At 33.9% G+C, this 144,179-nt stretch overlaps 2 protein-coding genes across 4 annotated transcripts in view; one reads left to right on the plus strand and one right to left on the minus strand.

Moving 5' to 3' along the window:
• Positions 1-2,575: 2,575 nt before the first annotated feature.
• LOC124359650 (probable serine incorporator) lies at positions 2,576-67,143 on the plus strand. Of its 2 annotated transcripts, XM_046812563.1 has the most exons (11): positions 2,577-2,875; positions 8,205-8,369; positions 9,923-10,113; positions 15,372-15,581; positions 17,315-17,399; positions 20,473-20,656; positions 21,130-21,324; positions 42,307-42,342; positions 57,278-57,425; positions 65,191-65,338; positions 65,979-67,143. In XM_046812563.1, exons 1-10 carry the CDS (start codon positions 2,840-2,842, stop codon positions 65,327-65,329), a joined length of 1,389 nt encoding a protein of 462 aa, XP_046668519.1. In that variant the 5' UTR covers positions 2,577-2,839; the 3' UTR covers positions 65,330-65,338; positions 65,979-67,143. The 2 variants fall into 2 exon arrangements, with proteins under 2 accessions (XP_046668520.1, XP_046668519.1); XM_046812564.1 differs by lacking the exon at positions 42,307-42,342 and having other exon boundaries at positions 2,576-2,875.
• A 22,239-nt stretch (positions 67,144-89,382) lies between these two features.
• LOC124359651 overlaps positions 89,383-144,179 on the minus strand; it is a 59,099-nt gene continuing 4,302 nt past the window's right edge. The window contains exons 2-7 of one of the 2 annotated variants that reach the window (XM_046812565.1): positions 143,132-143,264; positions 127,872-127,929; positions 118,449-118,535; positions 118,001-118,047; positions 95,695-95,820; positions 89,383-89,952 (exon numbers count right to left, since the gene is read on the minus strand). In XM_046812565.1, the coding sequence (XP_046668521.1) occupies positions 89,796-89,952; positions 95,695-95,820; positions 118,001-118,047; positions 118,449-118,535; positions 127,872-127,929; positions 143,132-143,264 (608 nt within the window). In that variant the 3' untranslated portion in view covers positions 89,383-89,795. The remainder of the gene's footprint in view (positions 89,953-95,694; positions 95,821-118,000; positions 118,048-118,448; positions 118,536-127,871; positions 127,930-143,131; positions 143,265-144,179) is intronic. The other variant, XM_046812566.1, reaches the window with a different exon arrangement.

Genomic DNA, 144,179 nt, shown 5'->3' on the forward strand with positions numbered 1-144,179 from the left:
TTGTAGACGGCTTATTGGGCGTGCATAAATCCCGTAATAGTCTGTAAGTTTTTACACCGGCAACAGTTAATAACGTGCTAACCTTTTTCTCCTCCTTAATATTGTTGCACTCGATGAATAGTTCGAAGCGCTCGATATAAGACGACCACGTCTCACTATTTTGATCGTATTCACCGATTCCGCCGATTATTCCCGACATTTTTGTGTTGCCCGGCAGTTCGATATCGTGTAGTAACGGCACTAAATCCACTTCGTCATCCGACATTTACACGTGTTGTCCCAAATTTACACTACGCGGCACAATCGAACAGTTGCATTGCCCGGTATGTAAATTTATCCCATCCTCGTCGCCATTTGTTATGTTTGTATCTAAATAACAGTACTTATGCCGGGGGCGGGTGAATCGAAATAAAGAACACTTTTACATTTCTTAAGACACGGCCACACGAGGGGTGGTGTGGCAAGCGAGACCGGGAGTTGACTGCCTACTCGGCTCAAGGAATGCTCGGACAAGGCAGTGACCAAAGGAGAGGGGGATCAGGTGATCTCGAGTAGCCAATGCCGTTTATTCAAAATCATACGATTAAAACATCCGACACATTACGTCATATGGGGTGATGTGCACCTGTTGCAAATATATTTAAACTTACTAGATAAAGACACAAAGAATATTCATATATAACACCTTGAAGGCAAACAAAATGCTAGGATTCATTTTTCGAATGTCTAGAGGGACGTTCGGTGACGAGACACTACTGCTCTTGTATAAGGCTTTAGTTCGGCCTAATCTGGAATATTGTACTCTTGTTTGGTCCCCTCATTACGCATCTCATATTCACAAACTACAGAGTATTCAAAACAAATTTTGCAGACTTCTAGGAGTCCGGAGAGGTGCAGCCTATCGGGAGGTCTCTGTCCCCGCACTTGAGCAGGAATTTCTTCTGCCTACGCTGGAGTGCAGAAGGAGAATGTTTGATATTATTTTCCTGCACAAGCTTATCAACGGGGCGATCGATTCACCAGAGCTTCTGAGTAGGATATCCCTCTTGGTGCCTGCTGGAACCAGATCCAGGAATATGTTTTCAACCTGCCACCACTCAAACAATTACAGCTATCACGGTCCTATTGCTCGACTTCATAGGCGTGGAAACAGCATTCCTTCCGATGGTGATATGTTTTATGACAGCATCGCACGCCTTAAAAAGAGACTGCAACAGTAATGAGTGATAGAGTTTTTTCCCCTTAATATCAGTTGGAGATGATGTTTGTGATTTTTCACTATTGTAACATTATTTCACAAATCTTAATACTTATTTATTATTCCACTGCATAATCACTACTTTCTGTAATTTAATTAGTTGTTATTTATTTTGTTGATGTTATATTTAAGTTGCATGAAAATGTTGTGAAATTATTGTATATTGGCGGATGCCGTTGAAATAATAATAAATAAATAAATAAAAGGAGACGTGACATAATATATGAAATATCAAAGTATAAATATTAGGATGTATATGATTAAATTATTGAACTAAACTATTGATCAAATATGTTATAGATACTGCATATGTATTAAAATTGTAATGGTAAGAGTTAAATCATTTTTAAGTGGTGTAGATATGTAATTTATTAAAAAATTAATTAAAATAAATTTTTGGGAACGGCGATCACTAATAAATTCGAATGTGAAGTTATTGTAACATTGCAATAAATAAATGAAAACTATTTAAAAGTGTAATATTTAAAACCCAATCCTGTTGTCTTCATGAAGTTGAATAAGGTGTAATTAAATTTAAAAATAAAAAAGACTGTCATGGGACTGATTGACAGAAGTGACTACTTGTTATAACGGGCTGTGATTTTATATATATATTGAAAAGTATATTTTTAAATTTCTCATTTTACGTAATTTAGCCAATTCTTTTTACCTTCCTTCAGAAACATTAACATAGTTCAAACGATCTGCTCTATATCTTTGCGAACGTTGTCTTGAAATTTCTTTTGAACGTAATTTAGCCAATCCTTTTTGCCTCGCTTGATTCTTTTCATTATTGGTATTTTCATTTACACTTACTTCTGTTTTCTGCCTTGTGAAAATTACAAATTCTACTTCGCTGTTTTCAGAGCTTTCATCACAACTTCTGTATTTTGTTTTGTGGATGAATCGGAATGATTGTCTTAGTTTTCCTCCATTATAATATTATTAGCTGAAAAAGAATTGGGGATTTTTTACATAACAGTCTAATGTGTGGCTTGTTCTTTTGCACCATGTTCAAGTTTATACTGAAAACTACAAAATTTCGCCTCGAGTGTTAGAGAACGATATACAATATATCGTTCCTAATAATCAATTTTGCATGCTTTTAAAATGACGCCTTCCATATCTTAAGATATTTTACAAAATTTTTGCAGTTTTCATGCTATTGGCTAGATTTTTCTTACTTTGATAATAGGTATATATATATACACACACACACACACAGAGTACAAAGAAAAAGTCTAATATAAAACAAGTGTCAAACTGTGTTTAGTAAAAACCTAGTTTCGTAGTCTTTGGTTAAGGAAATATTGGCCGTATGACTGTACATCTCATGATCTGGCTGTGGACTGGGTGAAGGTTTTCTATTTACATTCCGATTGGTGGTTAGTTATTGGATTGGAAATGTCATATTTTCGTTATAGGTGAAAACTGAAAACAAATATCATTGTTACCTCAGGTTACTAATTAGGTGTTCGTTTGGATTTTATTAATTGATTCTTTGTCCTTTACCTTTTGTTAACTCTATTGTTAAAAAGCAGTAGTACTACGTTATTGAACTGTATCTTGGAATAACATAACATGGGGGCTGTATTAGCTCTTTGTACTGGTGCACAGGTAAGATTTTGCAATATTAAAGTCGTAGCATCTGTCCTCAGTAATTATTAAGCCTAGAACAGTAAGTTCTTTAAATATAACACAATTAGTTATCATTTTATAGGTTTAATTTCATTTAAATGTTTGTAAATACACAAATTATGAAACTATCTTATGGTTTGTTATGCAACAAATAATTCCAATAAGTTACAATTAAATAAGAATTATTTAGAGGTTCTGCCATTTTATAGTATATATATATATATATATATATATATATATATATATATATATATATATATATATATTGGATAATTGTTAGTTCAGCCACTTGCGTAGGGTTCGAAAAGTGGACCCGATTTTTTTATAGACAATAGACAATAGACAAAATTCTTTATTCATAATCTTCAAGATTAGAATGGTGTCATAAAGTTTACACGTAATAAAGCTTACGATGGTTGTGTAAGTGTAAATAAGTTATCAGTTCTCCAGTTAAGAAATTCTTCAATTGAGTAGAAGGGACGTTCTTGGAGCCATCTGGTTAGTTCTCTTCTGAATTGCTGTTTGTCTGCGGTATGATTTTTAACTTCAGGCGGTAGTATGTTCAGGAATTTGGCACCCGTATAAGTCGGTTGCTTCTCAAATAGAGTCAATCTATGAGAGGGAAGTGAGTAATTGTTTGCTGCTCTTGTGTTGTGTGATTGTACATCTCCTCTTCTTGGTATGTTTTGTTGACTGGTATGGACAGTTACTTCTAATATGAATAGGGCAACTGTTGTTAGAATATTTAAGTTTGGTATCAATTTACAAAATCGTGACCATGGAAAGGTATGTTCATTTTTTTTTCCTGAAAACTACAATTTTTCCTGAAAACAATAGTGAAGAAAAAATTCGTCGGCAACGAAAATCAAAGGAGTTACGATTTTTTGAAATCCTCTGAAAACTCTGTTTTTGACAGTACCTCTGGCAATTTTACTGAAATGATGACGTTAATCCTGTCAACGATGCCTGCCCGCTGCGCAGTGCTGCGCACTGCTTGCTCTTTTAGAAAAAAAATTAACTCGAGCTTGCAAAAGTCGAATCCCAGATCACGTGATGCCCCTGATCCTTAACCCTCCAAGTGTTGTTCGACAAAATTTTGTCGGTTATTTTCCATCTTTAATGCAATAATGCCCGAAAGGCATCAATATAATACAATGATATACTTTCCCCCCAGTTTATATGCACCTGTGATAATAACACTTGGCTATAAATGCCCAACCCATGAAAAAAGTCCATTTTTCATGGTCACGGTATTGTAAATAAATACCTTAAGTTTTTAAAAGCTTCCCTGCATGAATCTATTGGTCCTAATCCTGACATCATGCGGATTGCTTTCTTTTGCATCACCATGATCCTGTTAGTGTTAGTTTTCGAGGAGCTGCCCCAGATGGCTATACCATATCTCAGGTGGCTTTCAAAGAGAGCGTAGTATGCACATTTAATTATTTCTGGACTACCAACTTGTTTTAATCTCCTTAGCACATACAATGATGTACTGAGTATGTGCTAACTGTGCTACTTATATCGAAATTGGCAAACAATATTTGCCTACTTAATCATAACCTTCGATACAACCAATCAATACTGATTAATTATTTTGAACTATTAATTTATATCAACAGCTGGAAACATATAATACACGTAATCGTATTATTATTATGTATACGATTACGTGTATATATAACAATAAGGGTAGGGTACGATAAGCGGACCCGGTGTTTTATATCGAAATTGGCAAACGATATTACTTAATTACAATCATCTATATAATCAATCGATACTGATTAATTATTTTGAACAATTAACTTAAAAAATCTATATCAACAGCTGTAAACACTTTCAAATAATAGCCTACACGTACAGTAATTTCAATTTTACATAAGTAACATTTATTATTAAAAATGGCAGTCAATTTTAGAAAACCACACAACATTGCTTTGAAAGATGATAAGACATGTTTTTAGTGGCTTCAACATGTTGGACTCGTACCAAATAACCCATTATGTGAAATTTGTGGGAAAGAAACAACTGTAACTGTGAGAGGAGCATATGTGGTCGTGTTCAGTTTTCATAATATTTTGATTATAATAATTTGTTTGATCACTGTAAATATTAAATTCATATTTAAATTTAAAACTTATGATTGTTATTGAGGACTATAGATACTTTTATATCGATTGATAGTCTAGGATTTGAGATGTGAATATTAGGTATCGATGATTACATTCTTCGATATAAAAAAACCGAGTCCGCTTATCGTACCCTACCCAACAATAATAATAATTATTATAAATACACATAATAATATATAATTACGTGTGTATAATTGTAAACAATTCAATAATTATGACTTAAACCAAATGAATTGTGGCTTATAATTATGAGTTTTCCTGTTTGATCGATCTCGTTCTGGTTCGTTTATTATCTATGTCATTTCTTATTTATTTATGAGTTTTCCTATATACTTATATTTTAATTTAAAACATATGATTGTTATTTAGGGCTATAGATACTTTTATATCAATTGATAGTCTATGATTCGAGATGCGAATATTAGGTATCGATGTTTATATTCTTCGATATAAAAAACCGGATCCGCTTATCGTACCCTACCCTGCCACTTCACACTGTCAGAATTTCATCCTAAAATAGAAGTTAAACGTATAGGGAGAGAATTACAATAAATGTAAAAGAGAGAAAAGGATTTTACACTACAACAACAATAAAATGTGTTTTAGTTCTATGACTATGTAAAAAAGCAACCTGAAATTTAAAAGCTGCTGTCTCCAGAAATGTGTAACTTTTAAAAATAATAGTTTACAACACCACAAATACCAACTAAATGTAATGCAATAAACGTACAATACATATTTAGTTTTAAACATTTCTAGAGTCTTGATTGTTACCCAATAACAATAACAAGACTTTGGAACATAATGTGAAACTGTAATTAATAATTTCTGGAAATCAACCTAGTCCTAGTGTAATATTTATGAAAATAATACAAAAATATTGTATTTGGTTGTAATGAAGGTTTGTTGTAATTAGAAAATAATAATTTTTTAGTTTTAAATGTCTATTAACCCTTTCAGTACTGAAATCCGCTTGTACAGATGTTGAGCAGTTGGATATTTTGTTAAAAAGTAAATAATTTGCTATACTAGTGGGTTAAATATCAATACAAATAATACTGTTTTCTTCTAGTGTTGTACTAATTCTAGAGTTTAATCATTATATATTGAAGCGATAAATATCCGTAGTATAAATTATATTTGCATTTTTGGTACTTTGGGATTATACCAACCACACCCAGACATGAATCGTAATTTGACATTTTGCTTCTACTGATTACTAGATTAGCGTAGAACAATATTTCGTCAATAAAACAGGAATTGTCTTATCGCAAACCCCTCCCCATCCTCAGACAGAGGTCAAAGTCGAGCGGTCTAGTGGATAACGTGATTGCAGAGTCTCGCCGCCCGTACAGCTGGTGCGTTGCTTTGTTGTACTTCCGTGTTTTACCCCTACATTTCTCCAAACACAAAAATTCAACAAAAACAAACATTACCAAACAAAAACTAAACTCTTTATTGAAAAAAAACACACAAAACTTGTTTTTATTCTTGATCAAACTCCGCCACCCAAAATGCGAGTGCCTCCGGCCGAAGGTGCTTCCGAAGCTCGCGTTGATGTCAACGAAAGAAAAATATCCCTCGAGATAGTATCTATCAGTAAATATAATTCTAGAGGGGCTGATCAGAAACATAAATTGAATTGTAATGGAAAGGCAATTATGTACCGTGCAAAAAACTTAAATAATCATGTGATGCCGCGCGGCCTGCCTTAATCGTGATTCTCGAGACAGATAAGATAACAGCGACAACAATACCGATCAAAATACCTGGAAATGCTTGTTGATTGATGGAATGTTAGTTCTGTTACTCAGCTACATTGTTTTATAACGTTCTAAGTTCATTGAAATCGTTGTAAGTTTGTAATTAAAGAGTTGTTTTTTCGTTCTATCATGTTTGTTTCTATAAATGTATATTTTTGTGTTCTTCATAATGGTGTGGTCGGTATAATCTCAAAGTACCGAATAATATCCTTAGTAGCCTGTAAGGTTTTGTATGTTAGGCTAATGCTGAAAAGTGTGTTTTAACCAGTGTTACAGAAAAATTTAATTCATTTACAAACTTTGTTTTTTTATTCCAGGGCTTTCAAATTTTGTACAGTTATAGAGAATTATATGTAGAACTAATAAATACCATTTCCCACAGATAATTTATTCTTATTTTTGGTAGTTATTGAAGATCAAACTCAATTTTTTAAATTTGTTTTATTTTTTTTTATTTGATAAACAGATAAATCAAATTGTTTTTTGCTATATAATGACTTAAATTTATTTTTTCACAATGAACAATTTAATTATAAACATTTTAAGCCTAAAAACAAATCTGTACAGTAATTAGTTCTGAAGATATGATCTGACCCCATTAACAATTGATAATCGTTTTAAGTTTGTAATTTTGTAATTAAAGAGTTGTTTTTTCGTTCTATCATGTTTGTTTCTATAAATTTATATTTTTGTGTTCTTCATACTGGTGTGGTCGGTATAATCCCAAAGTACCGCATTTTTATTTGAATACTAATGTATTATTCGTTAAATCAACCATTTAAATATACAAATAGAAGTTAGAACAGCTGCAGTATAGTAAGAGGCTAATACTGCAATCCTATCAGGGTACCAAATTATATATTAGAAATACTTAAACTATCAAATACAAAAACATTTTAATTACATTTATTTACAATTAATGTTTATCAGCTCTTTTTAACATTAAATAACAATATCGTTCCAAATTAATTCAAACAAAGTATAATCACTTATCTGGTATTTGACTAATGGCCGCTAGTATATGTGTTGTGTCACTAGCTGTAACACATTTTTATCTGTATTATTTTTAAAACCAGTAAAATGTAACTAAATATTAAACTGTTTAGTTTGTTACATGTTATGGATACACATAATATAGATAGTTTTTTGTTTATCAATAAATTATTAATATTTTAGATTTAAAACAGCTGAATTATATTATAATTTAAAATATTTATAATGTAATTTGTGTAAACATTTTTGTTTCCATCTGTTTAGATAATCATAAATATGATTCTATTGTGGTGTTGGCCTCTTATTATACTGCAGCCGTCAGTACTATTGTATTTCATTTAGTACAAGCCTATAACTTTCTCTTAATATAAAAAGTGATAACAGAGAGTTGATGTTCATGAAGATTTTGTGTTTTTATAGTTGGCGTGTTGCTGTGGGAGTGCAGCATGTGGATTGTGTTGCTCTGCTTGCCCGTCATGTCGCAACTCTACTTCAACCAGGATAATGTATGCTATTATGTTACTAGTGAGCACTATAACAGCTTGCATTTTCCTTGCTCCTGGTTTGCAGTCAACTTTACAAAAGGTTAGACAAAATAGATGAATATTTTCTATTAATATATATTGTACTTAATTTTAAAACTATTTAGCTGATATCTTAGTTATATATACAATAAAACCCTGGTTAACCAAAGTCGAATCAACCAAAAGCTGGGTCAACCATAACGGTTCCATAAATTGTAACATTTATATAAGTAACTGAGCAAATTGTTTATATTCAATAGCAGAACACTTTGCCAACCCTCCACCTCTGAGCACAGGAGTGGATATCTGTGTGAGACATTGGTGTAGCGACTGACTGGGCAAATAATGTGTCCTTGAGAGATTCACCAACTCATGCCATTGCTATTGGTAATTTCCCCACTCTTGCCACCATTTACAAAGTGTAACTTATAGAAAACTTATAATTTATTCTACACACCCATTCTAATTAGGTATTTGTATTTTTTTATTGAGCTAATAAACAAAACTGCTCATCTTAAATGGCTGCCTCTCCTTTATTTTGGTTAAGCAGGGTTTTACTGTATTAATTATCGACTAGCTGGCAATATTGTAAATTCACACTTGGTATGAAGCTTGAGTAATTCTTCTGTTAAATAAATATATTATGCTACAACACAACTGGAATCTCTAGTGTTGTGTTGAAAGTCATATTTTCCTATTTCTCACATACAAGGCCTCCCCAGCTGACCAGTTGGGTCACATCTGTATTAAAGTCTAGCATAATTTTTTGTGCAATGGGTGGTTGCCTTGTTTTAGACATCACCACTTTTTTAATATACAATTCACACTGAACTGATGATGATTAGTCAGTATGCAACACAGTGGCTGCAGTCTTGTTTGATTGTTGTTGGTATACTTTTAAACTATGATTAACACTCTGATGATGTGGAGTTCCTTTCTTGAGTAGTTTGTGCAGTATAAAGATGGCCAAGTAACAAACTTAGTTGCCAAAAATGGTACAATACGTTATGTATCTCAAAAGTATAATGGTAACACTTGCAATATTGTCGTCTTGTTAAACATGATTATGTGGAAGCATATCTGGTCATTGTAGAGCATTGAGTTCTTGGTAATTTTGGATGTAGCGTCTTGACTGCTTACGATAGTCTTGACTAGAATTTCTAAAAAAGCAGTTGTGTAAACTGGTATCATAAAACTGCCTCAACCAGGACAGTGTGTAGACTATTTAAAAAAATTGGAATTGCTAACTTATCTGATGTTATATCCAGATGATTATGTGTAAAAAAAATTTTTTTAATTCTTAAAGAGGTTTCTACCACGTACATGTTTTATTAACTTTTAATGCTTTCTTCTGCCATACAGAAGCTCAGATTCTCTACTTCCTTTCTAGAGTGTTATACCGTAGCTTAAATGACTATGAAAAATGTGGCTGTAATAAGGTCTTCTAAACTTAAAGGAATGAGGTCACTGTGCTGTAATTTGAGAAGTAAATTGCTAGCTCTCGGGAATGTTTGGACCAATTTGGCTAATTATTTTTTCTAATATTCTTAATTTAACTTTCTTTTCATTATAAACAAATTTTGGAAAATATGATGCATAGAATAAATTGTACAGGTTCCATTTTGTGACAATTCAACTGGCAGTATGATAGTCCCAGTCAAGTTAACCGTAGACTGTCAGTCAGCAGTAGGCTATCTTGCAGTTTATCGTCTCTGCTTTGCACTTGCTGCTTTCTTCTTCATCATGGCTCTTCTCATGATCGGAGTGAAATCTTCCAGAGATCATAGAGCTGGTATTCAAAATGGGTAAGTAAGTAAAGTGTTTATTGAAATCGTTACAATATTTTTTTTAGTTGCATGTAATAGTTACAACTAAAATATTATTAGTAAAACAAACCATAAAAAAATAATTACAGTATGATCTTGCTAATTCATTTGTTTATCGAGATCAGTAGTGCCAGATTACCGAAATTGATGGATTAGTGGAAGTAAGGTAAAACAACAAAACTGATAAATGCACATATGCATACTGTATTTAAATTTTAAAAAACTACATACGGTTTTAACACTTGTGTACATTTAATATAAAATAGTATGTACTAGATTGTACATATTAAGAAAGTCTGATACCATAATAAAATGCAAAATATACTTAAATATTGGTAGCAGGATAAAAAGAAAGCCTTAACACTTTCTCATGTAGTCCTTCAAGTGTAAGAACAGATGCAGAATCAGGATCCCCCTCAGTGCCCATCTCCTTCTCCACGCACTGTCCAATACGTCTGGTAAAATTTTGTCATCTGTCATCATATGGAATTGTACTTCAGTCCCTCCAGATAACCAGGCATCTACATTAGCTGAGTCAGGTCGTCAGGATCATCATTTATTTAAATGTCCATCTTCGTCATGTTGATTCTTTTAGATTAGTGTTCTTCAATGTTTGAACAACCCTTCCCTCTTTTGACAAGATACATTACAGGCTCTTTGTGTTATTGTTTTTAACAGTTTGAAAAACATTCTGATCCATTGGTCGAAGCTATGGAGTTGCATTTGGGGGCAAAAATAATTTGCAGATTTGACCATCCTCAAACTTAAAATTGTCTTCATCGGCATGTCCAGAGCAGGTGTCAATAATCAATAGGGCATATAAGCTCTGGAATTTTTTTTATTGGCCTATTTGATCAGTAGTTTATTTTTGAAGTTAGCAAAAAAGGGGTCAACAGATTCTATATCTCATGGGGTTTTTCACCCATTAAGATTAAAAATCTAATCCCAAAACGCCTTTTGTCAATCCAACCGACACTTACATGAAAATCATCTTTATTTATAATTTTGTGGTAAAAGAACTTAGTCTATTCCGTAATGTCACCTGAAATAGGCATATGCCTGCTTCTTTCATATATGAACTAAGTATAAAGTGCTCCTTCTATTTGTGGAAACTCAGAGATTTCAAAGTTTTCTCACACCGGCAGATGACTCTCTACTCTTAAAGAACGACTCAATCTGGTCCTTTTCTGTTTTATATCATGTATTGTTGCATGACCAACATTATACTCATTGGACAAATGAGATAAGTTTTCTCCTTTTTATAAGCGTTTCAAATTTTCATATGTTTTTCCTATTGTCAATGTTACATGTTTCTGTATTCCTGACATCGCACTTGTCAGTTTTTTCAACTTGTATTGTATGCACTACCCAAACACGCATTCATCAATCACTGTTACTTATGCAGCAATGATGGCAGGAGGATGGGAGTCAGTGACTACTTTTATGTGAAATCTCATGGACATGCACAGATATGATAACAAACAACTGACACTCGTCACTCTGATCCCCACAGAGTGCCGGATTACTAGACGTGCCAGAGGGGTGCACGGCCGGATTGTAGAAAAACACTGTATTTTATTCCTATAATATCCATTAAATTAATATTGTCCATTTAGAGAATTAATTATAACTAATGTAGGTTTATCTTAATTATTTCTTAACGCTGTAATTAGCAAAAACTGTTATCGGGCGTTTTACTTATGTTCTAGATGGCAGTGCTCAAAATTTTGTCTTTAAATACAGGCTACTGTTTTTGTTATTACGTCTTTAAAATATGCTCAAAATGTAATGTCTAGAAAGAGAAGTGTTCAATTTACTTAAATAATAAACTTTCTGATCATTTTTATATTAAAATGTTTCTCTTGTAGCACTTATTAATAGTATTGGTATTCCGTGAATATTACAATAATACTTATTGAAAAACAGTCTACAGTTCCTTAATACTCTAGCCTCCAGAACCAATATTTACATTAATAAATATACTGTTCTTAAAATATGTAAAACATCAATAACTAAACGATTTTTGTAAATAGGTTTTATTAAAATCAGTTTAGTTAACCCTGGAACTGGCGGTCATATTTCTCTCAGTGGCAGAGTGATTTTAGTACTTCATACATTGCCTTATATTTATTTTATTATTACATGTTTACTATAAAGTACCTATGTCATATTATATATTTTTTATCCAGCAATTGTTCAAGAACATTTTTCACATAATATAATTAAAACAAAAAAAATATCCTTACTCTACCTCTTCATGAAAAATCTTTTTTTAGAAAAAAGAAAAGTTAGTTCAAAGTTTTTGATTTGTAAAATTATTGTTGTTAGTGATATGCAAAATCCAAAATACAAAAAAGAAAGAACATTTAATTCTGAGTAAAAATAAAACCACACATAGTTTCTAAGGTATTTATTTTTACATGTGGTGTAAATACAGACATTCGAAAGTGCTACTAACCAACAAAAGTAAGAACTTCAAAGCTCACTTGGATTTGTACAGTCTTTTAACTATTAGTTCATACTAATTTTCTTTTTTTTTATTATATATTTTTTTGCGGATGATGTTGCAATTATAGCGAAGAGTAAAGAAGAGCTGAAAGTGCTGGTCGCAAAACTCCTAAACCATACACAAAAAGTTGGTTTAAGCATAAATGAAGAGAAAACCAAAATAATGGAGTGTGGGAGAACAACCCAAATAAACAATGAAAATAATATAGAAATAGAAGGGCACAAATTTGAAAAAGTAAACAACTTCACTTATTTGGGAGTAATGCTGACGAATAATAATGAAGAAGACATGGAAATACAACAAAGGATAAATGCAGCACACAGAAGTGTATCAGCATGCCACAAGCTATTAAGCTCTCGACTACTATCACACAAAACCAAACTCTGTATATATAAAACCATTATAAGACCAGTTCTGTTATATGGCTCAGAAAACTGGGTGTTAAGTAAAAAAACAGAAAAATGTTTGATAGTATTTGAGAACAAATTATTGAGAAAAATCTATGGGCCAACCCTTGAAGATGGAGAGTGGAGGATAAAACATAATGTAGAGTTGAGGCAACTATATATGGACCCAGACATAGTGGCCAGGTGAGAAGTAGGAGAATGAGATGGGCTGGCCATTTATTAAGGAAGGAGGACAACTCCTTAGTCAAGAACGTCCTTGTAAACAATCCGGAGGGCAGAAGACCACCAGGAAGGCCCAAGTTGAGATGGCGAGACCAGATCAGAAGAGACATAAGAAAACTGGGAAGAAGGGAAGAAGAGGCAATGGATAGAGAGATCTGGAGGCAGTGTGTTGGTGAGGCAAAGTACCACTTTGGGTACCAAGAGCCACGGCAGTAAGTAAGTATATATTTTTTTAATTATGTTCTGATTGAATGTCTAAATCGGAATCCTCATCGTTGCTTATTTCACGTACAACTAGTTCTCGAATGTCACTTGAACGATTGCGGAAATTACGATCCATTACGTAAACACGCACAAAAAACTTACTATTATTGTGTCATATACACAATCATCATTACAACGAACTCAAACAAACAATAAACCAGACAGAACACCATCCAGCTAACGAAATAACAATATCCGAATGAACCATTTGACTCATCGCTGCGTGCGCAACTAGTGCGGTACGTTGGAGAATGTTAACAAACAGTCCAGAGATTATAAAACGTATGGACGTGTAACGAAATGATAAAATTATTTATTAGTGTATTATTTACATAAATTGAACCTTCCTCTTTCGATTGGTATCAATACCGATACTCTTTGATCGTGATTTAAGTACGTAATATTGAGAAATAAAAGACATATTAAAACACCCGATATCGGGCGCTGCCATCTAGGATGCGACTAAAACGCCCGATATCGGGCGTTTGCCAGTTCCAGGGTTAAGAAATACATTTTTTAATTTATTGTCAAAATATATAAAACACGAAGTCTTTTTTCAGTTTAACATACAAAATGTAATTAAGTGGTATGGTTATATTTTATAAAACAAGTTACTTTAACATCAGTTTATCTTTAAAAAACTAACCAGATTAGGTCCTACCAACATCATTCAATCTGTAGCCTTCTTTGTTTTGTAAACACAGACATTTAATCTTTATTGAAATGGACCTTTCTATTACTACCTTCAATAGACATAATTAACAAATTGCTGGGATTGGTTATGCTTCACGAATGTTTTAGTCCAGTCAATGATCATTTTTTCGTGTATTTATCCCATACAGCATCAATTTTCATAAAAATTTGGATTTAGGTTCTTGTCCACTTGTCCTCTATTTCTGTGCCGGGGGTTGCTTTTTCCCTGGGGGTGAGAAATTTTTCATTGATAATAAGTGCGGAAATAGATAAACTGACTAATTCTAAACAACTTTTGTTCCATAAAGTTTTTTTCTGAAAATCAATACTTTTCAACTTATTCACGAGTAAAATTGTCGGTTTTCAGAAAAAAACACGTTTTCAGACGGTTTTTCATGAATAACTGGAAAAATATGCATTTAACCAAAAACCTGTAGAGAGCAAAATATTATAGCTTATAAAAAATAACCTTGTGTCTATGATATATGCATCAATACATTAAAATACATCAAATGGCGATCTTTTGACAAAGTTTTCAGCACTTGTAGTTCACAAAATATTTAGGTGCCTCACTATATCATACAGTCCTGGAAATTTGTGGAAGTTCATATGAAAATTCTGAGGTAGTAAAATGTTGATTTTTGTGAATTTTTGTGTTGATTGTCTCAAAATTAGTGATCACAGGTGAGCCCTTCTGTATTCCTTAGTTTAGAAATTGGGTTATCAATTAAAAATAAAAGCATATCAAAATCTATGTTTTTTTGAGGAGTTTGATCACATCCTATTTTATAAAAATATAGTCTAGATGTAGCCTAACCAAGTGTTAGTCCTAAAATGAATGGTTAATGTATAAATTTTATTTTTAAATTTTTGTAGTGATGATAACTTATTATAGAAGTATTGTAAATTTTGTTATAAAGTGTACAACTTGGCAAGGAAAGCAGTTGCAGGGTAAGAACCATACTCGCTGAAAGTAGTCATTATTTTAAACAAATGGATTAAAGAAGAGTCAGTAAATAAATTTCTCTGACAGAGATTGCTAGTTATTGGTTTCGTATTAATAATGCATACTACATTAAAACATTAAAATACAAATACATATTACCTGATATATTTATTGAAAATAAATTCATGTTTTCCAGATTCTGGGGCTTAAAATACTTGCTTGTCGTTGCTGGAACGATTGGAGCTTTCTTCATTCCAGAAGGTTCCTTTGGACCTACTTGGATGTATTTCGGAATGGCTGGTGGTTTTGCATTTATCATTATCCAGCTTGTTCTTATAATTGACTTTGCTCATTCTTGGGCTGAATCATGGGTTGGAAACTATGAGGAAACTGAATCCAGAAAATGGTAAGTTTATGTTTTATAAGTGTATCACTTGGAAAAATTGTATAACTGCCCATAGAACCACTTTCTGTGAAAATAAAACTGTTCTATAATTTTAAAGCTAAATAGAGCATCCTCTAATGTTATAAGAAGTAGTAAATAAAATTGTATTTTTGCTTTTAATTTTATAGCTTTAAATCTAAATGCAAAGCTATAAATAACATTTGTACATTACATCAGTAAAGTATAAATGTGTTTAATTTAAATAATTTAGAACTTTAACTGTAAAAATAATAAAATTACAAGAATGTGGACTGAGACTATTTTAACTAGCAAGCTGAGTAGGTCTACAAATACCTACTTTATAATTAAAAATGGAAGTACAAAGGTTCCAATGAAATGAATGAACTGTAATGTTTGCTTTTTAGAAGGGTTAATATTTATACAGGGGTGTATAAATATTAATATTTATATTAATTAATATTATATATTAATATTTATTAAGCGTGTACCCTACTATGGATCTGAGATGAGAATGTGACATCGGAAATCACAGAGAATCACTGGCAATAATCAGCTAAAGGAAGAGTAATGTGACTGTGGATGGGATTGTAAATTACCATGTACTACCTACTTTTGCTGACACGGATCAGATGTGACTATGATGTGCAGCTTCACATTATACATTGTTCACTTACAAAACAATTTGACTTAAGAGTCTCTTTGTACACACTTCATTCCATGTTTTTTAAAGCCTATTATCTATATAAATTTGGTCCTACTCATCGATACTAAAATTGAAACACAAAACTATTATTACGCTGATAGGCCTACAGAGGGATGTATTGCCAATTATATATTATTTCTCTTTAGTTAAATTTCTCCTCATTTGATTGTTCTCTATGCTTTACATTATTACTTTACTTTCGTCGTGAAACTGCCGTAGGAAGTAAATAAATTTTTGAGTGGAATTAAAACTACATATGTGAAGAATATCACAAGATAGTGAATCATCCATACAATATACACCCAAATGTGTCACATTTGCATGGATAGGAAAAGTGCAACAGAGATTGCAGAGTTATCTGTACAAAACCTAGTCTGGACCACAAACAGTGTGAAAATATAATAGATAAGTTTTTGAAACATTACACTGTAACCAAATACTGTACTATTATTAAATAATGTAAATTAACTTTATTTTTAGAGTTAGATTGCCATTTAAAAAATTTCTCCATATGCCAATTGCGGAAACCAGAAAAGTTCTCTAAGAAAAAATAACATGTAAATTTTTTATGCGATTTATATTATATACAAGGTTAAAATTGGAAAAACTACTATTGGAAAGCATACGTCAAAACAATGGCTTTAATTTAACTACACGTTTTGTGTGGATCAACCGATTAGTAAGGACTTGTTTAGTCATTTCTAAACTCTTTTTTTTATTGAAGTGCTGGAGTAGGGTGCACCCTTAAATTAACTCAACAGAGTAATTAAAACTTAAGATTTTTTAAATTGACCAACCATGAACTGAATAGTTCACTTTGTGTAACATGGTTACCTAAAGACATTCCCAATCTTTTGACAATGAAAGTATTATTCTGTGGCATAACAAAAGTAAATATGATAATCAGTAAATTTATGTAAAAGGTATCAACTTTTAGACTGCTAATGCAGCACCAAAGGATTATTCATAGAAGTAAGCCAGTATATTTGTGTATAAATTAAGTTAAATTTGAAACAAATGAGGTTTTCAGGTACGCTGCTCTCATGATCTCAATGCTTGTGAACTATGCACTGGCAATAACCGGAGTAGTGCTTCTGTTTGTATACTTCACGCAGGTTAGTTATAGTAACAAATAGTGCTGTTTATGTTTTTAATCTATAATAATTTTATCTAAAATGTATTTTTGAAGAAGTTTGAAACTTTAAGTAAAGATAAAAAAGCTAGCGAAAAAAATAAAATGAAGGGTAGATTTAAACAATATTTATTTGTTAAAAAGATGTTTCACTACACAATATAAGATTCAACTCACTACCTTGCACACCATAGCAATAAAGTTTACTTATAAGTAACTCATGAGGTATGCTGTCGAAGGCTTTAGACAAATCAATTAAGGTTGCAGATGATGTTGTTTTATATTCAAAATTATGAGTAACATTACCAACTAGACTTTCTACAGCTTTTGTAGTATTCAGTCCTGGTAAAAACCCAAACTATTCTTTACATAAGAGACCATTTAGCATGAAGAAGTTTTGTAATAGGTTTTGATACAGTATTCAAATTGTTCAGTAACAGTAAACAATTGTTTCACTGAACAATGGCAAATGTCCGGAAAAATCCTGTTTCCTTCACAATCCCTCCATCGTCAAAAAAAAAAAAATAACCTTCAAACAAAGGAGTATTCAAATATTTTGCTAAAAATAGGTATTAAAGATATGGGACGATAACTGGAAGGGTTTGTTTTATCACCCTTCTTATAGATAGGAACTACTTTTGCTATTTTTAAACATTGAGGGAATGTGCCTTCAATTTACATTGATTAAATAGATAAGTTAGTGGTTCAGCTATGACACTGATAATCTGTTTAGTAATCTTATTCGAAAAACCATAGTAATCTTCACTACCAGATAGATAGGTTTAATTAAGAAGCACATTTTAGGACATCTTCAACAACAATTACTTTCCAATATAACGTATTTCTTGGAGTACAACTATTTACATAATTATTTCCTAGTTAAGAGCTACACTAAAATCAGCAGGTGCTTGAGTTTTATTCATATCTAGTGCTACATTTATAAAATAATCATTAAAAACGTTGGAATCAATATGAGACTCAGGTGATTGTGATTCTGCGCTTTTTTCAGCTTTGATAATATTCCATGCGGCTTTACATTTATTTTTGGGTCTCTTAATGTAATCTTCATTTGCCAATAACTTTTCTTCCTTAATCAAGGTTTTATTCTGTTTTCTAGCTTCCTTATACACAGATTTAGCCAAAAGTTCTCTTTCTGTACCTTTACTATTTTTTACATTGTCACAACAATCTAAAACAAAGCTTCTAAAATTCTTAAGTTTTGACGTAAACCATTGAATATTTGGTCTTTTTGGATTTTTAATTATAACTTCTTTTAAATAACATGTTTCTTCATATAAACTAGTCAATAAATTAAGAAAATGCCTCGTCAACTGTATAAAAAAACTCAAGCGTAGTCCAATCTACTTCAAGAAGTAGTTTTTTAAAACTATCAATGGTGATAGGCGTCATCACTCTTATTGTTTTGTACATGTTATTCGTTTTTACAGCACATTGTATGTTTGTCAGATTAGATTTATATAAGTATTTATATAGTAGCTAAGATGCCAGCATGGTCAGACAGGTGAGGTTCTACTACTCTACATTTAAGTTTTCCTGTATTTATATTAGTGATAATGTTGTCTAAACATGCCTCTCCTCTTGTTTTTTCCAGGTTCAAGCAATACATATTGTAAGTGCGTAATAAATTAAGAAAGGACTCCTTTTCAAATGATTTTTTTAATTATATTTATGTTAAAATCTCCTGACAAAACTATGGTTACTTTGTATGTTTTTGATAAAAATTGTAAAAGTATATCTAGCAAACAGAAGAGAGTCTTAACATTGAAATCAGGTGTGCAATAAATAGTTACAATTAATAAATTTTATTTTTTTAGTAAAATTGCTGAAGCTTCAAACACAAGAGGAAGACAATAATTTTCCAAGCTAATTATCTGAAATTCCATCCCTACCCTGGCATATACACTGCTTCCTCCTCTTATAAGGGGAGGTTTTCTGCAATAACTACTGGCTAAATTAAAACCTAGTGGAGGATATAAAAGTAATTCCTCTTCAACAAGCCAATGTTCATTAATTGGTATTATGTCGATAGTTATATTAAGTTCATTTATCCAAATATTTAACATGTCTAGTTTATTTTTGATCGACTGGATATTCAAATGAAAGATATTAAATCCCATGAAGTCGGTTACTGTGTGACCTTGAGATGATTTACCCTCCCCCTCCATAAGCAACCACTGTTGCACTGTGCTTCACCAGCAACCACCGTTGCTCTGTACGTGTTGGCTCGCACTGCTGATATTAGTTATCTCTGTCCCCTTTTTGTTTCGGTTAACTGGGGTTTTACTGTATATAAAATATGGCAACGCTATGTTTTTGTAAAAGTCTTATATCACAAGACTTGGAATAATCTCAAATAGAACTGGTCAAGTTAGCTGATCATTCTTCATAATATTACACATGTGTTTATTTTAAGAGTTTGATTTTGACCTGCCAGTTATATTTTGAGATTACTATCATATTTAATATCTATATGATACTTTACATTATGTTGTACTCTTTCTTAATTTATTCTAAATACAGGAAATACAGCTTTGTTTCCTTTGATTAATACTGTTAGTAAATTCTCTATTTAAATTAAAGTACAAAAACGTATAAAAAAATCCTTGTTTATATAAATATTAAGCATCTGAAACATCAATACTATTTGGCAAGCAAATACATCTACTCGTGAAAGGTTTAATAATATTGTAGAACATGACCTGCAACTTCATGGGTTTCACCCCAACAGTTTTATAAAGTGATCCACTCTGTGGTTAATTTAGAAAACTTGTAACACTCTGGTTCCCAAATATGGTCTTATAGCACAATAAATGTAATTCTTCACACCCACGATAGTTGTCATGAGGGTTAAAGCTAAAAGAAATGTATAACTAACTGATCAGGGGAGAAAGGTGTATGAGAGCATTCTGCCTGTAAAACATTATTCTGGCAGAAAAAAATCTTCTGCAGAATAATTATAGTAATTTTTTAGTGTAATCTCAAAAATGTCAAACTTGAGAGACTTTCAAAGTATTAATTATTTTACTATTTTCCAGGCAAATGATTGTACTATGAACAAGATCTTCATTTCGGTAAACATTGTAATCTGCATAATTGCCAGTGCCATTTCCATCCTGCCCAATGTACAAGAGATGCAGCCAAGATCTGGACTACTACAGTCCTCAGTAATCACACTCTACGTTATCTACCTTACCTGGTCTTCTCTCTCAAGTAACCCAGGTATTTAGGACAAAACATTAAGTTAATCAGTTTGATATAATTAAATTATTATATACAATTAAATTATTGTACTGTATGTTGTTAATTTCTTAATGGTTTAAAACATGATTATTGGGATTATTTTGAGATTATTATGATTTTTTGGTTTTATTATTTGGTGTATTGTTAACATCTAAATAAATGCTTGTATGTTAGTGGTTCAAATCCATCTAAAACATCTTTTTGACCTCCTCAGAAAATGACCTCATGGTTAGATAACCACAGCTGTTGCTGTAGGCCAAAGTGAGTGATACAGTTTTATCCTATGTATAATTTTGTTTGAATATCTAAGTTTTGTATTTAAAGTAATTTTATGTGGGTTTTCCTTGTGTATTACCTGGCTTCAATTAGAGAATTGAAATACCAAATAAATTAATAATTATGTTTTTGTTTAAAAAAAAAACAGTAAAAACATTTGTGTTTTTCTTGAACAGATCGAAACTGCAACCCAGGATTTTTGTTGGGAATCGGTGGAGGCAAAGACAAAAGCAAGGTGACGTTTGACTCTGAGAGCATTGTTGGCCTCGGTATCTGGATGTGCTGTGTACTCTACTCCTCTCTACGGACAGCCTCCAAGTCCTCCAAGATCACAATGTCAGATCATGTTCTAGTCAAAGACAACGGTGCAGGTAAGTAATTCAAGAAAAATTTTACAATTGTGTTTTATTTTTCTGAATGGAGATGGGCTAATGCAGTTATTTTTCAATATATTAAGTTATATGTATTAAAAAAATTTAGATTTTGTTTATATAAACAATGTAACTGATAAAAATGTTTCTCTTTTATTTTTTATTCTGGTCGTTTTTATTTATTTTTAAAATTTAGATGGTAGGTTAATGATGTGTGCATAAATGAAAATAAAAAATGATAAATCAATATATGAGATTCAACATGACTAAATGAAAATTAGTAAATAATAATGACACACATTGTTTGAGATAGTGATAAAAGCTAAAAATAAAGTTAGATTTTCAAACAAAGAACACAAGAAATGCTAACTTTCAAGTGATTAGGAATAGACATGAAGTTTTTGAAATAAATTTGTATGACAACTGAAGAAATTACTAAAATAAGTATAATTATCTTGTTAGTTTTGCATGGTGTCCTTTAAAAATTTTACAAGGGAATAAAATAACTTTATAACTATCCAACAACTTTTAAAATAACTTGTAACTAAAACCGCAAACATATCAATTTACTTTGTTTTCATAATTAATTACAAAACTTAAAGAACAATAATTAGTGTTGATTTCATATTACAGTAATTTGTGAAAAATTGTGTAATAATTTAATTTTTTCAATCTATTAAGCTGATAATTTATCTTTAAATAATGTTACAGGTTTTAAAAACTATGATGTCATTTCAAACTCTTGCAAACATTAAAGTTGTAGGCACAGAATCAGAATCTTTATTTGTACAGAACTGATACAGTACATCACATTAATGCTGTAGAATAGCAGTAACGGGTATAGTTAGTTATAGGTGAATCTAGAATTTTTGAATTTCAAATTCAATTCTGAATCTTAAAAAATAAATTCCCGACTCTTGAAATTCAAATCCTAGTATAGATAAGTTTTTTAACCTAGTATAGATTGATTAGGCTATGTTTTTTCGTACATACAATTAAAAAAACACGTTTTAGTGATCAGTAATTTGCATACTACCAATCAGCAGTAGCTGCAAACAGACACAGCAGTGCACAAAAATAAATATAAAATATATTAACTGCTTGAAAATATTATTTTAACAACGATAATTAGTCAATTATGTCATCTTTTTACGGCCTTCCAAACACGAGGTACGTTAAAAAAAAGGTTTTTGCGATCTTTAATTGATTTGCGTAATGTAGGCCTGCTGTCCATGAATAAACGCATAAGACTTACAACTCTGGACGGACATAAATATGCACACTACAAACTAAAAGAAAAATATTATGTCCAAAAATACGATAATTTGTTAATTACGTTAACTATATACATAAATATTACACAAAATATAACATAATTATGTTTTTGACATTCAGCAATGGTGATCAGCTGTTGTACGTGAATAAACATAGCAGACTCACAGTGCTGCGTATTCAAAATATAAAAAGTCCTAACTGCAAGCAAAAATCTATACATATAAAAGAAAGTCGTGTTAGTTACACTATTTATAACTCAAGAACGGCTGAACCGATTTAGCTGAAAATTGGTAGGGAGGTAGCTAAGGACTGGGAGAAGGACATAGGATCCTGATTCAGGATTCCGCCCCACTGATCTCTAAAAAGTTACGGAAATACCCGTAAGAAATGCATTGCAGCAAACATATGTTATTAAGTGAAAGAGCCTGTTCAAATTTAATCAGCTGTTCTTTGTAAACATATATAATGCAACAAACAAATATGTTTATACAATTTAATTATGATTTTAAATTTCTTTACATTTATAGTTTGAAAGCATAAAGTAAGCTTAAGAGAATCAGCAAATTTTGTTTCAACTGTTTCTGCAATTACTGTTAAGCATAGACTTTACCATCCAGATAATACAATTCAAATCTTACGTAAAAATTCACCTTTAACTGCAATATTTTTCTAATATAAACCATGCTCGTGCTTGATCAGAAGAGCAATGCAGATATCAAAATTACTATCTTACGTTGGCTACAAATATAAAGAATGTTATAAAACCTACCTTATTTTTTTTTACAGAAGTACGGTTCTCAGAACTCCGTGCATACATATTCTCTCGATCGAGACAACAAAGCAAGCTCAATAATGGCATCGGATATATGAGTATAAATAATTCGATCCAGAAGTGATACACACGCAAAGCCTAAAATAAAAACCATACACAATTTCGTTTAACATCTGGAGCTCATAATCATTAGACTGTAATAATATGTACCTAATATATGCCTATTTTCGTTTCAAAATTACATTGAGCGCCATCATTTATTACATTGTATGTGTGCAAATGAATTCGACTTTTGACTCCTGTCCACGCTGGGCTAATATAGTTCAATTGTATACAAAAATCATAGAATATTAGAGAAAAATTCCAGTTATTTCACAAGTGCATATTGAGACTGTTTTAAAATTTAAATCTTAAATAGTTCATGAGCTCGGAGTATCTTTCAGTGACTATTTATCTCAGAAGGGTAATAAGGACGTTTAAAAGAAATATGCCTCCTATGTCCCAATTTTTCTGCAGGAAATCGCGTGCGAAGCCATGGGTAACTGGGTATTTGGTTGTAATTGGTATTTTATTGAAAATCAAGAGTTTTCGTTATAAAATACTACGAATGTATTGACGAACTAGCTGTTACCCGCGGCTAATCGCGCATAATTGCTTTTACTAAGTAATATAAGGACTTTTCTAAAGATTGTGTGCGAAGCCGCGGGTAACAGCTAGTTATTTATAAAAGTAAGATGATTATTTAGTGAGTTTATGTATTTACAGGTTTTAAAACTTAAAGTGTGGCAATAACATAATTTAGATATTGGTAATGTGTGTACTGTTGATCAGGTGTTAGTTAATGTTTAGTGGGTGTCCACAGATTTGAATTTTGAATCCTCACAATCAATTGTTGGATCTAAATCTTTGTTGAAGATTCGGCAGATTTGGGATTTGGCTTCATTACTAGGAAAAAGGAAACATTAAGCAAAAAATAATTTTAAATTTAAAACTAAAATAGTTATATTATTTAAGTTTCTACAATAAATTATTGTCAATATATAAAAACATGGCAAATAGAATAAAATAAAATGTATGTTACTCCAAACGTGTAATTTATATACTCATTCTTTCTTGACGCCAAATTCGAATAGTTAAAGTGAATCGGACCTTACTTTTGGAATAACCCTTGTATGTTCTATGATATCTGTTGATTAAATACAACTGAAACCATTGCAACATATTTGCCTCTATCCCTACAATTTTTAGTTTCATTAATTTGAAAACATACACTATGTAAAACCAACAACATAAAGAATACTCAATTAGATTTCTTGAAGTATATGGTTACATAATTTTTTAATTACGTACATAGTTCTTAAACAGCTGTATCAACATGGTCTTGTGACAGATAACATTTTTACCTATTTTCATTTAAATTAATTACCTTATTTTTACTTCCGTTTGCTTATTATTTATTTATTTTTGTTTTAATTTTACTCATTTAAAATTCAATTTTTCAATTTTAGAATCCACTTTACAAATACAGTGCACTTTTTTATAATGTGCAGAAAAATAATAAAAAATTCAACAGTTGCCAATGTGACAAGTGTATACTAAAATTATTATTTATATTTTATTAAACACAAAACCAGGTAGAGTTGAAGTTTTCAGACACCAAAATGAGTTGTTGATTTGAAACAAATTTTTAACTAAATATAATTTATGTTGAAACATAAGACAAAGTAAAGACCAAAATAATTTTGTGAAGGGCCTAATGAAAATGAGCAGATTTTGCAGGAGACAAGGTTCATAAAAATCAAAAATTAATCTTTTGTGAACAAAAAGAATTTAGATTAAAAAAATTTAGAGTGAACCAAGGACATTTATCATACTCTATCAAGAAGTATCTACAATCAAATTAACAAAACAAAGTTTTTACTAATTTATTAATCCTATTACTTAGAATAAAAGTTGAGCAGAAACAGCAAGATTAAGGAGTATACAAGTAGGAAATCAATATAAAATTTAGATTTAGCTAATACAATATTTATAACTTATACAAAAATGTATAGCCAACTTAATCTTTTTAATGATTTAATGCAAAAGCCTCAGCCATTTCAAAAGGTCGACTTAGGTGCATAGGAAAGGCTTTTCCTGAACCCTGTGGTGTGAGAGAGGTGTACCCCAGAAAGTTAGCAGAGTTATCATATAGCTTGTAGCTTGATGGGAACTAATAGTTAAGGGAGCACAAAAGTCCTCAGGTTGCAGTGCATTAGGTTTGTTAGCCTAGTTAGTATTTCCAAAAAATTGCAACAAATTTAATATTATGATCTAAAACCCAAACACAGTTAACACATAATAATAAATATTTACAAAAAACCACAGGTTAGACGGGAAAGCAGAAATAAACAATTAGCGGTTCAGCTTTTAGATTTGTCCAGGATTCTGTGAGTGAGCATTTACCATTGCCAAATTCCAGAGACCGATCCAATTCTATCCTGTTCTGTTGTAAATCGGTAGGAGTGGGGGGGGGGGGGAAGATGCCAATTATAAAATAACACAAAAATTATTTCTGACTCAACCATATCACTCAAAATATTGTTTAAATCTTAACCTTGAAAAATTCACAACCATCTCTTTTATTGTATTTAAAACTAACTCTTACATACATACATTATACATGCTCCTAGCACTTTATGGAAAATGACAACAATCCTTCTTTCTCTTTACATTTTACTTCCACTACATCTCAGAAACATTCACTTGTCCCTCTCCTTTTCTACATACTCCACTGAATCATACTTGGGTGGTAACATATCATAAACTCCTTGTTGAACTGCTGCCAGTGTTCAGATAGAAAATGTACATATATATTGCTTCCTGCTTTATTGGACAGTTTGGTGGTTAGTAGCTTTGCTGATAACTAAGTCTAGTAGTTCTATGTTGATAAGGAGATGACCCTGCTCACTGAAGTACCAACTGGCAGGGAAAACAGGAAAATAAATAAATAAAAATTCCTTTTATTTCCAAGCATTTCTCTGTTTACAGACTAATTTTGACAATAACTTAGGTCATTGAATACGAATAAATAAAATGTAAAATAATACTTAAAATTACACATATATAAACAGAAAATTACAAAAAACCACAGGTTAGACGGGAAAGCAGAAATAAACAATTAGCGGTTCACCTTTTAGATTTGTCCAGGATTCTGTGAGTGAGCATTTACCATTGCCAAATTCCAGAGACAGATCCAATTCTATCCTGTTCTGTTGTAAATCGGTAGGAGTGGGGGGGGGGAAGATGCCAATTATAAAATAACACAAAAATTATTTCTGACTCAACCATATCACTCAAAATATTGTTTAAATCTTAACCTTGAAAAATTCACAGCCATCTCTTTTATTGTATTTAAAACTAACTCTTACATACATACATTATACATGCTCTTAGCACTTTATGGAAAATGACAACAATCCTTCTTTCTCTTTACATTTTACTTCCACTACATCTCAGAAACATTCACTTGTCCCTCTCCTTTTCTACATACTCCACTGAATCATACTTGGGTGGTAACATATCATAAACTCCTTGTTGAACTGCTGCCAGTGTCCAGATAGAAAATGTACATATATATTGCTTCCTGCTTTATTGGACAGTTTGGTGGTTAGTAGCTTTGCTGATAACTAAGTCTAGTAGTTCTATGTTGATAAGGAGATGACCCTGCTCACTGAAGTACCAACTGGCAGGGAAAACAGGAAAATAAATAAATAAAAATTCCTTTTATTTCCAAGCATTTCTCTGTTTACAGACTAATTTTGACAATAACTTAGGTCATTGAATACGAATAAATAAAATGTAAAATAATACTTAAAATTACACATATATAAACAGAAAATTACAACAAATTGACAAATGATGGTTCCATCTAGTCTTGTTATCATTAATTGAACGAATAAATAAAATGTAAAAATAATACTTAAAATTACACATATATGAACAGAAAATTACAACAAATTGACAAATAATGGTTCTATCTACTCTTTTTAACATTAATTGAATTTGGTACTAACTAAAATCTAATTATGCATAAAAATCCTTAATTATAATTTTAAAACATTTATGATGGAGTTGTTTAATCCTCTCCCGGGCAATTGTCAAGAATCAACATGACGGGGAGCATGGCACTAATGTATGCAATCGACTGCTTTCTGCTTTGTGAATTACGGCTACTTTTGGAATTGCCAATGAGGATATCTGTTGACAGTACTGTAGTCCTCATTCATTATATGTTTTTATGCCTGGTAATGTTATTTAGGACTAATATATGAGACGTTTTATCGATCATTATTGACAGTGATGCAGTTTTTCATCAAAATTCCTTCAAACGTCTATAGAATTATTACTGCAAAAAGTTTTACATCTATTTAAAACTTACTGCAGCCTCGGTTTTACTGACATATTGTGTGTTTTTTACAGTATTTTGTACAAGATATGTAGTCTTATTTTAATATAACAATACAAATAAACATTTCTTGTACATGAGTATTCATTTGATTTAGTTTACCTCATATAATTTTTTGAAATACCTTCATATTATAGAAAATTTACATACATTTTCAATGATGTATAATATGTAATAATTTATAATCTGTTGAACTACAATTTTTTCCAATGTCCTGGAGATAGCTGGCAAAATCAAGATGGGCCGTAACTGTTGGACACCTTTTGGGGCTTCTACTTTCAGTGAACGGATACCAGGTTTAACGTTTTCGAAAAGGGTGTACTGCTCATGAACAATTCCATCCCTTACATAAAGGGCCACACCACCACTTATTGTGCCCTTTGGATGATCTTGTATGTTTTCTTTGTGGTTCGTGCACACTAAAGTGTATCCTGGTATATTGTAGCTGTCCAAAGGGATGCCAAGATGAAGCCAAGTCTCAGTCATACCAAAAATGTCAAAGTCAAAATCATACCAAGGCACTCACTCATAGCACCAAACCCAGTATTTAAAAATATCATTGTGACAGTAGGATCACACACCATGTCAGCTTAACCAAGAGGCTGTAAAACGAGGAAGCCAGTGATCCTCTCCTTTCTCTCAAGGAGCAGCCTTTTGTTCGCTTCCTTACCACTGTCGATTCTTTGCTGCAGTCTCACGTAGTACTCTCTGAACCTAGCTAGCTGTCTACTGACTCTGAGGATCTCAGCATCATTCTGCTTCTCCAGTTCGCATCACTCGGCAGCCTTGCTCTTGTAGCTGTTATTGAGGGTAGGTTTATACAGCAATGCTCATCAGACGATAGTCTGTCACAGAGCAGCTCCACCTCTTCAGCGAGCTCATTGTTGGATTTTGCCAAGTCATTCAACTTGCCAGAATCACTGGTAGCCTAAATACCTGAGGTACTAGGGATATAATTATAACAATGCTTGTATTAAAAATTTAGTAAAAACTAACTCCTACTACTATATATTGGTAGTGAAGATGACAAAAATAATTTAAAACTTTTTTATAATGTGATTGAAATGGCTAAAAAACAGGAATTTACATTTTATAGATTTTGTATCATGAAACTAAGCTATAAAAATTATTAGGTTACACACTTTTCTGGTTAAAGAAAACATTACTTATTTTAAAAGGTTGAAATTCTTTTACAGAAAGACTTAAATTTAAAATATTTTTTTAAGTAGACATGGGTATTCACAAAGCTGTTGCAACATAACTTGTACAAACATGCAGATTTATTCATGTTGTTACTAATTCCATTGTTTGATTGTTGTTTTATTTATTTAAATTATTCTGTAATAATTTTGCCTAAGCAATAATTTTTGTTTTTACTGTTTCTTTTTTATTGATTTGTTGTTGTAACATGTCATTTTATTTGAATAATACCTGTTTAGTACGTTTTATAATGATCTTGCAAGTATTGTTGACCTTAAATAGGAGTTTTCATCAAGTAAATAAAGGAAGGGCAAGGTAAAATTGTCAGTTATATACGAAAACATAAACAAGTTGGAGTTTACATTTACTTTGTAACAAGTGAGGGAAAAGAAATTTAACTATGAACAAAACAGTAATAAGAATTGATGGAATATATTTTACTGACAAAAGTTTCTTAACCCTTTGAGTGCCGGAGCATCGCTGTCAGCGATCCCGCATTATATGCAAGAAATGACAGAATCGCTGTTAGCGACTTCTGCAGTAACGCTTATATTTTATATAGCATTTATCTAAATTGGCTCAATGACTATATATATGCATTCCAAAGGCTTCAACGTAACTTTTGATGAAGGTTTGTTCTATTTTGGTTAGATTCAGATTTTTACGGCGGTTGTAAAGTGAAGCGCGTCAGTCGCGTTTAGAATCGGCCGCTATGCGGACGAGCCGGCACATGTTTTGTTTACGCTGGTGTTTATTTCACAAATGATATTGAAAGTTTTTAAGTGTAAATGGGTTTGTAGTGCTAGTATCTTCAAATTTTTCCATTTTGTATGTTGTTCTGTGTGTAAGTAGAACAATGATACAAAATGTCCGAAACTTTTACTCACTTCGCAATGTGGACAATGTGAATTACCCATGTCGCGGAGTAACCATTTTATTCGGACATTGGCTGAAGCGAAATACCCAGAACGCGTTGTGGGTAAACGAAAGTACTCAATTTCCGGAATAAACAGTTTCACCGGAGATTGATCAAAACAATAATACCCATACCCGACGTGGGTAAAATAGATTGCCCATGTCAGATTATGGGTATTTGTAATTTGTGCAAACACCAAGCATCTAGTACTTTACTAAATACGTTTGTATAGCTTTTATGTTTTTGTGTTTGTTCAGTGATATTTATAAATAATGAGTCGTAAAAACATTGCTGACATTGAAGACCTAGTATTGCAGGCATTAAATTTAAGCATTATCAGTGTAGACAATACACAGACTGGTAGGTTAGGTTAGAAAATTTCTAGTTTTGTAGTGGTTCATATTTTCATATTTATTTTCCAAACTTTATTTATAAGTATAAAAAAAATGTTTATATGTCTTTTTGTAAAGAATTGAATGGAGTATAAGATAGAATAACTAAATGTGAAAAAATAAAATATTTCAGTAACACTTAAGTTGTGTCAAAATAAAAAACTAAATGTTTTCGCTCATAAAGTTTTTGTTAATAATTTTTTTTATTTATATAAAAATGTTAAATAAGTGATAAATGTATTATATGTATAATTATCTAAAAAAAACAAAAACCCAAGACATTATACCAATAAATAAATTTGTTATGAATTTTTAATCAGACCCTTGCAGAATCAGGCATTTTCGCTCGGCATTTTATGCATACCATATAGCAAAACACTGCGGCACTCAAAAGGGTTAAACTCCTCCACATAATGAGAGTACATAGCCAGAATAAGAAATCAAAGGTTTAGACATTAGTTGTAATAATGGCTGACAAAACAGAAGCAAACAACTTTACAATCAACAGACAAACAAAAAACAATAACTAACACTGAAAAAAGAGGAAATGTCACTAATTATTGATGGTAAATTTATCAAATAAGTCCATGAACCAATTCTGGAAAATAAAATAAGAGAGATTTATGATGTCCATCAAGCAGATAGCAGAAGGCCAGAGTCTGCCATGTACTAGTATACGGTACTGAGACAGGCAGAGACAAACGGGCTATGATAGTAGAGACATAATATAGTAAAAACAATAAAACTTTTAAGATTTTTAACTTGTGACCTCTTGACCTTCAGTTCAAAACATAAATGTGATTATAGAGGCTCACCACTTACACTAGATTCCCAGTCAGCAGTTGTTACTGTGCCTAGACATGATCAATATCAAAGTGACTCAGGCTATCACACGCATTTGCTATATAAAAAATTCAATATGAAGCTGAACATCAATTGCACTTCTGACAAGAGATAATATTTTTAAATGTGACATTTTTGGCTTAGCAATTCTGGTAGAAATCAATTTATGCTCTCTTTATGAAGGCTCTGGTCATATGAAAGTCCCTAACTACCACTAATGTAATTTTGATTGGTCAAAAGTCGGGCTGAACAGAATTAGACCTTCTAGAAATAAAAATAATTCTTACTAACATGAAAATCACGTAAACAACCAAAACCGAGGTTAAATAAAAGGGCTATAATGGATGATGGTACTTCATTTTACTGAGTAGGAGTAACACCATTAAGATTGAATTAGGCAAAAGAGATTTCTTAGTTATTAGCGTGGACTTCCTCATACATCAGCGGATTCCACAGGAAGGGCGTACCACACTACCAAGGCACCAACAAACCTGCTGGAACAGTGTTTGATGGTTGGCTGATATGAACCTCAATGTTCCACCATCGCCGCACAGAAAGAATGTCCCTGTCGATACATAATAAAACAGCGTATTTATGTCGGTTCTATAAAATATTAAAATGTATGGATACTCCAGCCATATCAATATCATACGTGGGATACCGGCGGAACAGTTTTACAGGGACAACTCTGAAATGTACATAAGATGCAGAAGAGAACATATCTCTGGCAGCTTCCATGTCCTGAACTGTTGTCTGAATGTTGGATATTCCTGATTGTATGAATAGAACAGCCAGAAACAATCTCAATAAGATGTTGATTCAGAATTTAACATTATCCTGCACAGTCATCACCTCTTCCTTCACTATCAATTGTAATTTCCTGAGTCCATATTCACTTCTGGGACACCTTTCTCCACATGAATATCTTAGTTCACCTCATTTGGATATGCTCTTTGGCGAAGAACATTCGGGCCAAATTTTGTTGTGTAGGTTGTTTGGGTACTTAAATTCGTCAAGAATTACAGGGACATGAACAGTATCAGGTAAAGGTGAATTTGGGATGGAGAATCCGAATCATATTGAGATGGAGTTGAAAATGAGTATGCGTAATGATAATTCTATTACAACTGAACTTTGAAAAATATTCTAATAATACAACAATTATTTCCTTAGAAGTTATATTATTTTCCTTTTAATTTTTGGATTAGTATTTCAACTAATTCAATTCAACTTTCTCTATATTAACTAGTTAAATTATCCTACCCAAATATATCGTTGGAGTCAGACCTTGTCTCATGATAAAATGGTGTAGGCTAGCTATCCTTGCATGTTGGTTTCAACATAGTAATTACTATCTAAGTATGTTTTATGTTAATCAGGATCTAATTGAAAAATATGTCTGAATGTCAGTGTAAATCGTGACGCTATACAAAATGTAAAACCAGATGTGCTTTGGTAGTGAAATTGTGATCATATCGTGTTTTACATTATTAGTCCAGTCAATTTAGACATTGACCCTTGCAAAAATTCCCAGAAAGCTTAAAATTTGCATAGATGTTAGGGAAACCATTGTTATTGTGAAAAGTCCCCATCAATCCCATGTCTGCAAAAGTTTTTATTCAAGGTCAAATTTCACAACAATAGGTTTTTTTGAATTTTTCAGCAAAACGGTTAGTTTTGTGAAAAAGTATTTGAAACATAAATTGTAGATCATGCAATTATCTACAAAAATGCTCCTTATGCTTTTTTTCATAACACTAACCATTTTTGAGGAAAAACAATACAAAATTTTCTTACGCTGTATCGTCTATAATATGTACATGTTGCCATGCCACCTATGAGGTAGTGTACCTAACGTGTCTTTTTTAATGTGGTTTCCCCAGTAGGCCTATTCCACAGTCTATTGAAGTAAAATTAAATGAATGTTTGGTTATTCTTCTTCTTTTCAGTAGTTGCACTCTTGTTAGTGTGGTCGTTGTCGATCAGGTACAGCTCGAAAAGTGAAAAGTCCCGTTATACTTGATTGTAAACATATTTTATTCATCGTCATCGTCACCAATTATTTCCTCTTCTTCCCCTCCATCTTCTTCTCTCCCTCTTCTGTTAGAGATTCAACATTTGAACACGATTGGCCTTGACAAGTGGTGCATGCTAGTGAACAAAATAATTCTACTTTTTTGCAGCCCCGTCTTAAGTTACTTTGCAGTTGCAAGAAACATAATTAAGGAGATTTTCTGGTGCAGGTGGAAGAAGCGTGTGGGTTGGTTGCAATGCATTATTGACATGCTTCCATCCCCATTGTTCTGGGTCTAGTTGATTACCAAGCCACACCTGAACCTAGTAATATACACAATAAAACTGTTGGTCAGCGGAAGCTGCGGTTGGAGGAAGGCAAGCTAATTGCACACGTTTTTTATTACGTGTTTGTTTTGCAAAAGATAAATAACATAATTTGTCTATCGAAGTAATTTTTTGGAGCTCCATATACAGACAGAAGAAAGCGAGTTTGTGTTGAAGAGTTGATATCTTGGAAAGCTTGTGCACAAGTAATAAAATTTTCTTTTTCAAACAATTAAAAAATTGTGGTTTTACCCCTTCAAAACATTGCTGATATTGTATTACAGCCAGTAAGAGCATTTAAAAACTGTATATGATTGAACCGATTGATTATCTTCCCGAATAATTACTGCCGCAGTTGATAGGACCTTCAATTGCTCTTTTTTGCCTTTAAGTTTTTTCACTCTAAGCTTGATTGATAATATCATGATAATTAACAAGAAAACATACAATGTTAATTGTCCTAGTTTCTGAGTAATAATGACTCTATTACTAATTTAACTTCAATCAAACTTACGTTTTTACAAATATTTTCTAATTCTTTTAACGTAAACTGGCAGTCATCACTACTTTCAATATATGAAAATATTTTCCCCATGGCGAGATACAATGCTTCATCTTGAGGACGGCCGACTTAGACTTCAGTGGTCGGCTTTAAAAATGATACAAAGCAATCATTATGGTACTTAGCTTCAGCAGTAACTAAATCATGTTCAAACCCGATGCGAGCAACAATAGTTTTTGCGTTGTCATCAGAACGAGACTGAGCTGCGTTCATAACTGAGTCTTTAAATGAAAGAGTTCTAACGTTACAAATTTTACGACGAGATTTCTGTGCTTGTTTCTTTTTGTATTCCTCACTCAACTCGTCACCGCAAAATAAACAACAATAAAAAGAAATGACTCACTAGTATGAGGAGGACTTTTTGAGAGGTTCTAGCTTATTCCTCATGTTGCCGTTTTGCTGTTGCAATTGTACTCTTTCTATTGTATTGTTTGTGACACTGCACATGATTTGTCGCTGAATTTACATTCTTCAAGTAATCAGTAAGTTGATTCCCCCCTTGAATACTCGCGTTAAGTAACGTCTTCATGCCGCGATCGACAATAACACATTCACTTGAAGATAAAAGTTTAGTGCAAAGAAAACACTATTGTGACATATTTTCAACAAAAAGTGAATACAGCACAAACTTTAGCAGAGAATATTTGAAATAACTATGTGTTTTCACTACGAAGGAATTTTCAAGACTAACGGTGATTAAGGTGCGACCTCAGAAAAGCAGGTGGATGGAACGGCTACTCAAACAATGGAATGACAGGCAGATATTGTTCAAAGGGCACATGGTCCCTTGAAATTAGGGTCTCCGTTTTTTTAATATCATATTCTCAGAATTATCGGTAAATTTGAATGTATTAGTCATGCAGACTTATAGTTTTATTTACATTACACTCCCAATGATATCATAGGCAGCTTAGTCGTGCTTATTATGGACAATACAGCGTAAGAAATTTTGTAATTGTTTTTTATAAAAAACGGTTATTGTTATGAAAAAAAGTATAAGAATCATTTTTTTTTTTTTTTTAGATAGTTGCATGATCTAAAATTTTCATTTCAAATATTTTTTCATAAAACTAACCGTTTCGCTGAAAAATTTGAAAAACCTAATTTGTGAAATTTGACCTTGAATAAAAAATTTTGCAGACAATGGGATCGATGGGGACTTTTCACAATTGCATAACAATGGTGTCCCTAACATCTATGCAAATTTTCAGCTTTCTGGGAATTAATGCAGTTACCCCTATTTTTTGGCTAAATTGACCGGACTATATTGAAACTCACATACCTGTACTTAAGTGATAAAAAATAAAACTGCATCATATTTTCTGAAATCTTAGGTTTTGAAGCAGTTTCTATGACATTTGCTAATCTGTAACATTTTTTATAAAGAATTGTGAATGTCAGTTTTTTCTTTTAATTAAAGAAAAAAGAACTTTCCAGTTTGTCAATTTAATTAATATGTCTGGATATTCAGACCCATCAAAAGTTATTCGTACTTACTCAACAGTTAATGTCTAATACAATAGTAGATATAAAGTTTCAGAAATGTGTCAAAATGTAATAGTAATTTTAGAATTTTGCAAAATGTTAATGTTAAAAAACTAGAATAATTTTTTTCTGAGTGTGTGTGAGTAATTATTTTTTAATTCAGTATTTGAGTCACATTTATGTGGTATTATCACCCACAAAACATTTTAACACTAGGTTATGACCACACACACACACACACACACACACACACACACACACACACACACACACACACACACACACACACACACACACACACACACACACCACACCCACACACACACACATTGTTACTTTTAATAAAATATCATCAGAAGACCCAATACCTGTCAAACAGATTTTAACATTCATTAAATTTGTATAACTGGCAATAGCCTAATTTTATTATAATAAGGCTTGAATCACAAAAAGTACTTGCTCCACCTGGACTTTCTATATGTATGTATTTATAATATATATATATATATATATATATATATACAGGGTGTATATTATGTCTGGAAACACCCAAATATATCCTTTTAATAATTTAAATATAAATTTGAAACCTTCCTTACAATCGTGATAGAGATTGGGCATCTACTTTTTGGAACAATGTTTTGTTATGTCACACCAACGGGGGACGTCCTGCCGAGGGTATCGTGAAATATTCTTAATGGAAGCCTATACCTTGTGATACATAATTTTAAAGGTAATAGCTTACTGAATTGAATGCCACAAACCGCATCTCAAAGGAATTATTCTATCAGAAAATAGAGCATTTTTAGTATTGAAAATTTACTGATGTTCAACAATGTAATTTTAACATGGTTCTTGCCACAAAATGTGTTACACTAATTTTTTAGCATTTTTTAAATGTTCAATTAAAATAAAATAAACAATTTATTTTTAAGCTGGTTTCATTAGTACAAATTTACCAGTTTTTATTACAATGAATTAAAACTTATGAGTCACTTTCTCTGATTACTTATGAATCTGTACTTGGTGTTTTCCAGTCAGCAGGAAGGTTTAAAGAGACAAAGGTCACTAGCCTATGGAGAAACATTATTGTGTTATTAATCATCTGGTCTACAGGTTTCAGTTTGTTGAGCATGGAGCTTTCACTAGACAGGTCTAAGCAAAGGAATGATATGACCTTTGTCCATTTGTAATTTCCCAAAAATTTCATTTTAAGCTGGTTCTATTAGCACAAATTTGCCAGTTTTTATTACAGTACAATTATGGAAATACTTATGTTATTGATTTCTTATTACAAATAAAAATAATGTATGCTGTTAGAAAAGTCTTACAACAAACGTTTTACCTGCATTTGGTGTCAAAGCAATTGTTCGAACTGTGTTCCTTCTACGGTTTGACAATGAGCCAATCTTGTGTAAAAATGATTCGACAGAGTTGCCTAACATTTTCTTCAGTTATCAAAGCAATCTCCTCTATAATCCTGTTTCTTAGGTCTTCCAAATTATGAGGCTTTCTTCTATAAACATTGGATTTTAAATGACCCCATAGGAAAATAATCGATTGGTGACAAATCCGGAGAATCTTGGAGGCCATTCGATTTCTCCTCTTCGGCCAATCCATTTATGAGGAAACCTTAAATCCAAATACTCTCTTACCTGTCTCCCATAATGGGGTGGAGCACTATCCTGCTGAAACCATACATTATCAAAGTATTCTCCTGATGCAATTTGAATAGCTGGGATTATTTCATTTTGGAGCATATTGTAGTAAAGTTCGGCATTTAAATTTCCATTGATGAAAAAGGGGTCCAACAATTTTGTTACCTAAAATTCCACACCATACGTTCAGTTTTTGTGGTTGCTGTGAATGGGACTCAGTAATCCAATGTGGGTTTTCAACTAGCCCAGTAACGGCAATTGTGCCTGTTAACATTGCCATTTAGGAAAAAAGTTGCCTCATCAGAAAATAGTATGTTGGTCAGAAAAATCTCTATTGTCATCACATTTGCGCATCACAAGTTCACAAAACCTCAACTCTTCTGACGTAATCATCCTCACTTAACTGTTGGACTAAATGAACTTTAAATGGTTTGTATTTATTAATTTTCAAAATCTTACTCACAGACATAGGGTGCATATCATGTTGCTGTGCAGCTTTTCTGAGCGATGTATGTGGGTCTTCAATAAATGTTTGCAAAACATCTAGTGCATGTTCTTCATCTGTTGCAGATTGTATCCTACCCGACTTTGGCCGATTACGTACACTCCCTGTCATTTCAAAACGCTCAATAGTTTTTGATATTGTTGAAACACTTATGGGATTCCTTTCTGGGAAAGTGTCATTAAACAAATTACAAACTTCCCGGTAAGATATTTGACGATCGCCATATCCTCGCATCATCAACAGAGTAATTCGTTCTCTTTCAGACAATTCCATTAAAATGCCAAATAAAAAACTGAACTACTGTAATTAGATAACTTGTTGACAGCAATGCTTCAGAGACACTGATTAACTCGACAGGAATGATATGACCTTTGTCCATTTGTAATTCCCAAGCTTAGACCTGTCTAGTGAAAGCTCCATGCTCAACAAACTGAAACCTGTAGACCAGATGATTAATAACACAATAATGTTTCTCATAGGCTAGTGACCTTTGTCTCTTTAAACCTTCCTGCTGACTGGAAAACACCAAGTACAGATTCATAAGTAATCAGAGAAAGTGACTCATAAGTTTTTATTCATTGTAATAAAAACTGGTAAATTTGTACTAATGAAACCAGCTTAAAAATAAATTGTTTATTTTTTATTTTAATTGAACATTTAAAAAATGCTAAAAAATTAGTGTAACACATTTTGTGGCAAGAAACCATGTTAAAATTACATTGTTGAACATCAGTAAATTTTCAATACTAAAAATGCTCTATTTTCTGATAGAAATAAATTCCTTTGAGATGCGGTTTGTGGCATTCAATTCAGTAAGCTATTACCTTTAAAATTATGTATCACAAGTATAGGCTTCCATTAAGAATATTCACGATACCCTCGGCAGGACGTCCCCGTTGGTGTGACATAACAAAACATTGTTCCAAAAAGTAGATGCCCAATCTCTATCACGATTGTAAGAGGTTTCAAATTTTATATTTAAATTATTAAAGGATATATTTGGGTGTTTCCAGACATAATATACACCCTGTATATATATATATATATATATATATATATATATATATATATATATATATATATATATTGACATTGATTAAATTTACCATGCAAGTACATTTATTATTTACATGTTCAGAGAAGATTTTTATTTTTAAGGATTTACGCATTAAATTATTTTTTAAAGAATATTTTATAGGGTCTACCATGTTTTATGATATGATTACAATTTATAGCTTTTAAAATAATTTTAAAATGTTTAAACAATATCTGTATGAAGATTTGGAAAACAATTTTAACATCAACATTGTATAAAAATGCAAGTGGAAGCTTGCAATAACTGAAAAACAAAATGTTAAGATGTTAACCCTATAAGTGATGTACAAACCAACTGTAGTGGCACAGTATTTTAAGTCAACCATTCATATAACTTTCAAATATAAAACTACTACTCCAAATGTAACATGAAATACATATTTTTTTTTATAAAAGGAAACCAAGAATTATTTTTTTATTAATTTTTATATTTGCTGTATAATAACTTTATAAAGCTTCAAATAATATGTAAAACTGTAAAAAAAACAAAACTTTACACTAAAATTCCATTTTATACCTATTTTGTTGTTCATATGTTACACTCAAACTCCAAATTCGGACAATGTCCGAAACTTTTACTCACTTCGCAATGTGGACAACGTGAATTACCCATGTCGCGGAGTAACCATTTTATTCGGACATTGGCCGAAGCGAAATACCCAGAACGCGTTGTGGGTAAACGAAAGTACTCAATTTCCGGAATAAACAGTTTCACCGGAGATTGATCAAAACAATAATACCCATACCCGACATGGGTAAAATAGATTACCCATGTCAGATTATGGGTATTTGTAATTTGTGGAAACACCAAAAACTCCAAACACAACCATACCCTACACTAATTCCATAATAACAAGTAAAATAAAATCAAATTTTCCTTGAAATTCCATTTCTTTTATTTAAAAAAAACTAAACAGTAAAATACTACAAGTATCTTATTATTGAAAATGGGGAAAAAAATTATTAAACGTTTTCATACATATACATCTTTTATATGTCTTTTTCATACATGTACCACTTTCAATGTTTATTACAATTCTGTTCAGAAAATATTCACTTTACTTGTTAGTACAAGAAGTGCTACCGTGACATATAGAATTGCATTTTATGTTTGATTTTACACATCTGCAAGATTTGCCGGAGTAGTTCTTCTTGCATCCACATTTGCTGTTCATCAGGTACATCAATGTTATTAATAAATTTATTTGGAGCTACCTGGAACTGGTTTCTAGAAAACTTCAAGTTTTTGGTTTCAAGAACTTTGAACTTTATGCTTTGTACTAAGGGTATAGGAGTCATCATTCTTATTTATTACAACAGCCATTACATTTCTTGTAGCTAGTCGCCCCCAGTCGATATCAGGAATGTTTACCAAAACGTTATCGCCCACTTAAACTGGGGTTAATTTTCTTTCAGTAAGCTTTAGCATTTTGGCTGCCTGACTTTTTAATGCAGTTACACAGTTTTCTCGTGTTGTGTATATGGCAGATTTGTGTGTAGTGCACAAAGGTAAGTCTAAGTCTTCATTATTTGAAATTTATCATGGATGTGCTGACCACATTCAAAACTGCTCTTTCCTTTGTCACAGTCAATATCACAGAGTGTTAAGTTATCGCTGGACATAGTTTCTTTTTCCACGTGTTTATTGTTTTCTACAGTTCTTGTCAAAATTTCCGAAGCATCTTCATCCACAGCATTTATTTCTTCTTTATCTTCTTCATTAAAACTTCTTTTGAGCTTAGAGTTCTTTCTCAGTAGTTATTATTTTTAAAACGTCGGCTGTCAAAGGAGAATCTAATAATCCATTTTTCTGCGGTGAACCAAACATTGCCTTATAAGGAGCTCTCTTAATCCCACTGTGGTGACTGTCGTTCTTAAAATTCTGAATGATCCTGAGACCACTTGCCCATCCAGAGGTATTGTTATCAGCCATCCAAGCCACAAGACTATCTCGAATGTCTTGATTAGCCCGTTCGACAGACCCTTGACTGCAAGTATCTTGGTTTTCCATGTACTAGTTTTATGGCACTCCATTTACTGGCTAGGTTCTTGATTTTGGCGTTTGCACAAATTACAAATACCCACAACCCGACGTGGGTAAAATAGATTATCCACGTCGGGTTATGGGTATTATGGTTTTGCTCAACCTCCGGTAAACGTGTTTATTTTGGAAATTGAGTACTTTTGTTTACCCACAACTTGTTCTGGGTATTTCGCTTCGGCCAATGTCCAAATAAAATGGTTACTCCACGACGTGGGTAATTCACGTTGTCCAACATCGCGAAGTGAGTAAAAATTTTGGACATTGTCGGAATCCAGAGTTTAAGTGTAACATATATAAAAAATCCAATATGTGCATTTAATTTCAAGTTTTCTTCTGATTTCGGAAATATAATAAATAGTTTATATGATTTAAAAAAATAATTAGACATTTTAATATAATTTTATTGAAAAAAATATCAAGAAACAAATAAAATAAGAATTTATATCCTTAATTATATGCTGATTTAAGAAATATAGTTTAAATTACCTAAAACAATTTTATATATACAGGATTTTCAACTTAAAAGTGATTGCTAATTAGGTTGTACGAAATTATTATTTTGGGAAATGTATATATTTTTGGGAAATTGGTTAAATACTGTTTCTAATGTTAGTATGATTGGAGCTGGAGTGGGGATGGCTGTTTATTCCCTGCGTATTGCAGTTGAACCATTGAACAATGTTAGGTTAGGTTGCATATTAGTGTGTTGTTGTTTGTTAAAACTTGCGTAACTGTTGAAGAATGTGTATTCTTGGTTGAAACTGATTTAGTAAAGAAATCTCCTGCTGCATGTCGGCAAAAATTCATGGACTAATTTTAAAAATAAGCACGAGTTAAAAGTGTAACACATTAGTTAAAAAGTTTCATGAAACAGGTTCAGTATTTTATGTAAATCTATAGTTTATTGCAAATTTATTTTTATTGCTGGTTGTTAAAACTGGATGTTCATAGTTAATTCTTATATTATTTAATATAAATAAATGAATGTGTAATATACATAAGGTTTATAAACTATTATTCAAGTAATAATTTACTGAAATCAATTCCAATACAATCACTTGTATCAAACTAAGAAAATAATTACTGTGCTCAAAAAACAACAACGTCCATGGCAGGTTTGTAGCTACCAAACAGTAGTACAAAAATATACAGGAATCTAAAAACAAAGGAAATTATAACAAATCTTGATTCTATGAGAAGTTTGACGTTTCCTGTCTGCTACTATGTGAATTTTTCTGAAATCATAAAGTAATTACTCTTTTAAAAGGTGAAAGTACGCAAATGCGCCGCATATTTTGCGCAAGCCACTTCTAGGGTTAAAACATCTATTTATATAATATATTATATAGTATTGCTTTACTAACTAAACAAAATTCATAATCTTTGTTTTCATTTAATGCTTCACATTGCTTCAGCTAGGTTTCTTACTTGTGTTTTTCTCTGTTTAGTGCGCTCTCATGACGTCAACCTCGTTGACAATGAAGGTATGATTCATTTTCATCTTTGCTTTTGCTAAATTTGGTAGTGTTATTTAAAGGTGTGTGAACATTTTGTATAATTAAAATATCGTTTGAAGCTAGTATCAGTAATAAATTCAAATTATATTACCCAAATTCAAGCAGTTTTTTTTTTTATTTAATCAATGTTTAAAGGTAAAAAGTTTTTATAAATGCACTTGGTAATTCTCCAATGTGTCAAAGATAATATTATTTTGCAAATCCTTTTGGTTGTTTTATTTAATTAGATTATCTATATGATATATTCATACTAAGCTGTAGTCTGTACCTGCTTTTGAAACTTAATGTTATTTTGTTAAGTGTTCATTAATGTAGTATAGGTTTTTATTTCTTAAATATTCTCAAAAGGTTAATCAAATTCAAGACAATCGAGTTGTAATAAGTAAATTTTCTACAAAATTTCTTAACATTTCAAGGTTTCTGTACACAACTATGCCTACAAGAGTAGGGTACCATAAATAGTGAATAGTAATTACACAATGCAGCAAACGGGGTCAACCTTGGAGTTTGTCACGGACTCTAACAATGAGGAGGAAATTATCATTACTAATGATAAGATTTGGTCCAGTAAAACAATCCAGACAGTCAAATAGTAGATGCACAGGGCTTTAACAATGCAAAAATAAAGGAGAAACCAGTATTTTCTTAGTATTGACCATGGGTTTGTTTGTTGGTTTTGATGGAGCAAAGTACAAAAACGACAAAGTAAGTTATAGTGATACTTTGTTTATCACACAATAAACAATGAGGTATGCTTATGGCTGGTGTGTTTCTGATATAAGACAATATATAGCCACACTGACCCTCTGAAACATTTCAAGTCAAAAGTTTGTATAAATTCATTGTACAGTTCAGTCCTAGCGCTGAGTGATAATAACCTCTTAAAGCTCAAAATTTGAAGGAATGGTAGTGGTCGGATGCTTCACTACTGTCGAACCACTTCTAGGATCAGTTAAGCTGTAATTGACCTCGCTGGTGGGTAAACTTGTTTGAAGTGAATGCTAGTAGACTAGTTTAACATTATAAAAAAATTGAATTGTTTAGATAATTTTGTTGTGAGATACTACTAAAGTTTATTATTAAAATTATCTTGTTATGTACAACTCACTTCTTTTAATAAGCCATTGGAGTTTGAAATGAATATTATTATCTGTTGTATTTTCCTCGTGAAATAGATGTTTGAAAAATCTGAAATGTTGCATAGGTGAATCTGAACATTTGTGTTTTTGTAAATAATACATACTATATGTATAATATTTTATTCTGTATTGTGTTTTATTGATTGATGCAAATATGCCCTGGTAATATTAATAGCCAATTAAAAAATTACTTCAAATATTATTACACAAATATATTTACTATTAACATTGGTTCTTTTAAATTATAATGTATTACTATACAAACTTCACATGTACGAGGTGTGATCAAAAAGTTCCAGGACTGAATTTATATACATTTATTCATACAACATACAGGTTATTCGAATTTGTCTCCTTCAAAGTACTCCTGTTGGGAAGCTACACACTTTTCTCACTGGTGTTTCCACTGATCAAAGGCCCCAGAAAACTCTTCTTTTGTAAAGGTGTTTAGCAGCTCCGTCGTTTATTCTTTAATTTCGTCAACTGTTTGAAATTTTCGTCCTTTCAGGGGTCTCTTGAGGTTCGGAAAGAGAAAAAAGTCTGCTGGAGCCAGGTCAGGTGAGTAGGAGGGCTGAGGAATGATAGTCATTGCGTTTTTTACACAAAAGTCACGGATAACTAATGCAGAGTGAACAGGAGCATTGTCATGGTGAAGGACCCAATCACCACTTTGCCACAGCTCAGGTCTCTTTCTTCCCACAGCATTACGCACTTTTCTGAGGGTTTCAAGATAAACAAAACGATTAATTGTTTGACCTTGTGGAAGGAATTCATAGTACACGACACCTTTACAGTCAAAGAAAACCGTAAGCATGACCTTCACATTTGATTTGACGTGCTTTCTTGGGTCTTGGAGAGCCTTTTGATGTCCATTGTGATGATTGGGCTTTTGTTTCCATGTCGTAACCAAAACCCCTGTCTCGTCTCCCGTAATGACATGATCCAAGAAGCTTTCGTCGTCATTTGCCTTTTGAAGAAGTTCCTCAGAAACATGAATTCGGTGTTGTTTTTGGTCTTCAAACAAGTGTGGATGCCGACAGACTGGCTGGACAAAGTGTGTCACTGCTGAGCGTGAGTGACCTGACACCTGCTGACACAACAGCCCTGACCTTGTCGTACATACTGCACACACAGCTGACTGTACAATCTCATTGACAACAGAAGTAGCCCTCTTTTACAACTTAAGGATTATATTCTCATAACACACTACAGCATGACCACTTTTAGACTGCCACAAAATTAGTCATAGTCAGACAAAGTTATTAAAACTGTATTCCAGTATCTATTTTAACAATCATAATCAAAAAAATTGACAGATAATCAGACAATTCTTTAAACTGTTTTCCTACTACACCAATTTTTCAATTAAGAATCCAGTATTTTTTATTTTAAAAAATGACTAAATATCCTTGTGGAATGTGCACAGTAGGAGTCAAGCACAAAGGAATTTTGTGCACTGGTGTTTGTAACCAGTGGTACCATTCAAAATGCTTGGATTGGCCAGAAAAAAAAGTTCTCAAAGCTTTCTAAATTTGAAATAGAGAACTGGAAATGCAATAAATGTAAACTGAAAATTTCAACTACAAATCTTACCTTTGGATACAGTTAATGACCAACTGAACAACTCTGCTATAGGAGTAATACAAGAGAAGAAATTACTTAAAGTTCACAACTTAGAAGAAACGGATTTGGAAACTTCTCTTTCTTTCGTTAGCTGCTGAAGGTTGGTAATGCCCTACAAAACGGAAAACAACCAAAAATTAAAGCAGGACTTACTTGATATGACACTTAAAAACACCAAAACTAACACAGGACTTTGAAGAATTAAAAACCTACTCTGAAATAATAAACTACCAATCACAGATTGAAGAGCTAGAAAATGACAGGGAAAAATTACTAAACAAATACAACAAACTAGTAGAAAATTTTAACTTGTATTGAAAACCAATTAGAAAAAGAAAAAGAAATCCGGATGGACCTCACTAAATTATTTGAAGAACAAGATAAAGAAAAGGAAGAGACCATCTGCAAACTTCTAAATGAAGTCAAATCCCTCACTCAGTTCAAAACAAATCGGACTAGCCAGGATCGGGAACCTAGAACTCTCAAAGATATGGAATCCCAAACTACAACACTGAGACACAACCCGATATAAGTCCTAAAAGCCTAATCTTTGTAGAACTAGTTCACATAAAGAGACGGCAAGACCAAGCTGAGGAATTTATGAAGACTATACAAGCACAACTGCAATATACCACTTCGTATCCTAACTGTCCTAGTAACTCAATATCAACAAAACTGCTCAGCCAATGATGACAAAGTTAGTGATGGACAAATCAATTGTAAAATAATACGACCACTCAGATTTTCAGAGCCTGACAGCAGATAGAGACTCAAACACTACCCCCAGGAATCAGCCAAACCTGTAGACAAAAACTGAATACTTCTGTAAAAAATACTGTGGCTAAAATTATCAGACCATCAACCCCAGGAACCAGCCAAACCTGTAGAAAAAAACTGAATACCTCTGTGACAAAAGACGTGACTAAAAATATCAAAAACTGCAACCCCAGGAACCAGCCAAACCTGTAGACAAAAACTGAATACTTCTGTGACAAAAAGCATGACAGAAAACAACAAAACATCAACCCCAGGAACCAGCCAAACCTGTAGACAAAAAACTGAAGAGAAAACTAACACAACATCATCAGTTAGGAACAAAACCAACTATTATTTAGCATCTCTTTACAAGCTGCTAAATATGCTGCGGGTAAAATACCTCTCTAACCAAGTCCAACCTAACACCGCTAACATTAGAAAAAAAACCACCAATGACCGCAATAATTCGTCCAGACAACGAAAGTATTGAGGAAATTCTTCATGAAAAACATAGATTTTTTTAAAAGAATCAATCAAAATTTCCTGAACAAACCAATCACACTGCACCGAACCCATGACATGGCCTCTGCTACTTCACAAGCAACATCAGTGACTCCCCATACTGAACTAGACCAACACCACATAACAGCTGAGACAGAAATACAATCGTCCAACCCTTTTTTTAGACCATGTAAGCTCATTAAATCACCATCCATAACAAAAACTCAAAGCAAAATCAGGACAAACTACTTTTCTTCCACCAAAATATGGATAGAATGGCAAGCAAAATTGAGCGGCTAGAACACCTGCTGCACAATACAAATCCAGATTTTATAAATACTGACAGAACATGGTCTAAAAAAGGGCACAATAGATCAAGCCATAATAGCTGACTACAAACTAATCAGTGCTTATGGCAGAAGTGAACACATTAAAGGAGGAGTCACCATATATAAACATAACCAAGTTTCCTATAAAACCGAAAGCGTAGGGTTAGTAGAACAATACAGTATTGAGATGACTTGTGAAGTATCAGCTATTAAAATAAGAATGAACCCAAGAAAAATGCTTATACTTACTTGAGTGTACCGACCACCAGGATCAAATTTTGACAATGTACTTAAAGTCCTGTCTGAAGCTCTGGACAAAACTAACCGCTGAGTGCTAAAAAACTTGTTATGGGGGATGTAAACATTGATAATCTTGATGAGACCTCAAGAGAAACGCAGTGCATTCAACGAACTGCTAAGGGATATAACATCCAGAGATTAGACCTCCCACCTACCAGAACCAAATCACCGAAATCTCTATATCCTCAATAGACATAGTATGCTCAGATCTGGATCAAGACATGATAAGTGTAGAAGTGACTATCACTGGGGCTATCAGACCACACTGGACAAATACTGTACAATAACATGCCAAAAGAGACCATAGGAAACATATATAATTCACAAAGAAATCTTACACATAATAATAATCTCCTTAACTTAAAGAACCGACTGTCTATGGGAAACTTGGGACTCCCGTCATTAATTCAAATGAGGTAGACGAAGCATATTTCCACTTTAGCACATCTTTCCAGTTTGCACTTGACTGGACTTGCCCCTAAGGTGAGATCTCGTTGCTAAGCAAAAAAAGGGAAAAAATGATTACTTATATACCAGAGAAATGTCCATCCTTAAAGAAGAATTCCTGAAAGCACAAGATAAGTTTTTCCTAACTGGAAATTCCAGATGACAAACAGGCTGCCACTGAACGTTAAGAAAACATATGACCAAAAAACTTAAACAGTCAAGACAGGAGGCAAATGCTACATACATACAACAAGCAGATAATAAATCCAAAGCTATCTGGAACACTGTAAACAACGAGAGGCAAAGGAAGATAGGCGCTGAAACTACTAAATAGAAAATAGAAGAAAGAACTGATACTGAACAGAAGAACTTTTACAGATACTGAAAGAACAGCTAATTGTGTTTTTTAAACGAGTATTTTGCAAACATAGCTGAAGAAACGCTTACATAAACAATAATTAGCATATAACACAGATTGGCAGTCCCAGCCACTCAACATGTCGATAAGCAGTTTCTAAGAGAAACTCTAACACTTTGGAACCAACCACAGCTGAAGAAATGTACAAAATTGTAAGGTCTCTAAGGAGTTCATCTTCTTCTGGAATAGATATCAACCAAGATCCTTAAATGTTGTGGCTGATGAACTAATAACACCCCTTGTAAAAAATCAACAAAATTTGTCCATTCAAAAAGGCAATCTTCCCGTCAAAATTAAAAATTGCTAAAAATCAATCCATGTAAAAAACAAGGTGACCCTCAAAAACCATTGCCAATTACTACCAAATATCTCAGTCCCCCTCAAAAAATTCAATTACAGACCTAACTCTTTCTTATCAATCTCAAAACTTATTGAAAAAGTAACACTTATTAACTCCTAAAGTATCTAAGAGAACCAAATACTAACTGACAAGCAGCATGGATTCATCTCTGGAAAATCTACCACAACTGCAATTATTGACCTAGCTTGAATATATAATTGACAATATGGAGATCAAGCAAACACTATCACCAGCTTATACCTTGATCTCAGTAAAGCCTTTGATTGCCTTGGGGGGGACATGAACTCATATTGACTAAACTTCAAAATGTTGGTATTAGAACAAACAGCACTCAGTTGGTTTGAAAGCTATCTCAAAGGACGAAAGCAAATAGTGGAACTAAAGGAAACAACCAAGGGACACTCACACAATCACTACAATCTCACCCCTTACCAGTGAGAAGAGGAGTTCCACAAGGCTCGGTCCTTGGACCCAGTTTTGTTTATTTTATTTATAAATGACTTTCCAGAACACTTGAGAGAATATTGTCAAATGATCATGTACGCAGACACACAGTTTCTGCTTGCAGCAAATAGAAATACTGAACAACTGGAAATTAACACATACAATAGGCTTTTTCAACATGGCTCAAGAAATATACAATGAGAAACGACCTCGTTTCTCAATGAGAAAAAAACAAAACAAATTGACCTCTAGGCAGTTAAAAAGGCCCTTGTAACTGAACTACCAAATATCCAAGCAGCTGATGAAGTTAAACATCTTGGCATAATACTTGACGAGAACATGCGCTGGAGCGGGAAAAACCATATAGACAAGCCTCTGCCCTAAAGCTTAACTCAGCATTGTTTGCATTAAAGAGAACCAAGACAACTAGTACTCATGAAGCCACGAGAAACAGCATATCATGCGTTATTCGAAAGCCACCTGCGTTATGGAATAGCAGTCTGGGGTGCTTCTTCAGCTGGCAATCTCCACAGAGTTCTGGTGATGCAGAAAAAAGCAATAAGGTTTAATGGCTGGAATAGGACCTAGAGAGAGCTGCAGAAACATCTTCAAAAACTGGAAATATTGACAGTAAACATCCATTTACATCATAGAAACCGTACTTTACTGCATAACTAAGAATCCTCCAAAACAAAGAGAACTCCACGGCCACTACACCAGACAAGCAGGGGATTACACTCTACCAGTCCATAGAACAGCATTATACGAGAAAAAACCATCATATGCTGGAATGAAACTGTTCAACAAGCTACCAGATCATCTGAAAGACAACCCAAGAGCTATAAAGAGAACCTTACGGTGTTGGCTGCAAGACCACGCATACTACAAAAACGCTCGATGAGTTCTTCTCATGGAATGATGAAATTTTAAAAAGACCTCTCATTTAATAATACAATTCACTTTTAAAAAACTGTTTGACTCTGTAACATGTCTTGATGATGTTGTTAATAAAGAATATTGTCTATTGTCTATTGTCTTCAGTCAACAGTTTTGGCACAAACTTTGCTGCAACACGACGCATTTGAAGTTTTTCAGTTAAAATTTCCTGACATGACCCAAATGAAATGTTACACTCTTCTGCCATTTCACGGATTGTTAGTCGACGGTCTGATTGTACGAGAGCGTTCACTTTAGCAACATTGTCATCATTGATTGATGTTGAAGGGTGTCCGGAACGAGCATCGTCGTCTGTGGATGTTCGGCCATCTTTAAACCTCTTGAACTACTGATGGCAGCATGATCGGCTTAGACATTCTTCACCAAAAGCCTCTTGTAACATCAAAAAGGTTTCAGAAAACGTCTTGTTCAGTTTCAGACAAACACGTTGCTCTTCTTTCACATTCATTTTCATTAAACAAAAAATAGCCAACTCTTTAAAACTAATCTCAAACAAACTGTGCTAATGTTACTTTCAGTGATGTTATGATTGATCTGCAAACACAGCTGTGTTACTGTTGAGTCAGGAAATACAATGCTGCCAACCGCATCGCTGTGAAACATTGCATTCCCACAGTATATAAAAAGTCCTGGAACTTTTGATCACACCTCGTATTGTTAACAGTTGAAACCCCTGATCAAATTTGTGTGTTAATATGAGTTGGCAGTATATAGCAGTACCCCCAATAAAATAAAATGATAACCTTTCAGTAACAAAGTGATTATGAGTTTTAAAACAGACTTCAAATATTTATTTTCAATTTCCACATATTTTTACATAAATTTACGTTTTATTTTGATTTTGTATGAGCTTGTTTTCTTATAAAATTTTTCTCGTGTTAAAACTGTTCATGCACCTTACTTTGGCTTATGGCTTGGCAGTTGGGATTTTAAAAATAATGGTTCTTTAGTTCTAAAATACAAATATATAATTTTCATTCTTACTCTAAGAAAATATGTTACTTTATTTTTAAAGCATATAAACTTTAACATCATGTTACTGAGAGATCTTATTTGTAAAACATAATTAGCTCAAGTCAGTGCATTACTATTATACTTGTAGTAAAATTAGTATGTAGTAATAATCAATGTACAGTATTTATTTTAAATCTATCATACAAAATTCTAGGTAACTGCAATATATGAGGTTTATTTTATATTACGTATGTATAAGTATTGGCAAGGTAAATTGATTATTTGAAACAATGTTGTTTGTTGGTCTCTTGTGCCTTCTACCAATGAGAGAGTGTCCCAGATTTAGTAAACTTCAAATAGTCTGTTCTTTAACGTTCTAAATGTACTAAAGGGTTGCAAAAGAGTACAAATGGATTCATTGGAGAATTACATGTAGGTACTAAATAATTCTAAAACATTCCAACAAACGGGATTGTTTAAATGTGATGCTAGTAAATCCCCAAATTGTTTTAATTTGAACGATTGAAAGTACTATATATGATATTTAAAACAACCATTAAAACAATACATAAGTGAAGAACAATCATGTTATCATGGTATTGATACCAAAGTTCAGTACCAATACCAGCTGGAAGTTGGGATTTTCACTTCACCCATTAGACTAAAAGTAAATTACAAAGGCCAGACATATATATGTAAATATTTTCTTGATTGGGGCAGTAAGGCAAACTCAACTGTGTTCTTCGTATAAACAGTGTTTCTACATATTGTGAACCTGAATACTTTTTGATGTTAGTTATGACAATGACAGCACAAGCTTTAGAAGTAAGACTCATTTGTCTAGTTCGAAATTGGACAGTGCACATAGATTTAATTAATCAATATTTGTTTAGGTCCTAATATTGTTATTTAAATTCCCAGGAAAGTTGCCTCCAGAATCCACTATTCCTCCTAAGGTTCCAAACATTACTGATGAAATTTGCAGTTGCTGTATCAGTAAGGCCATTTCCTTTTTAAACTTTTATATTTTATTTATTTTTATTTTATTTTATAAATTTCAACGTGTTACAAATTGTGATTTAAACACAGACAAATAAATAGCTTTTCTGATCTAATTGTAATATTTGGGAAAGATTCTGCTTATATATTTTTTTAATCAATCAATCAACAGCGTATAAATTTTGGATTTTTCAGAATTATATGCTTAGTTAACTCAAGAATGAATTGCTTGCTATGTGACACTCACATAAAACACAGAAAGTCTATTTTTATTTTGAGCTTTAAAAGTATTTAGTTACTGATTTTATTTTGATTGCAAAATATAAAGAAATGTCCGTAGGAATATTAATTCATATATTTACACCTCAAGTTGAGCATTGAGCTCTAGTACATGAAGAAATTGGTTTATATTTAAAACCGGTTAGTGAAGAATTGTCACTTTCAATTCATTTTAATTCATCAATTTCTATCACAATTAGGTGATATAAATCTTATTACTTAATCTTGCAACATTGTACATTATATCTTGTGTAGTATTGCTGGATAATTCTTTATCTGATATTAAATATAATCATTTAATATAGAGAGTGTATCATAGAACTGGAAATGTAAGGGTTATACCAATAATGTCCATTATTGAATTCTCTAGTTCATCAGAGCCTCATACAATGAATATTATGATTATAGAAAGGCTTATAGCCAAGACAAAAAGAAATTAGATTTCATACAAAATCTTTATGAATTTAAAAACTTCTTAGTAGAAACATAAATCATTCATATCCATTTAGTTATTAATTTGCATCATTGTCATTTTCTTCTTGCCAAAAATTCCCACATCTTTCTGAGTGTTGAGAAACCTAACAAATTTGACATCAAGTAAAGACGAGACAGGGATTCGGGAAGAAGAAATAAATTTGTAAGTATGTGTAAAAATATAAGATTATGAAGTTGCCTGAAGATGAAATCTTTAATTTTGAAAGGTTTTGCACAGAATTTACCTTTTTATCGGAAAATTTGTATTTATTATTTGTTACAATGAATTTTCAATTTTTCCATGCTTCAAGTAAATGGTATTTATTTTTATAGAAGCAAATGTATCGTAATAACAGAAAGAATTAGATCAAAACGATTTTGTAAAACAATGAAGTAGGAGGACCTCTATCATCATACAATCTGGATCTGTTTATATTGGAAACTAACTGTGTGGATCTGCCAAGACATTGCAAGAAGTACCTGTTTGTAAATCTGCAAGAAATTTCACTTAAATACTTGAACATTGATTTTGATTCTGCTTTTGGTGCTCATGCAACAGATAACAATGAAAAAATGTTGAAAAAGATTAATAAAAAGCACAATATACAGTACATATGGCCAGCATTGGTTGAAGCAGTACTGACCAAATGTTCTTGATTTGCACTAACTAAAATGACTGCTATATATTTAGGTTCTGCTACCTGAAGGAAGATTCGGATCCCAGGGAAAAATTTATTAACATTTAGTCTAACAGACGTATTGGTCAAACTGACTACTAAAAAATTGTTTGCTTGATTAGGATAATTTACTTAGCTTGTTTAAATTATGTTCTCATTTGTGTTTAAATTTTCTGAGGCACTGGGTTAACCTCGACTTTCTAAAAAAACTACCTGAAATGGCACTCTTAGTCGTAACCATGTAGAAGAACAGTGCAAAGTACAATACAATTCGCCTTTCTCATTTAACTGGGATTCATAATGTTTTTTAATATTGTAAAAGTTTCTGCTGTTTTATACCAATTTTGTCATATGTAGAAACTGAAGTTAAACATCGTTCTCGATCATTCAATCTTAACTATGAAACAGATTCTTAGCTAAAAACTTATGAGAAGATTAGCATAGTGATTTTCTGTCAATAAGTTATATTCATTGTGGAATCTAATGCCTATTTCACAGCACACTAGCTGCAAGCCACAGATAACATCTTCCTGCAGTATGAAATAAATATAAATACAAAAAATACCTAATTTTAAGTAACTAAAGTCAAGATATTAAAGTAATTGCCTCATGTACTTTACTCTACATTTAAAACTAAATGTACTAAACATCTAAATTAAGTTTAATGCTAATTATTGTATTATTCAAAAGCAACTTTTAAAATACATCTCAATAAAAACTGTCAGTTTATTTGAAGTATATATATTCCAAAACAATATACAGATTAATCCCACAGACCAAAGAAAGAAATAGACCAGGCTTAGGCGAGCGGCAAGTGAAACCAGGTCAGAGGTTTCCCCTATGAGGAGTGAGTGGGGAGAAAATTCATGTGGGAAAAAACCTTTAATTCCCTTCATAGTGTACCGGATCGAATAGAGTGGAGTGGTTCACTCGAGCGAGTGCGAGCAGACCGATCTCAGATGACCGACCGCCACCACCACTAGATCGCAGCCGAAAACAGCGTGTCACAGCCCTGGCGATGTAGTAGTTTTTGGGGGGTTAACACTGGCAAACCTCGTGGGTGTGCCAATCCTTCTCAAAATATGGGTGTCAATGGATTCGGCTGGAAAGGAGTCCATGGATGTGTTGATACCTTAATAATATACGTACAGGGTGTCTATAAAAGAACTCCGGGGTTTAAAAAATTAATATTTTTAAAACTATAAAAGATAGCAACATTTGATCAATTCCTTTGAAACAAGCAGCTCAAAGAGTTTTACTCATACCAATTGGGAATGTTTCTCTCAACAGTTGGCAGCACTGCGGAGCGTTGACCTGGAAATGACGTAGCGGCTGCGGCAGGCAGTCAGTGTCGTCTGGACTGCCGCGCTATGGCGACCCCTCAACAAAAGGCTCAGTGTGTTATTTGGCTCATAGAAACTAATTCTGTTGTTACTGTACAAAGAAACTTTCGACGTAGCTATGGTGTTGACCCGCCTACAGACAAAACAATTCGTCAGTTCAAGGAAACAGGAAGTGTTTTGAAGCAAAAGTCGCCGGGTAGGCCGCGTGTGTCTCAAGAGAATGTAGACAGAATCCAAGCTTCATGCACTCGAAACCCTAAGAAATCGGTAACAAGACGCAGTCTGGAATTGGGGTTACCAAGATCAACAGTCCATAAGGTAATTCATAAAAGACTTCGTTTAACTGCCTATAAGATTCAACTTTTACACCATATCAAACCGGCAGACAAGGTTAAGAGATTCGACTTTTCTGTTTCCATGCTGGCTAAAATTGATGAAGATAATGATGTTTTTAAAAGTGTGATTTTTAGTGATGAAGCTACTTTTTATGTGAACGGAATTGTAAACAGGCATAATTGCAGAATTTGGGGTTCACAGCTGCCCCATGAGTTTATTGAGTACGAACGTGACACGCCCAAAGTGAATGTTTGGTGTTGCTCTTATGCATGACAGAGTCATAGGTCCCTTCATTTTTGCCGAAAGGAATATCAATGGTGATGTCTATTGTGACATGTTAGAGGAGTATGTTTATCCTCAGTTGGATGACATTGAGGCGGAGAAAGGTTTAGTTTACTTCCAACAAGATGGGGCGCCGCCACACTTCAGTTTGCCGTGTGCGTGAGTCACTGGACGCTCGTTTTCGGTAACAGGTGGATTGGAAGGGAAATGACCTATTCCATGGCCACCAAGGAGCCCTGATATGACTCCGTTGGACTTTTTCTTCTGGGGGCATATCAAGAATCTTGTTTATGCGGAGAGGAAAATTCGAAATGTTCGCCATCTCAGGGAACGAATAGTGAATTGCGTGGCGTCCGTTCCCCCAGACATGCTCGCCAGGACATGGGAAGAGGTAGTTAGAATACCGTTTCGACGTGTGCCGTGCCACTAACGGAGCTCACATTGAACTTTACTAAGTTGTTAAAAAAATCTTGAAAATGTAAGCTTTCTAATCATGTATAAAACATGTATGTACGTTTTTTACTTTATTAAAATATTTTGCCTTAAAAAACCCCGGAGTTCTTTTATAGACACCCCGTATAAACATTACTTTTTATACACTATATTACGATTTATGCAATAAACAAGCAGCCCCTCGTAACCACAAAATGCTCCCACATATGTACAATGTCACCACTGTCAGCTAACACGTTGCGATTGACTGCGATCGTCCAGCTCGTGCTTCCTCGCGTGAACTGCTCCATAATGTGATACACTACCAAGACCGGTTTCACACAGGCCACAAAACACCAATGAAATTAGCTTTTTGTGCTCTATCATCCACAAATGGCCGACTGCTCACCTGATGGACCTATGGAGAACCATTGGTGCTTTCATTTGTTCGAGTCTAGAGCCATGAGCGGATGTCAGGATTCGGCAATTTTTGGCGCCGTCTGCCGGTTTTTCGCATCTTAACTCAACTTGAATATTAAGTGTGTTTTATCTCAGTTCTGATGTTATTAACATTGTTCTATTGTTAAAAATGTGTGAATTAAACTTTGAATGGTTTATAATAGAAGTAGGGTAGTCCTGTGTTGTGGAATCAAGAAACAAGTTAATACTATGCACTTGTTCATCAAATAATTTTTTTCAGACATATCGCAATATTTTTTTTTTTTATCTGGCTCTTTCCTAAGCTCTGGGTGCAGTAATAGTTGGTAAAAGTGACTTAATAGAAAACCTAGAACTTAAGATGGGGATAAACTCAAATCTGTCTTACCACTCTTCAGTCTCTTCTGCTTCGCCATAAATCACGGAACAGCGAAGTATTATAAAAAATAAAAATTACTCTTCATTCATGTTGTTTCATCAAGAGGCGACTGCTGAATGAGACGGGGAAGGACAACTTGAATCGCAGTAGTACGCCAAAACTTATGTTGGTCTTCTGAAAGGGACCCGCAATTTTGCTGCCACAGCCAACAGCTTTTATTTGTGTTCTGTCAGCATTTTGTGACGTAAGTGAAAACCGCTTAAAATCGCACCAGGATACCGATCGCCGTGAACCACAAATTTAGGCTTCTGCAAAATCTTGCTTGTGTGAACCACTTCTAGTAGGACTCTGATGTGAGACAACTGGTAAATTCTATCCCATTATTCCCACAATACCATTATACGCATGTAGCACACTGATATTGTTATAGCCGAGGCCTAATATGAATCCCCCACCTTATTTTAGATACATCCGTCTATTCTTGCAAAATAGTCGAAATCGTTAATGAATTAAAGAATAGTTTTTTTTTTAATAGTTTTACGTGTCTGAAAAATGAACTTACACGAAACACACTTGTATTCAAGGTGAGTTGAGATACGAGAACCGGCAACAGACGCCAAAGTGCCGAGTCCTGGGCCAGTGCTCGGGTTCATGGCTCGTTTTGGGGCTAGACACTTAAAAATCAGCCACTCTGTATGAAAACAAACAATCTTTTAATTTTTATTTGTAATGGTTGTTTATATAAAACAGTTGACTGTAAAATTGCTATTTTACTGTGAAAATCGTAAAGGAGCAGTGAATTTGTTAATTAAGATTGAGTGGGAATATTGGTATCGTGCACTAATTTGAATTTTTTAAATTTAAATGTTAGATATCAGATTTTATAAAACAATTTACAGTTCTCAAACATTTTTTTAATTGTTCTCAATTGTTTTTAATTTAGATTCAATCTCTATTTTCTATTTATTCCTTTACTTATTTAAGAATTCAGGTTGTTCATGCAGAGCTGTATGTTGTTGGACTTGATGTTCCAGAAACTGGCAGTGAAAGCGGACATGGAGATCACTCTGGCAAGGTGTGGGACAATGAAGAGGAAGGTTGCTCATACTCCTGGTCATTCTTCCATGTAATGTTTGGTCTCGCTACACTTTATGTTATGATGACTTTAACCAACTGGTACTCGTAAGTATTGTTTTGTATTATAAATATTATTTTATTGCTAGTTTAACTTATACTGCCATGTGTAATAATGTTGTTTTAATGATTATTATATGCAGATAAAAAAATTTAATACAGAATAGAAATATGTTAATTGATTAAAAAAACTATTTACCATTATAGTATTTTTTACCACTATTAAATTTGCATGATTCTTGATTAAACATTAAGAAGAAACAAAAGATGACTTTTGTGAGAGTAGAAAGCTGATGTCAACGAAGGGCAAGATGGTTACTATGTGTGAAGACATAAGAATATGGAGTTCAGAGGGTCACTTTACTATAAGTAACAAATGTAAAAGTTGTGTATAGGAATCTGAATGGACTGTGTACGTGCACACCTGTGTGTACTTCTAAGTGGCATGCAAAACTTCTTCTAGGTATAGTTTAAGGGATTTTATGTGATTTAGGATGACAGATATAAATACTGCAGTGAACCATGGATACCCTAAAATGTACTGATTGGAGTTAAGTCCTATGTGTAAAATTATAGAACTAGGAAAATACTAAGCTTGTGGGAAGCATAGAAACTGCAGATTTCTAACAAAGTGTGGAGTAATAGATGATAAGAAGGGAGAGTGGATTCGGCAAAGAATGTACTACAGGAAGAGTATAAATCCCAAACAAAAAAATAAGTGATAAAGAGGGTGAATTAATGAACCAATTATCATTAGTGCTGCAAGTGTTGGGGTGAGGTTTCCCAACTGCTTCAAACTGCTCCCAACTGAGCTGTTGAATGTCACTGTAGCTTGGAACTGTTGCTATGAAGCAATATATTTCCACCATTGATATATCTTACAATATTATTGTACACTGAAGTTTCACATCATTCACTGCTCAGCAATATCACACATCTGACAATAAATTCAAGTGGTGATGCAATCAGTGTTTGGTTGTGTTAGCGTTATTATGAAATTTTTTAGTCACAGACTTTTGAGAAAATAAAATTTTGGCCCTGAAGAAGCTCAGGACGAACACTCTTTGCATTATTTCAACATCAAAGACACCTTGACAACAAAATCAATTGTAATCTAGATGAAAATGTGCATTGTTTCATAAGATGCACAATTGAGTGATGAGACAATGAGAATACCTTTTCATTTAGATTACATTTGATTTTGTAGTCTATATGTCTCTATTGTTAAAATGATGCAAAGATGGACATGAGCTTCAGATTCTAGGAGTCAAGTCTGTGACAGTCTAGATTCAGACGCTCCAATGAGCAGAAGGTGAATATTGTGTACTTATGTTATTCTGTACTTGGCTTACCCATCAGTAGAGTGCCTGTTAGGCCAGATGTGACAAGTTTTACTGAATTTATATTTTTGACAAAAGCAATACTAGGGTATTCTGGGATAGTTCAATCAAAGTAATAAAACACGTCATGTTTATTTAGAATAACAAAATTCTACAACTAATAGCTACCTCACAATTTTCTTTTTTTACAAATAGTACAGTAGTGAAACACAGTTACACCCACTTTTATTATTAGTTTATATACAAATTTGAGTTGGAAACTGAAGATCAAGAATCACCATAGCTAATCAAATTTAACAAAAACATGAAAATGCATATGTGCACAAAATACAGGCATGCCAAAGTGCATTAACAGCACCATTTGCAATTGATCTAGTCAAAGTCAAAGCAAACTTTATTCGTGAACGTAGAGTACAGAATATGTGTCAATACATAAAAGTAATTATAAATTAGGTTGACAAATCTCTCCAGTTTGAAAATTCTTCAACGGAGCAGAATGTCTTGTCGGCCAGCCAGGTGGTGAGACGTGTCCTGAATGGCAATAGTCTCTTCTCTTCTTTGAGATGTCTTGGCAGTAGATTGAAAAATTTTGCTCCTGCATAGGAAGGTTTTTTGGCAAACATTGCAAGTCTGTGAGATTGAAGGTTGAAATTTACTGTGTTTCTGGTGTTGTGGGTATGGATGTCGATGAATCGTTCAGCATTGCTTTTGAGAATGTGAATGATAGACTGAAAGATAAACAAGGCAGTAACAGTTTGGATACCAAGGTCTTTAAAGGCACTTCTACAAGTGTCTCTTGGTCCCAAGCTTGCTAGCACTCTCACAGCCTTTTTCTGCATTATTAGGACTCTATTCAGATTTCCTGCAGTTGATACGCCCCAAACAAGCAGTCCATATCTTAATGTGGGATTCAAATAGTGAGAAATAAGCAACTTTAGCTGTAGCGAGGTCTGTGACAGCTCTAACTCTTTTGAGCACATACAGGGCAGTACTCAATTTGTTGCAGACCAAATCAACATGAGGTGTCCAAGATAGAGCACTGTCTACAATAATTCCCAAGTACTTAGTTTCTTCCTCCACCTCTAACATCGGGAGTCCAACATTTTCATTTTGTGCTCTACTAAACAGTACTTGCTTTGTTTTTCCTTTGTTTAGTGCCAAGTTGTTAACATGACAGTATTGCTTGGCTACATTTAAAGCAATGAAGGCTTTACAGTCTAAATTATCAGGTTGCTTTTCTGCCAACATCAAAGCAGTATCGTCTGCATACATTGTAGAAGAGGCATACTCACTGAGATGATTGGGTAAGTCATTAGTGAACAGTATATAGAGTACTGGTCCAAGGACGGATCCTTGAGGAACCCCTCTACTGATAGGAAGTTGATCAGATCTTGCATGGTAAGTTGTGTTGTTCACTGTATAATATTTGATCTCAACCAATTGAGTTCTATTTTTCAAGTAGCTTGAAAACCAGCTTTCTTCTGTATTGTGAATTCCCAATGTTTTAAGCTTTTTAATGAGTAAGTTATGTCCCAGACTGTCAAATGCTTTAGAAAAATCTAAGAACAAAGCTGTGGTCAAGTTTCCTTCTTCCAACTGGTCTATTACACATTCAACAAAACTTATGATGGCTGTAGTGGTGGACCTTCCAGGTAGGAAGCCGTGTTGGTGTTCAGATAAGAGATTGTTAGAAGAGAGGTTCAATTCAATTCAATTCTTTTTATTGCATAAGGTACACAGAAGTACATCGCAATCGTCAATATAGTATAAATCTAAACTTAAATATAAAAGTACTATCAACAAAATCACATTGAATAGTAGTCAAAAGAAAGAAATAAGCACACAAAAACAATTATTTAAATTAAAATTTAAAAGCCACTGTCAGAGAGGAATTCATTTACACTATAAAATTCCTTTACTATTAAGTATCTCCTCAGGTTTCTTTTAAAATTGTCAGTTCACAAACCTCCTTCAAATTTTGAGAGAGAGCATTATAAAAAATTACACCCGCGTGCATCACTCTAGTCTCGTGCAGGGACAATCGATGTGAGGGAGTACAAAGCAAGGTGTCTCATCAATCTTGTTAAAACAATTTTTTCAATTATTTTAGAAATCGTAGGAATAAGAGATATAGGTCTATAATCACTTGTAACTTTGCATGTCTTTTGTTTATTTATCGGGATAACCTTAGCTACTTTAAGATCGTCTGGAAAAATGCCTTGTAAGAGAGACTTGTTAATTATGTTTGTCAATGGAAGCCTGATTTCTTCGACTATATATTTCAATACAGTGGATGATACATCGTCAATTCTAGCTGAGGGTTTTGATTTCAGTGAAAGAATAGCTTTTTCAACCTCGGTTAGTTGAGTGGAAGCTAATGGAAAGTTTGTCATTTCGAACTTAAAATCAGAAACATTGTTGATTATGTCCATTTGGTTGTCAGTGAGGTCAAGATTTTGACCGGCTTCTTTCAGTGTTTTCTCCGCTACAGTTGTGAAATAAGTATTTAGGTGTTCTGCTATTTGGAGTGGATTCTGAGTTTCCTTTCCGTCAACTTCCAGTTCAATTGCTGATTCCGTGCATTTTTCACTGTTTATGGTGTCCCAGATCGCTTTAGGCTTGTTATCAGCATTGTTAATAAAGTCGGCAGTTGCTTGTCTTCTACAAAATTTCAATCTCAAATCGTATGCTTTTTTCCTTTCTGCTGTTAATCTTTTTGCCTCAACCCCAGGTCTTAATTTTTCTTGCTCAAGAAAGTCTTTTTGAAGTCTGCTAGCAACAGGGTCTGACATGCTTCTAAATTTATGCCTCTGTTTGGATCTAGATTTTTCGTAAGGGCAGCTGTGTTCATTGCTGAGGTGAGGATGTCACTAAGTTTTTTGTACGCTGTGTTTACATTTTCTGTATTTATGATTTCATCCCATTCCTGATCGCGGAGAATTTCTTTTAGGTGGTCCAAATTTTTCTTGTTTAAGTGCCTTCTTTCTGAATTTACGATGGGCAGAGGAGCTGAACACTTGTAGATTAAGCTTAGCTGTGCTTTATGATCTGAAATCCCAGTAGTGAAAGTAGAGACATTGATTTCTTGAGGAGTGATATTACTACATACACAGTCTATGGATGAAGATGTAGTATTTGTCTCTCTGGTAGGTGGGAGTTGTAAACGGTGAATATTGTATGCTGACAAAGTATTAGTTAGCTTTGCATTGTCCCTATCTTGTTTTAGACAATCGATATTTATATCCACCATGATTATAATACGTGACTTCTGTACAGGTACAGTGTCCAAAATGTCAGATACATGGTCAAGGGCTACGTCAAGATCTCCTCCAGGTGGCCTGTAGATTCCCAAGACATAAGTGCATTCCTGTCCCTCTGAGATAGCAACTAGTTGCGTTTCACACACCATTTCTATTGATGGTTTTGCAAATGTAGTTATGGTTCTAGTGCTTGCCAAATGTAAAATTTATTCAACACTTTGGTTTTTGACAAGTGGAACTTCATCAGCAGCTAAGGGAAAGTTGTCCCCAAGCAATGAGTTTTTAGCAGTTTGTTAGTTGTAGAGAACTTTTAAGGACAAAGGGTAAAATGTACCTGATGAACTGCGATTAGGCTAACTATTTGTATTCACAGTAGATTAGGTTATACACCATGAATGAAACGTTTGGTGAAGACCGTTGGTTCACAATTTGAACTGAACTATTGGATATCCAATGTAAGTAGGCCTAGGACAAATACGCACAAAATTGTCTCATGTTAAGGTTACTAAGCTTCTTACAGTGGAAAATGTTAAAAGAAAAAGAATGCTCTTGATTTTTTGGACTGATATATTAATAATGCTGATCAATTTTTAAAGAACATTGATACATATGATGAAATGTACTTATGACCCTAGAGTCTAAGCATCAGTTAGTGGAGTGGCATCACGTAACATTACCAGTCAAAAGGAAATACAGATGATCTCGACATGCAAACTGGCGACTGTGGATAGACATGGAATGTTAGGGCACAACTATATTTGCAGCAGTTTCCTATGCTATCATCATCACCTTGCAACACACAATACAGAACAAGTGTGATGGCCATATAATGTCAGAATCTTTTGTTGCTGCTTTACAATTCCAGACTCAAGATCTAGCCAGACCTTTTGGATAGGGAAAGATTGGCAACATACTACTGTACAGTCCAGACCTGGTGCCAAGCAATTTTTAATACTCAGGAATTTATCAGTGGCAAATGCTTTGTCACAGATGAGGTGAAAGATGCAGTAAAAAATTGGTTATACTTAGGGGATTCCAACTACTTGTGACTTCAGAATACAAAAACCCGTAGAACTTTATAACAATTTGTTTAAACAAAGATACAAGCTAAAAAATTTACAATTGTTCGTAAAAAACAGACCTCACTTGGTAGAATATTCATATAACTTCCAAATACTTCTTTTTAGCTTATATATTTTTCTAATGTAGGGTATTATTAATAATTTGCATATTATTTAATAAATTTTAAGAAACCTGTACAGTTCATTAGGATTCGTAATTCTTTAGTATTCATTTTTTAAACTTTTTTCAAAATTGAAAGTAAAAGTAAACCACATAGTTTATTGTAATACAATATAACTTAATTATTTATAGCCATTTATACAAATTTAATTAATTTAAATAAAAATTGTTTGACAGGTATTTGGTCTTACAATCATATGTTAGTTTGGTTATTTAAACACATAATGACAGAAACGGCCAAATGCAAAATAATTGAATCATAAATCTGTGGTGTTGTGGTAGTGCATTTACCCAGCAAGTGAAAGATCATGATTCGAGTCCTGGCGGAGCAAGTACTTTTTGTGGTTCAATGACTATTAAAATTAAATTAGGTTGTAGCCACTTATACTATTTTATTGTGTATAAAATTATATATATATATATATATATATCTATAATATAAAAATGAAACTGTTCGTGTGTAACAGCATCACTCACAAACGGCTGGACGGATTCGCCTAATTTTTTTTTTTAATTTGTTCGTCTTGATCTGTAGAAGGTTATAGGATACTTTTTATCCCTTTCCCGATTCAGGATTCCGCCCCACTGGTTAAAGAAATACCCGTAAGAAATGCATTGCAGCAAACATATGTTATTAAGTGAAAGAGTCTTTTCAAATTTTTAATCAGCTGTTCTTTGTAAACATAATAATGCGACAAAAAATATATTTATATATAAATTTCTTTACACTTATAGTTTTAAAGCATAGAGTAAGCTTAAGAGAAACGACAAATTTTGTTTAAACTGTTTCTGCAATCATAATATATAAAAATGAATGTTTGTGTGTTTGTCCTTTATAGACTCAGAAACTATTGGACCGATCACTATGAAAATTTGTATTTTTCTATGTAGAAGGTTTATACGCAATGCCCATTGATGTAACTAACCACCAGGCTGTACTGCAAGATATAAAAGTTATCAAAGCGCCTGCACATTATAAACTGCAATTACAACACAGTTGTTACGTATATTAAAATATCCAAACACTATTTGAAGGCAAAGAAATATACGGGCAAAGCTTAAGAGACGCGTGCGAAGCCGCGGGAAACAGCTAGTATATATATATAGTTTTCGGATTTTTTTCGGACTGATGATAAAAACTTGCAGTCCACGTAGCTCCTGAACCATTAGAGATATAGAAAATCTCTAAAATGCAAAAATGTCTTATTTTGTAGTGTAGAATATAAAAACAACATAAAATACAGGGTGTTCCATAAAATATTTTAAAGTTGGCCGCCATATTGGCAAAAATTATGAAAACTTCCAGTCCACGTAGCTCCTGAACCATTAGAGATATTGAAAAACTCTCAAAGGCAAAAATGTATTATTTTGTTGAGTAGAATCTAAAAACAACATCAAATACAGGGTGTTCCATAAGAGATTTTAAAGTTGACCGCCATATTGGAAAATGGCGGCCATCTTCAAAAAATTTGAAAGTGTATCCCTGAGTGAAAGTTAAAATTGAGCAAGTTCCAAATTTAAAGTGTGGTGCTAAGTCGTGTAATTAAAAAGTTAGCTATTGGATCACTTTAAAAAACTCACCCTGTATATATGTGTGTGTACTTGTGTGTGTGTGTGTATGTATATATTGATGAATAAAGCAATTTGCCACTATAACATTAATTTTTCTTTATAAAACGGTTTGTACATAATGTGTGTTATATTATATTTGTATGTTTTACTATTTCAACAAAATTCTTTTGTATATTTCTACAACTTTACCGTTATGTTAAATGGCTGCCAGATAAGGGGTTAAATTTGGCTTATAGTGAAGATTTAAATTACTAATTAAATAATTTGATTAGTATCCAACACCAAAGCCATCTAGTCCCAATAACTGAACCAAATTTATACTAGTATTTGTTGTAATTTTAAAGCGAAAATACTGTATTTTGTCATGAAAGAGTGTTGTTTAAAACAATTTGACTGCAGGCCCAACTCTAGTTTGGAGACTCTGAATGCGAATGCAGCATCTATGTGGGTGAAGATGGTCTCCAGCTGGATCTGTTCTCTTCTGTACATGTGGACATTGGTTGCTCCTATCGCCCTGCCAGACCGACAGTTTGATTAACATGTCTATGTATGTAGTTAAAATCAGTAATAAGTATTCTTACTAATATGACTAAACTAGAAAATTATTGGTGTATTTCACTCTATCATATCTTAGCTTTATTATTATTTTGTTAATCTGATTCTACTTTATATATACACTGGGTGTTCACTAAAGGGTGTCACAAACTTCTGTGCGTGAAGATAGTATTCATCATTTTTTTTAAAGTGTCATATGAACATAGGTTGAGAAATGTCTCGTTTAGTCGCTAGCTGTCGTTTTAAAATATGCTGTTGGTATCAAATAAGTTTAGAGCCAAGGAGATAAAATCACAAAGTGAGAGGTTTTTAAATTTCACTGTTTTCAGACATTTATTTTTGAAGGATACTTTAGGCAACTTGACTAAGTGATTCATAGATAGATTCTGAGATGAAGGCCTGATTTACTATTTCATTTAGTCCTATATTGAAAAAAAAAACTAGGAAACTATATACTACTATATATGTATATAATCTTTATTGGCATTAATAAAAATGTAACAGTACAGGTATGTAAGACTCTTAATAGATTATTTGTATTCCTGATAAAGTATTCACTGATAAGCTAGTTAATTAATTTTTATTTGTGTCAATAGCTAAGTAGTCTGTTAAGACTTTGATGTTTGTTTCAGATGATGGTGTGATGGAGTTGGCTTCTCATTGCAATCTCCGAGTGGCTAGGAAGTTTATTTTCCAATATTCTTGTTTAATTATTGTCTACGTGTCTATAATATGTAATTTATTCTTTCTAAGTAGAGATAGAATATTAAATATTTCAGTAAGAGTGTAATCTAGTGTAACATTCTACAGATGCACATCTATCATAGGCAATTGGAGGTGTATTCTTTTAATTTATCATACAGTTTGTTTGTCACAGTTGACAACAGTTGGTTTGAGTTTTAATATACATGTTTTGTTAAGAATTTATATGAAAGTTCGCTTACTCATTTTTTTGTAAGTACCTAATTTTCAAAAATGCCTGTCAAATAGTTTGATAATATTTTATTTAAAACTAAAAATTATTCCTAATGTACAGTATGTGTTTAAATTATAAAAAATAATCTGGAACGTTGCACAATTTTAAGTGAATCACAATCATAACAATAAATGCAAAGGGAAAAATAAACAATTCTTGTAAGAGAAGAGAAACAGCTCTGTTTATTTTAAACTTAAATGTTGAAAAATAAATTATTCTTGAAGCTTTTTTGAGTTTCCCTTCATTCAAAGGCATTATGATTGAAGATTTAAGTAAGAGACTCCTTACTTAGGACTCCAAAATATTCTGAAATTGGTATTGAAGCCTACGCTTTAAAAACTCTTTTCTTATCAGAAATATTTTAAATTGGCCAAAAGTTTAATTTAGGTAGAAACATTAAAATTTAGTCTTTGAAAACTTATTATGGATACTTTAAGCCCATTCTTAATAAAAATATATGTTTTATGTAGTGTCAAAATACTTCTATTTCTTTCCTGATTCAAACAGTAAGATACTGAACCATGCCAGAGGGATGAATTGATCCAGATTTCAATATCTGTACATTATTTTAATTCTTAAGGTTAGTTGATTGAACTGTGATGCATTTTGTTAGATGTTAATACATTTTTATAATTTTTTTTTAAGTATTGAATTGTTATAACTAAACATTATATTAGATGTAGTTATAAACCACGACTATGCTATTGTTTCTAGAACAATTAAGTGTGAATCACCTTGTCTTAATGTTCAAGGATACATACATACTGTATATGCCTAATAAAATTATTTAAAGTCAAAAAAATCATTTTACTTCATTTCAATTCTTTATTGTATTTTATTGAGTTTAAATCCTGAATGCTGTTAATTAGTTGAAAAAAATATGTTACTTATACTGACTGGCTGCTAAGGTAAAGGGGCACTACCTCTGTGCTATGCACCTGGCTTGTTTGGGAAACAAGTTTCGTCTCTTCAGACACGTATGGACAGCAGATTTCAGCTGTCACTGTGTTACAGCGTACTCAGCTTAAGATTGTGTAGCAGAATGTTGTATTTCGCACTTTCTTCAAATACGATCCCAGCCATAGTAGGAGACTATACTCAACTACATTGTAATATATTTTTAGAAAGAATACTTCTTTTGTAACCTTGGATAAAAATTTGATTTTTCTAAAACTTAAGAGAAAAACTGTGAAACGGCACAACTTTTGACATTTTGGACAACCCTGTATACAAGAAACAAAATAAATTAAAACTTTTATCAACATGTTTTTTGTTGGTCACCCTATCTACACCCTGCAGGAATTCATATGAGGTGTTTCCAAAAATTATCCGACCTTGACGTCTGGCATGAACGTTACTCGGCGGCAACGGCAATCTGGTCGCCTTCAAAGTACTCCCCTCCACAAGCCACTACCTTATTCCAACGCTCCTCCCACTTCCGGAAACACTCCTTAAATTCATTTTGCGGAATGGCTAACAGGTCCTTCGTCGCATCTTGTTTTATTTGTTCAACATCATCAAATCTTTTTCCTTTCAAAGGAATTTTTAATTTCGGAAATAGCCAGAAGTCACAAGGAGCTATGTCAGGATGTAGGGAGGCTGTCGTAGTTGGTTGATGTCGTGTTTGACCAAAAAACGCAGAATAAGATTTGAGGAATGAGCTGGTGCGTTGTCGTGGTGCAGGATCCAGTCACGGCTTGTCCACAGTTCAGGTCGTTTCCTTCGCACTGCATCTCGTAGCCACCTTAGGACCTCAAGATAATACTCCTTATTCACTGTCTGGCCTCTTGGAGCATATTCGTGATGAACAACGTTTTCAACATTTTCAGCGTTTCTGGCCGTTGAAGGCCTGCCAGATCGGTCATCAATCTCCACTGATATGCGGCCATTTTTAAACCACCTAAACCACTCTTTTATTTGTTTATCGCCCATAGACACGTCACCATAAACTTTCCGTATCATAGTAATAGTCTTTGATGCTAAATGGCCAGGTTTTTGGCAAAATTTACTGCAAATGCGCTGCTCAACATGTTCAGTCATATTGAAATGCGACACACACGGCAGTACTGTACGGAGCAGAGCACTGTGACTCACTGAGTGACCGGATCGTATTCAATGCCTAATATGGGAAGGAGTAGGCTCGCCCCTCCCCTCCAATAACTGGTTCGAGCCGGTCGGTTACGCCGCGACCGCCTACTGGTCGGCGGTTGGATACTTTTTGGACAGACCTCGTATGCTGTGGAAACTACCTGGCGCTTTCTGTTCATGATCCTTAGTTTTAACCAACCATTTAAACCTGTACAACAATGATCAGTAGAACTGCAAAAATTATATTTATTTTTTTATAAGAATTCAATTGCAATTGGCGTATTTCTATAAAATCTACATGAAATAGAGTCTTATAAAAATGTGTTGTAACTGAAATAAAACAACTGTTAATTTAATTTTTCCAACTATTTACCAGACTTTTGTGGCTAAGACTAACAACTAGTCAATCTCTTCATGAATATGTTACAGTTGTCACTTTTCAGCACATTTTCATTTTTTTTAAATTATTTCCAATTTAGGATATTTCAAACTCTAAAAACGTAAAATATTCAAATATCAAGGTTCACTTATCAGTATCTTTCTTAAGAGATTCAACAATCAAATCACATTTTGACAAGTTTTTCTTTAGGTCTTGTGTGTGTAGGAGTATGCATTTCTGGCTCGAATCAATTTCATTTCCGATGATGAGTTTGCCTGCCCTGATTACAAAAATACGAGATCTATCCTGAAAGTAACCCACGTTTTTTAATGGTGCGGCAGTGGGTGGGGCTACAGCCGCCATCTTGATGTCAAAACAATCTGGCGTTCAGTACTCATCAAGCTGTAGTCATGCGCATTCTGTATCTCTTTTACTTTTCTCACTGTGATGAATTAAAATGTGTGCTGCAATTGAAAAAAACTTGTGAAATGTGTTCAGTGATAAGGATTTTGTTGGCAAAAAACCATCAACCATCTATCACCAACTGTGTGAAGTTTATGGAAGTGGAATAATGAGTGAAAGCAGAGTAAGGCAGTGGTGTATTGACTTTAAAAATGGCTGCACCATGTTCATGACGATAGTCGTAATGGTCGGCCTAGCCTAGTGACTGAAGGTTTGATGTTGAAAATCAATGACAACGTTTGTGAAAATCGCCGTTTCACAATGACCGAACTCTCGGAACATTTCCAACCAATTTCACGAAGTTTACTAGGTTAACCCTCTCCCGCTCGCATTGTTTCCAGGCGCTCACGGTGTTTGTAACCTCAATTAATTCGCTCTGCCGGTCGCGCTCGGTCAAAATACGCGGCGCCTCAACTTACATACGTTCTGTCATTGTAATTAACTATAATTATATATATTAATTATTTAACTATATATTGGTTCAATGAAGTTGATTGTATGAGACCAGGGAGGGGGCACACGGACAGCTGGGCGCCGGGTTGTTTGTTGCGCAGTTACTTGGTGAAGATCATTGTCTGGCACGCCGTCACTGCCCCTGCCACTGTGATCACTCCGAACTACATCCTCAATGCCACCAACCACTTCACAAAGCTCTGGTACATCACTACACTCACTTGAATCGTCGCAATCACTACTGATAACGAGATCGATTTCACTGTCACAAAGTGTACAACTACAACCCGCCATTGTTTCTGCACAACTAATATAAATAGCAAATAATGGAATAAATCTACTGTAAAAGTAAAGTAAATGAATAAATGAATTTATTTCTCATATTGCAATTCACAAAAGTATACAATAAAAAAGTCGAGAAATCTGAACTGATCACTTTGTCCAGTAGTGTGTGATCAGTTGTACAAAGGGAAATATACATTCTTTTTACATAATAGTTATTTCAGTCTAGCATTCAATAAACACTTAGTAATTCGCCAAAACTGTGACATCTGAAAGCTATACACAAGAATACATAATTAATCAATTAAACTTTGTTTGTCCATAAAGCGTGGTATGACATGGGTCAACAATATAATTATACATTAGCAACAACTAAAACAGCAATAGGCCCACATATCTCCATCTCTATCCAAATATAATTTTGCTTATACCAGCACGTGTTCAGGTATTCCACATTATGTTGAACAAAAAGCCAAGCAATCGTTTCTTTACAAAAATGTTTTATATTGTTAATATTCCTTATTTGAAGTGGAAGTTGATTGAATTATTTGGGGCCCGATATTGAAAAGAGTTACGAAAGATAACTCTATTAACTTTGGGTAGTTTAAAGAATTTATTTCCAAAACTTCTTGTGTTATGCAGATAATTAGGCATTGTGTTCTCTCTATTTCCACTTCTAATAAAAAACAATCTGAGAACTTTAAAAACAAAAAGATGTTGTATTGGTAAGATGTTCAACTGCTGGTATAAAGGAAATGAACTTTGTTCTTTTTGGTTGTTTTAAAATTATTCTCAAGAAATAATTTTGAGTAATTCTTAATTTATCCATTAACGACTTAAAACGTTCCTCCCCAGCAAGGCAAAGCGTACTGCAGTCTTGAATTGATCAGTGCAAAATAAAGTGTTCTCAAAGTGATTTATTACAAAAAATTTCTTAAAAAATAGAATTTTCTAATTTGTGATCTTAATTTTCTATGTAAGTCATATACATGTGGTTCGAAAGAGAATTTTTCATCCAGTATTATTCCTAAGTATTTAATAGTTTTTACTTTTTCTAACGGCTGGACAGGTACATAATTGAGTATTACAGGTTGAGGAATGGAAAAACCAACGGAAAGGGTATGTCGAAGCCAGCGAAATCAAAATTTATAAACTTTGTCTTGCTAACATTTACTTGCATTCTGTTTATAGAGGCACCATTTTTTTAAGTAGTAAAAGATTCATGATTTATGGAATTTCCTATTATAATTAAATTTTTATGTGAGTAAAAGAGCGCAATATCGTCAGCAAAAGCGTTAATATCTCCTTGAAAGTTTAAATTTAATTAAAATCGTTAATGAAAATTAGAAAAAAAGGGTTGCTGAGGTCATTGATCCTTGAGGTACCCCTGTTTGAACAGTGAGTGGTTCACTAAAGGTGTTATTAATTTTAACTCGTTGTTTTTCGTCCTGTAATAAAGCTCTTGAACCAGCTTAAAGCTACTCCTCTTATCCCGACAGATTCTAATTTATTTAAAAGGATCTCATGATTAAACCATTGTCGAAAGCTTTTTTTTTAAAGTCAATGAATAGACCTGTTGTTTTAAGTTTAGAATTTAAGCTAGCAAAAATATGATCTGTTACTGTAATTAACGCACTCTCCGTTGATTTGCCTTTAATAAAACCGAATTGTTTAGTACTAAAGAAGTTAGATTTATTTAGGAAGCTGTCCAGCCTTATCATCATTATTTTCTCGAATAATTTAGAAAAAACTGAAAGAAGGCTTATAGGTCTCAGGTTGTCCAATTTATATAAATTTGGTTTTTTTAATATAGGTACTACTGAGCTTAGTTTAAGACTTTCGGGAAAGACAACCTTTACTGAAACTATTATTTATTATATACACTAAAACAGGAGCTATGTCATCCACTATATGTTTTAATAAAATTACATTAAAATTGTCAAAACCTGTGGATTTCTTATTTTTTAAATTGCGAACAACCGCTTTGACTTCGTCCACGGAGGTAGGAGCAATAAAAAAGGACTTGTTCTGAATGGGAAGAGGAGTTAGTGTTTCGGTAGTGATTGTACTGGGCTTATCAGAGTGTACCGAGAGATAGATGTTTGTTGATTTCTTCTGCGATAGTACTGGGGTCAGTTATCCAAGTCCCATTATCTAAACTCAATCCGGTTCGACACCATTGTTTTTAGAACTACCTGTTACATTATTAATGATTTTCCACTGTTGAGAAATGTCACCTTTACAACTTTCTAACTTTTTTTGCATAAAATGTGTTTTTTGAATTATCAATTTCTTGTTTTAGGTTATTCGAAAATCTATTAAAGTAACTTTTAAATGTTGTATCATATGGTCTCTCCTCTTACAAATTTGTGTAAAGCTTTTTTCGTTTGGCTATTCTTTTAAGAATATTCCTAGTAATCCATGGGCTTATTAACTTAGCTTTCTTTAGTTTACAATCAATTACAGCTATTCTATTACTACTATTAACAATACTACTCAACACTTCTTGAAATTTATTGTAACAACAATTAACATCTTCTTCATAAAAAATCTCACACCAATCAGTATTTTGTAACTTATTTTTGATCATATCTAAATCAGGCACGAAACTGTCAATACTGGGATTACAATTTGTTAAATTGACTGACGTGCTACACTTGTTATTAAACTTTAGTCCTAGAACACAATGGTCCGTTATTCCTAAATCAAAAACACATCACTGGAAAAGAGATCAATATATCTACTTCTAACAAATATGTGATCAATAAGTGTTTTTGAGTTGTTGTTATTCTGGTTGGAGTATTTACTAAAGACAAAAACCCATTATTGTTCATTATACTATTGTAGCTCTGAGTTATTTCATTTGTTTCCAATAGGGTTAATATTTATATCCCCAACATAAATAATGTTATTTTTCATTTCCGATACAAGTTGAGTCAGTTCCAATAGAAATGAATTTTCAGATATAAATTGTAGCCTGTATAAGCATATTAGTTTAAAGTAGGTTTTGTTTATATTAATGTCAAGGATAAGTGTATCAGCTGTTGTCATATTGAAAGGGGAATTTAGCTGTTTACAATCTATTGAATCATGTACAAAACATTATAACACCACCTGCTCTATAAGTATCGTTGCACTTGGCAAATGATGTGTAACCTGGAATATTATAAAAATCTGTCTCATGACTACTAACCCATATTTCACTAAGTATAATAAAATGAAATTTATGTTCCATAACACCTATTTCTGCCACTAAACTATCAAAGTTTTTTCTCAGACTTCTTATGTTTGTATATATCAGTCTATAGTTGTTTATATTATTTCCAGGTTCAAAAAATGTATCCAGATCGGATTGACAATTATTTGAAAACTATGTCCATCATGTACTTATAAAGTTATCTAAAATAAATGCGTAACGTGGAATTTATAATATATATATATATATATATATATATATATACATTTAACAATAATAAACTATACAACAAACTCAACAAAAAATAAGAACAAAACAACAAAGAAGTATGTAAACAATAAATTGATCAATAGATAGTATAAATAATAACACAACTCACATTTTACTTTAGCTTGTCAAGTTCCTCATAGTTGTCAATTCTGCGGTAACGTTCGCCCTGACACTTCCTGACAAAAAAACTTTCCGTCTCTGCACCACGCGTAATCGTAACCTACTTCTTTACACTTCTGTTTCAGTTTGGACAGAAATACCTTATTTTCTGGGGACATATTATGTTCGTTGATGTAGACGTTCTGAGCGGGAAGGCATGAATCTGTTTTGCTGTCATCACCTTTCCTTTCCTTGAATTTGTTGAGTAAAGTGTCACGAGCTGTCCTCCTTGAGAATTGTACTATGAGGGGCTCGCGGGGCGGTCTTTCTTGAAAGATGGAACTCGGTGGGCAGTTGAGATGTCGTTTTCCTGTATCTGTACACCAAGGACAGCTCTGATGTCCTTACTAGGCTGAAGACGTTTTCATTCGGAGTTTCAGGGATCCCACTTATCTCAAGGTTGTTTTTCTTGAGTAATGTTCTAGCTGACGAACTCTATCCTTCAGAGAAGTTACCTCTGTGTCGAGGGCGGCATTCCTATTACGCAGATATTCATTTCTCTTTCTTCAGAGCTGCTAAATCGACCTTAATTTCTTTCATTAGGTTAGTCGATTCATCCATCTTATTTGAGACGAACTGCATAGATTCGGATAGGCTTTTTAACTCATTTCTAGTTGATTTCAGCTCGGCAACTTCTGATTTCAGTTCTTTTATTACTTTAAAGAGTTCTTGTATGTACTCAGCCCTACCCTCCGAACTAATAGCTGTTTCACCTCTGCAACTCTTGCATTTCCAATCCCTAAAAGATCGGAAATTTCGCTCCATCAACATCCTCTTGGACGCACCGATAATGGAAGAGGTTTTCGCAACTTCCGGGCGCACTTAATCTTCTGTTCATTTTCGTCATTCCCCGTAGGATAATCCACAGATGCCACAGTGAGACGACATAGTTAAATCAACTTAAGTTCATATGAAATTCAATAAACACTGTATAGCGAAATCACTGCGTAGCACGTCGCGTCAAGTAGTAACGTGTACGCGAACACGACCGGTTGGATGACCGGATGATAAGTACGGTGCGTCTTATCAGCTCGGCGGACTGAGCTAGACTGTAGTTCAGATCTGGTATCAAGTGACTACCACCTCTTTCTAGCAATGAAGACCTGGTTCGCAACGCAGCGCTTCAATAGTGACGCTGAACTTCATGCTGTTGTTAATCTGCAGTGGTTAAGATCTCAGGCAGCAGATTTCTACAAAGCTGGAATCGAAAAACTTGTGACACTCTGTATGTGATTTATAGATGCCTAGTGTTTCAGAGTTTTTGATCTTTCGTCATATTCTTTTACTCCACCTTATCTAGGGTATTTCTCGATGCCTGGTACTTATGTAGGCTCTTAAGATACTCAACTTTGAGTCTGGCTACTTCTTCATCACAAAAAGTCTTGTGTCTCTTTTTCTTTCCCTTTCGTAGGTTCTTCTTCAGACAGGTGGCATCCATTACTATTGTTAGTATTAATAAACTTATTGTGTGCATCCTCAGCAGTTTGGGCATCGAAAACTTCCATCCAGTCTTTATGTTGTACTTGTATCCGAAGAGAGTCAATGTTGTTTTTAGTGAAATATCTTTGCATAATATTAGGAATGTATGACTTTTGTTTTAAAGATTGTGCTGTGCTGTTTGATCAGACATTTCTGCATTCATTACTACTTTGCTAAGTTCTTCGTTTTTAAAGTTCAAGCATACAAAGTCTATGGAAATAAAGGTAGTAGGTGTAATCCTAGTATGGGGTAGAATTCGTCTTTCCATATTGTGCCTAGACAGTGTTTCAGTAAGTTTCTGGTCTTAACGATTTGCAGTTAGTTGTTAATATTTATATAACTAATTATGACTATCCGGTGAGTCTCAGCCTTTGTTGTCTCAAGCAATGTGGAGAGGATTTTCAGACCTTCTTCCAGCCTGTCATTAGGTGGTTTGTATGTTCCTAATACATACAGAGGGTCCTTGCTTATTTTCAACATAATAATAGCTATCTCACAGACACATTCTTACCAGTGCAGGCATGTCTGTTGCCTCTGATTTTCCAGATCGTGTGTGACAAATATTGCTTCTGTCACTTACATATGGTTCCGTCTGATGAAACTTGCTTTGAGTGTATCCAGGTAGCCTTGTGTGATGTAGTAATTCTTCTTTTAGGCTGTGCTCAGTAAAAATTGCTATGTCTGCGAAGAGTCTTCTAAAAAGTGGGCTAGCCTGTAAATTTTGTTTTTAATGCATTATACATTTTGGTGGAGTATTCTTATGTGTTTGTCATAACAAATCAGGGTGGCCACCCGACCGGGAATTTTCCTGAGAACTGGGAAAATTTCAAAAACAATTTTCCGTGTCCAAGAACTTGTGAAATCAAGACATAATTTGACAGCTCCTTGAATCAAAAACTGATTAATCTCGAAATATTTTACGCAACGTGGTTCGTGAAATTGTGAATGGAGATCAACATATGTTTGCAAGCTCCATCTGATGCCGGTTGATCGAAGGTTACCTCCACTATTGTAGTGGAGTTTATCTTGGTTTAACTCTTATTCTTGAGTGAAAATAGTATTTTTAAAAGACGTGTTAGATTAGATAGCAAAAGCCTAAAATGTACAGTGTTGTAGGGGATACAGGGTGATTCATGAAGTTCTCCCCCCACTTCTACTGCACTTTGTATAGTAAAAATTAATGAAAATATAATGTTATATAAACATAGGTCCGAAAACGTTCGTTAGCTGAGTTACAGCTAGCGAAAGATTTCGCTGAATTCTGGGTTTAATAATACAATTGTTTTATGTAAATTTTAAATTTAATAATAATTTTTATAATAATTTTGTGTAATAAAATGTTTATGTATTTAAGTTAATTAAATATAATATTATGTTTTTAAAGTTAATTTATAAAGTATTTTTTTTAAATATTTAATTTTTTTTTTTTATTTTATAATTTTTTTTAAAGATTTTAAAATTTAATTTTAAATAATTTTATAATATTTTATTTTTATTATTATTTAAAATATTAAATTATTTTTTTAATTAATTGTTATTATAGTTAAGTTAATTTTTTAATAAAATTTAATTAATTTTATTAAATATAATATAATATTAATTTAAATTTAATAATATATTTAATTATTTTTTTTTAACCCATTTATTAATAAATTTAATTTATTTTTATTATTTTTTTTTTATTTTCTTAAAAAGAAGAACCTTAATTTTTAATATATTTTTTTATTTAATAGTAAGTTGGTTTTTATAATAATAAATTTTATAATTTTTAAAGAGTAAATTAAAAATGCCATAACTGAAATTTGGAAAGGTTATGATTTAAGTAAGAAATATCGTAGGATTCTTATGTATTTTTACTGTTAAAAGTAATAAAAATAGGTTATAAGAACTGTACTGTATGTAGTTTTGAGGGCGCCCCCTCCTCGCCCAGGCGCGCCCCCGGTCCTCTCATGCAAAATATTGGGGAACGGTAAAATGTTTTTTTAAGTTTTTGATGTTAAATATCTTTGTTAAATTGGTACTAAATACATAAAAATCAAAAAATTCATTGTAGAGAATTTAATTCTGAGGATAATTGATATAATCAAAGTCTCAAATTAAAACAGAAATAAGTACCAAAAATAGAAATTTTATTCGTATAATACATTAATAGTTTTAAGAAAATTAATATCGGTTGGGCCAAAAAGTAGCTCCTTTTTATAATAGATGTTCGAAAATGAGGCCATCATTATCAATTACATTTTGCTTGCACGTTTTGTGTATTGCTTGTGTTGCGTTTTTAAGTTTTCAGGACTTCACTGTATTCTGCACAGCGAATCCATAATATGGGCAATTAATTCTTCACGAGAAAATTCATTTTGTCTTGTATAAATGTCTTTCATCAGTCCCACGATGCAATAATCCAATGGAGATTGATTGAGTGATCTTGGTGGCAAGGGCTGTGGCCCTCCAGACAAATGAGTGTCTCAGGAAATTGCATGCATTTAAGTAAGCAGAAATCGGCAGTGGAAAAAGTGGGGGAGGTTGACTCGTATGCTGGAAGTAACAATTTTTGTTGAGATGTAAAGTGAACATTTCTCTAACTGCTGCGGCAACTCTTCTTGAAGGAAATGCAAACAGAATCAGCATTTTAGGCGTCCAGGTAATATGAAAGGTTCCCCCAATCAGACAGATTGTGCAAAAGGCCCACACCAGCATTGACGCTAATATCGGTGTTGAAGTTCTGTTCAATACCTCATTGTGGATTGTTTTCTGCCCATGTGTGTTCATTGTTGAAGTTATAGTCACCATACCGAGTGAATTGTGGCCCTCATACGTAAACAAATTACGTTGTAGAAGTTGATTATTAATATTCCAATAAGTTGCAAAACTCCAAGCGAAGCGGACCATCCTAGCTGTAGATGTTGAACCTTTTGTTTATGAAAAGATAAATTGGTTTCGATTAAGTGACCCTCCACACGTTGATGTGAAATCCTATCCGCTAGAAAAACGTGGTACTTAACCTGGGACTTGCGATTGAACAGCATTAATAACAATATCTCATCAAGGTGGGACAGCTTGTTCATAATTGGTTCTAGTACTTGGTAGTGATTCCTGTTTCCCCGAAGAGTTACCGAAAAGTTCCTGAAATTGTTTTGGTATCTGGAACCCTATTAAGGGTAACGTAGTCATATTCTTCTACAGCAGCCTCAGCATTACCATTTCAGTATCCACCAAAATAAAAACCATATCAGCTGTTATTCTTGATGTAAATAAGTAAGGATTTTTTCGCTGAATAAAAATCGACTTATAATCACAGAAAAATTGATTTAATAAAAGGATTCACAGAAACCAGCATCTCCTGCTGTAGCTTACAAAACACTCTAATTACACAGTTCTAAACGTAACAGTACAGAATACCATTGGTTGTATCAGCGGTATTCGTGCGTTACCAATTAGAATAATTAAAACAAAAAACTGCATTTCGATGATTAGTAAACAATATTGGGAAAAATGTTTGCTTCATTTATTTACGAACATTTGATGTAAATTTTTATTTAAAAAAAAAAATACAACGTAAATAAAACATGATGATGTTTTATTTTACAACAAATTTTATTTAACGTTGAACAGTTAATCTTGGTTGTCTAATTTTACTCTCATCATTAAGGAACAAACATTTTGTTTTTGATTTTTATTTTCAACAATGCTCACAGCGCTCGCGCGTCTCGCGCGCTTGACAGCTAGTAATGTATTATACTGATAAAATCGATTTTTTGGTACTATTTCTGTTTTATTTTAGACTTTGAATTTTTTTTTTATCAAATTTCTAGCAATTAATTTTTCTACAATTAATGGTTGTTTTGTCTCTCGTATGTCATTTATTTACCAATTTATCATGTTATTGTAAATCCAAATTAAAAAAACATTGTTTTCGTGCCCCAAATTTTTTGCATTTAACCCTGAATCCCTCAAAAAACTAACAGGTACAGTTCTGAAACTTATTTTTATAGTTGTTTCAGGTAAAAAATACATAGAATCAGTTATTTCTTATTAAACTATAACCTTTCCAAAAGTTATCGTATGGCTTTATTTTACTCTTTACCATGGCACTTCCTCAGGCGAAATCTTTCGCTAGCTGTAAATCGCTAACGAAGACGTTTCGGACTTATGTTTTATATAACATTTTTTCATTATTTTTACTAGTACAATGTGCTGTAGAAGTGGGGGGAGAACTTCATGTATCACCCTGTATAGAGTTGAAGGATTCGGTTTGTTGAATAATTTGATTTTTAACGGTCTAATAAGAGGTGCAGCCCGGTTTTTTTTAGTACACCAGAATGTCAGCTGGATTTTTACCAAGCCTGATAGATACCTTTTAGAGAAGAAAGTAGTTGGTTATCTACAAGTAACGCCGAAAAGGGGGCATTTGTGTCCGGTTGCACAGCAATGACAGAATAAGCTGAGGGTTAGACATTGGAGAAACAGCTGAGGATAAACATTTAATGTCTAGCATTGGCGGCGGATAAGCGCCATTGTGTAGTACTGCCCTCCTGCTTACGTCTGTCATGGCTATTTTCGAGTGTTCCTCATATGTACAACACAAACATTAAACTTCAAGTCGGCGCTCATCCAGCGCCTACTGCCCGCCGCTTGTATCGCGGCCTGGGCCTCTGTTGGTCTATGAAAGATTGCACCTCACACATTCCGATTGTCATCAAACTTTACTTGCCAGTATAAACGCAACTTAATGTTGTCGCCAGTCTACAGACGGCTAGCCGACCGAATCAACAACGCTCATCAGTTTCCGACGTCAGAGCGGGATTGGTTGAACGACGGCTGGGAATAAACGATTTCGCACACGTGACGATCGGTCGGACGATTCGAACTGATCAAACCAAATAGTCCAACGTACATATAGGAGCCTTATGTTATGTTTCGTAGTCCTTGAATATAATCTAACGGACACAAACCACAGCCTTTCGTGGGTTTACTTACCTTGTAGTTGTGTTGTCGTGATTATATTCTTGTATCTTAAAGGCTAACAAAAAATATTTAAGAACCAGTAATTGATAACATTAAAATTGTGCTCGTTATCTGGGTGCAAATATAGGAGGTACTGTTGTCTATGTACTTTTTCTACACATCACGAACTAAGCGCACTTCGGTAACTTCCGTAGTAGATAACTTTCTGATGCATTCTTCGTATATTGGCCGTTAATAGTGGGATATATTTGGAGCCACGATACTTTCACAGGACTCTAACCAGGGCTACCACCAACGATGAGAATCTGGAAACGCGTGCATTATGCATGAGTTTCGGACTCCGGGAAACATGCGTGAATTTTTATAATGTCCCTGGAATTTTTACTAGGAATGTATAGTTTCCGATACTCGATCCTGTGGCTCTTTTCAATCAATTCGGATACCAACAGGAAGTTTTAACCCTAGATTACTTAAGCCTTTTTATTGTTACATTATTACTTAAGTGTCGTAATTTTGACGACTCACATATATTTTTTTTTATATAAGGCCTTAAACATGTTTTTTAATTATATAAATATTCCTGTGTTGGTTTACAACTCTTAAAGCTTTGGTGAAAAAATTTTGAAAGGTTTATCATTGCCACATCCTGTGAAAAAAAAAATTCATGTCGTACCTAGATTTGACAAACATTTTCAAAATACAGGGTTTGAAAAAAAAATGTTGTATACAAGAAAATTGTTATATTGAATTAAACACACATTTATATCAAAATATACAAGTTGGAGACTACTTTATTGGTATTGGAAAAATTTTTACATTTGTATTTATTGTTTAGGTAGATTGATAAACATTAGGTTTTCAGTTCATTGGGTACTTATTGTCACAGTCTAAGCAGCATACGGCCCGGTTGCTGTCCACATATTGGATGGCCGCAGTGAACACAATATGTAGTAGTCATTCTTCTGAGGGCAGCTGGACAGTTAAAAACATGTTTTTCTGGCTCCTTTGAGCTCTTGGGGCTTGTGGTGCTACTGCAATTCCAAGCAGCTCACAAATTTCAGTTCGAGTGTTCCTCCTCAGTTGAGGTATTTTGAAGGCGCGATCTCATATGTGGTTCTGTTAGCTCCTTATACAACTGCTTCATGTAAGCTTTTCTTTGGAGTGGTTTGTTTCCCAGCCGAAGATTGTTCATGCAGTAAATCACATATGAGATTCACAAAGGCAATGTTCAATATGCCATAAAAAATGCAGAGGGGCCATCGACGGGTTTTTTCTACTGCATGACATGTCTCCACACATTTTGTCTAGCGTATCAACTGCTTCCTTTTGTTGAGTTGTATGTGTGGATAATTTCAGGTTTCTTTGTGTTGGAATTAAGTGTCGACCACTGTGCATGGTAGATAAGAGTACTACTACCTTGTTTCGTTTAGGTTTGTAAGAAACCAAAGTTGTCTCTCGGTCAAAGAGAAACATCGATGACTCTACAGGCTTTTCTTTTCGATTTCCAAGCTCACTTGGGACACCTTTTCTTTTTAGACGGATTGTCCCAACAGTTGTCAATTTGAAGGGATCCTGCAACAAGTCCTCTGCCAGCTTTGATGTTCGTGAACCAGTTGTCAGTGGTTACACTTCTGTTAGAGCCGTGGATGCTTGTTGTCAAGGCTGAGGTCGAGTGTTCCACACATGGCCATTCTTAGCTCGGATAAGTCTGGCATTGGGGCTGAACAGATGTGGATCAGGCGTAGGTTGATCAGAAATTGGTTGATCAGGCATAAGTTGACCAGCGTAGGTTGGTCAGGTGTAGGTCGTTCAGGGCTAGGCAACGTTTCGGAGTTTTTATTATGTGTGTTTGGTATAGGCCTAAGTAAGTCATCATTAGGAGGAACATCAGGAGAAGCTGAGCTACCTGCAGTAGCTGGAGAGTCAGTATTAGGTAGGTCTAGTGAATTAGTTTTAGGTAATGGGCCGTTATCAGATGATTGACGTAAAGGCAAACTTTTAGACCTACGTCGTTTTTTACTTGTAACCGACTGAACCTCAATGTCACTATCAGACGATTCACTCACGTAAACTCGCTTCCGGTTCCTGTAGTGGAGGTTGGTAAGTTTCATCAGCATCCGTGTCGTCTGCGTCAGTGCTTTCCACGTCATCGGTCCTCTAAAATATCTTCTTGTTCACTGCCACCATTTTCGCTGTCAGGATCACTATCCTCTTCTAAATATTTCCTTATTTGTGCACTCACACGGTCATTTTCATCACCCATGGTGTATGAAAACTGATATTTACAACTTGGAAAAACTAACTACTAAAATTAACTACAAATAATTACTGCTAAAACGCGTATACTATGAAATAAAACCAATCTAACAGGATAAAAAACAATCAACAACTTTCAGGGAAAAACGTTACTTTACTACTTAAGTGTCGTCAAATTGACGAGACAGATATAAATGTGTATTGATAGAACTGACCGGTTGGCGTGCCACTCCGCGACTGGTGTTGTCTACTGGCGGGAGGAAGGTACTATGAGTGGGGGGGCGGGGGGGCGCGCTATTTGTCTAGATACAGCATTTTTTGGAAAACGGCGAGTCGTAATTTTTACGACACATAAGTAATCTAGGGTTAAACATACTTTAAAAAAATCAGGATTTCACAATATTAATCAAATGGAAAAGCTGAAACTAGAATCCAAAAATAAGTCTTGCTAAAACATGTTTGTACATTCTGGATGAAAAACTAGTTTGATAATCAAAGTAACAACTACGGCTTAACAAATATTATTCTTCTAAGTACTTTAAAGTGTACACAAAAACAGAAACAAAAATTCAGTGCTCATGTTTAATTTTCGAGTTCACAGAACCACACTGAATTAAAACATAAACAGAACTCAAACCAAGAACAAAAGACATAACCAAAATAAAATTTTAACAAATAAATACCATAAACAACAAGATTCCAATCAGCTGTGTGTAGAATATTTGTAAATGTTTACATAGAACTAAAAAATGTTTTGTTATAAAAAGGAAAAGAGAATCATCTTAGGTTCAACCCATCTGGTTGCCTTGATTTTAAAATTATTAATTGATGTGCGATTTCAACATTTCTTAAATTTATCAGATTGGTATTTTGATTGGGGTTTGGCTCTAAATGGTAAATTCCTTTTAGGCTGAAGTAGTTTTCTAATTTACATCTTAACAAATAGTATTTTAGATATAATTATTATTTTTTATATTTATTTTGGCACATCGTCAAGTGTCCGCACTGTCTATTCGTGGACAAAAACTATCGGCAGTACGCAAATTACCGAGTGGTGAAACATTTTTGTAGTTCTTTGTGTGTAAAACTGGTTCTATGCATGGACGTTAGCTGCTCAGCGGGCGATTGCTAATTTTGATTTTTATCTATACGTCACCGTTTTTACATCAATTTTGGAATTTTGGCAAAAAGGCATCATTATTTATCTATTATAAAAAGGCATTTGACCTGGTGAACCAAACTATTTTACTTTCTAAATTAGAACATGCAAGAATAAGAGGAGTGGTGCACAGCTGGTTTAATACATACCTTTCAAACAGAGAACGAATTGTCAAATTTAATGACTGTTATTATATAGTAATCCAGAAATAGTTGAGAAATGTGTGCCGCAGGGCTCTGTTCTCTCAAGCACATTGTTCTTGATGTACATTAGTGATTTGATAGAAAAACCATTTAAAGGGCAAATTTATGCTTTTGCAGATGATTTGGTTCTTCTATTATATGTTAATGAAAGCAAAGAGGAGATGTGGCAATGTGTAATACAAAGACAAACATTTTGAAATTGTGGTGTGTTCAAAATAAAATGATTGTAAATGTATCTAAAACTAAAGTAATTTATTTTAATTTTAGAGATTTTAAGTTTATTAATGATATAATTTTTCATGATTTTGATTGTAATAAAAAAAAACATGTAAATGCGAAAAAAATTGAGATAGTTAAGCATTTAAAATAACTAGGAGTATTTTTAGATAGTAAATTGTCATGGGAAAAACATATTGAATATATAAATTCTTTAAAGCGTCAAATTAGGAAGTTTTATTATATAAGGAATAAATATAACTCAGATTTATTACAGACATTATACATTCTAGGTTGCAATATGGTATTCAATGCTGGGGAGGAGCTTTTAAAAATTCAATAAGAAAACTTAGAGCAACCCAAAACCATTTTTTTGTGTATATTTTATATAAGAACAAGAGAGAATCATTTTTTCCTCTTTATCAAAGGCTGAATATTTTACCACTCCAACATTTATTTATTTATAAAGTATTACAAATTTTGTTTAAAAGAAGCGGAAATAATGGAACAGAACATTTATATAAGCATTATGTACATGATGCGGAACGTAAAAAACAAAGCAGTTACAAGAGTTTTTTTTAGGCCCAAAGTGTTTTAATATGTTGCCAATTGATATGGAAAAGTGTAGTTTCACCTGAAAAAATGGCTGATGAACTCTGAGGAAATTAAACAATTAACAGATATAATTGAATAAAATATTTCAGAATGTATATATGTGAGTGCTGAAAAGGTTGTACAAAGAGTATGGGGAAATTTAGGTTTCATGGGTAAAAAAAAGTACGAAAGTAGCAGTATTTGATAAGAAGTGTGTATAATTTTTCTAGTAATTATGTTTTGGTTACTTAATTTTATATTAATGGGTAAGGTTTACGATTGTCCACAGTAGTTTGTAAACAAACAAAGTGATATCACTACAGAGGCCGAATGCCAATTCTCAGTGTCATAAAAGTAGTAACTGATAATAGTGTAATTTTTTGACTGCCGGCCATCAAAACTGTGTAGGATGGTTGAGTATATTCCTACCATTTTATATGATGCAAGAAGTGTAATGTTGTAGAAGGAATAAAGATATTTTCATTTCATTTCATTTTTCTCTCTAGCATTCTTTAATGTAGAAGAGGACACAACAATAAATAGCCATGGCATTTATAGTTTGCGGACAAGTATATCATAAAATGAATCCCAAAACACGATTTACCAGAAAAAAAATGCAGAGCAAAGCTTTGTTTCCTGATATTAACTCTTTTAAACAACACATCACAAAATGCCAAGTGGACACTGTGTGGAAAACAATGCTGATGTTTTTCTTTAACAAGCTTTTATTATTAAATTACTGCCATTATATTTTAATGGTGAAACCTAATGTCGATTAACATGTTAACAATTGTACTTCTTTGCTACCAACGTTCTGAATAATGCTAATTTCAAGGACAATTGTGTAAATTTTAAATGCTTCAAATCCTGGAATAGCAGTATTGATATCCCAGGATTATCAGGACTAAACAAATTGTCCAGAATACCAGGATATAAGTTTTTATTATTGATTTCTATTGTAAAACAAACAAAATTAAGGGAAGACAGTTAACTGTGTTATGCAACATCTCAGCTAGGATATACTCTGTCACCGGTACAACAAAGCCAATATCCCATTCTCCTGGACACTGCTGGATTTGTTAATATGAGCCTGCTTTAATGTTCAGTTCATTTTTTAATTCATGTAATATTTGTAACCTTGAAGCTCAGATACAAAAGAATGGTAATATAAATCAACACTCAAAACTACTTGAAAAACATTTAATAACGTAAAAAAGAAGAACTCATATTACAAAATTACATGAACAAGAAGAACTATATATTTTCACAAACAACATAAATTTGTTAAAAAAAGAAGTTTACTTACAAAATGTACTGCAACTTACGACTAAGTGAACGAAACAAACTTCTTCGAAAGGACAAAAGAAAAACAAAATCTCACCTTAAATATAAAAGAAACATGTAACGGTATTAAACACTATTACATGAATTGAAAAACATTTAAAAACATAAAAAGGAACACATTATAAAATTAAATCAACAAGAAGAACTATACATTTTTACAAAACAATTTTTTGTACAAATGTACCATATTAAGTTAATTACTATACACAATTCATTTAATATTTACAGCAACATAAGAAACATATATTTTTCAAAAATGAAGTTTACATTAAAAATTTATTGTGACTTACGACTAAGTGAACAAAACAAACTTCTTCGAAAGGAGAAAAGGAAAACAAAATCTCACCTTAAATATAAAAGAAACATGTAACGGTATTAACACACTATTACATGAATTGAAAAACATTTAACAACATAAAAAAGGAACACATATTATAATTAAATCAATAAGAAGAAACTATACATTTTTACAAAACAATTTTTTGTACAAATGTACCAAATTAAGATAATTACTATACACTATTTATTTAATAATATTATACAGTAACATAAGAAACATACATTTCTTAAAAAATGGAGTTTATATTACAAAGTGTACCTTGGCTTACAACTAAGTGAACGAAACAAACTTCTTTTCTAAGAACAAGGACAAGAGAAAAACATAATCTCACCTTAAATATAAAAGAAATACATGTAATAGTATTAACACACTATCATAGTTGTTTTTATTTTTGATTAAATATGGCACAATAAATACAATTTGAAATCATAAACTTGAATCTATTTGGGATATGATCTGTTAAGTACTGGTCCCGGTTACAAAGTATGTTCTAACCCCTCCTTATAGCGAACATGAAAGGGGTTTCTATACTGGCAATACTGGATGTTAAAGTCAAGTGGAGAATATTATTTACACATCTACCCATTAGTATCTTAGACATACAGAGTTTTCCACAGAGGTGCATGTATTAAGCCTTACAGTTGCCATCTCATTGATCATTCCACAACCTTACACACTGATATATAAATGAATCAAAATTGTAGAAAAAAGAAAATAATAAAAAGAACAATACTGTTTCCATTTAGTTTTTACAACAAATCTTAATTACAAACATGTTATGAGAGACATTATACAGTAATTTTTTTATTGACAACTGATTAATATTAAATGTTATGACAAATTAACTAGTTAATGAACTCAGTTTATAAAAATGTATATTTTTTAGTTTACATTAAACATTTATGAACACCTTATGTATCAAAAGTGTTGATGCAATTAAAAAAATATTAATTAATTTTAAATATAATAAATAAATATTTTTATTAAATGCATACAACATACCAACAGTTTTGCTAAAAGATGAAAAAAGTTTTCAGATGTAAAATATTGCACCACTATAATATTTTTGTAGTAAAAATAAATATAACTAACCATTTGCTGATTTCTCTGATGTTACTTAATGTTTTTGAGCAATACAAATGACCATAATTTTCAGAAATCCTGTGCAGCTGATAAATATGTTTCTTAAACTTAATACAGGATATTTTTAGGCAATCTATCAGAAAACAGGTAAATTAATGTTATGAAACTAAAACAATTTTTTAGATCGTCTCCATCACAATCAGTTAAATAGTTCTAAAAGACTGATTAATATTGGCTCATCACGTCACCACGTAGTTAAACAATTCTATTTTATTAAAAAAAGTTTTTAAAGGTGTAAAAATCGATACATCACCATTCTTTGAAGTTTTGTGTTAAGAATTACAATATTAGAATGTCATATTTTGGTAGAAGTTTTATTGTGATTAAAATTTAAAAATGGGTATATATATATATATATATATATATATATATATATATGCATATATGTGTATCTATACACACACACACACACACACACACACACACACACACACACACACACACACACACACACACACATTTATTATTTGTAGAAAATAATATTTTTAGATTTAGACAGCTTTATCAGTACTCAGTAATCATGCATATTCAGAAATATCTTGGCCAATTTGAATTTAGACAAATTAATCGCTATACTAGATCTAGTCAAAACCTGTTGTTAAAAATACCTTTGTTAACAAAAGAACGCAGCAGGCATCAGTTTTGCTATCTGGGATCTCAGATATATAATAGGTTCTTGACGCATAGTGGCCAAAATATTATATTTGAAAAGAAGCCAAAAGTAAAGATGAAAGCAATTGAGTTTGTAAGCAAACTGCCAGATATGCATGCCTAGTTACTGTGTCATTGTTGTTTGGTTTTATTTCATGCCTATAGCAAACTGTTAACTCTTTTCTTGTTTTATTTATTTATTGGCATGTTGATATATATATTTATTTATTTAGCATAGTTATTTATTTAGCCTGTTAATATGTACTTATTTATTGATTTAACCTGTTAATATTTACTTATTTATTTATTTAGCCTGTTAATGTTTACTTATTTATTTATTTAACCTGTTATATATATGTATATATTTATTGCATTGTTGTTTGATATTTATATTTATAATATTTCTGTTACGTTTATTCATTTTGTTGTTGGCGTTATGTATGATATTTAAAATTTTTTTAAATTTAAAGGACATATGTTGTATGGTCCTGCACTGCAGAAATATTAACAAATAATGCATGTTTAGTTATGTATTGACTTATATTGCATGTTTATAGACCTTTAAATTAATTTAAATTGGATAAATATATTTAAGATGAGTAATTACATGGTATAATTTGATATGTACAGCAAGTGGTGTGAAAATGGACTGAAATAGACTGCATTCATAAACTCCACTCCCGCACGCGCTGACTGAAGCGCACTGGGAGTAAAATTGTATTTTTTGTAATATTGTAAAATTTTGTTGAATAAAGGAATTTTGAACTTGAACACACACACACACACACACACACACACACACACACACACACACACACACACACACACACACACTATGATATTTTTATATTTTTTGTGGTAATAAACATACTTTGTTTTCTACAAACACAAACATTAAAATTAAAAGGTTAATTGTTGTATTTCCTCACAAGTAAAAACTAGATTTAGCACAGTATATACAAAATAATTATACACAATTTTATATCTTTCCTGGCAAAAATAAATTTGATAGTGGTTTTGTTGAAATGAATTCAACATTAATACTTCATTTTAAACATTTAATAATCTTTTATACAAACTTTATTTTCCTTTTGTCAGGTGTTCAGTCTGAAGTTATGTCAAATAAATCAGGTAAAATTAATAACATGTGCGTTTGGTCAGTGAAGTATCATCTAACAGTTTCAGATTTATATTAAACCATTCTAGGAATTAATTGACACCCTGCATTATAATGTTATAATTTGAGTATAAAAATCTGTTGTATATAAATTTACTATTCTACTAGGTACAGCTGTGCCTAGGAAAAAATACTAATATTACAAGTAAACAAATTTAACCTCTGACTTCTAAAAAAACCAATTTGAATGAAACCATATCATTTTTGAATCGACTTATAAGTGGTACCTTCTGTAAAATTATGATTCATGGCAAGTTTAACGTTTATTTTACAAGGAATTTCCACAATTCTAATTATACATCATGAGCTGTAGGTTACACAGAACACAAATTACAAGAAATATTGGTCAAAAATGTGTCTCTATCATTCTTCTTACGTAGTATTGAGATTACAAGTTCAATAGACCTGTTAAAATAACATTACTTAAGACATTATAATTTCAATACAAAAAATAGTTTATGAAAGGCACAAAGGCAATGTGTTTGATTACGAACACAGATTATTTTTTCCACACTTATCTTGAAAACCTCTCCGTTATAGTTTTATTTGTCTCTTTTGGTATGGGTCTGAATTATTCTACAAGATCTTTTACCATCTCGGTGTCTGTTAATGAAAGGAAATTTTTAATTTCTTCTTGGACGTCAGAACGTTCCACACTTATCTTAAAAACCTCTCAGTTATAGTTTTATTTGTCTCTCTTGGTATGGGTCTGAATTGTTCTACAAGATCTTCTACCATCTCGGTGTCTGTTAATGAAAGGAAATTTTTTATTTCTTCTTGGACGTCAGAATTCAAACAGGCTCTCGCCAAATGCCTAAAAAAATTGATAACACTTTAAAAAATTATTTCAAATTTTCATAAACAAATCTAAGTTACTAATTTAATAATAACTAAAACTACAACCATACTATTCTGACTCTTTCTTGTTTAAAAAATACTGATCACATCCGTGCCACTTCTAAAGAGTCATCTATTTTAATAGAACAAATGTTATTTTTCTATATTTCTAAATAACAACATAAATTTTATGTTTCTTATAGTGATGTGATGGAAAATGTCCCTTTGTATGCTGAGAAAGATACCTCCTCATTTTATTGTTTGATAGTGGGTGTTACCAATAAAAATTATGGTAGTGATATGCATGTTATTAGATATGACAAGCTTATTCAATCAAAAAGTGCTAACATGGATTCACAAAAAAGAAAACCTACTATCACTGCCACTATTCAAAACATTATTGACCAAATAGATAAGGAGCAATACATCTCCACACTTCTCCTCAACTATAACAAGGTGTTTGACTATTTAGAACATGATCTTATCTCAAGAAAACCAACATTACTGAGAATCACAGACAAAGCAGACAAGGATCAAAATAGTTCAGATGCATATAACCACACTAAGAATTGCAAACACGTATAAGTTGAAACAATTTCCTGTCCTATAAGGAATCCCACAAGGGTATCTACTAGGCCGAAATCTCTTTAGTCCTATTGTCAATATTTTATCAACACACTCAAGATTCAAAAAGGTTTATTCATCTTTGGTCTACAAAACTGAGATATGCTCAAGTAAACATATGAAACATCAACTCTTGACGCAATAGCATCTCTCACGGAAAAAGTTTGATCATATCTCCTTTCAAGAGCGAAATTCGTGCCGTCATTTACTACCTCGTTGTGAAGGGAAAAACTACGGTTGAAATTTATAATGAGGCGAAAACTGTTTAGGGTAATGGAGTATGAATTGTATGAGTGTGTACAAGTGGTGTCGTGAGTTTAAAAATAGCCGAATTTCCGTGCATGATGATCAGAGGAGTGGAAAACCTTCAATTGTGACTGAGGAACTTGTGGAAAAAACCGTTATTGTGGTCCGTAACGATTGCAGATTGATGTTAGATGAAACTTTCTGCGGTGTTTCCGCAAATCTCCAGATCCCTGATACACAAAACAATCACAGAAACTCTCGGATATCGGTAATTGTCTGCGAGATGGGTCCAAAAACAGCTGACAGAACAGCACAAGTTGAATGGAGTGCAGAGCTTCAAGAGTTTTTGGAACGCTACAAATTCAGAGGCGAAGGGAGTCTACCTGCTGCACAACAATGCCAGACCTCACATGGCCAACGCCACGAAGCAACTCCTGGACTCTTCGATGGGACATTTTGAACCATCCCCCACATTCCCCTGACCTGGTCCATTCAGATTTCCATCTCTTCACTTCCCTGAAGGTGCATATGAGTGGAAACAAGTTTTCAACGGACAAGGAGATGAAGGGGGAGGTGGAGGAGTGGGCGAAAGAGCTGGCACGAGAAAATAATTGCAAAGTCCAGGTTCCACTAAAAGGGCACAAATAGGGGTAAAAGTGGTTAGAATATTATCAATACAAGATGCGGACTTCTTCCTCGTTATCTATAAGAAGTTACTTGTGAGACCATACGAGGTAAATAGGTTACTAAACTCTACCAGTACATGATGGTTTGAAAGGAAATTCAAATCAAAATCTCCACAATAACAAGCAATTTAAATGAAAACTTTTTGAGAACGTACCTTAGCAAAGATTGCATTCTTTAAAAAAATCTATGGTCCTCAACTTTGGATTTCTATAAATAGATAGGATTATAAACGAATACTCTCCCTTTCGCAATTTGAGAGCCGAGTACTCCAATATGCCCTCTATACAGGGAACTCTGGACTGACAATCAAGCGATCCAGCCTTCACACCCCTCTTGACAAGAATAGCAGTGCCGCCACAGCTACTGGTTCTTGAGAAACTAGATTTAAGTTCATAATTAGGGATTGTACTTAGCAAGGATTCACCTAAATCGCCAGTCCAAATCTCCTGCAGGCAGATCACGTTGTGTCTTAGATAAACCGCTCAAAAAGACAGAAAACTCTAAAATCTTGTTTTTTACACACTTCTAATAACTAGAAATAATAATAAGTTTGAGCAGTGGAATTATTAACTACTGGAGGTTCAGAGCAGAGCTCCCGTCCACCGCTGCACTCGTCTCCAGCTCCAAACACTGGGAGAGGGCACCCAGTTCTGATCTTAAAAAGTTTTGAGTTATCTCTATCTCATCAACATTTCCTTGTGAATACTCATTTTCACTAATTAATGAAATTATTGCTTCATGTACAATCAGATTCAGCAACCTCTGGGTTTAAAGCTGAACCCGTCCCAACAGTCCTTAATTCTACATTGGAGTATACATTTGACAAGAGCTGAAAATGTTTTTATTTTACCAAATTTATTGATATGGAGCCTATGCGGAGTGTATAATTTTCTGTTTGATGTCTTACTGATATCAAAAACAACATAGTTCCGTTCAAGCGTTTTTACCAAGGTTTGTCAAAACGATAAGGTAACCAGGTATAAGGTTGATACAATCACATTCAGCTTATATAATTGTGCAAGTCCTAATTCTAGTGTTAGGATAACATTAATTTCAGACTGTGAGTCCACATAACATTTATAACCCCAATGATCACCCTTATATCATTTTCAGACACGTCCACAGTGAGACTGCCCATGTGCTGGACCGGAGCTCCAGGGTGCACCACTGACAAGACGCTAAAGAAAACTATAGTTCTTTATGGTTCTTCAATACTACAAGAATGGCTACGGACCTACCCATTTTACTCATACGAAGAATACCTACTATACATAAACCGCTTGCAAAGAAACCTGTGCAGAAGCAAATATCTGAGCAACACCGTGCAGGAGGGGCCCTCTACGGCGAGCTGTAGTGGGGAGTGAAACCAGCACCTTCTTGTCTCTGTTTATCAGTTGTGTGAATCGTGTCTCACTCGCACAGTTTTGTTTACACTGCTGCTATTTACCTGTTCTATAACTGTTTTATTTTTGTGTGTAGGCCTATAGAAGTCTCGCAGTCTAAGTGTAAAATATTAATTGAACACTCATGTAACCATAGACATATCCAGGGAGCCTTCATTTTGTTGTGAGGTTAGCCATGCGCCATGCAGTAACATTCATTTTGAACGGGTCAGTCAAATGAATGAGTAATCCGGATCACAGTGTTTCAAAAGACCCTTTCACCTTGAACGTTTCGTTCAATTTCCCTGCCAACTGAATAAATATTTTTTTTTCCAAATCAGATATATAATTTTTAACAATTGTTAAAACTTATAATACTAGAATTAAGTTAATTTAAAAACCCTTATTCATAAAAAATAGCTTAATCTAAACTAAAACTATAGATTCTATGCATTAGGTTACACTAGGACCCCAAAATCATTCAGTTGTTTCTTTTGTTCACTGTTAACCAATTAAGAATAAAACCGTAATCATGTAACTCGACAGGGAAGAAGGGAGCCTGGGTATTATGAAAATTGGTGGGCACTTAAACGGTTAGATGTCTAAAATGTGTTGTTATTTATAAAAATAAATTATTATCAAACAAGCAATGTTTCTGCTTGATTTGTAGTAATTGATTTAAAAAATGTGTAAGGGAATAAACTTATGATAAATAAAAGACATCAATCAACCAAGTCCATTGTTCATACATTTAACATTTAAAATATTTAGTAATGTACCTGGTAACTTACAATTACAATTTTTTAATCAGTTTTATAGATATATTTACATATACTAGATTCCTGAAACAATACATTCATTGTTACATATTTATACATTCACTGTATGATATGCTGTTTCTTTTTCTATTATTTTACTTTTTTACAAGCGGATCCTTTCATTCATTTGGTAATTCTGTTCAGTCGTTTATTTTGTTTGGTCAAGACGATGACCGATATAACATTCTCTAGCGGGAAGGCTCAGTAACTGCACTGACCGGTGGAATTGAACAGGTCGCAGCAGTGAACGAGACCGACTGAGCCGGATTAGTCAGATGATTCGATAAAGCTAGTACCAAGCAGTTGTGGGGATACTGAGTGAGGGCTGAATCACAGCGGCGGAAGGGTATTTACCCCAGCATTCATGAACTCAAATCACCCAGTGTCTTTTTGTAAGCAGTTTACCTACAAGAGCAACTAGATTATTACTTTCTTTTTCCTATACTTCTACCTCTCAAAATATTTAAACAATAATTTAAAAAATATATTAATTAACACCATTTGTAATCTTTAAGATTATAAATAGAGATGATTCTGAGTTTGGTTATTAATACAAACATTTCCAGTCATTCAATGTTTTTCGCAGTTGGTAGACCTGATTACATAGTACATACTTCTTCTTCTTTGTTAATGAAGCCGTGTAATTGGTATGAGTGATTTAAAAAATACCTTTAGACACAGAAGTCCTATAGATTAAAAAAAATTTGTTAAAGATCCATAATGTGACATATTTAGTTAACTTTCCAACAGAATATTCCAAATCAGCCATGGATAATTTTGGTCATAAAGTTTCATAACTAAACAATTTTTGGACAACATCACAATAAACAAATTTTGAGTGTGAATAATCCCAAATAATATATGATAAACTCCACCAAGATAGCAAAGAGAAAGATTTGTACATTTTTTCCACAAATCATCACACACTTTTCAAAGCTTTAAAAAAAAGGAAAGAAATATATTTTGCTTCCATGGAAGAAAAATATGTGTTTTTAGATTTTGCTTTAATAACACGCCTTCCTAAAAAATAGAAAATCCATTTGGTTAACGAAAGAAATAAAAATCATAAAGGAAGACCTAATACAGCTGAGGAGTGCAAGTAAAATGCAAATTCTGGATTACCAAAGTATCAAATAAATACAAATTTGAAGCAATTTAGATTTACATGGATTACTTTACTCTGCATCTCAGAATTGCATAAAACACCTTTAAGACCTTGTATTTTCTTAACTCTCCCCCCACTCTTTTTTCTTGAAGGTACTGGGAGTCTCAGTAGTTTTGTTCCACCACCTTTAACATTAAAAATTGAGTACCATAAACACAGTGTTTACAAACTCTCCAGAAAAATGTTAGGAATTTGTTCTTTACGTCGAGATGAACAAAAAAGTAATATATAAATAATGCAGTTATTAACTTGGAACAGTTGTAATATACGGTTAATGGTGCTGTAAACTTGTAATGACAATTTTTCTGTGCGATACCCACAGTTAAAAAATTACATCTATGTTATTTCTTGGCAGATTTTTATGATCTAGGTGTCAAGATGTTTGTAAGGCATCAAGCTTTAAAAAAATTTAACAATCCACCAAATTAAAACGTAATATTAATTTTTATCTTGATTTAAGATTGCAAGGGAAATAGTTTTGCCAAATTTTAGATTTAACCTTCACTGGTTTCTGAAATAAAAAAAAAACACATAATGTAGACATACTGTAAACTAAGCATTTATGACCCATGTTTATATTACATATTTTGTTTCTCTTGATATGAGGAACAAATTTCTAAAATATTTCCAGAGTTCATAAACACCCTACATATATACATACATACATACATACGTACATACATACATACATATATACACACATGTATTTTGTTCTAAGAATCCCACACTACAATATATATATAATATATATATATATATATATATATATATATATATATATATATATATATAAATACCTTTTTGTCAAAATTGATTGATGAGAAATTATAGATGGAGCCGATATAAATGCATTTCTCATTAAACCACCATTCAATCGGTTAAATTCATAAATTGAATTCCGAGTTAAAGTTGATACAAAAGGCCTGAAAAAATATTACAATGTAAAGGTTGTAAAACATAACACTGATATTGTATTAAACCATGTAAAACTGATTCCTTCTGCAATATAATCTATTTTTTATTGGCTGTTATTGCAGTATATTTGACAATCCTTACATAATTTCTCATTATGACAGTTTCCTAACCTTAAAGCTAAATTTCACCAGACAGTATTTTTTCTAGCAATTATTAACCATGAATGTGGCAGTTGCAAAATCTATTATCCAGTGGGGTAGCTAGAAAGATCTTTTATACGAGGTGTAACCAAGAAGTAAGCTTGAGGAGCATGAGAACAAGCGTTGTTATGGATAAACTAAATTCTTCTTCATAAAATCGTTTGTTCTGAATATCTTGATGGAGTTAATCCGAAGTTCACAATAGTAATATGCGTTTATCATCATGCCTGCTGTTAAGTAGTCAACCAATAGCCCACCAGAATACTGTATTCATCATTTTTCCAGCAATTGCATAAGTTTTTTAACACCTTTACCAAAACATGGTTTTCACTTACGTTAAAAGAAACATCCGGTTTGTAGGACCTTATATTTTTTCAGGCATTAAAAGAAACATCCGGTCTCTGAGACCTATAATTTATTGGCCTTAACCCTTCAACGAATTGCGACGTACGTGGTACGTTTACGTTATTCCAATGAGCTCGCACCGCGACGTACATGGTACGTTTTGTGACATTCGATCGTTCGTTCAGCAAATAACCGGTTATTATTAGACTAATATATTCTAACGCATACTCGGTTTAAAGCTACTGAGTTGAACTATCGAATGGTTAAGTTTATATATCGATTTATTGTTATCGATTCCGTTTAGCAAAACAATCTTATAGTGGGTCAGCTGATGACAAACAGTCACTGCGCAGTTCGAGTGCCGCCGGCTAAAATAGTCGTCCCGTGTGGTTTGTTTACATCATGTATTGTTGTTTTTCTATGGTTATAATTGCAATTACGATGCAATTATTATTATTAGTGATACTGTGAACGAGTGTGAATGTCTTACACTCTAATTTGTAAGTGGTTTTGTGAGTTTTGAAGTGCGAATAACGTCGAAATGTTAGTTTCACAAGACAATGTATTGTGGTTAGGTTTTGATTTTGCTAGTTGTAATAATGATTTAGGGATAATTGCAAGCTTAGGAACATTGAGTTTATAGTGTTTTATAATTTATTAGGCCACTATTATTGCTAGTACAATAATTTACGATGTCTGGGCCAAGAACAAGTAAAGCTGCAAATGATGAAAGTAGGCTGGCAAGCAACCTTGTTCACTGGGGTAGTGAAATTGACCGGCTTATAGACAGTGATGATTCCTCAGATGATGAAGTTGACTACGCTCAACAAGAAATCCAAAATGAATCTAGGGCTAGTTCAGAATCAGAAAATGAGCCAGAATTGGGTGGAGGGGACACAAATCACAGAAAAAATAAACCTAGAAAGCGACCTGATATGGCTTGGGAGGGAATGGAAACGTTTCATGGACAGAGGGAAATTTTTACTGAAAATAGTGGTCCTAATATTGAAAAAGATAGTATTCCTGGATACTTTTCAATATTTCTTTGATGACTATCTTGTTGACCTTATAGTTACAGAAACAAATCGGTACGACCGATCAAGAAATGTCACAGAGAGGCATGGTATTTTCACAATTCTCGACAATGTGGAAGTGGGTCCCCTGCACAAATGGAGAGATGTATATCTTGCTTGCCATGTACATGCTAATGAGCATAATTGTAAAACCAACTGGTAGGTCATATTTTTCCAAAAATCCTATCCTGGAAACAAAATTTTTTCCTTCAACAATGACTGGGAAGAGGTTTGAATTACTCAACAAATTTTTGCATTTTAGTGATAACAGTTCTCCTTTGGAAGGAGTTTCAAGGCAGTTGTGAAAAATATTTCCTATTTATCAAGACCTGAATAAAAAGTTCAAAACAGCCTACACTTTAGGTCAGAATATATCCATAGATGAAAGTCTTTTGCTATGGAAAGGCAGACTGGCATTTAGACAGTATATTCCACTAAAAGCAGCTCGATTTGGGATAAAGTCCTATGAACTTTGTGAGTCATCAACAGCATACACATGGAACCTAATTTTACTCACTGATCAACCACATGCAGTTTACTTGTCCCCTTATAGATTCAGATACACAAAAAACTGAGGCAATAGTTTTAGAATTACTTCAAAATTTATTTGGTAAAGGGACATACATTATGGATGGATAATTTCTATAACAATCCTTACTTGGCCAAATTTTTAAAAGAACAAAAAATTGACTGTGCAGGGACTATCAAACTCAACAGACAAGGAATTACAAAAAATCTTAGAAACGCTAAATTGAAAAAAGGGAGAAATGATGGCTGTCCATTCAGATGATGTTGCTGTTTTTAAGTGGTGCGACAAACGTGTTGTTTCTCTCATATCTACTTACCATGATGTGGAGATGATGGTTTGTAAAAAATATAACAAAGAAGTATTGAAACCTGCAGTTGTTGTTGAATACAACAAAAATATGGGTGGAGTGGACTTGAGGGACCAAATGCTGGAAAGTTATTTGATGGAAAGGAAACGGGGCACAAAATGGTATCTGAAAGTGTTCAAACGATTACTAAATATAACAATTCTAAATTCCTATGTAAATCTGGAAGGCCAAACATCCAAACACAGACCATCTCTCTTTTAGATTAGGTTTGATCAAAGAAATTATTGAAAAATATCAACCTGGTGTCCCTAAACAAGTACATGGTAGGCCATCAACCGAGCCACCTCCGTCTCGTCTTACAGAAAGGCATTTCATTGAGAAGATTCCTGCTACTGGGAAAAAAATCCAAACTCAAAGAAGATGTGTGGTGTGTAATAAACATGGAAGGAGGAGAGACACAGTGTATTGGTGTCCAAATTGTGAGGCAGGCCTATGCCTTGAAGAATGCTTCAAGGTTTACCACACTACCATTAACTTTTAGTGTAAGTAACAATGTTTTGTTATATCTCGGTTAGGATAAATAATAAAATTAATTTATTTTATCACTAAATAGGTTTTGTCTGTTCATAGTTAATGTAAAAAATTATATATCATATCCCTATACAAGTATTTTATAATTTGATTGTCCTTATAGTAAAAAAGAGTCAAAATAAAGTAAAACCGGTAAAAAAGTGGTGCAGACTGGGTTGGACTGGACTAAAAAAAAAAAAAAATGCGTTGAGGGGTTAATAGAAACACCCGGTCTAGGAGACCCTTATTGTTTACTTAAATACGAAACATTTAATGTCAAAAGTAGTGATTATGTGTGAAAATGTGAAAAGTGGATTTAGATTGAATGTGCTGTAAATAATAAAGCTGTTTACAGTGCTTATATCAATCATCTGAAAAAAAAAAAAAAAATTGCGAGAGGCCAACGCCTTGTCCTGCTGCTGGAGGTATAGACAGCATACTTCATATCTAGTAGCTCCACTCCTGCTTTGGTTTTATTATAGTAAGCAACGATTTCTTGTTTACTGTTTTGTTCATCTGTCGCAATATTGTGGTGCATTGAGGACAGAAGCAACACAGCTTTGTTTTTCTTTGAAACGACAGATAAAATTGGATTGAGTTGGCTTTGATAACCTTTGTTCATCTTGAGTTAGCCCCTCACCATCAGTATTTTTGCCCTTGTATATATAAGCATCAACTAGATAAGATGTCGATTAGTCTGTTAGGCACATGATTTTAACACCGTATTTTTTGGGCATGTATGTCCTAAAACCACAATTGCCTCTAAATGGTACTAGCATTTCGTCTACAGTGACGTTTATTCCGGGTGAATACAGTTCCTTACAGTTTGTGATGAATTTCTCAAAAATAATGAGCAGTAGGATCGGTTTTCTTTCTTTCTTCTCTCGTGTTGAAGTCATCGAATCTTAGAGTCGCTAGAAGTATTTCAAACCGCTTCATGGAAAGTGTAGCTCTGAAAATTGGCCTTCCGGTAATACTCTTTGAAAACAGTGACAGAACTTTTTCGTTAGAGCATCTAAAAATAGACTTCAGCATGAGTAGCCCAATCAGAGCTTTGATTTCGGTAGCATCAGTATTTTTGTAGTTTACTTTACTGGTGGCTTCACCTAACGAGGATCTTACACTTTCTATCTTTTGATTTGTATGACTAATAACCTCATTAATTATTTCTTGATCGAATAACTTTTGCCATACCTGAGATTTGCTGGGAGTCTGGCCTAGGTTTCGGTTTCTTAATGTAAGTCCAGGCAAGGGTCCCCGTATGATATTAGTATGTGGAGTTCTTCTCTGTGGTGTAGGTTCGTTTTTCATCCATATAGTTTCATCTTTCCCCCAAAAAAATTCATCACCACCTTCCACGTAATTCTCTATGACTAAGAATTCATCCTCATGTTCTATTAGTTCTTCAACTGCACATTCAGGTGATGATTCTTCACTCTCTGACGATTAGCCATCTCCGTCACTTGGGTAGTAATTTGGATCTTAGTCCGAGTCGTCAATTTCCTCACCGCTTTCACATTCTTCAATGTCATGTAAAAATTTGTAGTATACGTTCGGTGGATCTAGGATCATCACATATGAAACATCTCTTTGTTGACGGCAGATCAGACATATTAGAACTAACTACTCCAACAGCATTGGATCCAGGCTTGTGTGGGAGTGCTTTAAAACACTCTCTGCAAGCTTGGATCACGCAACTGTGTGCGTCTTGGTTGGGTTACCGGGCCACACAGGCATAGGTGGCAACGAATGCGCCGACAGGCTTGCCAAAAGCGGAGCAAGCATGCCATGCACCGGTCCAGAACAGAGTTGTTGGTATAAACAAGTCAGCCGCTTACCAAAGTATAAACAAATGGTCCAGGAAGACACACCGCTTGCGGTGGCAGAGTCACCAAGGACAAGCACTCGGCAAAAGACTGCTTGCCGATTCTAGCTCCGGCTTCACCAGATGGCTGATGGGGCTGGGCAGGGATCGGGTTAAGCAAGTGATTGCCTTGATCACTGGACACGGCCCACTTTCAGGAAACACCTAAAACACTCTAGGTTTACGAAATGAGGACTCGGAGTGTAGACTCTGCAATAAGTCCGAAGAGACTGCAAACACATAATACTGGACTGTGAGAGACTGGGAGCAAGGAGAAGGGCTCTTTTCGGTGATAAACAACCAGGCGACGAACCAGATGCTAGTAATCGGGAAAAGCTTCTTAGCCTAATTAAGGGCACAAAGATAGGCTTACCCCTCTAACATCAAAGGGGCACACAATAAGCTCAGGTTGACGTGTGAGGATCTATGAATCCACCCCAATATCCCAAAAAAAAAAAAAAAAAAAAAGAAAAAAAAAAAAGGGTGTTAAGATGTTTCATCTCCTATATTTTGCCACATCATACTCTGACGTTAGGTTTTAAGAGTTGTATGGTGCACTCAGGTTTTATCTCCTGTAACAACAGAGCTTCTCCACTTCAAAAAATTGCAAGAATAGTTGTGCAGACTCAATGTGACGAACAGAAAAAAACATGTTAAACTTAAACACATGCTGTTTACTTGCTGAATTTTATTTAGTAGACTTCTTCAATCTCGGTTTTAATGTTTTGGTTAGACTAAAATCTAAATCTGGCTGTTGCAGACAAAATGTAATAAAATTTGATTTTGTTGGATTTGTTTCAAGATCATTGGAATGCTGAATTGTTTTGTTGAGTTCAGTAAATGTTACCATTTCAAGTTCTGTGTTGGATTTTGAGTTCAAACAAAGAGTTGTGTCATCCACATAATGTACAATTTGCTCATGATGCAGCCAGCATTGTTGATGTACAATAAAAAGAGTAATGGGGCTGAGGAACACCATATCCCAACCCCCTCTCCATTGACTGCACGTCTGAAATTTGGACATATTGTTTTCTATCACTGAAATATGACTTAAGCCATTCAAATAGAACTCCTCTTATCCCGTGATATTCCAGTATGTGAGTTAAGGTGCTATGATTAACACAGTCAACTGCTTTTTACAAGTCAAGAAAAACACTAAGTGTATCTCTTTGACTTTCAATTCCTTCTACTACCATTTCAACTAGACGCACACAACTGCATCAATTGTCAACTTTCCAGTTCAGAATATTAACTGGTTTAATGATATTATATTGTGTTTGTCCAAAAAATGTACAAGCCGAACGAGAAAAACTATACTAAAAACTTGCAGAATTGAAATTGGGAGGAATTTGAATTTTGAACGGATCATGGATCGCTTTTCTTAAAAATTTGGATAACTTTAGCCATCTTGAAAGAGGAGAGATACGTTCCAGAGGGAAAAGAGACCTTTATTAAGTGTTCAAGCGGCCCCTACACATGTTTTGAACACTGCTTTAGAAGCCACGTTGATACATGATTCGAGTCAATTGATGTCTTTGTTGGAAAATTATTTATTACCCTGGAAATCTCCTCCTCTGTGACTGGAGCAGAGCCATGGAGGCAGCTGGGCTCCGTACTTGCCAACCAAGGTAAAAATGTATTGAACTTGGCACCACTGACTTGTTCGTTATCAATCTATTAACTCAATAGATTTGTCTTTTAATAATTTTCTATTGTTGATTATGCCCCACACAGTTTTTTATACGTTTTTTTTTTTTATGTAAGCAGTGTTTTCGTGAAATCATAAACTTTTGTAGCTCTGATCATCTTTCTATAGATTCATTTATAATTTTGATAAGTGTTTGAATTCCTCATTTGTGGAGTGCTTTATAATTTCGGAGAACGCTTTTAATTTTTCCCTCGAAATCAAGATACCTTTGGTAATCCATTTGTACTTATTATTTTGGCCTTTGATTTTATTTTAGTTAAAAGACAGCTCACGTTCAAATGGAGATTGAGATGTTCTTCCAAATTTTTGAACTATAATTCAATGGGATCCATACAATTTGGAAACTTTCATCTCTCATTGGAAAGCAGAGAGTTTAAAAGTGCGATGTTTGCGGGCCTCATGTCTCGGATTGTCTTTTTGCTAATTGGATCCTGTGTTGGTTTGAGACCGATGACAACAATCTGTTTACCATAATAGTCTGAGATCGCTGTTTTGATCACAGAAACCTGAATGTCAGTTAGAATTATAAGAATATTATCAATTGCTGTCGCTAATGTGCTGGTTACGCACGTTGGTGTGTCAATTGACCAGCCAAGACCAAACAATCGCAACAAGTCAGTGAATTACTTTGTCAGAGGGGTATCAATCTAGGACTTCAATATCAAAATCCCTCGTAAAAATATGAAACTTCTGTACCTTTTTGTAATGTCAGTCAATATTTTTTTCAAATTTGTAAAAGAACTGTTTTTCTCCACTTTTTAGGGACCTATATACTCCAATGACTTGCAATGAAGCATTATTTGTGTGAATGGTAACCCCTGTAGTAAGTTCAAAATCTTTGTCCGTCATGAGTGATTTCGAACACAGATAGCCATCCCTCCTTCTCTGGCAGAGGGGCAGAAAACATTCGCCAATTGATCATTTAAAATTTTGAAATGTTCAATATTACTGTTGTTAAAACCATGTTTGGTTACAACTAATATGTCGGGATGAAGTTCCTCGCAAATGACAGAAAGTTCATCCCCCTTATTTGTAGTAACTTGAGCATTGTTATTCACAAATTACATGTGTCTTTTGAACTGGAATAGTTTGATTTAGATTTAGGGTCAGTCATTTTTATTAGAGGCTATTAGTGGGTTCCCTGAAAAATGTGGAGAACAATGTTGGACAGAGTTTTGAGATGCTTGTTGGTTGTGGGTCACAGTCGTCATAATCGGGGCTTCTGCTACCCCCACAGAGACCCAGTAACAATGGAGATTCACCATATTTTAGACCTTGAAAGAGACTCCTTCACAATGTCAGCATAGGTTTCAGTCTACAGTGTTGTTGAATTATCACTTGACAGCGGGCCGCAGGTACTGAGAGAGGACTGGTCCATCGCATCAGGCAAATGGAGAGAACGACTAATGATGGTACCTTTCGAATTTGTGCAGACACTCAAGCACCAGCTCAGCCAAAACACACTTGCCCTACAGACGTAAATGCATCCCGAGGAATGACAAAACAACCAAATGGATAAATCTGTAGTCTCTCTCCAAACATCTAAACACAAGTACATATGTTATAAAACAAATTTAATGAATTAGTAGTACTGAAACAACAAGAGCAGATTATTTATCTTTTTTTGAGGCTCAACTGATATATGAATTAGTTGTTTAGGGTGGGACAACAGCAACGAATCTTCAAAGAATACTTATCCTAGAAAAAAGACCATTAGTGTTCTTGGATTAATTCAGATGGATGGAAAGCTCTAAAGAGGTGTTCTAGAACCTGGGGATTCTAAACAGCTGTATCAATTTACGTCTAGGAGGTATTATTATATGCAGATGGCATAGATCTTTCAGAAACACAGATATAGAGATATACATCAGCATCATACAAAACATGCTGGCCTCTATAATATTCCAAATCACCACCTTCAACTGTATGATTGAAAACCTTCCTATGATTGAACGGACGGAAAGAAGCGCCTGCCTAGAAATCCAGCAGCTGGACGCCTGGGTGTCACACATGACAAGCAGGCAGATCATGGCGGTACAGAAGTGTCGCCACAATCACTGCGGATGTTACAGGCCAGAAAATGATCATTTGTCAATGGAAAAGCATAGAGAAAAAATGCTGAATTAGAATCACAAGGTATCAAAGGGAAAGAACAGCTTCTCAAGATGCAAAGTATTTTTAAACAACACAATAAAAAACAAACTGACTTTCTTGGCACACCTGAAACGAAAATCCAACAACTGGAAAGCTACATTAAATCTTTAAAATATCATTATTATAGGATAAAAAGATCTGCACAATATAGAAGAATTATCACTAAAAAATATTGAAACTCAAACAATCTTGGAGAATCAGCCAAATTCCTGAGAAGAAACAGAAGAATTATCACTAAAAAATATTGAAACTCAAACAATCTTGGAGAATCAGCCAAATTCCTGAGAAGAAACATTCAGTCCTAGAGAGGCTAGGTTAATTGTTTCCTCAATGGGTTAACAAACGTTTATCCAAAACACAAAAATAGAAGAACTTTAGAAGCCGGCAATTGCAGACCTATCTTTCTCATATCAACCTTCTCTAAACTGTGAGAAAGGATTGTTCTCAGAAGATTACTGGATTATTGTGTACAATATAATTTACAGACAAAATGTCAACATTTCTTTACTAAAGAAAAATCTGCCACCTCTGCAATCATCAAAATGGTTGAATCTCTTATAGACAGCTTAGAAGAGGGAAAATTGACAAACAGAATATTTATTGACATTAGTAAGGCCCTTAACATCCTTACTATTATTGTTCTAAATAATTAATTATAAGATTATATTATATTTTGCATTTGGTTGACTAGATTTGTGTTTAGACAAGGCCGCTTGCATACAGTGCTATATCTGCCAGGAAATGAACCTTTTTTGCATTGCAAGTAATTTTGTGCATCAATATTTATTGAACTTACTTTATTTAACAGATCTAAATATTTTAACATTATTTATTTATTTAAATTACTTCTAATTAGAACTGCAGATTCTTGTTAATATAACCTTTGAACCACAGACAAACAAATAAACACTCTTAGTAAATAAACAAATAGATGACAAAAATCTACCGGTGACAAAACTGTATTTGATCTTTGAACTAACTTTATTCAGTTACTCAAATAAAAATCAATAAAACAAAAAATATATTAGTTTTCATATGATATATTTACAAACATGATAATAGTATGTCATTCATAAAAATAGAAATACACTTTAAACATGTTGTTTCAAAAATTATAAGAAAATGCTTTAACGTGAGCAAGCTTGTCTGTGCGAGAGAAATCAGTCAAAGGTTAATTCTGTGACTGGTTTACCAAACATAAAACAGTTAGTAATGAACCTTGCAGTAGAGGTAACTCTGTAGTAATTAGTCAAAATACAAATTAATGGTATTATTATTAAATCAAAGAGCTATAAAAACAAAATTGCTCTAATATATTTGTCTCAACAAAATTACTTGGTAGCATACACAAGGGTATAACCGAAAGTAACCTCTGGGAAAGTAAAGGGAGTAGAATGGCCATTCTTGTGCAGGGCCTAGTAACAAGGGCTGAGCCATTTCTTTGATCTCAGCGCGGTGCCGCCACGGCAGGCGGAGTGGTGGGAGGGGGGTGCCGTGACGTCGCAGGCCTGATCAGGCCAGATACCGCCACCGCGCCTGCACCGCGTTGCAACTTGCAGGGACTGGCCGTGTTGGCGTTGAACATGTGTTACATTGGTGCACTGTCGTTTACACGCTGCTGCACATGCCGAAGTGATTTAATTGAGGTTGATCCTCAGTGATTTGATGTGGATTTAGTTTATTTATGCAGTGTTAAAATGAGTTGTTGTGCTGTGGCTACTTGTCCAAATAACTCTAGAAAGACTAAAGGAAGTGAACAGCGAGTAGTGTACCATAAGTTTCCAAAAGACAGTGAGACTTGTAAAATTTGGTTATCAAAGTGTAAAAGAGGAGACACGGTAAATTGTAAGTATGCCTATGTGTGTAGTGATCATTTTGCACCATCTGACTACATTGATGACATGAAAAATCGCTTATTAGGGCTGCCTCAGAAATTTTTATTAAAGCCCTTTGTTGTTCCGTCAATAAAACTTCCCACTAACAGTAATGACGATGACGATGTACGCAATGAACGGATAGAAAAACGACGTGTTCGTAAAAACGCAATTGAAAGAATAGACAGCCAAATCCGTGGTACCGGAGCGTTTGCAGACCACCCAACAGCAACAGAAGTAATATCACGAATAAAAAAAATTTTGCTTTCTAATAAAATGCCCAGGCCTTCGTCGAAAACCAACATTGAATCAGAAGGTGTAATCAATGTAGACGTGTATTTGACGGCAGAACTTATCCAGTCGGCTTTCTCTGAAGATGAACTTTTAGAAACGAATGCCCCAGTCGAGGAGATAGAGAAGAATGAAGTTGACCTGTTAAACGAATATGAGGATAGAGATCGAAGTGAAACCGAAAATGCGCATTCAGAAAAGAGTTGGCCGGAAGAAGAAGCGCTTTCTTATGTAGCTGGTTATGTTGCTTACAGGGCAAGGAAAGTAGACCCATCACTGGGAAAAATGAGTAGAGATCTACCTCATGAACACTTAGATAACAAAATCTGGATTAAAACTTTATCTCACGGAAAATTAACTGTACCTTCAGAGGATTGGAAAAAAACAATTAAAGAATTTGAAAATGTATTTTTAAAGTTCCACGGAGAAGGAAATTCTTTTTCAAAACAAAACCATGTTATAGCCAATCTGAAGAGTATTTTAACTGAAAAGTTCCCTAATGTTTGCAAGCAAGCCATACATGTGTATGCCAGAGTGAGAACTTTTATTAGATTAAGGAACGTAGAACAGTAACTTAGAATGCAAGAGGAAACAGCTTAAAAAAGCTAAGAAGTGGATTCAATAAAAAAAAACTGAAGAACAGTGTTGAACTAGATAAATGAGTGCTGTAACTATTAAGTGGTATCAATCTATTAACATGCATAATTGTAGTTTTAGGTATTGACGTCTTAAACAAAACAGTAAACAAATAATGCTGTAAAATGAACAAACTAATTTTATTTGGACTTGCAATCTTTTTGTAATTGGTTCTACTAGACATTTACATTGCCTAAGGTAAGTCACAAAATATTTTCAAACATATCCATAAAATTATTTAAATAGTTATTAACCAATTAGATGTGTGCCAATTGAAAAAAAGTAGATTCGACGGATATTATTTCTTTCTAAATTTATTCTATTATTCATTTGTATAGAAAAGCCTAAGGGAATATTAATAATATTTTATTCAAATTCTTCCAATGAAACTTATAGATAAACTAATTTACTACAACTTTGCCGCTAAAAGTTTGTTTTTAACCAAAAAAATAACGCTTATAAACTTTCAATGTATTGCATTTCGGAGTTCAAACACGCCTTTTTGTGGTTGTACAATTTTCAAATCGATATAAACTGAAATATATTTATACTGCTAGTTTCAGCAGATCACACAGTTTAAGAATATATAAGGATGTCCTTAATTATATTATTCTACTGATGTGTAATAGCGTGTAAACCATAACGCTCCCATAGTGGCAAGCGGGTAGACGCGGCAGACGTCAGGTTCGTGACGTATGCGGTCAAAAATGGTGCAGCCCTTGTTACTAGGCCCTGATTCTTGTGCCGATATGCACGTTACATCTGGTAGAGTGAAGGTCGTTCAAGCGCCAGTTTTTTTATAGCCAAAATATGTGCCGGAATCGAAAATTAAACTAAGTGTGAAGTGTGTGTTGTCATTTGCATGATCAAGGGGGATCATAATTATGATAAAGAACTCTGTATACCAGGTGACCTCCTTGCAGTTTAAGTAAAGATTTTTTCTAAGTAAGATGAAGCATTGCTTAGACTAACCCTTAGATCTATACTGTTCACAAATAGTGGAAGGGGCAACCAAGGGTGAATAGTGTAGCAATTAAAGGAGACACAAGGTCTTTCTAGAAAAGCCCAAGACGGCCTAATTTGGCAAGTTTAAGGCAACTCAAAACTCGGCGAAACTTCCACCACGCAAAGGATACAACTGCAATTTTGGAAAGGAGAGTTATCTCAAAAGGATTAGACATTAACCTAATACAGGAAATTTTTGTTAGCAAAAAAATCATAAGGTACCTTACACCACAGGTAGTGTCATTTAGTGTAAGATAGTTTAAATCAAAGATTACAGCTGTATTAAACCCATACACAGATCCAAAGCAAGCTGATAACTATCGACCTATGGCACTTTTAAGTGTGTGTTATAAGTTGTTGGAAAGGCTGATTTATAACAGAATCTCACCTGTCCTCAATGACAGGATTCCTATCAATCAAGCTGGATTCGCTGGTTGTAATTGTTGTAACCAGGTCCTGGCACTCACTACTCTCATTGAGAACGGTTTGAAAAAAATGTAAACATCAGCAGAATTTATAGATCTCACTGCAACATAGTGTAAAGGAATTATGTAATTCTTTATAAGTTCTACAAAATGCTTCCGTGGCCTCATCTCCTTCAGCTCCTAAATTCAATAATAAGCATTAGACTAATTAAAGCTTGCTTCAGTCACAGGGAAAAACACTTTCACACAATTAAATGATGATTTTCTTCACGACTCAGTATCGGCAACCAGAAAGTTGCTTATGTAGCCAATATAGTTTTAACTTTTTAGACAAAGATTTACACCAGGCAGAAGTAACACTCGCGGATGATTTAAATGTCTTCAGAGACTATTTCAGAGGCTGGAAGTAGAGTCAGAACCCCTGCAAAGATAGAGGTGACCCATTTCCATCTGAACAATAAACTTGACTAATTATAAACTCAACATCCTTTTTGATGGTGTCAAACTAAATCACAATAAAGACTCAGTATTTAGAGTTAGCTTAGATCAATCTCTCACTTTTAAAAGCCACCTTAACCCTTCGACGTGTTTTACCGTACCTAGTACGCGCGCACTGAGCGTTTGAGAACGCGTTTTGCCGTGCCTGGTACGCGAAGCGATGTATCGACTATTTTCGGTTTTATTTTATGGTCATTCGAATACTGGTCAATTGAACGTGATATCAATTTAAAGATTATGAGTTTAGCTATCGTAAAAATAGTCTAGAATATGACGCAACGAATCAGCTGTTCTCACTACTGACGACGAACTAGTCCAGCTGGTTCTTTGTTTATGCGAAGTATAGAGCTAATGTTTACATGTGTTTACATGTTGTTTTGTGATATTATCAGAGTTTAAAAGTGTATTAATAATATTAATATCGTTTTAGTGGATGTGTTGTGTAAATATTATGGTCTGTAAATCAAGTTCACTCTAGTAATTTTTTTCGTTTTTTGTGACAGTTGCAAGTAAGCCTAACCTAAAATGGCAACTTTGAATGTTTGTTATTTTACTAACATTATGGTAGGCCTAGTTCTAATTTATTTTACCAAATACAATTTTATTTAGTGTTGGAATAATACGTAATCCTCATACAATGGCAGGACCCAGTAGAGTTAGTACAAACAGTGAAATTGATAGGCTACTTGACAGTGACTATTTTTCTTGTAAATACATTTAAATATAAAACTGTTTTGTTTTATCATTTTCAGTTTGATTTTGTCTAAAAATAAAAATATAATGACCTATGTGTGTTTTTATTTACATGCACAGCTTAAAACATACTGGAGTTACAAAATGTAAGTAAAGTGCTGAAAAACTCACGCAGTAAGGGTGTATAGCTGCACAAACAAGGAACACGTCAAAGGGTTAAAAAATCAGCAGTAAAAATTTAAAAAAGGCCAACATTACATACAATCTTTCTGGTTTAACATAAGGAGCCATCACGCACAAGTTCTGTGTACTATAGCTTTGTCTCTTGTTGGCTAATTAGTGTCCATACAAAAAAAGATTGATACACATTTGAATAGGCTCATCAGACTGATCAGTGACGCTCTAATGGAAACACCCCTTGATTGGCTCCCAGTATTGTGTAACATAGCTCCTCCTGAAATCAGCTACAAGGAAGCACACTCCTCAGAGAGTTATTATCACTTCCACTCTTAACTTGCCCATATTGCAGAACCAGACTGAAACTCGACTACAGTCTCATACACCACCCCTACATACCGCTTCCCAATTGATCAAACGCAAACTGAGACAATCAAATCAAATCAAAAAGTTCTTTATTCGCACAATCATAGAGAATGGTGTTGGCGTCAAAAAGTAAAAGCATATTACTAAAGTTATGTTTTTAAAGACTAGACTATAAAGAAGAGTATGTGCTTAAGACACTGTCCAGTTAATTTCTCCATTCCAGGAATTCATTCCTTTTCTGAATAAAACGGGTGGTCTTCAAGCCATTTTTGGAGTTGTTTTTTGAAGCCTCTTCCAGTAACTTGCTTAAGATGACACCATCACAGCACTGGAGGAAAAGTGTGGAGAGTTGGAGTCAGGGATATTAGACAGAGACAATGCAATCAAGTCCTTACTTTACAAGGTTTTTCCATAAAACCAGAAGTTACTTGAAACCTCATCCATCTCACTTGACAAGTCACACTGACCAAACTGTACACACAAAACAAAAACGAACTCAGTGGGACTCAATACACCCTTAACATTTCCTCCTCCACAAAAGTCTGGCTCCAAGTAGCCAACTAAAACACCCAAACAAGAACCAGTTTAGCATATCTTTACAAAAAATCAAACACCAACAAACCCTACATTTGGGGATGACCCCACTTACACTTACTAACCTGATGGACAACGCCACTGAGCAGCTAAATATGTGCAATATAAAGAAACCTGCAGTTACTTTCGGATGAAGTCGTTATTCCACTTAAAGAGCCAATAGCCAGCCCTTTAAAAGTTTATAAAGGACCCCCTATCACTGCTAAAACATTGGTTGACAAGGAATCCTTCGAAGAATTTTTTAATAGAAACATAGAAGAAGCCCTCAAAAACAGCTCCAAATCTACTTACAGTTTTAGCCGTGATAATAAATGTTCTGTTACAGAGGGTTCAAAAGATAATTTTTTAGAATTTGGAGAGCTAACAAAGGCCAAAATGAAGGAAATGAACTAGACATCCCACCACCCCAAGTTGTAACTAATACAAAGGCTCAAAAATCAAGAAAACTGTCAATTTTTTCACCAAAATATTGACAGACTTGGCAATAAAATTGATCGGCTTGCTCATTTTTTACATACTTCTAACCCGGGCATTTTAGTAATAGTGAACACGGACTAAACTGTGAAACAATTAAAATTGGAAAAATTCCAAATTATTCTCTAATAACTTCTTTCAATAGAGAACACCATATAAAAGGAGGAATTGCTATCTACAGATATAACATGATTGGTTTATGAAGTCAAAAGTCTCAACTTAGAGAACCTAATTATTGAACTAACATGTGAAGTCGCTGCTGTGAAACTCCAGATAACCAGGAAACGGCATTTGTATATTCTTGGTGCTTACCGTCCACCTAAAGCATCTCTCAGCCAGGCACTTTTAATCCTTTCTGATCTTCTGGAAAGATTTCCACTGGAGAACAGCGGGATTTGCCTGGTTGGGGGATTTTAACGTTGACATGTTAGATAAGACAAAAAGAGAAAAAATACTATTTGATGAAGCTCTTGCTCCTTTTGACATGATTCGACTAGATCTCCCACCTACCAGAATTACTCACACCTCTTCAACTTCTATTGACATGGTTTGTACAAACTTCAATTTTTAACTCTATTTCTGTTGATGTTGTGCACACAGGACTTTCAGACCATACAGGGCAATTTACGTCTGTGGACATACCTTCGAAACAGCTGAAAGGAACATCATTGACAAAAAGGTTTTTTAATAATAATAACCTTACATTGCCTTAAGGGATTACTATCTATCCAGAGCTGGGAAAAGGTATATGAGTCCAGCAGTGCAGAAGAAGCCTATTGCAACTTCCTTTCCATTTTAAACGTCGGCTATGGACATTGCCTGTCCTGTTGACCAAAAACAAGAGTCAAGCCTAGTCGACAGAATAATCTTGAACTACTAAATCCTGATATTGACCTGCTAAGGAAACAATTCCTGAAAGCTCAGGATTCGTTATTTGTCAACCAACAGCCAAGAAGACAAAGAAAGGGCCTCAGCAAAAGAAGAAGACTTATGACCTTAAGTTGAAAGAAGTAAAAAAACAAACAAATGAAGCACATATTAACCAAGCCTCTAATAAAAGCAAAGCAATCTGGGGAAACAATAAATAAAGTAAGACCTTCGAAAGAATCACCTCAAGAGGAGGAATGGCAGATTAACACTGGCTTGGAAACAGTCTCCGACATTGGTGAGGTGGCAAATATTTTCAATGAATATTTCGCTACAATAGCAGAGAAAACTTTAAAGAAAAATAACAGTTACCAACAAAGGACAACACTTAATAGCCTACTGTTTCATCCTTTCAACCTGCAAATGTTGACGAAGTACTTAACACAATTAACAAATTGAAATCTTCTACGTCTTCTGGAATAGATGAAGTTTCAGCTAATCTCCTAAAATCTTGCAGACTGGAACTCTGCCATCCTCTTTCCGATGTTATCAATAAATCAATGAGCCAAGGGGTATTTCCTTTCTAAATTAAAACTCTCAAAGGTGTTTCCTCTACACAAACAAGGAAGCAAATATGAGATTCAAAACTACAGGCCAATTTCTTTAGTTCCAACAGTTTCAAAGGTTTTGGAGAAAATAGTTTTGAGCAGATTAATGGATCATCTTAACACAAACCACTTAATTCCTGACAGACAACACGGCTTTCTAGCGGGGAAATCAACCATTACAGCATTGACAGACCTAATCGAACACATAATTGACAATATTGATGCAGGCAACACAGTCACCAGCACCTTTCTTGATCTCAGTAAAAGCTTTTGATTGTTTAGATCACGGCCTACTTTTAAGCAAGTTGAGCTCATTGGGCATAAAGCACTCTGTTTTGAATTGGTTTGGCAGCTACTTAACAGGACGAAAACAAATAGTATCCATCAAGCATACTCTAAATGGAAAAACAGAAACTGTGAATATCTCCCCTCTACCCATAACCAGAGGAGTGCCCAAGGATCTGTAATGGGCCCAGTACTGTTTCTTTTATTTATATCAGATCTTCCATCCCATATGAACCACTTTAGTTATCCTGTCATATATGCTGATGACACAGTTCTTGTATCTAGCAACAAATTAATAGAGCAACTTGAAATACGCACCTTCATATCTGTTAATATGGCTCAACAGTACTGTCTGAACAATGATCTAGTTTTTAACGAGTGCAAAACAAAACAGTTAATTTTTAGGTAGACATGACGATGCAGTTTGCGAAAAACTCCAGGGTTGGAACGTGTCTTATCAACTAAACACCTTGGTGTCACTCTAGATGAAAAACTGCCTTGGAGCCACCACATTGACGAGATGTGCCACCAACTTAGCTCGGCTATTTTTGCCATAAAAAGAGTGAAAGCTACAAGTACATTTGAGGGTAACAAGGATCACTTATTTTGCACTCTTTGAATCAAAGATCAGATATGGCATAATCTTATGGGGAAACAGTTCATGCATTTCATGCAGTAGGATTTTGGTCCTTCAAAAAAGAGCCCTTAGAACAATGGCTAGCCTTCAACCCCTTGACAGCTGTCGTGAAGTCTTTAAGAACTTTTAATATTTTAACTGTGACATCCCTGTATATTTTAGAAGTTGTTTTACTTGCCTGCAGACTCAAGTTACCAAAAAAACAAAGACATACATGGGCGACAAACTCGCCATGCCGACGATTTCATCCTTCAACCCCACCGGACTGCCTTGTTTGAAAAAAAAGCCTTCATATGCAGGGGCAAAACTATTTAATGTTCTACCTGACGAGATGAAAAGACTCAAGATTCAGCTACAATGAGAAGACAACTTCGAGAGTGGCTAATCAATAAATCAATTTACACAATGGACGAGTTCATGACACATGCTGGAGGGACTCCTCATCTGTGACTACAAAATACCAAGAAGAAACACTTTGTAAACCATCTTATTCTGATTTCTATTTCTACCTGTCTTTCTTACTGTAACTTGACGCTTATTCTGTTCTTTTATGATTATGATTAAAGTATTATTGATTGATTGATTGATTGATTAAGGTGATCAGGTTGCTTGTTGAAGTAGACTACTCCTTTGTAAGTTGGCTTCTTCTCTGATAGACTGAGGTAGTGTGACGGGAGTGAGAAGTTTGAGGCATTTCTGGTGTTATACTGGTGATAGTCTCCAAGTTTTGGTTTGTTTGACAATACCACCAGTAGAATCACCTCACCAATATACAGTGCTGGTATTGTGAGTATTTTTTGTTCTTGAAAGACATGTCGACAACTGTCTCTGTATCCTATGCCTGCTAGACTCCTCATTGCCTTTTTCTGCTGCAGAAATACTCTATCCATGTTTTTATTACTTGTTCCACCCCATGCTGCAATGCCATATCTTACGTGGGCCTCGAAGAGTGAAAAATAAGCAGTTTTTGCTGCAGGTGTTCCAGATATTTTTTAAATTATTTTTATGACATAAATGCCTGATGCGAGTTTTTTACATAAAATGTCAATGTAGGCATCCCATTTAAGGTTCATGTCAAGGGTAATACCAAGGCATTTTGTGTTTTTATCCACTTTTACAGTGGGTAGGCCATCAATTTCCCTTCCTCTTGTGCTGTATGTCATTTGTACTGTTTTATTTTCATTTAGAACAAGGTTGTTTGAATTGCAGTTCTGTTTAACTAAGTTGAAAGCCATATGTGTGTTTCTTCTTTAAGGTGGTCATTATGTGTGTTAGCTAGTGTAAGTACAGTATCATCTGCATACATTACTGTTTGGCAGAACCTGTCCATGCACTTAGGTAAATCGTTTGTAAGCAAGAGGAAAAGAACTGGCCCAAGGACCGATCCTTGTGGCACTCCTCGGTTCATGGGGAGTGTTTCAGACTGAAATTTGCTAGTTGTTCCATTTAAATTGTGTTTCAGTTCCACTAGTTGTTTTCTCCCACTGAGGTAGCTCCTGAACCAGTTTTCTGGTATCCCATTTATTCCAAAGTGTTGTAGTTTATTAAGCAGTAGATCGTGGTCAATGCAGTCAAACGCTTTACTGAAATCGAGGAACAAACTGGTAACTGTATTACAACTTTCAATTTGGTCAATAATATATTCCACTAATTGGACTCTCCTGAGATTTTTTCAAAGTATGGAACAAGTTTCTGATTTATGATTCAGCGACTAAATTGGGCGTGAAGGAAACAAATTCCTCCCACAGAGCCCAATTTGACAATAGAGGAGAAAAAGGCCATGTCGATCCTTGGGAAAGACGACACGGTCAAAATCTTACCCGCCGATAAAGGCAACAATACTGTTTTACTTGACTAAGTAGCATATAGAGAAAAGATTGCGGAAACTTTAAATACTGGCAAATACACAGTTTTAAATAAGACCCGACTGATTCATTTGAACGCAAAGTAACCTTAAGAAAACACAAAGCATATTTTTCAAATAAATTTAGATCTAGATTACCTCCTCACCATTCTAAAATCCCCAATATGTATGGCGTCCCAAAATCCACAAACCTAGCATCCCTCTCCCTCCTATCATTAGTTCTCATGATTCACCTTGCAGGGAATTGTCTAAAGTCCTCTTGGACATTTTAACGCCATTGGTAGGAAAACCTGACTCTTTTATCAAAAATTTATCAGAAGTTGACTAAAACTGACAAAATAGTAAGTTTTGACATTGAAAGTCTACTCACACATGTACCAGTTCCAGAAACTCTCAGAATCATTGAATCACGCCTCAAAGACTAAACATTAAATGAAAGGACTAACCTTCCCATACCAATGTAATTATATAGAGTTAAAGGGTCAAATTATTGTCAAGATGAGAGGATGATAATGGGTTCTCTACTAACTTATATTTTCACCAGTATATTTATGGAGGACGGAGCAAAAAGCCTTGACTTTAGCTCAGTTCAAAAGAAAATTTTTGTGAAGGTATGTGGATGATACCTTTTGTTGTTCTTCCTCATGACTGAATTGAATGAGTTTTTGAATCACATTAATAGTATTTCTCCTTCCATCTACCTCACAATATAAAGAAAAGTCTAAACCAAGCTTCCTTAATTGAATGTGTGTGTATTAAAGAGATAGGGATGTCCTTAAGACTAATGTTTTTTTGAAAAAAAAAAAAACACAAGAAAATATTTAAATTATCAATCAAACCATCAAAAATCTGTAAAGGAGTGGCCTACTCGTTATTTGATAGAGCAAAGAGCTTATGCTAAGATAAAGGTGGATTAAATGAGGAATTTAAGAAAGTTGAATCACATCTTACACGCAATACATACCCTAAATTAGTAATAAGTGCAAACAAACCAGAAGAATCATTCCTGAGTCAGAAAAACAGAATAGTGATAAATTTGTGTTTATGTCATTCCCTAATGTGCTGGGATTATCGGAGAAAATTAGAAGAGTAGGTAGAAAGTACAACATTAGAACAGCGTTTAAAACACACGATACTCTTAGATAAACTCTCGTAAAAACAAAAACAAAAATGGCACACAGGATTCCAAAAACTGTGTTTACAGTATAAAATGTAGTTGCAATAGTGAATACATAGGCGAGTAAAAAAGACCATTAAACATAAGATTAAAAGAACACAAAGAAAACACAAGAAAGGGTCTCACAGAAAAGTAAAAATTGCACACCATTGTTGGTCTGAAGACCATCATATGAATTGGGATGAAACCAAAATAATTGGGAACCTCATTTCTTTAAAAGGAAATTGATAAAGACAACATACATATATCACCCGTTCCGGCCAACGAAGCTTCCGGGATACCTTGGACAACCCTTTTGGCTATCCTGACTCCGTTTTGGGTAAGTAAAAAAAAAAAATTCCCGCATTTTCTGTCGCCGGTAATTTTGTCATCCGCAGTGAATGTGTTAACAGTTATCAATGTCAAGTTACTTTAAAGGCATACAACACCTATAATTATAATCGAGGGTATCATTGGAATGTATAAATGCACTTTAAGAACCAGCAGAGAGAGACATAATAGCCTTCGGTTGGGTGGTAGATCATAAGGGCACCGAAAGAGGTCGCCAAACAGGAACACACACATCTTATAGGCTATTTAGGCTACACCATATGCGATAACCCGTCCTGACTATTCGGACAACATCACAGGATAGGCACAGAGATCACTGTGGTTCATTACAAAGTCGTGGGAGAGAAGTGTATGTCCTATTCAGAGTAAACTTAAAACTACCTTATCTCTAGCAGCTTTGTCAGCCAGTTCGTTGCCAGGTATTCCCAAAATCTTACATGTGACATATTTAAGAACCAAAATAATAAGACATGGAGGTTAATTGAACAAAATAAAGATATATTTTTACTTATTCCTAGAGCTTTATTAAGCACAAAACAACGATTTTTCAGGTGTAAAAACTTATTTTTTTACTATAGTTAAAAATATTGTTAGAGAACAAAACTTATTTACTTAAAACAAAATGAAAAATACTTACTTCTTCAATGCAACTGGGTTTCTCACACGTATCCCCCCGAGTAAACCCTGAAACATAAAGCAGATTATGATTATAATTAATTCTATGCCTAACTCAATCAAAAGGTGACTACTTCCAGCCTTTGCAATCTAATTTTTTGATGCCTTAGTAACCTTAAAATGAGGTGTTACATTATGTATTGCTTTTATAGCTGAGAATGAGATCTCAGATACATAGCCATCCTAATTTGAATCCCACTATCTTTGTAATCATTTATTAATGTTGGCAAATAAAAATAAATAAATAATAACTACTTATACAAAGCATTATAAATATAAAATTACTTACATACAATTGTTCTTTTTTTAAATTTTGTAAATAGAAAAAGGTTTTTTTTTTAAAATGCATTATATAATTAATTCTATCAATTGGCATAAACACGCTGGGTTGATATATTTATATATCTTACCGAATGTTTTCTCCACAGAGACATCTTGGCCTTGTTCACGCAGTTATACATATGCTTCTGTCTGTAGTTTTTAAACCGCAGACGTTTCTGAAAAAGAATGAGATTTTGTTTAATATTTCTAAAAATCAATAATTTGAAAATGTTAACAAACTTATTTAACATAAATATGAGATTTATGTAGAGTAGAATCCTGTTTATCCAAATCCCAGTTGTCCAAGCTTCCCTGTAAACCTAGTTGCCGATGACAAAAAAGAATAAATTGCACCAAATCAATCAGTTAATTATCAATTTCCATTTTGTAGTCAACTTTCAAAAACTAGCTAAAGGTTGGATGTCAGCTAAAGTCGATGGAGTTTGTAATTTGGGTAGGTAACAAAAATGTTGCTGTTTTTTTTTTTTTTTTTTTTTTTTAGATTCTGGAATAAAATGATAGATCCATGTTTCATTGAAGTGACAATCTGATTATAAACAATCACCTACTTCTGCAAATACTGCTGTAAGCCTATGTAAAAATGTTAAAACGATGTAGTTTTAGAATGCCATCAGTTATTGATGCCTTGAATTGCACAGGTACTGAAAACAAGTTTATTCGGCGATGAGTACGTGTATCACAAAGTTCTCTAGCATTTGAAAAACTACTACAAAGCACATAAACTTAGAAAATATTTCTTTTATGTGCATGGAGGACCTCGGGACCAGAAGACTGTACTTGTCTTCTGTGAAGACCCTTGCTCCTGCTAATGGTTCCACAACCTTGGGAGCACTTACTGACTGACATCTGTGTCTCTCCATTTTCTCCATCAAAGTAATCACTCTATTACACCTGCCATACATAACAACCCTAGTTAAGAATCCTAGGATTCAAGTAGAAAACAATAATTTAGTGTATGTTAAGTCCATATGTTTGTTTAGGTTTTAATATGAGTTACTGTAAATTTCTTAGAATCATATTGTTTTGAGAGCTATTTTCACATGGTTTAATTTTGCTTATAGCTTTTGCGTTCTTAGCAGTTTTCAAAGCCTTTGGTATAGTAAATAGAGTAAGGCTACTGGCTTTTTCATTTTTATGATTTATTGAAAAACTGTGACCGGTCATTCTTACCCGCAGTGAATTTGAAGTTTGCCTAATGTAATCCTTAACAAAACCTACAGATTAGTTGGTAAACTGATTTGTTGGAGGTACCAATTTACCAGTTATTGGATAAGTTTCTTTAACCCTCTCCCGCTCGCAAGGCATGAATCGGCATGGCCACCACATAGCCACTGCAGCTTAAACGGCACAGATCGGCACACACTGCCTTATCTACTAGAGCCGATAAGTGCTGCTCTTGAGTAGCAATATGTTGTACTACTACGGGTTGTTTGCTATCAGGAGACCATTCACTTTACTTTTACAGTAGATTTATTCCATTATTTTGCTATTTGTATTAGTTGTGCGGAAACAATGGCGGGTTGTAGTCGTACACTTCGTGACAGTGAAATCGATCTCGTTATTAGTAGTGATTGCGACGATTCAAATGAGTGTAGTGATGTACCAGAACCTTGTGAAATGGGTGGTGGCATTGAGAATGTAGTTCGGAGTGATCACAGTGGCAGTGACGGCGAGCCAGACAATGACCTTCACCAAGTAACTGCGCAACAAATAATCCCGTGCCACCGGCGCCCAGCTGTCCGTGTGCCCCCTCCCTGGTCTCGTACAGTCAACTTCACTGAACCAATATATAGTAAAATAATTAATATATATATAATTATAGTTAATTACAATGACAGAACGTGTGTAAGTTGAGGCGCCGCGTATTTTTACCGAGCGCCACCGGCAGAGCGAATTAATTGAGGTTAGAAGCACCATGAGCGCCTGGAAACAATACGAGCAGGAGAGGGTTAAAATTTTGAGAATCACAAATATAAACTATGTATAGGGATTTTTTCAAAATTTTCAAACATATACTTTTCAAGAAACACAAAATTTAGAATTTTACTAAAAAGTTTGATAACAAAGTATGTTGTATTATCAAAAGAAAGATGATTTAAAACTGAGTAAAATAACACCACTCCCATCTCTCTAGTTTGATTAGGAGAAAAGCTATGGTAATTTCAAAATATATTAGTTCCAGTTTTTTGGCGGATCTTGAGAACTTTACATGCCCATAACTTTCAAACCATTTGAAATACTTGGGAGGAAATTGGCAATTTTGTTAATCTATAAGGACTACCTCCTTACCAAATTTCATCAAATTCTGAGGTGGTCATTCTTATACGGTGTATATATATATATATATATATATATCGTATGGGGGACAAAGGCAGCTATCCATAAATAAATAAATTAAAAATTACAATTATTAAAAAGTACGTAAGAACAAAGTTCTTGAGTCATAAATTAAAAATAATATTAAAATCTCCCGTCACAAAGCTAAATCCAAATTACTGAGCCAGTTTAGAGACCCATCCTCTAAACCACTCAGACCAGCCAGACCACCAGAAAACAATCGCAAAGGGCAGTCGTTTACAATGTGCTCAATTGTCTGAGTGCGCCACAATCACACGGGGGGTGAAGTTGTTCGCGTCCGTAGCTTGCTACACGTGCTCCCTGGGTAACGCTAAACGAACAGCAATTTTTGGTAGCTGGACCGTCACTCTTGTGATCTCCCAGTTATGGCAGCTATCGAAGACTTATACGGTGTGTTGATTTGTTATAGAATGACCCATTGGTCTTAGGGTAACAATGATAACAAGACAGTTGTACAATAAATAAATTTGTAAACAAACTGAGTACAATCATATAACATATGTGACGTAGTAACACATATAGCCCAAATACCCCAATACGCATACCACTTTGTGTGTAAACTTTTATCATTTAAGTACTAAATGAAATCCAAGTTACTGAACAAAAATGTGAAAATATCATCTGACAACATAGTTCAAGAAAGACATAGTTCTATGTTCAAAGTCATAGATGAACATAGTTCATCTGTGGACTTGAAACTTCATTTCTACATGGTTAACTATGGTTCCATGATGATGCATGTCCATGAATGAGGCTTGAAACCTATTTACCCAGTGGCTGTCTGCCGGGAGTATGTGGAATTTTTTCTACTTGTAGGTTTTTCTGTCTGCCTGTCTGTCTGTGCACACAATACATTTCAAGGCTAATATGAGCTATAAACTTGAAATTTTGAACGCAACTTCTGTGAGCCTGTTAACCCTTTGAGTGCCACGCGAAGTGGTGGAGGTTATGCAGCCAGTGCCAATCATTTGTGACAGGCCATTCCCCTCAGTGCCAAGCACTGTTCTTATGTTAATGCAGTACTTTACTAAAAAATTAACACCTTCCTTAAAGATTAACATAATGGGACACTATTTGCTTTATTATTTAGGGCAAGATACAGGCTAAAAATTGGTAATATATATATTTTGACCAAAAATTAAAAAAAAAAATTTATATATGTGTAAACAAAAATAAAAAAAACAGAAAAAACACATTGTTTTTGTCTAAGATACAAAAAATATTTATTTATTTTTGTTTCATGAGTTTTATGTGCCAATTTTATGTTTCCCATGTTAGTTGGAATACATGTACAGAGTTTCATAAAAATACAATTATATATAACCGAGTTTTGAATTTTTTTATATATTGCTGCAAAATGCTGAAAACCTGCCCCAACATGCACGCTTTTACTCTTGTTCATGTAAAATATATTTTACTAGTTTTAAGAAATTAAACCAAGGTAGATTATACAACTGTTATTTATTTATTATGAACAGACTTAAATTAATTACTTTGGGCTTATTTCATTAGGCCTATTATACTAAATCCTTCACATGAAATAACTGAGTGAGTGTTTTTATCATAAGAATGAATTCATGTATTTTAATGTATTTTCGCGGTCAGATTCCGTTATATGCCCCCAACGCTTAAACTTTTTTCAATGAACTTAGAACGTTATAAAACGATGTAGTTGAGTAACAGAACTAACATTCCATCAATCAACAAGCATTTCCAGGTATTGCGATCGGTATTGTTGTCGCTGTTATCTTATCTTTCTTGAGAATCCCGATTACGGCAGGCCGCATGGCACCAATTGCTAATAACCAATTGTATTCATTATAATCATCCGTAAATGAAAAATTAGCGTTGGGGGCATAATGTTAGTTCTGTTACTCAACTACATTGTGTTATAACGTTCTTAGTTCATTGAATAAAGTTTAAGCGTTGGGGGCATATAACGGAATCTGACCTATTTTCGCTTAAGGGCGATGTGTTCCTTTTACTCATTTCTGCAAACTATACCTTATTCAATAATGAAATTGAACTGAAGTAATAAAAGTAGGAAACTTTTAAACCAAAATGTCAACATAGCCACACTAGACAGCTGGCAAAAACAACTGAACGTAAACAAAACGACTGCAGTGTGACAACAAGCAGTTGGCGCCACAGCCTTCTAGATATCAGCTACATATACATATTGCATACTATATATATAAACTATCACTACGTGAATTATGTCATACATTTCTTGGGCTTTAATTTGATACGTTTTACGATATCATACGTTAATACTTAGCAACAGGATGACCAATATTGGAAAGGCCGATCTAGTCGGCCCTTGGCAATTTTCGTCAATACCATCGGGCCGATTACATCGGCCCTTGGCACTATGCGGCAACGTTGCTAGGCCGATTTAATCGGCCCTTGGCACTCAAAGGGTTAAGTGACACATTGTGTAACACACTTGTAACTTATCATACAAAGTTTGATAGGCTGTTTTTTATCATTAAAACAAATCTGGCCTATACGAATAGGAAAGAGGCCAATAAAAAATTACACAACCACACAAATTACAACATAAACAAAAATTAATAATGAACATATGCTACTTTACCGCTAAGAAGCAGGCATTCATGCATAGACACAACAGACACTACCGGAATGCACGAATATAGATATAGAGAAGCAAAATATAATTGATAAAACAATGCTAATTTGTTAATTAGGTTATCTATAGTTTTTTTTTATACAGAAAATACAATATAACACATTTTAGTGGGAGGTCATTAGTGTACATAAAAGAGATAGTTATAATTACTATTCCAACATTTTGTTTACATATACGAGGGTCATCCATAAAGTAACGGCCATTTGGGCGTGGCGCGATAAGTAGTGGGGGTAGCGCCGCCATTCTCACATCGGTGTGCGCAGCCGTTCAGTACGCTTCTAGCTGTGCAATGGAGAGCATTGTGCGATCGCGCGTTCTTTTGTTACAACGTAAAAACATGAGTGCCGTGATAGAAAATCCTGCCAAGTGTGAAGTGCGTGGTGTAATAAGATTTCTGTGGTCAAAAAGTTACACAGCAGCTGAAATTCATCGTGAATTGAGTACAGTGTATGGCTCAAACATTATGAGCAAAGGTGTAGTCCGTCAATGGGTTCGTTAAAAAAAAAATGGAAGAACGAACATTCACGATGAAGACCAGAGTGGTAGGCCATCTCTCGTCAGTGATGACTTGGTGAACAAAGTGGATGAGAAAATTCACGAGAACCGTCGCTTCACAATCTCGGAACTTTCAGATCATTTTCCTGAAATTTCTTGAAGTCTTGTGCATGAGATAGTGACAGAAAAACTAGGCTATCACAAGTTTTGTGCTTGTTGGATTTCAAAAGTGCTCACCGATGATCACAAAATGAAAAGAATGAGTTCTGCCATAGACTTTCTTACTCGGTATGACGTTGAAGGAGAAACATTTTTGAACAGGATCATTACAGGAGATGAGACTTGGGTAGCCTATGTGAATGCCGAAACAAAACAACAGTCAATGCAATGAGGTCATACCGCTTCGCCAAGCAAGCCAAAGAAAGCTCGCCAATCTTTTTCAGCGAGAAAATTGATGGCTACAGTTTTTTGGGATGCTAAGGGCATCTTGCTCGTTGAATTTATGGAGCGTGGTACGATCATTACAGCTGCAGCTTATTGTGAAACCTTAAAACAGCTACGACGAGCGATTCAAAACAAGCATCGTGGTCTTCTGACATCTAGTGTTGTGTTTGTCCATGACAACGCCCGCCCTCATACAGCTCAAAGAACACCAACATACACCAACTCATACTATCTAGCTCACGTGCTTTTTATTAATATAAGTAAACAGTTTCCTAATTTTAGTTTTTTCAATGAAATTTCTACAATTATCTTTAAAAGGAAAGTTAACCAGTGGATATTATCATTGTCTATTGAGGAGGCCGAGGCAGTGTTGTCTACGAACCACTGGTGGACAGTTTGACATGTGAACAGCCACCACTCCTATCCCATCATTATTCATTATCACTACCCCATTATAATCTGCGGTGACCCTGCTTATTTACCCTTGTTGCTAATATGTAAATGTTTTTAAAATTAATAATATTCAATTCTTTAAAACAGGTACATATTAAAATTACACGGTTTTTTTCCTTTTAATATATTCATTCCAGATTCACGTGTGTATGTGGTATATAATAGTGTATTATTTTGTATTATATTTTATATTCATTTTTTTAATGTATATCCAGTCCGTTATTTCTTCAGGCGTGAGCAACTCGAGTCTGTCTGCGCACAGGCATCATAGCCCATGCAGGCTCATTTCCCGAGGACAATGTTTTATACATGATGTTATTTTTATGATGTTTATTTTATGATGATTATTTCTTATGATATTTATTCTTTGTTCTCATTTCAAACTCCGTTCGGTAATGTAATAAAAAATTTTTAGAAGTTAATTGTAAAGTTTGGATTGTAATATTGTTCATATATTTGGGAAATAAAATCAATTCATTCATTCATTCAACAACAGAACTTTTGGAAAAGTTCAAATGGGACGTTTTTGACCACTCAACCCCCCTTAAAGCCCGGACTTGGCTCCCAGTGATTTCCATCTTTCCCCGTACATGAAGTGGTGGCTTGCATCTCAGAGGTTTGCGATTGATGAAGAGCTTCAAAACGCTGTGCCAGATTGGCTACGTTCTCAGGCGGCAGATTTTTTTAAAGACGGAATTTCAAAAACTGTTAAAAGATATGATAAGTGCTTGAATTTGTATGGTGAATATGTAGAATAGTAGAGAAAAGCTGTAGTTTTAACATTTATATAATAAACTTTTTGTATCTCAACTGGTTTATTTTTTATTTCAAAACGGAGGTTACTTTGTGGACGACCCTCGTACATGTATACATAAAGTGTCAGCTAATCTGGTCAACATGTCATTTTACGTAGTAAAAACGTGATCGTAAATTCCGTGCTGGGCTGATCATAATTATTTTACGTATTTAGAGATGTGTTATTTTAGTGTTCAACGATGGCAATCCTGTGCCCTTTTTTCGTTTGTAGGCTTGATATAGGATTTAATTGTAATAAAAATGCATTCATATGTTCAATGCATCATAATGAAAACGCATTGTATGTTGTTTGTTATTTTTATTTACCAAACAAATGGTTCAAAATTACACTGCCATTCCAATCGGAACGACAAGAAAAACGATTATTTATCTTTGTTGGCAGGCAGCTGATTTACAAGGTACAGTGGTGATGTTTTTTTATATCCTTTGGTTCAGTTAAAAAAGTTCAAGACTTTGCCACTAGGTTATGTTATTTGCCTGAAACATATGTTTTGCCGTTCCCTTACAACTGCATAGTTTTCACCCCGATTGTGGCGACGTAACACGTAACTTTAATTATGGCCTGACTTTCTTAACAATAAGTGCGACAGGGCTAGAAACCTGAATTTTGGCAATCAAGTGCCTTTTGCCGTATAAAGGTATACATAGCCAGCTGTGTCCATATCATGTCTCAGCCATGCGACTTTGACAACCAGTGACCAGTCGCTGCCATACCACAGTTTATAATGCTCTGAAGGATTCATTATTAAAATGGAAACAGACGATGTGGACATTGTTATTGCAAAAGTTCAAGTATTTGTTCAACCTACTTCTGAGCTTTTTAAATGTAAAACTTTTGCAACTTTTACGTAAAAATGTAGTTTCTGGGCCCGATAGCAACCAAACCATTAGTCGTAATTCAAAAAAGTTTTAAAGGAAATCACATGATCTAAAAAAAGGTCCAGCTACATTTTGCCCTATCCTCAATGGTTTGGCCGCAAAACGTGTTTAAAAGCATTACTTTTGTCATTTTTAAATGAGAATTGGAAGACCGTTGTCATCTTCACCCCCGGCAATTAGATGAGCGTTAGTGAAGAGTCAATAGTAGATAAGGCCAAAGTAAATTTTATTTATGTTTCCCGAAAAAGGCTGAGCGTAAGCGAATCACCACTAGTATAGGTGAAAAGGACAGAGTAAATTTTATTTATCATCTTTTAATAGTGGTTTATTGTTAAATAACTTTGCGACAATACTCACAGTTCCAAATTTTGCAGTTTTAAGCATTAGTGGATATAGGCATAGTTATTGAGAGGGTTAAACAAACACTTCCAAAATAAATGTCACTCTGACATACTTAATCTTATAACAGACACAGCTCGCTCCAGGAAAGAAACCTCTGTTGTTTCAAATCCCAGTAATTTAATCCCCCTACTCCGGGAATCTCTCTGGTCTTGAATCAAACTGCCTAAGATCAACTTATTCTGCTGATAAAGATTACTGTCTATTTATTCTCATAGCACTAACAAATGTCTCCAAAAAGATACACATTCAACCCAAGTAACAATAAACCTCCTCCCCAATAATTTCATAGTATGGCCAAATAATCTCCAGCATAAACTAAAACCCTTGACCAACTTATTCTGCTGATAAGTACTCTAAAGGTAATAATACAGGGTTCTAACGTCCCCAGTGAACTGAAGGTGAATCAACATATATATATATATATATATATATATATATATATATATATATATATATATTTTTTTTTTGTAACAGCCTATTGCAACATGATGTGTTCTCAAGCTTTCACTTATTTGCCCATTTTCTCAATGGTTTTTAACATTTTTCACCATTTTGAATTTATTAAGGCATTAGTCATATAGAAATTTTTTAATACAGTAGAACCCCTCATATCCGGCCTCGGTTTTACCGCACCTCGGTTTATCCGGCCACTTCTCGGAAGCCAATATCGAAATGTATTTACCACGGCTTGCAGACGCGCAGTTGCACGCACTAGTCTCCCACGACTCTTGCGTTATTTTGGTGTATCTATTTGTTTACATTTTCCTGTGTTGTCCTAAGTTGAGCTAATAGGTTTAACCTGTAAACAGTTCGTTGATTATTTCCAGTGCGGTTAGTATAGTACAGTACAATTGTTTTGTTTCGTCAAGTGCTGTGTACTGTAGGTTGGTTTATCCGGCCGAATCGTTATCCGGCCAGGGGCTCGGTCCCGTGGTGGCCGGATATGAGGGGTTCTACTGTAGTTCAATATTACTCAAATAACAGATTTACTTACATAGATATTATTGCCAAGACGATAATGAATGGGTTTTGTCCCAAATCCTGGCATTTTCCTGAAAACAAATAAATGATAAGCGAAATAATCAATTGAATATTTACAAATTAAAAAAAAAATCATAGTTTGGGTTCTGGATTTGCAGTATTCAGTGTTGAATTAATTACTGTATTTTTACAACGACTACTGTATTAAAAATTCTGTATTCATTAACATTAAGTCGTATATATCTATTAAAAAATTAACTTAAAACTAACTACTTAGATTTGCATAAAAGCTTAAGACTATATTTGATACAAATTATAATCGAAAAGTTTACATATAGTTAAGATCTAGGTGTAATTACTATAAAGATAAGAATGTAGACCGAGTAGAATTAGATAACTGTACAATTATTACGGATACTTTAATTGTATCCGAAGAGATAAACAAATATTTTACTACAATACACACACGTCCAGATGGCTATGGAACTGGTTTTAGTAATTTTGGTTTAAGTAATAATTTAAATTCATTATCATGCCTACATCAGTTATTGGAGTAGTTGAAATAATTAAAAGTTTAAAGAATAAAAAATCATCCAGGTTGACACCGTTACTGTCTCTTATCAAAACTGTTTCTGAAATAATAGCACCTATTTAAAAAGTTTTTATCATTAAATATCTCAAATTAAGCTTTTTTCAGGTGTCTTCCAACAGAAATTTAAAGTAAACGTTGTTGTTCCAATATTTAAAAAATATGGCTCACTTAAATTGGATAATCTACGCACAATAAGTCTGTCATCAGTATTTTTGAAAATTTTAGAAAGATTAATGAAAATTAGTTATTAAAAATGTTAGCTCATAATATTCTGTAGAAACAACCAGTAGTTTAAGAAAAATATCCTCTACTGAGGATGTACTCGTTACTGAGGATGTACTCGTACCTGTCACTGACAAGATCTATAAAAGTATGAACAGGGGAAATGAAGCAACAGGGTTGTTCATTGACTGCAAAAAAGCTTTCGATTTGGTAAACCATGATATTTTTTAAATAAAAGTGGAAGCAGCAGGGATCAAAGGAGTCACTTTAAAGTGGTTCTGCAGTTTTTTTATGGAAAAGGAACAGCAAAAGAGAGTGGGGGAATCCGAAAGTTCAGCCCTACCCGTTATAGTTGGTGTGTCACAAGGGTTCGGTGATCTTTGCTATATTATTTTTTATATTTATTAATGATTTACTTGAACTTAATTTCAATGGGAAACCAAGCGCATTTGTGGATGATATTGCCCTATTTTTATAGTCATTTGATTTAAAAAAATTTACTTATTAAAAAAGTAAAAAGGGACAGTTAATAGGCCTATCCTTTATTTAAAGAATAAAAATTTTACTTATTCATCAACTCTACAATTACAAAGTCTGAAGGTTATTTTACGAGGGGTATCCAAAAAGTAAGTTTCCCTGTTCTGTAAAAAGACGCGTACGTAACACAGCGCGCAGCTGTGGGCGGGGATATGTAGCGCGGTTCGGTTGGCAACAGGTGCGCCGGTCACTGGCCCATTGTCACGCTTCTCAGTCAGTTGCTGCCCAAACATCATGGAGACTCCACTGCGTTCTGCCGCCAGTTGCGAAGTCCGTAGTGTTATTCGTTTCTTGACCGCCAAAAACGAAACTGCCGTTGAAATTCATCGTCAGTTGCGTCAAGTGTATGGTGAACATGTTATGTCCGTTCAGATGGTCCGTCGTTGGCGAGCAATGTTTTTGGAAGGAAGAGAAAATGTTCATGACGATGAGCGTAGTGGCCGACCGGCCAATTCTCGGCAACCTGACATCATTAATGCTGTACGAGCAGTTATTGACAATGATAAGCGAGTGACTCTAGATGAAATTATGGATAAACTGCCGTCAAGTGTTGAAGTTAGCTGGTCATCTGTGCACAATATCATGACAGAAGATCTTCAGCTTGCAGAAGTGTGTGCAAGATGGGTGCCTCGCTTATTGAGCAATGCCCATAAACAACAACGAATGGCTGCTGCCCAGTCTTTCTTGCGATTGTTTGACGATGAAGATGAAAACCTTTTCAGTAGAATAGTCACTGGTGATGAAACATGGATTCACCACTCAACTCCAGAGACCAAACGCCAGAGTATGGTGTGGCAAAAAAAAGGAGAGGCAGCTCCTCAAAAAGCCAAAGTTTTTGAGTCGGCAGGAAAGGTAATGGCTACAGTTTTTTGGGACTGCCGTGGAGTGTTATTGATTGACTATCTTCCTCGTGGCGAAACCATAAATGCAGAAAGGTATTGTGAAGTTCTCACCAGACTTCGGCGGGCAATACAGAATAAACGGCGAGGACTTTTGTCACGCACGGTTCTGCTTATTAAAGATAACGCCCGACCACACGCTGCTCGTGCAACAATGGAACTTTTGAGGAAATTTAAGTGGGATGTTTTTGGTCATCCTCCATACTCACCAGATCTTGCGCCTAGCGATTTTCATCTGTTTCAGGAGCTGAAAAGACACCTTGGCGGTCGGCGATTTGCCAACAGCGATGACCTTCAAAATGAGGTGGATACTTGGCTTAAAAATTTGGCGGGTGAATTTTGTGATGCTGGAATAAAAAAACTACTTCCTAGATACCAAGAGTGCTTAGAAAGGGATGGTAACTATGTAGAAAAATAAGGTATGATGTAAAAAGTTGAATAAATGTGTTTCAGTTATTTTTTGAGTCTTTTTAACTTTTTCATAATTAATGGAAACTTACTTTTTGGATACCCCTCGTATATCAGAAGTGGTAATACTGGTACTATACAGATCTGCTTTATGCAACAAAAAACACAAAACCGTAGAATATTTAGAGTACAAAACTCAATCATCTACAGTAGTCATAAATGTTTTAAACTTTTGACTACGTCAACAAACACTTAAAGAAATGAATCTTAAAGTATACTATTGGTGTATTTTTTCAACTTTATAGTTTTCTCACTAATAGTAAGTTTTCCTGAACAAGGGTAACTTTAAAATTTTAAAAATAAATGGTATATAACTGTAAATTTTATATTAGAGTTTTTGTATATATAATGTTTATAAGTTTGAGAGGAAATTTAGTAGATTTATTTATTTGTTGTATTTTTACTATGCAACTTAGATACGATATTTTGTTTTATACAAACTTCATAGTGCGTGGCTCACTTGTAAATATCTGTAGCCCTAGTCTCATAGAATTATCTTTTAGTTTTATTATTTACTATACTAGTCACTATACTTTTAAATTTTTTTTTTATAATTATAAACTAAGGAAATGTACAAGTTTTATATATATATATATATATATATATATATATATATGTATGTGTGTGTGTGTGTGTGTGTGTGTTTTTAAGGACAGAAATAAATAACTATTCAATTTTGAAATTACTTAATTTGGTACTTTCGTACTATATGAAGGCCACTAATTTTAACAATTTCTCTTACCGAGAACCTATAAAAAACAACATTATTAGAAAGAACTGACTTCAATTAACACTGGTTCTTGTTTTTTGCATCCCAAAAGGATGCAATGTCGGTGAGAAGTAGGTCACTATGTCCCTATTTATTTCTTGTTGTTACATGATATAAGTAATTAAGATTAGGTTATCATAAATATGTTATTTGTAGTACCAAAGTTAAAGATAACCTTTATAAATGCTCATGTAATCTAAGCTTGATTTTGGGTACTACCTGCTGAGATCTTTATTGCCTAAAGTGTGTGGTGGGTGCCACTGAAGGCCGTTCTGATTACCAAGGGCTTTTCCGACTCAGATCACAGCCCAGATCGTCCAACTTTTTGGACAAAAAGTCACGTAAGACAATATTGCATGTCATCTGAGGTTAGGAAAGTACCAATCGGAAATGTCCCTGGCCATCAGTGAGCGATTTAGTGGACCCCACACTTTTGGAAAAAAAGAAAAACATCTCTCGAGACAGTATACAAACAGGGTAGCCACTCAAAATTTCTTTTCAAATTCCAATTATTAAAACTATTTTCAAACCAAATAAACAACTGTAGTACTGTATTTAAATCTTACCCCAAAGGAATTTGCAGAGATTCAGGGAAACTATATATTAAAAATCTCTAATTTTTTCTCTCCTTTTAAGTAATAGAAATAGTAGGTTATAAAATGAACTTCCAGAATATATAACATTTATGTAAAAATGTATGGATGTATATTTATAGAGAATATATTTATTTACAACTACGCAAAGTACGACATACGGATAAAATACAAATTCACCTGTTTACTATAGAGGTGCTAAAGTCCCCGCATAAAAACATTTTTAAACTTTTAAAAAAACGATTTAATGGTGCTAAATGATCTAATTTAAAAGAAATAAGATTAAACAATTTTGGAGCATTAAAAGTAAAAAAATGTTTGAAAACAGTTAGATTAGGCTTTGGAACAGGAACAAGCAAACTTCTGAAATTATATCTAATATTACGTGTGAGGGCCGGGTTTGAGCTTCTTCTGAAAAATAGTTTTAACCCTCTCCTGGTCGAATTACTGCGACGCGCTTTTGGCGCTACTGGGCTGAATTAAATCGGCCGCTCTACCGCGAGGGGACACTTATTCACGTTTTTGCGAGGGGACACTTATTCGCGTTTTTGCGAGGGGACATTTATTCATGTTTTTACTAAGTTAAGAACTTTATTTTAATAAAACTATTATGTATTGTACATCGTTACAAAGATGATTAAATCCTCTATATCAAAATGATATATAAATCCTGAATTATCAAAAATGTTAAACTCAATAAAATCGTTGGAAGCTGCATCTGAAATCTTGCAAAAGGAAAATGAAACTTTAACAAATCGTATTAAAAGTAAAGATACCATAAACCCACCCATGCTTTCACTGCTTCCCACCTAATAATAGCAGCACAACATGTGCAGTTAATACTAAAAAATAATGACCTCTCAACTAACCAAGCTCGCTACACTGGGGAACAGATATTTACTATTAATAAAGCAAAACAAAAGAATTCTAGAAATTGTAGCAATTCTCAAATACAGGTTTCTACACCAAACTTTGTAACTCCCAACCCATTTGGCCCTCTAGCGGTTGAAGATGACAGTGAGTCTACTAGTAAAGCTATGGACAAGGAAGTTGTTAGAAAAAAGAATAAGAAGAAACGTAAAATGTTTTTGTGCACTGACAGCCATGGTAGAGACCTAGCATGGTACATTAATAAAAAAATCATCAGATCTGGAATCGTACAGTTTTATACAACCTGGTGGCCGTGCTCAACAGATTTTGAATGAAATCAATTTAAATGAAGGAAAGTTAGAGGAAAATAGCACCATGGTTTATTGCCTGCGGCTCAAATGATGTATCTAGAAATGAGGCCAACACAGCAATTGACATCAATCACAAAAACTATAAACAGTATGAGTGGAAAACCAATTATCTTGGTTGACCTGCCTCTTAGGTACGATCTACCTGACTGGTCGTGCGTAAATAAGTTGGTTACGGAAGCTTATCTGTGTTAAGGAAGGAACTGAATTTGTTTTTTATGATAAATTGTCTTGTTTTTCTCGGAGGAACTTGTTTGTGAATTGGCAGCAATAATGCTGCCAACTTGGAAAACTCTAGTGGTAAACTTTCTATAGATCTCCAGCAGGTAACTTATCACTATTCTATGATAAGTTATATGACATTTTGTCCTTCCTGCATTATAATAAATGTAATATAGTCTTTGTGGGTGACTTCAATGTCAATTTTCTTAACAGAAATGACTCAGAGGCCAAAGTACTATTCAACCTCATTGACAGTTTTGGACTAAATATTACTGTTGCTGAAGTTACAAGAGACCTACCCTTGGAGGAGATGCAACAAAGGGTAGTTGTATTGATAATCTGCTGACGACTATTCATCAAGATAAGGGAAAATCTACAGTCATTCACACTGGTGCTTCAGACCATATGGCCATCCTCTTCAAAGCTACTTTAGACAATGTAATGTCTAGGATTATACCACAAATGTTTATTGTTAGACCCATTTCTACTTTGGGCTCCTCACTTTTACGTCTTTACCTAGGTCTCACTAATTGGAATGATATTTATGTTATTAAGTCAAAATGTTAACCTTAAGTTTAAGTTATTTTTAGAAAAGTTCTTATTGGCTCTGAACTGTGCTATGCCTTTAAAAAATAAGAAATCTAAATCTAAACAAGTAAATGTTGCCTGGTATCATGAAGGTCTAAATAAGACAAAGCAGGAGCTTGATAGACTTTATTATATTATAAAAAACACAAGCAATGAGAAAAATATTGATATTAGAAATCATAAAAATGTTTACAGAAATGAAATAAAAAAGCAAAGCTTGACTTTAATAACACTTTACTTGATAAAGCAACAAACAAAAGTAAAGCTGCTTGGAGCATTATTAATAAATCAGTCAGGGCTAATAGTATGTCATCTAACTCATCTCATGTACTGGAACCTGATAGTTTTAATTCATATTTTTGTTGGCTCAGTTTTGGAGACTTGCAAAAGTATTCCACCTAGCAATAATGACTATTCTTTCTACCTTGGTGTAAGCACTGTGCTCAGTGGAACTCTACAGTAAGCTTTTGCCTGAATGAATTTAAAGTGGAAGATGTTCATGCAGCTATCCTTAGTTTTTTAAGTAATAGCACATGTCTCGATTGTTATGGTATAAGTGCTCCTATTCTGAAAATGGCTGCCAACTCAATCTGTGAAATTCTAACTTATTTATTTAATGAAAGTGTTTAGGACAGGTATTTTTTCCTGATGTACTAAAGATAAACAAAGTGATTCCAGTACATAAGAGGGGTCCAAAGGACCAAACTTGTAATTATAGGCCTATAACTATTGTTACAGCAGTGTCAAAGGTGTTGGAGCGGCTAGTTCATAAGCAGTTGGTTTGCTATCTCGAAACCAATAATTTTACTCAGCACTTGTCAATTTGGGTTTCGAGCTGAGCGCGTGTACCATTGGCGCAGTCCAGTCCTTCATAAATGATTGCTTTGATGGTTTGGAACTAAAAAAATCTGTCGAGTTCAGATCTTATGACTTATCCAGAGCCTTTGATACTGTAAATCATCATATTCTATTAAATAAACTTAGGTCTTATGGTTTTAGTCAACTTGCTGTCAGTTTTTTTTAACTCATATCTCTCAAATAGGTGTCAATATGTATATTTAAATGGCTCTATGTCAGTCAGAAACTAGGCCTGTTAAGCTAGGTGTTCCTCAGGGATCCATTTTAGGACCTACTGTATTTATTTTGTATATAAATGACTTGCCTTTTAATCTCAATGACAATTATGTTAGTACGTAATTTGTTTGCTGATGACTTGGGTCTTAAGGTCTGCGCAAAAACGAGGAACGAATGTAATGAGCTACTTAGTGTTAAGACCTCAATTGTAGATGATTGGTGTGCAGCAAATAAGCTCTGTGTAAATGATAAAAAAATTCAAGATTTACATATTACCTTTTTCTAATAGGCCTAGTGATAAATGAGGACTTAAGTCTTAAGTTTCTTGGCATTTTTATACAATCCAATCTTAAATGGCAAACTCATATTGATTATGTAGCTTCTCGAAATTTCCCGAGGTATTTTTCTTATAAGATCCCTTAATGGAACAATTTCTGCTAAACACTTGCTTTTTATGTACTATGCCTATATTCATAGTTTCTTAACATATGGAGTAACTTTGTGGGGCCAATCTCAGATTGCGAATAAACTGTTTGTGTTACAAAAAAGAGCAGTTCAGGCTTATATGTAATGTCCAGAGTCGTGAGCACTGTAAACCACTGTTTGTAAAATTAGGTGTATTAACATTGCTGTCTATTTATGTATTAAATGTTTTTGTTATATGTCAGAGATAATTTATCATTATTTATTAATCAATGTGATGTTCATAGTTATAGTACTCGTAATAGAAATAATGTAGTTGTACCAAAATGTAACTTTGCTAGCACTCAAGCCAGTTTTAGATATCAGGGAATCAAATATTACAATGCTTTGCCCAATCATATCAAGGTATTAAAACAGATCAAATTTTAAAAATGTTGTAAAGAAAATGTTAGTAGATTCATGTTTGTACACTGTTGATGAATTTTTAACTGTGATAAGAAGTAAGGATATTTAAAGTAAGCTATAGATTATTTAATAATATGACGTTTGTTATATACATAGTTTTTGTATTCTGACAATAAACAATTTGAATTTGAATTTGAATTATAATAAGGTTGTATTTATTAACCACCACTCGAGATTAAAATTTTTGGTCACTACCAAAAACTCGGGCCTCTATTGAACAAGTACTGGCGAAAACCTCGGAGCCCTTTTTATCAATTTTGTTAAGGTTTTGTTAAATAGTTGTAACTTTTTTATTTTAGCAGATAGAGTTATAATTTTGGTTTTGTTTTATTTCTCATAAAATTATATATTGTAAAAGAGTATATATTTGTAATTACCTTATTTTTAATACCTTTTTTCACTTATAAAAAAAGAAAATTTTGCAAACATTTTTAAAAAAGTTAACTTTTAGCTGTTATAACTGAAAAAAATTGCATTAACATTATATATACTATTATTATTTCTAGGTTTCTTACATAAATGTAAACATGCACATAAAATTTCATAAACTTACCTCTATAAACAAAAATGTTATAGGCAGTTTTGTAATTTCCGACAATTTCCCCAAATAGTGAGTTATTTATCAAATGATTGAATATTTACTTTTTTATACCTTTTTATGCCCGTAATACCGGTACTTTGGGATTATACCGACCACACCAGTATGAAGAACACAAAAATATAAATTTATAGAAACAAACATGATAAAACGAAAAAACAACTCCTTAATTACAAAATTACAAAGATTATCAATGGGGTCAGATTCCGTTATATGTCCCCAACGCTTAAACCTTTTTCAATGAACTTAGAACGTTATAAAACGATGTAGTTGAGTAACAGAACTAACATTCCATCAATCAACAAGCATTCCAGGTATTGTGATCGGTATTGTTGTCGCTGTTATCTTATCTTTCTCGAGAATCCCGATTACGGCAGGCCGCGCGGCATCACATGATTATTTGAGTTTTTTGCACGGTACATAATTCCTTTCCATTACAATTCAATTTATATTTCTGATCAGCCCCTCTAGAATTTGATATTTTACTGATAGGTACTATCTCGAGGGATGTTTTTCTTTCGTTGACATCAGCGCGGGCTTCGGCGGGATGGCGGAGGCACTCGCATTTTGGGTGGCGGAGTGTGATCAAGAATAAAATCAAGTTTTGGGTGTTTTTTTCAATAAAGAGTTTAGATTTTTTTTTGGTAATGTTTGTTTTTGTTGAATTTTTGTGTTTGGAGAAATTTAGGGGTAAAACACGGAAGTACAACAAAGCAACTGCACCAGCTGAACGGGCGGCGAGACTCTGCAATCACGTTATCTACTAGACTGCTCGACTTTGACCTCTGTCTGAGGATGGGGAGGGGTTTGTGATAAGACAATTCTTGTTTTATATTGATGAAATATTGTTCTACGCTAATCTAGTAATCAGTAGAAGCAAAATGTCAAATAACGATTCATGTCAGGGTGTGGTCGGTGTAATACCAAAGTACCGTAATACCTCCCTCACTTTCACTTTTGGCATTGTCAGATGATTCCGAATCTGATATGTTACTGACAAAAATATCACTCAGATCGTCAACATAACCTTATTGACTGAAATAACTTATCAGACTAAACAAAAGAATGAAAAGATCAGCTGTTGAAGTTGGGATCAAATCAGCTGACGAAAAAAGGTGAAGTTGACAAACCTCTACAACACAATGTAAAACTGCACAATCACCGCCATAGAGTATAAAGGTTTACTACGTTTTTACATCCAACAACTATCCAGCTTGCGTATATCGCAAATTTGGATAATTTATAAAGCCAGTATAAAGGATTTACCAAACCTCCGAGGTTTTGGTCTAAACAGTAAACGTCTGAAATGTCGGACGTCCGAGGTTTTGGCCAAAACAACGATGTCCGATATTTCGGACGTCGGAGTGCAAAGGGTTAAAAAAAATATCAACTTTATGAGGTAAATTTAAATCAAACAAAAATGGTGCTATCACGCAAACACTTTGAACCTGCCATCTATGAAGTACAGAACCAAGTGTATAGATTGCAAAAACAACTAACGAAATGATTTCAGTAAATAAGTTTCCACGTAAATAGAATTTCATCCAAAATATCATCTGGATTATTTGCTCTGAGAAGAATGTCAAAGCTGAGCAATCTCAAAACATTGAAAACAATTTATTATTCACTCATTCATTCTCACATCAACTTTGGAATTAGCCTATACGGGGGATAGTCAAAGCAAATCTCAATAGAATTCTGAAATTACAAAAACAGGCTGTCAGGATCATGTTAAATCTTAGATGGAGAGACTCAGTTAAAATTTATTTTGCTCAGCTACAAATTCCAACAGTATTTGCCTTATATATTACTGCCACATTCTTAACTGCAAAAGAATGTATTGAAATATCAGATCATCCTACTCAAAAATACAATACCAGGAATTCCAGATATAGAATAATTGGGCATCATAATCTTGAGTTCTATAAAAAAAGCCCAACCTACGTAGGACTAAAATTTCTTCAAAGATTACCTTGCCACATTAGATCGGAACAAACCTTGCCAAAATTTAAGAAAAAAATTAACAAGTTACCTGACAGCAAAGGCACTTTACTCAATAGAGGAATTTTATGAATCAGATGGCCCATTAGTTAGTTCATTAATTTGAAGCTTATTTTTTAGAATTTAAAGTTCTCTTTAATTTGTAATATGAACTTACAGAAATATAATGTTTATAGATTAACCATTATATATTATGTATGGCTATTTTAAATTGGAAAATATACCCAGAATTCTAATTTGTTAATGTAAAGATTAGTCAACTATATTGTATATACAATGCTGACACTATTCATGTATAAAATGTATACAACTATGAATAAAGAGATTCTTATCTTATCTTATCTTAAGTGGTTATAAAAAGTCCCAAATAGTTCATCAAATTACGTAGGATAGCAGCACAAGTCAGAAAGAATTGTACTACTAAACAACTAGATCACCGTCAATGAAGTAATCAATGAACTGTTTCAAATTATTAATCCTAGATAGCGTCCCTAGTCATAAAGCTATGAATAAACAAGGCAACAATGACACTGCCAATAGATATTTCCAGTATTAGTTCCCCATACAATCGTACGACAGCAGCACAAAGCAGAGGGCGTTGATAAAGCAGTTGGAGGCGATTGGACTTTAGCGCCAGGCGCCTTGCCGAGGCGTTTGCCCGGGAGAGGGTTAATACCTTATATATGTAAAGATATCGCAATATATCCCACTAATAACGGCCAATACATGAAGAATGCATTATACAAAAAACCACAAGAGAGTGCAGTTGAGGGAGGAGCCTATTTTGCCCGTGAACTTGGAGCGGCCAACGAGAACTGAGCGACGTTGCCAAACTTGTTCCCCGCTGTAACCACAAGCCGCGCGAGTTCCCAGCGTTCTTAAAATACTTAACCGTTACGCTCGAAAGAAATGTTAGAGCTGTCTTGAATTAATTAAACTACATATTACAAAATGTAATTTTACGGTCATTTAAAAAAAAGTACATTTCTGTAGCTTATTTCCATGTTGAGTTAAATGGATTGAAATAAATTATTGTATTATATTTACTCATATACGAAGATCGTAGGATTAAAATCTTTAGCCGAAATATAAATTAAAAAGAAAACATAAAAATACCACAAAAACGTTAATTTCCCGTATTTAACAGTTAGATAATGCCATTATCACTGATATATAATAAGGCATTACATGTTTGCATAGTATAATCATGTTTATGTTAAATGGATTTTCAATTTGGTAAGAAAGTTATCAAATACAACTGAAATATAATATATTTCATATTTATTTAAAATATATATAATATATTCATAAAGAACATATTATGTTCTTTTCCATAAATATACTAATTCAGTACATAACGGTGGGAATTGTTGCCGCAACGGTTTTTGTTACGCACTTTCGGTTCTCATAAATTTTATAACCATTTGAAAGCATTTTTCCTACCTGGCTATTAATAGTCTTGAATCTGTGTTATGTTAAAATTGTTTTCACACGTGGGTGATTTAAATATTTAAACTGGCCATAGTTGAAAAATCAATTCAGCACAAGTATTATAATAATATGAATGCACTTTCTTATAAAATTCTAAAGTAACGGTTTTCTATAACATCCAATAAAAATTTGAACACAGTACATAATAGATGATGTCAGACGAGTGAAATTGTGGAGGAAACGGGTGAAATACCTGTAAACAAAAGCCGCACCAGCCAGCAGTGTTGGTAATACCAGACGGATGAGTCATACTGTTTTCCAAGAAACAGCCCCTTCCTCCTTCCCGGTCCTCTGACAGTGCCTATTGTCGCTTAATCAGTGGCGGTTGAAAATACTGCATTCTCTTCAATTCCAGTTCGGACTATCACGATGAAATGAACGCTGAATCGTTCAGAAAATGGTTTAAAAAACTGCTATGCATTTGGAAGAAGGCTCGATCATCGTTATGGACAATGCTCCATACCATTCAGTACTCGCCGAGAAAATTCCAAATTCATCGTGGAGAAGGAAGAGATTCAAAATGGCTGTCTCGAAAAAACATACAATACTCTATGAAAAGAAACGAAACCAGAACTTAAAATGGGGGTTCACCCATATAAAACCCAACAAAAAACTTATGAACTCGACGTATTAGCCAATGAAATGGGACATACAGTTGTCAGGCTCCCTCCTTATCACTGCCAGTACAATCCGATTGAAATGGTAAGGGCTCAAATGAAGGGAGAGGTAGCACGTAATAATAAGACATTTAAAATAACCGACGTTGAGAAACTTGTTCATGATGCTCTGGACAAAGTGACTAAAGAAGACTGGCAATCAAGAGTTCAGCACGCAGAAGCCTTGCAGCAAGCTGATTTTGAAAAGGAATGTATCCGCCAAGTGTTGTAGAGCAAATAATTATAAACTTAGCAGACAATTCTGACACGAGTAGCAGTGAGGCAGAAAGTGAAAATGAAGAAGAACTCCGAGGTTTTGGCTACGATATTACCGCCTGAGAGCGAATAAATAATATACAAGTGCAAAGGTAAGAATATTATTAAGTCAATCATGCTTTTTTAACGTATTTCATTTTAAAATAGTAGGCCCTAAAAGTTATTTTGTGGAAAATTTGATTATTTCATAATTTAAAAATATAATTGTTCAATAATTTTAAAGTTGATTATATTGTTATATTTTTTTAAATTATTTTTAATCAAGCAACACGTCATGCAGTGTCCAATATAAGCAACATGTATATTAATTTTGTGTGTGTTTAGTAATCGTTTAAAATCACTGAAAAGATTGTTGTATCGTATGGAAATAAGCAAGTACTTTACTCTGACTAACTGACGGGACGATTTGTTTGTTTTAATCGATAGTTAGTTTGTAATAACATTAATAAACTATACAAGTAATTTAAATACTCGTATAATATAGCAAACTGTCAACGCATTTTAAATATTGTTTTTCAATTATACTGATAAGTTTTAAATGTTCAGTATCAGTGTTAGTTGTGATAGCGCAGCGGTTTATCAGCCACAATGCGCCAGCCGTGCCGGGCGGCAGCGGCAGTTGTGTGGCAACGTCGCGCAGGCCAGTCCATTCTATTGGTCGCCGCCAACTGCACTCTCTGGTGGTTCCTTGTATAGTATCGACTCCAATCAAGGACTACAAACTATGTCATATGATGATCCTCATGCACGTTGGACTATTTGGTTTAAACAGTTCGAATCGTCGATTGTCACGTGTTGTTCTGATAAAGAGTTGACCGGAGAACTAACGGGATTTCCAGCCGTCGTTCAACCAATGCTATTCTGACGATTAAAACTGATGAGCGTGGTTGATTCGATCGGCTGGCCGTCTGCCGTTTATAGACTGGCAACAACAAGTAGACATTCTGTGCTTCCAGAGTGCGCAAAAGGCCCTTGAGGCTTAAGTGCATGGCAATAGGCCGCCCCCTAGAAGAAGAAGAAACTGTGTATGCGCTGCAGCGGGGTGGACAACTGCCTACCGCTGTAAACAACTCTGGCCGTTGAGTGTCACGAGTTAAGGTTTTTCGTAGAAGAAGAAGTTGCGTTTACACTGGCAAGTAAAGTTGCGAGAGAATTTGCACAACTACTGTAGCATAATGTTAACAAGATAAGCAATTTTACTCACGAGAACTGTCACAAGTACTTGCTACAGTTGTTCCGGGAGTCAAGACGAAGTCTGTTCACACACGGCAGTGATGTCACGGCAATGTTTATAATTGAAATTTTAATAGTCGACACTGTTCTCCAGTTCTTGTAACCAACTGTCCGACACTGGTTGTAGTAGGCACTTATCTGCTGCCAATTCTAGACATTAAATGTTTTTTTTTCTGCCGCTCACACCCCTCAGCTCATTCTGTCATTGCTGTGCAACAAGACGCAAACGCCCTCTTCTTGACGTTACTTGTTGTAGAAACCCATTACTTTCTTCTCCAAAAGGCATCTTATCAAGCTTTGCAAAAATCATTAAATCATTCAACGAACCGAACTCTTAAGCCTGTTTATAACATTGTACATTTTAGACCTGTGCTATCTATCGAACAATCGTCTTTTAAAAACACTACCACTCAAGAATAAGAGTTGGACAACTTCGCCCAGTGACACCACTTTTACGACTGAATAATACTTAAGTACAAAAAACTCGTTTGTATCGTGGTTACTACCGCTTGTTTAGTGCCAAATCTGAAACAATCAGTCGGCTGATTTTAATTACCCAATGCATTGTTATGTATTTCTTGGAGAGGGGAGAGGCAAGAGGCTTGCCGCGGAATAGGAGTAGAACTATCCATGATAAACTTACACTAGTGGAGGTTTACAATAACATATAAGTATGTATAGCTCAAAAACATAGTAGATAGGGACAGAGTGGTCTTTTTTTACCGACATCGCTTTCTTTTGGGAGGCAGAAAACAAGAATTGATAGTCTTAAAGACATGTAATTTCATAGTAAGTAAAATAAAATCTGTAATTTCTAATAATATACTTTCTAAGGTTCCCGGTAAGAGACACAGTTGAAAAAAATTAGTGGCCTCCAGATAATAATACCAAAATACTATATTTTCATTAAGAAAATATAAAAAATTACCTTAATCGGTTGTCAATATCTTCATCACGTATAGATATTCCATTTGAGGAACAATTGCTGAATCGTATTTCTTCATTTGCTATGTCTAACTCTTCCCTTCTATTTTTCAGTCTGTTTAGTGCTATCACTTCATCTGAAAAAATAACAAGAATGAAAAATTAAATTTGAAAAATATATTGTGTTTTGTTTAGTTTTAGAGATATTTGTTGTTTTTGTCATAATGTTTGGGAAAAAAAATTACACATTAGTCATATAATAAGTATGAGAGCATTTTGAAATTAAGACCATAATAAACAATTTATTAACCTATTGCGGGTGAAAGACAAATACTACATGACCAAGCGTTCAGTGGAGCAAACACTGATAGACATGAGCTACATGTCCTTTATTCACAGTTTAATAATTACGGTTTATTTCATGATTTTTCCACTAGAATGTGCTCGGATGCTCTCAGTTATGTTTGGTACTGTATTTTTTGGCAGTATTAGCCTACAAATAATATCAGCTGTTACTAATATGATCTTTACTCTCACTTTCAGTTTTGTTTGTAATAAATGGCGGGCAGTTGCGTTTGTTGTTTACAATAGGCGATAACCTGTGTTCTTCAGAAATTGACAGATTGTTAGTATAATGTTGCAGTGACAGAGAATATGGGCATAGATGATTCGTTTGATGATAAATTACTTAGTTTGTCCGCAAATATTAGTGTACAATCCCGAGCTGTTCGAAGCCTTTGACGAACAAGCTGAATCTAATTCTAGATTTAATTTATTACTTTAGTTCAGTACTTATCTAATCTTAAATAAATGCATATAGTTTTACATCAAAATATATAATGTATTAAAATAGTGGATTTAAAACTATTGCAAGTAAACTGTGTACGCTTCCAGGGTGCGCAAAAGGCCCTTGGGGCTTAAGTGCATGGCAGTAGGCCGCCCCATAGAAGAAGAAGCTATTGCTAGGGAGCGGTATGCCATCTTTGGTAGTTTGGACAAAGGTGGTGAATTTCCCCAGGAGGAACTGAAAGGTTGTTTTGGCGGTCTATTGC

Source organism: Homalodisca vitripennis, chromosome 4, assembly GCF_021130785.1.
Source record: "Homalodisca vitripennis isolate AUS2020 chromosome 4, UT_GWSS_2.1, whole genome shotgun sequence".
Lineage (NCBI taxonomy): Eukaryota > Metazoa > Arthropoda > Insecta > Hemiptera > Cicadellidae > Homalodisca > Homalodisca vitripennis.

Excerpts from the sequence above, each read along its gene's own strand:
- LOC124359650 (XM_046812563.1), top strand. The coding sequence starts at position 2,840 with ATGGGGGCTGTATTAGCTCTTTGTACTGGTGCACAG. Across the intron at positions 20,657-21,129 it reads TTCTCTCTCAAGTAACCCAG|ATCGAAACTGCAACCCAGGA; the intron begins GTATTTAGGACA and ends TTTCTTGAACAG. Across the intron at positions 21,325-42,306 it reads AGTCAAAGACAACGGTGCAG|TGCGCTCTCATGACGTCAAC; the intron begins GTAAGTAATTCA and ends TTCTCTGTTTAG.